Raw genomic sequence first — 144,179 nt, forward strand, 5'->3', positions numbered from 1 at the left:
ATTAAGGTGTAAGTTTGACAAAAATTACACGCATCGTGAATCCTCTCTCTTTAATGTAATTCATATAATATAAAGTTACGGTATGAGTTCGAAAGTTTTTTCTTTACATGACTTATTTTCGCTGGCTATGATGTAGTATATATTATACAGTTACGGTATGAGTTCGAAAGGTTTTTTCGTAACATAACTCTTATTTTCGCTGGCTATGATGTAGTATATACTATCAAGTTACGGTATGAGTTCGAGTTTTTTTTTTTTTTTTTTTTTTACTTTGTTACACTAATCGTGTTGTCTCGCTATAATGTATTTTATATATTATAAGGTTACGGTATCCGTTCGCGTTTTTTTTTTTTTTTTACTTTGTTACATTAATCGTGTTGTCTCTGGCTATGTTTACATGCGTTTCAATTAATCTAAAACTACAGTATCCGTTCGAGTTTATTTGTTTAGTACTTTGTTACACTAATCGTGTTGTCTCGCTATAATGTATTTTATATAATATAAAGTTACGGTATCCGTTCGATTTATTTTTTTTACATTAATCGTGTTGTCTCGCTATAAGTGCCATATATACGCTATGTTATGTGCTGTACAAAGTTACAGCTAAAGATTGAGAGGAAAAATTACATAAATCGTATTTTCTCATGATACAATGTACTTTATATAAAGGCAGAATTTGACAGGATACTCATATATAAATGTTATTATCTCTCGCTACAGTGTGCCTTATATAATATGATATAAGTTTGCGATATATATGTGAAGTTTACGAAAAATGTGTGACTTTCAGACTTTCATCTTTTTCTTAAACTGGAACAGCTATTGCAGGCACCCTAACTCTTTCTGAACAGCCAAGTAAAGGAGTTCTATAAAAGTGGCATTGAGGCCCTTAAACACCGCTGGCAAAATTAGATACTGAAGGGAATTAAGTTGAAAATTTCCGGCAAAATTCAAACCCTTCAATATAAGGCTCACAACTTATCAATCCGCCCTCGTACATTGTTATAGATTCATTGTTATCATATGCATACAAACACCAATATAATAATACATCTTGTATTGTAATAAACTGATACTATAACAATGTCATAAGAAGTTATTAAAGGCGACAAAAGTTTCCCGTCACACATTTTTCGTAAACTTCACACATACAATGTATATCGAATGTCAAAGACAATCAGACATGAACTGCCCTTGAGTAAAGCTGTGTTTTCTTAAGAGTTTAAACGATTTTAGTTTCAACGTAATAGTGTTTCTATGACCGACAGTTACCCTAGACGTCAGGGCCCAGTTGTTCAAAAGGTGATTAACTTAATCACTTGATTAGTGAAAAATTTATTTCTCATTTGTTGCAAAACCTGTGAGTATATCATCTTTAAATTATGCCAATTGGAAGAGAATTAATAATAACAGAAGCTTATGAAATTTGTCAAGCTCGTTCTACTATTTAGGTTTTACTAATCAACCAATCGTTTGAGGATTACATTGTACCTGGATCCCTCCTCCAACTTAAACCTTTTGACAATTGTTATGCCTTAATATGTGATTGTTTTATGCGTGTCACCGCTTATTTCTCCATCTTACGGTAACAGTTCCTGTTTTTTCTTGTGATCGCATCTCGTATTAAACGATTCAAATACTCAACATTTCTCAAATTACCTCTAATGATGCTTAGATTCTTTATATAGTGTCTTCATAACGTCGTCCCAAAATAGAAGAATGTGATACCAATCGCATTCTAACACTTAAATTTTGTTAGTTATCTCCAGATTCGGGAATATTTACTTGCCACTTCGGAATACATTTGGACCATCAACATTTCTTGTTAACGTGAGGGGATTTGAATAATGTACCTGGCGAGCTATCGTTGTTTAGCTTGTATGGCTGAATCTGATTCAGAGGAATATGTAAATTAGTCATGTTGTCATAGTCACAAATTATGGCTATTCCGTTACACATGCAATCTTACTTTTTATGCCTCAAGAAACTAGACAAATCGCATTCGACTTGAACCCGTTTTATATACAATGTACTTGTACTTTTACTTGTGACGTCATAATTGCTAACCGTTTAAATCATAAAAAGAAATAAGACTACACGATTTAATTATTATTGAAATTCAAAGTTTACTTTTTAAAGATATGATCAGTGAAACTTAAATTATTTTATATAAATATTTGTGATCTTATTGTAGTTGTCTAATGTATGTCATTATGTTCAGTTCGTAACCAACAGGGTATTTAGAGAACATAAAAAGGTACTAGTCCAATCATTACATAGTTACGTTTTTTTTCTATCCGATAGTATACAATGTATGTACCCGATAAACCCTGGACATATCGTCAAATTTAATTACTGTTTCCGCTGTTTCCTAACTCGTAATCTGTTCTGTGTCATCACAATGGTAATCCTTTATCCATCTAGGATTCTAGGTCCGGCGTGTCGGATCATATTGCCTCCATTGTTATGACAGAAAAACAACAAACATCAAATTTGGATGAAATACTACTGATTATGAATCCTTGTGTTAAAGTCGTTTGTTCACTAAACGTTGCCGACCTACTTTACATCGCACCCAGAGTCAGCTTAGGTGAAAACAGCGCCTCCAAAACGTACGTCAATATCTTTGACGTACTTACTATCAGCGGGACAGATTGTGCCACGTCACAGATTATTGGCGTCATCAATTTTAACGTCATTTTTAGCATATTCAAAAAAATGGCAGTGAAAGGGTTAATAAACACGCCAAACAGCATTGTAATAGTGCAGTAACATAGTTTGACCACTCATTTGTAGTGTGTTGTTTTGCTGTTCATAACTTAAGATGACCATGCTTGGTCAGTGGTCAGCGAATCGTAACAACTGGCCAGGTGATGTTATCGCACGTGTGCGTGGGTTTGTGAGTGCTACCCTCCTAAAGGCAAAACGATTTTATTGATATACAAAGTAAATAAATATTTTGTTTATACACGAGTAGTAATGATAGAAATTACCAACAAAATCATGACTGATTTTATCGATTTATTTGTTTGTTTTGGTAGAGATAGGTTATACTAAGGATTTATTTGTTTGTTTTGGTAGAGATAGGTTATACTAAGGATTTATTTGTTTGTTTTGGTAGAGATAGGTTATACTAAGGATTTATTTGTTTGTTTTGGTAGAGATAGGTTATACTAAGGATTTATTTGTTTGTTTTGGTAGAGATAGGTTATACTAAGGATTTATTTGTTTGTTTTGGTAGAGATAGGTTATACTAGGATTTATTTGTTTGTTTGTTTTGGTAGAGATAGGTTATACTAAGGATTTATTTGTTTGTTTTGGTAGAGATAGGTTATACTAAGGATTTATTTGTTTGTTTTGGTAGAGATAGGTTATACTAAGGATTTATTTGTTTGTTTTGGTAGAGATAGGTTATACTAAGGATTTATTTGTTTGTTTTGGTAGAGATAGGTTATACTAAGGATTTATTTGTTTGTTTTGGTAGAGATAGGTTATACTAGGATTTATTTGTTTGTTTTGGTAGAGATAGGTTATACTAGGATTTATTTATTTGTTTGTTTTGGTAGAGATAGGTTATACTAAGGATTTATTTGTTTGTTTTGGTAGAGATAGGTTATACTAAGGATTTATTTGTTTGTTTTGGTAGAGATAGGTTATACTAGGATTTATTTGTTTGTTTTGGTAGAGATAGGTTATACTAGGATTTATTTGTTTGTTTTGGTAGAGATAGGTTATACTAGGATTTATTTATTTGTTTGTTTTGGTAGAGATAGGTTATACTAAGGATTTATTTGTTTGTTTTGGTAGAGACATACTATACTAAGGATTTATTTGATAGGCTACGTAAAGCCTACCACTGCCTTTTACAGTAATACAATTACATCTGGGGCTAGTATTTGTATATATAAACCATGTATCGACAATCAAAATATGTTGAACTAAATATCTCTTTAAAACCACGAAGACCACAACAAAGAAATCTAAGAAATTTTCATTACTACATTTGTATATTAAGATATAAATCACGAAATGATTGTATGGAACATCATAGTTTATGGTAAAGAACCATTGATGTTAATAATCATGCATGTCAATGAGGCGAAACTGTATCAATCAAACTTTTCACCTGTACAATGATCACAAGTGGCCATCGTACCAAAAATAACTACTTGGTATCGGAATGGCGGACGGACATCGCTGGTGTATTCTCCAATATGACACGGTCCGGTACGATTTTTTTCACTTAGTAGTGAATACCAACACAAGGTATCTGGAATGCTATCTTGTTGTCTCTTGATTCAACTTTCCTTTGTTTTTGTTGATTTCATTACCTGTAGGCAGATATTTATGTACCAACACCATTGTCTCGATAGTGACTGATGGCTCCTGAGATTTACGAATGAATGAACCCATTAATAAGTTACTCCTCGGGCTATTTCGACCAAATTGGACGACATTGCTTTGTACATACTTACAAATTTGATATCTATTTACAACATCGGGTTTTAAATACTTTTTTATTTTTCTACTAACTTCCTTTAAAACATCGCAAACACCAAGGAAAGAGTTTTCGTAAAGCAAGTCGAATACAAATTTGTAATGATGCGAACATTATTTACCTCAGAGTGATTCCCGCCATCAGTGTATACGTCCCATTATAGTATGTAATGTCGGTCTAATGCAGCTCTCATCTCAGAGATCTGGGAGAAAAAACATTTATCAAAATACAAGAATTGTTCGCTTGAAAAAAGTGTTATAGACCTTTACCATTGTTCAATGTGTATATGCTCATGTAATATCTGGATGCCTTTACAATACAAAAAGTGAAGTGATAAATAAGCTGCCTCTAATCCTATGGATATAATGTCCTACTGAACGATGATTTTCTCCTTTTAAAACGTCAAGGATATGAATTGCCTTGAATGATATTGTTGCAATTGATTGATGTACACACTAAACAGTTCTTACTACAGATGACTGGAGACTCCTTATCAAGTAAAGGAAGTATAGGACCAGGTGCTCATGAGGTGTAAACGTCATGAATTGTGTAACGTTTTGGGAAAGATAATATCTTAGAACTATGTAGACTGATGGACCTGGCATTAGATCGCTTCTCCTGTCATCAGTTATCTTAGAACTGTGTAGACTGATGGACCTGGCATTAGATCACTTCTCCTGTCATCAGTTATCTTAGAACTATGTAGACTGATGGACCTGGTATTAGATCGCTTCTTCTGATATCAAATATCTTAGAACTGTGTAGACTGATGGACCTGGTATTAGATCACTTCTCCTGTCATCAGCTATCTTAGAACTATGTAGACTGATGGACCTGGTATTATATCGCTTCTCCTGTTATCAAATATCTTAGAACTTTGTAGACTGATGTACCTGAAATTTATAACAAGTAAGTTATAAATTAATGACGTATTCTGAATGTCAAAACATCAACACCACTATTCAAAGAGTAAGGTGAGTTAAAGAGGACATTCTGATACCAACACCAACAGGACCATGGTGAAATTGATAAATACGTTTCAGTATCTTTTAGGAAAAAATATAACATAAAAAATTAGTAAAATAGACAGTAAATTCACGAAGAAATTATGTTTAACACAAGTTGCGCGAAATAGCAGACGAATGTAGAACAACTATAATCACTCGAATTTGGGTATAACCATTACCTGTAAAACCAAGTCTTCCATAAAACAAAAATCAGTTGGTGTAGAGTTTCCGCCATTTTTCAGAATTATCATCAACTAAAACAAATGTATGAACTTGCTTCCTCGAATGTGTGAGCCTCAAAAGCAGGGTCATTATTTTTTTAGCAGAGTTAGAGGCACACATATGAATTGCACTTGGGAAATATATAAGATATCTGTTACAATAGTCTGCTTAAAAATATTCATAAAAAAGACTCAGCACAGCCTACTGCCAGAGATGATGTACATGTTTATGTTTTATCAATTGGCAAACCAACTTTACACCATGTTCTTTCAGATATGTAGGTTTATGACACCATAGTTTTACGGTTGACATCATGATATTATAGGGAAGTATGTTATACAGTTGTCTTGTGCGAAATGATATGCGAGTGTCGTTTTTCATTTTGATTATACAATTAAACCTTTACCTGTATTTCGAAAATAAACACTGGTTATGAGTAAACTTTGAGAGGTTTACAAAGATGTTTGGTAAAATGTTTATAGAATGGTTGGTAACATTTGGTTTGTTTTTGTTTAACGTCCTATTAACAGCCAGGGTCATTTAAGGACTTGCCAGGTTTTGGAGGTGGAGGAAAGCCGGAGTACCCTGAGAACCACCGGCCTACGGTCAGTACCTGGCAACTGCCCCACGTAGGTTTCGAACTCGCAACCCAGAGGTGGAGGGCCAGTGATAAAGTGTCGGGACACCTTAACCACTCGGCCACCGCGGCCCATAACATGCAGATAGAATATTTGTTAACATGTTTATAAAATGTTTATTACATGTTTATAGAATTTTTGGCATCATGTTTATAGAATTTTTGGTAATATGTAGATAGAATATTTGTTAACCTGTTTATAAAATGTTTGGTAACATGTTTTTAGAATTTTTGGTAACATGTTTATAGAATATTTGGTTACATGTTTATAGAATTTTTGGTATTATGTTAATAGAATATTTGGTGACATGTTTATAGAATATTAGGTATACACAGATCAAAACAATGCTATCATCTTAAAAACAGTCCTGTTATTGATTGTTAACTACGGCATCGATCATTTTCTTTATAGATTTACGTACATGTATACACATATAATGCTATGAAATAAAGCCCTGTTAGAGATATGTTATTGCTATTATGAATTATGGTCACACAAAGAATTGTCGCTTGCATGCACAACCCAACAGCCAAAATATCAATACTTATATCTTAGGTTTTTAGTTGATAAAGAACCTAAATGAAAAGTACAAAGAAACAACATATTCCATTATTTAAATAACATTTTTTCACTGATTCTGATTTGTCGAATTAAGGTCACGTGACTTTAAAAATGATATCGACCTCTCGTGCTAGAAAAGTTAATCAAAAGCTAATTGACTTTGTGTATCCAAAAATAGATTATGAATTACTCCTCTTTTGTATTGTCCTACAATGTCTAATATATCACACGAAATTACAACAGAGTGATTATATTATGGATGAGTTAATGTATGGAATGTATTGATGATGAATATTCAGTTTTAGTGTTTGAATTATATAGTGTCTACGTTCCATGTCGTAGTCTATCAATCTATTATACATGTATGTTCATATTGTTGAAAAACTATTAATAAACTGTTATACTCTATTATGTAAAATTGATTAACATCCAATTCACTGTATGTGTTTATGTTAACGTGGTTACCGCTCAAGAAGATTATCTGGGAACTCAAATTTCATACATATTCCTACTTTGTCTGACTTTATTGGGCGGTCTAGTGTCCAGTCTGACAAGGGAAATCCTGACACAGTGACGATACATACTGAAAGTGTGAAGAGGTCAACAAAGCGTACAGATCATCCAGGTGCAAGTGGACACGGTAGCCGCTCTCGTCCTTCTCCAGACGTAATTCCAACGATTGAACTTTTTTTTCAAACTATCTTAAAATACTGTTTATTCAATAGTTGTTCATCTTTTCATGTCGGAATCTGCTGTTATTTTTGTTTTATCAACTGTTGGTTTTGTCATGCTATTATACCAGACCACGCTTTTTGTATTGCATGACAGGATACAGAATCTACATTGTAAATATGGGAAGCATGGTAGTATGTCAGTATGACGAGTTGGTGGATCGGAGAAGGATTTCTCTAAATAGTTCAGTGTACACATTATTCGGAATCCAGTATAACATGGAATTTAGTTAGGGGAAGCGACAATTTTGAATTCAATTTTACGGGGAAAATGTAATTTGCTTCAATGCTGACTATTTTCAAAATTCTTCCCGATAAGTCATAACAGTTTGCTTTTTGATTATTTTGGGTCAGAAATGTTCGTTTGTTTATCATTTGTCAGACTTGATAGACTTTGTCAACTTGAACAAACATCACACGAGCATGTATCTATGATACACTTCTAAATTCATCATATTATCTTTTTCTCTAATCTTTAAAAATCCGGTTCATACAATATTCATAAAAACGTTTGTCTATCACATTTTGATACCATCAACAGGCATGTTGTAGATACCACGTATGTGTATGATAGATGTAGGGTAATATATTCCATGCTGTTGAAGACTTGACGTCAACAAAAACAAGTTCAAAGTTCAAGTTCAAATATGTTTATTTCAGCGTCATGCATCAAAATATGTACAAAACAAACATCCTGTACCTATATATAGCATCACTCACACACTGTAACTATATATTGTACTACCACGCATACCTAATGCTCAATAGTTATCTTTAGTAATCAGGTGTAATTAGTTGATATGTATTACGTACCTGTTATAAAAAGGAAAACATTTTACCGGCTATATAAGATACCAGATCACCAAGGTGGTAGCCTGCGGTATAACTCCATAATAAAATATCCTTTTTTGACCTGACTGTAGTTTCCCTGTTAATTATTTATATAAGAGATGCCCGTGGCGAGACAAAATCTGAAAACAGACCTTGACAAGACCTTGACATTGGTATTTTTATGATATTGCGGTTACTAGCGATCACATACAATTACTTCTCATTATATATTTAAAGTGTTCACATCTCGAGAAGCATACTCCTACACCTCAACACCAAAACTCACTGAATACATACAGTCATACAGGAATGGTGTATGTACAGTGATAATTAACAATACTAATAGACAATATACAAAATGTATCATATTATATTTACATTCTGTGTTGCATTTGCCATTATGTCGTTTGTAAACCAAATTGTATTCATCAGAGTGTATACTACAATTTACAGTGATTCGGTCAGAGTAGGGATACAGCCCCAGGTGTTGCTGGTCAAAACAATGGTTCCCAGTTACATTCGTCCAGGAGAGATTTCGAATGCTAGCATTTATCTACGTAAACCACCACAAAAAAGCAACGCAAGTTATAAGAGTAAAATTTAATAATAGAAAAAATGAAGTCGACCGACTCGACACAAAATTATTATAAGCTCTATTCCTGATCTATAGGAAGTAATCAAATTGTCACTGTCGTCACACAGGGGCTCGTTGTCGAATTGTCAGAAATGCTAGACACGACAACATTTAAAGTCCATCATTTAAAAAAAAAAATCTTGCGAAAAATCGGCAGTATCGACATGATTTCTGGTTGTGTATGCATACTGAATTATAGTTATGTGGTTATTCACTGATGTCAAAGGCCTACTTTACACCAAAATCGAGCCCCTGTGAAGTTGAACATCGTCTGCTAAGTTAGCGACACTGATGTGACCGGTTAGACTGGATTCTGTTTCTAATGAAATATCCTTGGAACCGTTTTAACCTACTGTCAAGACGACGTTCATTTAGAATTTAAGAGGTGATATTCCTCTGATAATAACGTAAATCCAGTCGATAGAAACATAAGTGTTTCCGAGGAATCGAGTCTGTCCTGTGCAGTACCAATTCAACGCCGCATCACTTCTAAATGTAAACCGTATATCATGCGCCGAAAACGGCTTTATTTTTAAACAATCAGAAATTATGCAATTGTGAACAATTTGAAGATATCTACAAACTTTTATAAAATATAATATAAAGCCAAATTGTGCAAAAAACATTTCATGTGATTGCTATTGTTAACGACATGAGGGACTATATTATTCCTTCTGGAAATTTCGGCTGTTCCGGTATTTGAACTTGATGACGTCAGTGATAGGAGAAGCGGCAAATTTAAACGCGTCTTAAGCTACAGTAAATAAAATAAAATTATGAATGTAAATATAGGCATTGAACTGTTACTTAATGGTAGTATACAGTCGATATGAATACAATTTGGGTGACAGATAAATATTTCATGTCGCCCTAACGGGCGACATTCTATTTATCTGTCACCCAAATTGTATTCATATCGACTGTATACTACCATTTGGTAACAGTTCAATGCTTAAGTATACCATACCAAGTGAAAACAATTTACTGACATATCACCATACTCCACAAAGTTTTGTCTAATTTTAAATTTTCTTTAAATGCCCCGCCTTGTTATCCTGTCTGCCTTTAATTTTTATTATCATTCTAATTGCCAAATATTTCCATTTCACACTAAACCATTCCTCTTATGTAATTCTCATAAAGTACAGTCCTCCCAGAGACAGGTTAGTAAGTACTTTCGTTTTTTATTTTCTTATTTTCTCCTGTAACTTAATTATCTTTACTTCTCGATCTCTGTATATAAAGCAACTTTTTTCTTGCAATCAGAGTAAAAGACCTGTTCAGCTGTACACACTCGACATAGAATATCCCTTTTCTAATTTTTCGGTCAAATATAAAACTACATGTGGATAAGGAATCTGAGACAATTATACCAAATAATAAACACGTAGAGACAGATAGTTAAGTTATCTACATAATCTTCATTTTATTTGTTTTGAATTTCTTTCAGATAAAGAAATATACAACGTATGTTGTACCTTCTTAAGTATTAAAGGGATCCCGCATTGTCTTATCAGTTCTAAGTATCTAAAGCATTCACATAATGTTGACTATTACAACTTATTGAAGTTCTATCTATCATGAGTCCAGATGATTAAATGTTTATTTAACCTGTCGCTGTTGTGACGTTAAAGACACGACCGCGCTGACAGAAACCAGCTGTTAAATGGTTGACCAAGGCTGTTGTCCATCCCTCATAACATTTACCGCTACATTGGGTACATACCATGTGCATATCTACCATAGACATATAAGAACCATGTATGCATCGACAATGCACAAATCTACCATGTGCATATCTATCATGTATAGAACACTAGATGAAAACTTAATACTTTATTCTGAACTGTTGTACTGCCTTCTGCACGATTTGGACTGTGCATTACATTTCTACCTGCTACGTAGCCCATTGTGTATGAAGTTGTGGTTTCCTTGTTACGGTAGGGGCAGCGAATTGTGTTTCTTAGAGATCTATAGCGTCATTGCAGATTTCAAGATAGTTTCTTCACTCAAACATAAATACAAGTATGTAATAAGTATTTTCAATACAAAACACGTAATTGGTATTTGTACATTTTAGGTATACATAAAGAGATAGGTTTTGAATGTGAAGATGCAGTAATGATTCATGTAAGTACACTGTACACCATTGACTATGGGATACATTCATATTAGACATCACCAAACATGATATGCGATCCAGAAAAATTGAGCTGTAACCTCATTGTTTGATTTGGCAGAAATCACATTTGACAATACATTCTTGATATATAGCAAGAGGCCAATGGACATTAACGGTCACATGACTTCTGAAATATTTCGGCTTGTTTGACCAATTTAGGCGTCGCGCATCGGACTTCTTTGATAAGTCAGGGCCAACACTTGCATACCATCAAGCTGCCATCTCATACTTATATTTCAAACCCATACTAACATTTCGAACCAAGTTGTATTATTTTAACTGCCAACTAAACAAATCACGCCCTTTGGACTATAGTAAGGTTTACCCCTCCCTCGGGGGAAACGTGAGCCCACAAGGTCACGAAATTCACGACATTTCTTTGGTAAGCACATTTAGACCCTTCCATTCATGAAGTTTGCTTGATTCTGTTATATCCGGGTACTGAGTTGAAGATTGTTTTATTGAAATCTCAGTCATTGGCACATGTATATATGTCATAACATCAACGTGTACGTACACGTACTGGTAGGGTTGCTGAACCTCTCTAGCATGTCGAGACTTCGTCTCGGCTGACCTAAATATGTTACCGTTTCTTTTATTTTGTGACGAAGTGGGGTTGTGTAGTGATAGTGTACATTATTATGACAGCTAATGCACCCAACAGCTTAAATTAAATAAATAGATAAATAAATAAATAAATACATAAATAAATAAATAAATAAATAAATATAAATAAATAAATAAATAAATAAATAAATAAATAAAGCGCATACAAACACAGGAGGACCATACATGTACAAAATGTACCTGTGATATCAACAGTAGCGGTGTGTAGTCGAGTGGACAGATACTTCTGTAAAAACGTACCTACGGGGTTGCAGTATACAAATTTATTGTCCGGACACCCATCATTGCCGTTTCCACCTTCCAGGATAAAGTTTCACTTTGTCTCCGGTAACGGATTGCCGATGGCAATCGTGTTGTCCAGCTAATTAGCATTGTTTTGCATATCATTTAGGATCTATTATCAGTGAATCATAATATCAAGAATGGGCAGCGTTGAACCTCTATCACGGACGAGCAGCGTCATACCTCTATCACGGACGGGCAGCGAATAGAATGTCGCCCGTTGGGGCGATATGAAATATTTATCTGCCACCCAAATTGTATTCATATCGACTGTATACTACCATTTGGTAACAGTTCATTGTTTATATTTACATTCATAAAGATTCTTTTATCTACTGTAGGTTTTGGCGCGTTTAAATTTGCCGCTTACCCTATCACTGACGTCATCAAGTTCAAATACCGGAACAGCCGAAATTTCAAGAAGGAATAATATAGTCCCTCATGCCGTTTTAATAGCAAACACATTAAATGGTTTTGCACAAATTTGGCGTTATTTTATATTTCATATACGTACGTGTGCAGATATCGTCAAATTATTCACAATTGCAAAATTTCTTATTGTTCAAAACCAAAGCCGTATTTCGGCGCAATGATAGAAGTGATGCGGCTTTGAACGGGTGTTGCACAGGACAGACTCGATTCCTCTGAAACACTTCAGTTTCTGTCGACTGGACTTACGCTATTTTCAGAAGAATATCTTAAATTCTAAATGAAAGTCGTCTTGACAGTAGGTGAAAACGATTCCGTGTATATTTCGTTCGAAACAGATTCCAGTCTAACCGGTGACATCATGATCAGTGTCGCTAACTTAGAAGCCTAGCAGACGATTTTTCAACTTCACAGGGGCTCGATTGTGTAAGGTAGGCCTTTGACATTAGTAAATAACCACAATACTAAAATCCAGTATACATACATAACCGGAACCCATGTCGATACTCACGATTTTTTTACAAGACTTTTTTTTATTGATAGCCTACTGGTCTTTTAATGTTGTCATGTCTTGCATTTATGAACATTCGGAAACGAGCCCCTGTGAGTGTGACGACATTGGCAATTTGATTATTCCTAGATCAAGAACGGCTGTTATAGTTATTTTGTTTTGACTACATCTTTTTAACTTATAAAATATTACTGTCATTGTACTTGTGAAGTTGCTTTATTTTTTGCCGTGGCTTATGTAAATAAATGCTAGCATTAGAAAGCTCTCTAGCCCGAAAGTAACTAGCGGCCATTGTTTTAACCTGCAACACCTGGGGCTGTATTCCTACACTGAAATGGTTTATTGATAGCCTACTGGTCTTTAAATGTTGTCGTGTCTTGCATTTATGAACATTCGGAAACGAGCCCCTGTGAGTGAAATCACTGAAATCGTAGTATACAGTCTCATGAATACAATTTGGTTTACTAACGACATATAGGCAAATGCAACACAGTATGTGAATACATACAAATATACATTATTAGTAGAGTACGCTGAAATTGTAAAGTTTGTTTGAAAAGTTCTGTTGGATGCAGTAAAGACTAGACTACCTACTATAAGATTAAATGACTAAAATAACCAAAATTGGTGTGGTTATAAAAAGCAGGGACTTCTCATATACTTTTCTGTATTCCGGAATCTCATTATTGTCTCGGTAATTTAGTATTTTCACTGTGGTACTCTGAATCTGAATCACTTGTTAAGGCTATTCCATAGGCCTACATAACTCGTTTTTTTACAAATCAGTGTGAAATAAATAAATGAATGAACAGATACAAATGTAGAATGAATACATGAATACATAAATGAATTAATAAATAAATAAAAGGTTGTCCTGATAAGGCGTTTTTACTGTGAATCGAGGGCTTGATTCGAGCCTTGACGAAAATAGCCGTGGTGTACATGGACAGAAGAAAGACAACTCTTACATAAAGGTAGTAGATACTGTACGGAAAGTTCCTGATAACTTTCTAATCAGGAAATTGTTTTGTTAACAGATGAAACCATGAGTCATTTTTTCGGATGATATCAGTGAATTTGCCGGACTTCTAGTTTTATTTTTCGAAAGGGATCGACAATTGTCGGTAATAGGACAGAAATCCGATCTGATGGATTCCTCAAAGATCAGCGTTGTTAGCGACAACAGTAACGAGTCATATCATTCAAATACTAATGTAACTTATGTAACATACAGTCAGAAGTATAATAATGTAACATACAGTCAGATGTATAATAATGTAACATACAGTCAAAAGTATAATAATGTAACATACAGTCAGGAGTATAATAATGTAACATACAGTCAGAAGTATAATAATGTAACATACAGTCAGAAGTATAATAATGTAACATACAGTCAGAAGTATAATAATGTAACATACAGTCAGAAGTATAATAATGTAACATACAGTCAGAAGTATAGTGATGTAACATACAGTCAGAAGTATAATAACGTAACATACAGTCAGAAGTATAATAATGTAACATAGTCAGGAGTATAATAATGTAACATACAGTCAGAAGTATAATAATGTAACATACAGTCAGAAGTATAATAATGTAACATACAGTCAGAAGTATAATAACGTAACATACAGTCAGAAGTATAATAATGTAACATACAGTCAGAAGTATAATAATGTAACATACAGTCAGAAGTATAATAACGTAACATACAGTCAGAAGTATAATAATGTAACATACAGTCAGAAGTACAATAATGTAACATACAGTCAGAAGTATAATAATGTAACATACAGTCGGGAGTATAATAATGTAACATACAGTCAGAAGTATAATAACGTAACATACAGTCAGAAGTATAATAATGTAACATACAGTCAGAAGTACAATAATGTAACATACAGTCAGAAGTATAATAATGTAACATACAGTCGGGAGTATAATAATGTAACATACAGTCAGAAGTATAATAACGTAACATACAATCAGAAGTATGATAACGTAACATACAGTCAGAAGTATAATAATGTAACGTACAGTCAGAAGTATAATAATGTAACATCAAGTCAGAAGTATAATAATGTAACATACAGTCAGAAGTATAATAATGTAACATACAGTCAGAAGTATAATAATGTAACATACAGTCAGAAGTATAATAATGTAACATACAGTCAGAAGTATAATAATGTAACATACAGTCAGAAGTATAATAATGTAACATACAGTCAAAAGTATAATAATGTAACATACAGTCAGAAGTATAATAATGTAACATACAGTCAGAAGTATAATAATGTAACATACAGTCAGAAGTATAATAACGTAACATACAGTCAGAAGTATAATAATGTAACATACAGTCAGAAGTATAATAATGTAACATACAGTCAGAAGTTTAATAACGTAACATACAGTCAGAAGTATAATAACGTAACATACAGTCAGAAGTATAATAACGTAACATACAGTCAGAAGTATGATAACGTAACATACAGTCAGAAGTATAATAACGTAACATACAATCAGAAGTATAATAACGTAACATACAGTCAGAAGTATAATAATGTAACATACAGTCAGAAGTATGATAACGTAAGATAGAGTCAGAAGTACAATAATGTAACATCCAGTCAGAAGTATAATAATGTAACATACAGTCAGAAGTATGATAATGTAACATACAGTCAGAAGTATAATAATGTAACATACAGTCAGAAGTATAATAATGTAAGATAGAGTCAGAAGTATAATAATGAAACATACAGTCAGAAGTATAATAATGTAACATACAGTCAAAAGTATAATAATGTAACATACAGTCAGAAGTATAATAACGTAACATACAGTCAGAAGTATAATAATGTAACATACAGTCAGAAGTATAATAATGTAACATACAGTCAGAAGTATAATAATGTAACATACAGTCAGAAGTATAATAATGTAACATACAGTCAGAAGTATAATAACGTAACATACAGTCAGAAGTATAATAATGTAACATACAGTCAGAAGTATAATAATATAACATACAGTCAGAAGTATAATAATGTAACATACAGTCAGAAGTACAATAATGTAACATACAGTCAGAAGTATAATAATGTAACATACAGTCAGAAGTATAATAATGTAACATACAGTCAGAAGTATAATAATGTAACATACAGTCAGGAGTATAATAATGTAACAAACAGTCAGAAGTATAATAATATAACATAGTCAGAAGTGTAATAATGTAACATACATTCAGAGGTATAATAATGTAACATAGTGTCAGAACTATAATAATGTAACATACAGTCAGAAGTATAATAATGTAACATACAGTCAGAAGTATAATAATGTAACATAGTGTCAGAAGTATAATAATGTAACATACAGTCAGTAGTACAATAATGTAACATACAGTCAGAAGTATAATAATGCAACATACAGTCAGAAGTATAATAATGTAACATAGAGTCAGAAGTATAATAATGTAACATAAAGTCAGAAGTATAATAATGTAACATACAGTCAGAAGTATAATAATGTAACATACAGTCAGAAGTATAATAACGTAACATACAGTCAGAAGTATAATAATGTAACATACAGTCAGAAGTACAATAATGTAACATACAGTCAGAAGTATAATAATGTAACATACAGTCAGAAGTATAATAACGTAACATACAGTCAGAAGTATAATAATGTAACATACAGTCAGAAGTACAATAATGTAACATACAGTCAGAAGTATAATAATGTAACATACAGTCAGAAGTATAATAATGTAACATACAGTGAGGAGTATAATAATGTAACATACAGTCAGAAGTATAATAACGTAACATACAGTCAGAAGTATAATAACGTAACATACAGTCAGAAGTATAATAACGTAACATACAGTCAGAAGTATAATAACGTAACATACAGTCAGAAGTATAATAATGTAACATACAGTCAGAAGTATAATAATGTAACATACAGTCAGAAGTATAATAATGTAACATACAGTCGGGAGTATAATAATGTAACATACAGTCAGAAGTATAATAATGTAACATAGTGTCAGAAGTATAATAATGTAACATACAGTCAGAAGTATAATAATGTAACATACAGTCAGAAGTATGATAATGTAACATACAGTCAGAAGTATAATAATGTAAGATAGAGTCAGAAGTATAATAATGAAACATACAGTCAGAAGTATAATAATGTAACATACAGTCAAAAGTATAATAATGTAACATACAGTCAGAAGTATAATAACGTAACATACAGTCAGAAGTATAATAATGTAACATACAGTCAGAAGTATAATAATGTAACATACAGTCAGAAGTATAATAATGTAACATACAGTCAGAAGTATAATAATGTAACATACAGTCAGAAGTATAATAACGTAACATACAGTCAGAAGTATAATAATGTAACATACAGTCAGAAGTATAATAATATAACATACAGTCAGAAGTATAATAATGTAACATACAGTCAGAAGTACAATAATGTAACATACAGTCAGAAGTATAATAATGTAACATACAGTCAGAAGTATAATAATGTAACATACAGTCAGAAGTATAATAATGTAACATACAGTCAGGAGTATAATAATGTAACAAACAGTCAGAAGTATAATAATATAACATAGTCAGAAGTGTAATAATGTAACATACATTCAGAAGTATAATAATGTAACATAGTGTCAGAAGTATAATAATGTAACATACAGTCAGAAGTATAATAATGTAACATACAGTCAGAAGTATAATAATGTAACATAGTGTCAGAAGTATAATAATGTAACATACAGTCAGTAGTACAATAATGTAACATACAGTCAGAAGTATAATAATGCAACATACAGTCAGAAGTATAATAATGTAACATAGAGTCAGAAGTATAATAATGTAACATAAAGTCAGAAGTATAATAATGTAACATACAGTCAGAAGTATAATAATGTAACATACAGTCAGAAGTATAATAACGTAACATACAGTCAGAAGTATAATAATGTAACATACAGTCAGAAGTACAATAATGTAACATACAGTCAGAAGTATAATAATGTAACATACAGTCAGAAGTATAATAACGTAACATACAGTCAGAAGTATAATAATGTAACATACAGTCAGAAGTACAATAATGTAACATACAGTCAGAAGTATAATAATGTAACATACAGTCAGAAGTATAATAATGTAACATACAGTCAGAAGTATAATAACGTAACATACAGTCAGAAGTATAATAACGTGACATACAGTCAGAAGTATAATAATGTAACATACAGTCAGAAGTATAATAATGTAACATACAGTCAGAAGTATAATAATATAACATAGTCAGAAGTATAATAATGTAACATACAGTCAGAAGTATAATAATGTAACATACAGTCAGAAGTATAATAACGTGACATACAGTCAGAAGTATAATAATATAACATAGTCAGAAGTATAATAATGTAACATACAGTCAGAAGTATAATAACGTAACATACAGTCAGAAGTATAATAATGTAACATACAGTCAGAAGTATAATAATGTAACATACAGTCAGAAGTATAATAATGTAACATACAGTCAGAAGTATAATAATGTAACATACAGTCAGAAGTATAATAATGTAACATACAGTGAGGAGTATAATAATGTAACATACAGTCAGAAGTATAATAATATAACATAGTCAGAAGTATAATAATGTAACATACAGTCAGAAGTATAATAACGTAACATACAGTCAGAAGTATAATAATGTAACATACAGTCAGAAGTATAATAATGTAACATACAGTCAGAAGTATAATTATGTAACATACAGTCAGAAGTATAATAATGTAACATACAGTCAGAAGTATAATTAACATACAGTCAGTAGTATAATAATGTAACTTACAGTCAGAAGTATAATAATGTAACATAGTCAGCAGTATAATAATGTAACATACAGTCAGAAGTATAATAATGTAACATACAGTCAGAAGTATAATAATGTAACATACAGTCAGAAGTATAATAACGTAACATACAGTCAGAAGTATAATAATGTAACATACAGTCAGAAGTATAATAATGTAACATACAGTCAGAAGTATAATAATGTAACATACAGTCAGAAGTATAATGATGTAACATAGTCAGAAGTATAATAATGTAACATACAGTCAGAAGTATAATAACGTAACATACAGTCAGAAGTATAATAATGTAATATACAGTCAGAAGTATAATAATGTAACATACAGTCAGAAGTATAATAATGTAACATACAGTCAGAAGTATAATAATGTAACATACAGTCAGAAGTATAATAATGTAACACACAGTCAGAAGTATAATAATGTAACATACAGTCAGAAGTATAATAATATAACATAGTCAGAAGTATAATAATGTAACATACAGTCAGAAGTATAATAACGTAACATACAGTCAGAAGTATAATAATGTAACATACAGTCAGAAGTATAATAATGTAACATACAGTCAGAAGTATAATAACGTGACATACAGTCAGAAGTATAATAATGTAACATACAGTCAGAAGTATAATAATGTAACATACAGTCGGGAGTATAATAATGTAACATACAGTCAGAAGTATAATAATATAACATAGTCAGAAGTATAATAATGTAACATACAGTCAGAAGTATAATAACGTAACATACAGTCAGAAGTATAATAATGTAACATACAGTCAGAAGTATAATAATGTAACATACAGTCAGAAGTATAATAACGTGACATACAGTCAGAAGTATAATAATGTAACATACAGTCAGAAGTATAATAATGTAACATACAGTCGGGAGTATAATAATGTAACATACAATTAGAAGTATAATAATGTAACATACAGTCAGAAGTACAATAATGTAACATACAGTCAGAAGTATAATAACGTAACATACAGTCAGAAGTATAATAATGTAACATACAGTCGGGAGTATAATAATGTAACATACAGTCAGAAGTATGATAATGTAACATACAGTCAGAAGTATAATAATGTAACATACAGTCAGAAGTACAATAATGTAACATACAGTCAGAAGTATAATAATGTAACATACAGTCAGAAGTATAATAATGTAACATACAGTCAGAAGTATAATAATGTAACATACAGTCAGAAGTATAATAACGTAACATACAGTCAGAAGTATAATAACGTGACATACAGTCAGAAGTATAATAATGTAACATACAGTCAGAAGTATAATAACGTGACATACAGTCAGAAGTATAATAATATAACATAGTCAGAAGTATAATAATGTAACATACAGTCAGAAGTATAATAACGTAACATACAGTCAGAAGTATAATAATGTAACATACAGTCAGAAGTATAATAACGTGACATACAGTCAGAAGTATAATAATGTAACATACAGTCAGAAGTATAATAATGTAACATACAGTCGGGAGTATAATAATGTAACATACAATTAGAAGTATAATAATGTAACATACAGTCAGAAGTACAATAATGTAACATACAGTCAGAAGTATAATAATGTAACATACAGTCAGAAGTATAATAACGTGACATACAGTCAGAAGTATAATAATGTAACATACAATTAGAAGTATAATAATGTAACATACAGTCAGAAGTATAATAATGTAACATACAGTCAGAAGTATAATAATGTAACATACAGTCAGAAGTATAATAATGTAACATACAGTCAGAAGTATAATAATGTAACATACAGTCAGAAGTATGATAATGTAACATACAGTCAGAAGTATAATAATGTAACATACAGTCAGAAGTATAATAATGTAACATACAGTCAGAAGTATAATAATGTAACATACAGTCAGAAGTATAATAATGTAACATACAGTCAGAAGTATAATAATGTAACATACAGTCAGAAGTATAATAATGTAATATACAGTCAGAAGTATGATAATGTAACATACAGTTAGAAGTATAATAATGTAACATACAGTCAGAAGTATAATAATGTAACATACAGTCAGAAGTATAATAATGTAACATACAGTCAGAAGTATAATAATGTAACATACAGTCAGACGTATAATAATGTAACATACAGTCAGAAGTGTATACTAGACCACAATATATTGATTTTTTTTTATAATTTTCTAACAAGATTAGGATCTTCGGAGATTATTTCCAGGGCCATTTACATTAGATCTGAGGAAGACACACCTATATCCAGTATGATTTATATAATGTATACATTATCTTGTTACTGAAGACAGACCTATATCCAGTATGATTTATATAATGTATACATTATCTTGTTATTGAAGACAGACCTGTGTCCAGTATGGTTTATATAATGTATACATTATCTTGTTATTGAAGACAGACCTATATCCAGTATGGTTTATATAATGTATACATTATCATGTTACTGAAGACAGACCTGTATCCAGTATGGTTTATATCATGTATACATTATCTTGTTACTGAAGACAGACCTATATCCAGTATGATTTATATAATGTATACATTATCTTGTTACTGAAGACAGACCTGTATCCAGTATGATTTATATAATGTATACATTATCTTGTTATTGAAGACAGACCTGTATCCAGTATGATTTATATCATGTATACATTATCTTGTTACTGAAGACAGACCTGTATCCAGTATGATTTATATGATGTATACATTATCTTGTTACTGAAGACAGACCTATATCCAGTATGATTTATATCATTTATACATTATCTTGTTACTGAAGACAGACCTATATCCAGTATGATTTACATCATTTATACATTATTTTGTTATTGAAGACAGACCTGTATCCAGTATGATTTATATCATTTATACATTATCTTGTTATTGAAGACAGACCTATATCCAGTATGATTTACATCATTTATACATTATCTTGTTATTGAAGACAGACCTGTATCCAGTATGATTTATATCATTTATACATTATCTTGTTATGTCCATGTTTTTCCTGTTTAGCCATCAGATTACACTTGTCATTATTATAGAGCTGATAAAGTTTGAATTGAATTATATACAATATAACTATGTTATAACATATTGCTGTGTTGGTTTACCTTTATAATATAATTCAGGTAAGGAGGAGGAAGACGACCATGACCAGGTCCATGTCTAATGTACAGAAGCAATCGCGGACAGAGTTGAACGAAGGGAAGTAACTCTGATAGTACTGCTCTCTATAAAAAGGCCAGGGACGAATCCGTCTCGAATGGGATAACAGTCAACCTTACCGAACAGCTGTATAGTGATACAGATTTTTTCTTTCTTTTTTTTTCCCTAATTTATAAATCGATATCCTTGATTTGATAAGTGTTAATGATTATTTAGACAAAAGGGAGGTAACTCCTACAGATAGAAAGGCTTTTATCAAGTTTTTAATTCGTGAAAGTACATTAATTTTCCCACTGCTTTCCTCTTAACATGTGTCTCGGGCTCATATCAAAATCGTTGTTGACAATGCTTGATCCATATTCGATACTCCAGGGATTACGATCACTTTCGCCCTCTGCACCCCTGGAATATATCATAGGAAAATCAGAGACTGGTGTGATCTTATGACGTATATACTTTAAAATTAAATTTGGTTATCGCTCATCTTTAATCTTAAAAAAAGGTCGCTAAGCCGTTGGTCAGAGATTGTTTTTACACAAATAAAAGCTAGCCATGTGCTTTTGGTTTTGCCGTGTTCCATGGGTGTGTACCAGGAAACTTTGACATTCACAGCCGACGTTATTGTCATGTCCAATGCGTTCGCTCCTATGATGATGGCCTAAGTGTCAGTATTTAGGAAGTGGTTCGCCCATTGTCAGTATAATGGGAGCGGGCTGGGTGCTTCAGTAAAGTAGCACTGTAATCAATTCAATTAATCTATTACCTCAAACCTTACGGTTTATCAGTATCATACTTAAATAAATTTACATATACCAGGTCGATATACAAATGTACATGTCTTAGTCACTCGTGTCTTGTTAGCCTCAAATATATATCTAGCGAGTTTACGAAGTACAAATATCATCAACACTTAATCACTCGCCAGTAATATGGTTTTATGTATTTTACTCTCAGATTATGATAATTCCTGCATTTCAAAATAAAATGATATTCGTCTTCCACATCTAAATTGCAGCTCAAACAGAGTCTTTGTTCTCTCGTTGTATTACTGTATATACCAGTTTCAATAGCTTAATTGTGTGCAGAATGCGAAGCTTCGATCAACAGATTCGATATTTCAAAGGAATTAACTTTGTCAAATAGTATTGTAGGGTATGTTGGTTTACCAAGTGCTGATATAAAAGAAGAAAATAAAACAAGAAGAAAAAAAGGAGAGAAAAAAGAAGAAAAGAAGAAAAAACAGAAAAGGAGAGAAAAGAGTGCTGATATAAAACACATTGAGGTGAGGCCTCCAATAAACCTCTCAGATATTGTTGACTTTGATCAAATATTCTTTGTTTTATCAGATACCAAATACTTTTATGGTTATTAGAGTAGTTATTTGTCCATACATCTAGGAATCTGAGAGAGAAAAGACACTGTTTGAGATAATTAACCCAGTTAAAGCAATTACCTACATGTATATTTCTACTTCCTAAAAATGAGTATACAGTCTTTACAATACAATTTTTTTAATCCATTATTTTTAACCAGTACACTGTGTACCTTATCATTCTACATGTTCCAATATATTCTAAAGTATATCGACCTAATTCAAAATACACCATTGCATTACAAATCGACTTCTTAACTTTTAAAATCTTCTTACAAAAGTGCAAATGTACTTTCTCAATATCTAAACGTTTTGTAGATCCCCAAACTTCACATGCATAATGCAATATACTGCAAATATACGGGTCAAATAAATTCAATAACGTTGTATAATCTCCACACCATTATATATCCATGTTTCTTTATCTCGTATTCGACCTCCAGTTCTGAATACAAAAAAAAATTAATTGTTAACTGTTAATTTTCAATTGGCAAAATGACAATTCAGATTATCTTAAAGACTCCTTAAACCTTTTAATAGTTTCAGAAAACATTACTAAATCATCCGCATACATTAGGAGAAACAAACTTAATCCACCAAAGTCTTATTCTGTTGCAACATTTCAATAAATGAGGTTTCAAAGTAATACTGAAAACAATAGAGGAGGTAATATTTCCCCTTGCATTAATCCAACATTGTTCTCGGAATGATTCACATTTCCCCTCGAATACCAAGCTTAGTCAGATTACGCCATAAACTTAACCTATCAGCAAAATCAAATGCCTTGCGGAAATCAACAAAGCAACAGTACAAACGTTTCTTCGAAGATAAAGTTTTCGTTATAATAGAATGTAATGCAAAAATAGCATCACTCGTTCTAAGTTCTGGACGAAATCCGAATTGTGCCTCCGTAATAAGGTCATATTTTGTACACACATCTAAAATACGTTTATTTAGTACAGAGGTAAAACGTTTACAAAGAGAGCTAATTCAACTAATACCTCTAAAATTGTTAGGGTCCTAAAAACGCCTTCTTATGAATAGGAATAACAATGGCTGACGACCAATCAGAAGGAAAATAACCAGATTCTAGTATAGTATTAAACATCGTAGATAAAGTTGGAAGAAGTAATTCCTCGCCAGCTTTTAAACATTCACTTAGCAATCCATCAGGTGTATGTTATTTACCATATTTCAATTTCGAATTACATGTTTGACTTCTTGTAATGAGATAGGAGCATCTAATTCATCAAAAACAGTGTCATTATCAGTAATATCAAAATCGTTGTTATGGGCTGGTCACTATCTTACTGGACAAAGGACAGATTATTTGAAATGATTATATAATTGTTTACCATTTAACACTGGTGTTTTAACTTTATTCTTACCAATTTTTTATAAAAAGACCTAGGGGTTATGTTTTCTCACATATTCCAGGATATCACCTTCGGCACTCAAATATCGCCTCTTTCATTCTTTTTACGGGTAAGGAACAGTGTACGTCAAGTAACATTTATCAAAATTTGTCGGCATCAGTTCCGCTCTCAAGCGGAGTTGTTGCTATCTAAACACGAAGAGATGGATTAACTAACGTCTATTCAAATCTACACTGCATATAAATCCCTCATTGCCGAATAGGAATGCCGAATAGGAAGAATTTTAAAGGAATTACCGATAATAGGCGGACTTTACTGCGAAACTCTGAAGAATACAGTTATTACATTCTACAAATGTAACACGTACTTATGGCCAACAGTTTTCGCTGTCTTCTACATACTGGTCCCGATACTGGCTCTATAATTCATGTTATCAATTAACATATTTGGTGGTAAAAGGTGTGGAAACAATGACCTGACATCAGTTTTACTATGACATGTTAATAGGTTTTATAGAACTAAGTATCTAGTATCAGACATTGACGACACTGACAGACATTGGGGACACAAATAAAGTGATGCTACCTCCGATACAACACCCGGTATTTCGATCTTTTCTTTCCTGTCCATTCTTTCTGTATTTCATTTTTCTCCGGTGCTGTTTCCCTCGACACACGTCTTAAGCCTTAGCTGTTGCGAAGACGTTAACCTCCGTAAAACCAAACCCTATTGTTAACACAGGTAATATAGGCGTCAGTGATGGTCCAGTATATTATAACAGCAATACGTAATGTTGTCCTAAAAACAAAGTTAATTATACACGTACTTGGGTAATTAAGTTATGTTGCTAAATGCACTTCACTTCTGCCGAAATGAATCTGCATTCAATTGTCTAGAGAAGTTTTAAGGGAGACGCATAAATATGTAAATATCTTATGATTCATCACCTTGATATGCATACAGGGGCACGTGGTGTAATATCGCATCTCTATACTGGTTAGTTTAACATTTAATAGCCGACAAAATATCGAGGAGATAAATATAATCTACATAAACATATGAATGGGTAAACGTAAATGTACTGATGGTAAACTACACAATCCCCCTAACAGGTAATTACAGTGTACTGATGGTAAACTACGTCATCAAATCCCCCTAACAGGTAATTACAGTGTACTGATGGTAAACTACGTCATACAATCCTCCTAACAGGTAATTACAGTGTACTGATGGTAAACTACGTCATACAATCCTCCTAACAGGTAATTACAGTGTACTGATGGTAAACTACGTCATAAAATCCCCCTAACAGGTAATTACAGTGTACTGATGGTAAACTACGTCATACAATCCTCCTAACAGGTAATTACAGTGTACTGAAGGTAAACTACGTCATACAATCCTCCTAACAGGTAATTACAGTGTACTGATGGTAAACTACGTCATAAAATCCCCCTAACAGGTAATTACAGTGTACTGATGGTAAACTACGTCATACAATCCCCCTAACAGGTAATTACAGTGTACTGATGGTAAACTATGTCACACAATCCCCCTAACAGGTAATTACAGTGTACTGATGGTAAACTACGTCACACAATCCCCCTAACAGGTAATTACAGTGTACTGATGGTAAACTACGTCATACAATCCTCCTAACAGGTAATTACAGTGTACTGATGGTAAACTACGTCACTACAATCCCCCTAACAGGTAATTACAGTGTACTGATGGTAAACTACGTCACACAATCCCCCTAACATGTAATTACAGTGTACTGATGGTAAACTACGTCATACAATCCCCCTAACAGGTAATTACAGTGTACTGATGGTAAACTACGTCACACAATCCCCCTAACAGGTAATTACAGTGTACTGATGGTAAACTACGTCATACAATCCCCCTAACAGGTAATTACAGTGTACTGATGGTAAACTACGTCACACAATCCCCCTAACAGGTAATTACAGTGTATTGATGGTAAACTACGTCACACAATCCCCCTAACAGGTAATTACAGTGTACTGATGGTAAACTACGTCATAAAATCCCCCTAACAGGTAATTACAGTGTACTGATGGTAAACTACGTCATACAATCCTCTAACAGGTAATTACAGTGTACTGATGGTAAACTACGTCACACAATCCCCCTAACAGGTAATTACAGTGTACTGATGGTAAACTACGTCATACAATCTCCCTAACAGGTAATTACAGTGTATTGATGGTAAACTACGTCACACAATCCCCCTAACATGTAATTACAGTGTACTGAAGATAAACTACGTCATAAAATCCCCCTTACAGGTAATTACAGTGTACTGATGGTAAACTACGTCACACAATCCCCCTAAGATGTAATTACAGTGTACTGATGGTAAACTACGTCACACAATCCCCCTAACAGGTAATTACAGTGTACTGATGGTAAACTACGTCATACAATCCCCCTAACAGGTTACTACAGTGTACTGATGGTAAACTACGTCATACAATCCTCTAACAGGTAATTACAGTGTACTGATGGTAAACTACGTCACACAATCCCCCTAACATGTGATTACAGTGTACTGAAGGTTAATGTCGAAATAATTATAATACCTTATTAGGAAATTAATAACAGGTTCAGAGCGGCAAAGTGAGGACTAAACTTTGTTTTAATCATTGTTTGTAATTGTCTTGTTTGTTATAATAGTAAGTTGTTTGTGATGTCATATTCGTTATAATCGTTGTCAGTGATATCATGTTTGTTATAATCGTTGTCAGTGATGTCATATTCGTTATAATCGTTGTCAGTGATATCATGTGTGTTATAATCGTTGTCAGTGATGTCATGTTTGTTATAATCGTTGTCAGTGATGTCATATTCGTTATAATCGTTGTCAGTGATATCATGTGTGTTATAATCGTTGTCAGTGATGTCATGTTTGTTATAATCGTTGTCAGTGATGTCATGTTTGTTATAATCGTTGTCAGTGATGTCATGTGTATTATAATCGTTGTCAGTGATGTCATGTTTGTTATAATCGTTGTCAGTGATGTCATATTCGTTATAATCGTTGTCAGTGATATCATGTTTGTTATAATCGTTGTCAGTGATGTCATATTCGTTATAATCGTTGTCAGTGATATCATGTTTGTTATAATCGTTGTCAGTGATGTCATGTTTGTTATAATCGTTGTCAGTGATGTCATGTGTGTTATAATCGTTGTCAGTGATGTCAGTTTTTTATAATCGTTGTCAATGATGTCATGTTTGTTATAATCGTTGTCAGTGATGTCATATTCGTTATAATCGTTGTCAGTGATATCATGTTTGTTATAATCGTTGTCAGTGATGTCATATTCGTTATAATCGTTGTCAGTGATATCATGTTTGTTATAATCGTTGTCAGTGATGTCATGTTTGTTATAATCGTTGTCAGTGATGTCATATTCGTTATAATCGTTGTCAGTGATGTCATATTCGTTATAATCGTTGTCAGTGATGTCATATTCGTTATAATCGTTGTCAGTGATGTCATGTGTGTTATAATCGTTGTCAGTGATGTCATGTTTGTTGTAATCGTTGTCAGTGATGTCATGTTTGTTATAATCGTTGTCAGTGATGTCATGTTTGTTGTAATCGTTGTCAGTGATGTCATGTGTGTTATAATCGTTATCAGTGATGTCATGTTTGTTGCAATCGTTGTCAGTGATGTCATGTTTGTTATAATCGTTGTCAGTGATGTCATGTTTGTTATAATCGTCGTCAGTGATGTCATGTTTGTTGTAATCGTTGTCAGTGATGTCATGTTTGTTATAATCGTTGTCAGTGATGTCATGTTTGTTGTAATCGTTGTCAGTAATTGTTGTCAGTGGTGTCATGTTTGTTATAATCGTTGTCAGTGATGTCATGTGTATTATAATCGTTGTCAGTGATGTCATGTGTGTTATAATCGTTGTCAGTGATGTCATGTTTGTTATAATCGTTGTCAGTGATGCCATGTTTGTTATAATCATTGTCAGTGATGTCATGATTGCTGTAATCGTTGTCAGTGATGTCATGTTTGTTGTAATCGTTGTCGGTGATGTCATGTGTGTTATAATCGTTGTCAGTGATGTCATGTTTGTTATAATCGTCGTCAGTGATGTCATGTTTGTTATAATCGTTGTCAGTGATGTCATGTGTATTATAATCGTTGTCAGTGATGTCATGGTTGTTATAATCGTTGTCAGTGATGGCATGTTTGTTATAATCGTTGTCAGTGATGTCATGTTTGTTATAATCATTGTCAGGGATGTCATGTTTGTTATAATCGTTGTCAGTGATGTCATGTTTGTTACAATCGTTGTCAGTGATGTCATGTTTGTTGTAATCGTTGTCAGTGATGGCATGTTTGGTGTAATCGTTGTCAGTGATGTCATATGTGTTATAATTGTTGTCAGTGATGTCATGTTTGTTATAATTGTTGTCAGTGATGTCATGTTTGGTGTAATCGTTGTTGGTGATGTTTTGTTTATTATAATCGTTGTCAGTGATGTTTTGCTTGTCATTATCGTTGTTGGTCTTAAACTATTGTAGCGATATTTTGATACATAAATGCCTTTTGTGTGTTTTGTAATATATATTTATTTCAATTAAAATGTATTTTCACAGCATTTGTAATAACTTCCTGTTTTCATACATACTACGTCATGGCCAAACTCTCGTTTTCCCCCATGAAGTGTCATGTCAGCGCTGTGTTTTACTGCTGGTGTCGGTGTGTTCGGTCGTCTATGTTACAGTGTAATCTATCTGTGACGAGAATGCAGCGATTTCGATTGAAAGACGGGGGCGATTTCATTCACAAGTTCTCGCTTCCTACAATACTAACGTTCCTGCGTGGAATACACAACGAGCCAATCATATGTAGAGGTGTGACACAAACGGTCATTTAACCTCTCTATATTGTGTAAGTGAACACCTACTGCTTTAATTACCTAAACTTGACCAGCTTGTTACGTGATAACTGAAACTCCTACCCACACAAAACATCATACATGTACACATCCTTTATGCTAATCTGTTAACTAAGAACATGTGTTAATGTTTTGGGTAAAAACCGGTTTGAGAAATTTTCCTAAAAATAGCTACAGTTTGTTGCCACGGTTCGGCGACTTTCCTACACAACAATGTGATGTGTATAGCTACTTACCTTTAAATAGTTTAACCATTCGTGAATCTTCATATGGCGTCCCTACCATTTACGATCCCGACCTAGCTTTTCAGATGTAATGATTCATCAGACACATCAGGAATAGGTACGCCTTGAGTTTCGTAAGCTTAGCCATTTCCCTCCTTATATATCTGTAATCGAAAGTGATGCATCATTATATGGAACGTCACATCAAATCTTGTTCAAACACTGGCAGTGAGCATTTATATAGAAAATAGAACAAACTTCGTTACTCTATATGTACATCAGAGTTAATAACGTTGTAGCGTGTACTTTGCAAGTTCGTGAGAGTTGCAAGTTCCGAAATGAAAACTTCTAATGGCGGAATTGATAATTTCCATTGCACATGCGCGCTTGCAACTCTCGCGGTTATTTGTAGACAAATTGCTGTACCAGATCTGGTTTGTAGGTGACCGATAAAATACATACTGTTAATCTGATACTACTATTGACGCATCACAGCTGTTTTGGTATAGGCTGTCTACTCCCACACTTATATTGGAGTCGAGTGTAGGATTACCTCCCTTAGTGTATGTCGGGTGTGAGTGTAGGATTACCTCCCTAAGTGTATGTCAGGTGTGAGTGTTGGATTATCTACCTTAGTGTATGTCGGGTGTGAGTGTAGGATTATCTACCTTAATGTATGTCGGGTGTGAGTGTAGGATTACCTCCCTTAGTGTATGTCGGGTGTGAGTGTAGGATTATCTACCTTAGTGTATGTCGGGTGTGAGTGTAGGATTATCTACCTTAGTGTATGTCGGGTGTGAGTGTAGGATTATCTCCCTTATTGTATGTCGGGTGTGAGTGTAGGATTACCTCCCTTAGTGTATGTCGGGTGTGAGTGTAGGATTACCTCCCTTAGTGTATGTCGGGTGTGAGTGTATGAATACCTCCCTTAGTGTATGTCGGGTGTGAGTGTAGGATTACCTCCCTTAGTGTATGTCGGGTGTGAGTGTAGGATTACCTCCCTTAGTGTATGTCGGGTGTGAGTGTAGGATTACCTCCCTTAGTGTATGTCGGGTGTGAGTGTAGGATTACCTCCCTTAGTGTATGTCGGGTGTTAGTGCAGGATTACCTCCCTTAGTGTATGTCGGGTGTGAGTGTAGGACTACCTCCCTTAGTGTATGTCGGGTGTTAGTGTAGGATTACCTCCCTTAGTGTATGTCGGGTGTAAGTGTAGGATTACCTCCCTTAGTGTATGTCGGGTGTTAGTGTAGGATTACCTCCCTTAGTGTATGTCGGGTGTTAGTAGATACTCCCTGGGGGTGTGAGTATAGGACTACCTCCCTTAGTGTATGTCGGGTGTGAGTGTAGGATTATCTACCTTAGTGTATGTCGGGTGTGAGTGTAGGATTATCTCCCTTAGTGTATGTCGGGTGTGAGTGTAGGATTACCTCCCTTAGTGTATGTCGGGTGTGAGTGTAGGATTATCTACCTTAGTGTATGTCGGGTGTGAGTGTAGGACTATCTCCCTTAGTGTATGTCGGGTGTGAGTGTAGGATTACCTCCCTTAGTGTATGTCGGGTGTGAGTGTAGGATTACCTCCCTTAGTGTATGTCGGGTGTGAGTGTAGGATTATCTACCTTAGTGTATGTCGGGTATGAGTGTAGAATTATCTACGTTTTTATGATGTTGTGATATCCAGGGTTAAGACGAGACGAACTACAGTGTACTCAGTATTAGAAAAGTTTATACGGCGTATTTACACGATCTTTAGACGGCTTAACAGTAGTTGGACTGGCGGTATGTGTCAACAACAACGCAACATTTATAGAAGAGTTTGATTTTCGTATACAATGTTAATTAACCTCGTACACCGGGGGATCCTTAATCCTAGTGTACAATAGACGTCGGGATCATGTTAAGCTGATATTGTGTCATCAAACAAGATACCAATTTATCTAGTCTGATTTGTTTTGGATTTTGGTACCTGGTACCACCAAAGGTCAACACAGCGGTGTCCACCAAGGGTCAACATGGCATTGTACACCCCTGGTCACTGTCGATTGTTATTATATAGTGTTATCACACTGAAACTCTATAATCTACATATTGTGGAAGGTCGATGATACTCTTAATTCTGAATAATTCCCCCGACTGTCGATCTTACCACTACCAAAATAAGGCTCCGGCTCTGAGTACTGACGTAAGAAATATATTTTCTGGATATATTTATGTCGATGGTAAGACTGGCGATAACAGGGCAATACTTTTTGACAGGTTGATAAATGTGATAAAATTACTGGTAAGTGGGTCAAATTAATCTACTCCACAGACACACACATATTCCTGGAATCAGGCACGCCGGTGTTGAGGGGAACACCAATGCAACAAACCATTATAAAGGATGGGTATCATATGAGGACGGGTGTCTAGTGGGACACCAACAGTCAGGATGATATGAGGACGGGTGTCTAGTGGGACACCAACAGTCAGGATGATATGAGGACGGGTGTCTAGGGGGACACCAACATACCGGGTTATATGAGGACGGGTGTCTAGGGGGACACCAACATACCGGGTAAAATGAGGACGGGTGTCTAGGGGGACACCAACATACCGGGTTATATGAGGACGGGTGTTTAGGGGGACACCAACATACCGGGTCATATGAGGACGGGTGTTTAGGGGGACACCAACATACCGGGTTATATGAGGACGGGTGTTTAGGGGGACACCAACATACCGGGTCATATGAGGACGGGTGTTTAGGGGGACACCAACATACCGGGTTATATGAGGACGGGTGTTTAGGGGGACACCAACATACCGGGTTATATGAGGACGGGTGTTTAGGGGGACACCAACATACCGGGTCATATGAGGACGGGTGTTTAGGGGGACACCAACATACCGGGTTATATGAGGACGGGTGTCTAGGGGGACACCAACATACCGGGTTATATGAGGACGGGTGTCTAGGGGGACACCAACATACCGGGTAAAATGAGCACGGGTGTCTAGGGGGACACCAACATACCGGGTAAAATGAGGACGGGTGTCTAGGGGGACACCAACATACCGGGTAAAATGAGGACGGGTGTCTAGGGGGACACCAACATACCGGGTTATATGAGGACGGGTGTTTAGGGGGACACAAAATAGACCGGGTCATATGAGGACGGGTGTTTAGGGGGACACAAAACAGACCGGGTAAAATGAGGACGGATGTCTAGTGGAACACCAACAGTCAGGATAATATGTGGACGGATGTCTAGGGGAACACCAACAGTAAGGATAATATGAGGACGGGTGTCTAGGGGGACACCAACAGTAAGGATAATATGAGGACGGGTGTCTAGGGGAACACCAACAGTAAGGATAATATGAGGACGGGTGTCTAGGGGGAACACCAACATACAAGGTCATATGAGGACGGACGTTTAGGGGGACACCAACATGACGGGTTATATGAGGACGGGTGTCTAGGGGGAACACCAACATACAAGGTCATATGAGGACGGACGTTTAGGGGAACACCAACATACCGGGTAAAATGAGCACGGGTGTCTAGTGGAACACCAACAGTCAGGATAATATGAGGACGGGTGTCTAGGGGGAACACCAACAGACCGGGTAAAATGAGGACGGGTGTCTAGGGGGACACCAACAGTCAGGATGATATGAGGACGGGTGTCTAGGGGGACACCAACAGTCAGGATGATATGTGGACGGATGTCTTGGGGGACACCAACATTCAGGATGATATGAGGACGGGTGTCTAGGGGGACACCAACATACCGGATAAAATGAGGACGGGTGTCTAGTGGAACACCAACAGTCAGGATAATATGAGGACGGGTGTCTAGGGGGACACCAACAGTCAGGATGATATGAGGACGGGTGTCTAGGGGGACACCAACAGTCAGGATGATATGAGGACGGGTGTCTAGGGGGACACCAACAGTCAGGATGATATGTGGACGGATGTCTTGGGGGACACCAACAGTCAGGATGATATGAGGACGGGTGTCTAGGGGGACACCAACAGCCAGGGTCATATAAGGGCGGGTGTCTAGGGGGACACCAACAGTCAGGGTCATATGAGGACGGGTGTCTAGGGGGACACCAACAGTCAATGTCACATGGGGATGGGTGTCTAGGGGGACACCAACAGTCAGGATGATATGAGGACGGGTGTCTAGGGGGACACAAAACAGACCGGGTCATATGAGGACGGGTGTCTAGGAGGACACCAACATACCGGGTCAAATGAGGACGGGTGTCTAGGGGGACACCAACATACCGGGTTATATGAGGACGGGTGTCTAGGGGGACACAAAACAGTCAAGATGATATGAGGACGGGTGTCTAGGGGGACACCAACATACCGGGTCAAATGAGGACGGGTGTCTAGGGGGACACCAACATACCGGGTTATATGAGGACGGGTGTCTAGGGGGACACAAAACAGTCAGGATGATATGAGGACGGGTGTCTAGGGGGACACAAAACAGACCGGGTCATATGAGGACGGGTGTCTAGGAGGACACCAACATACCGGGTCAAATGAGGACGGGTGTCTAGGGGGACACAAAACAGACCGGGTCATATGAGGACGGGTGTCTAGGAGGACACCAACAGACTGTGTCATATGAGGACGGGTGTCTAGGAAGACACCAACATACCGGGTATTATGAGGACGGGTGTCTAGGGGGACACCAACAGACTGTGTCATATGAGGACGGATTTGAAGTAGACATTAAGAAGGAAACACTACACACATAAAAAAGATAAGAAAGTGCAGAAAGGTTAGGGAAGGATAAGATTGCGATCTTAAGTGTTACAATGGTTACATTATGCGTCTAATGTAGTGTCTTCCGAGAGATATATAGAAGAACATAATAGAGTCGACTTTGGTCGCCTCCCATATGATGATTAATTTCACAGAATACAACGGGCCTTATTTCTGAACTCTTCAGATCCCAGATATTGTAGGGATTTGAAGAATTGTTGAACGAGATTTTACTTTGATGACCTAAAATCTCTCTTACCGTCAATAAAACAAAATTTTTTAAGCACTCAAATAAATATTTTTTTTAAATTTCACACCGCCTAAAACTGGTTTTGACATACCATTGAATCGCTAGCGTGTGTAGATAAAATCCTTAAAGTAACGTTAACGCGTTCGTCCTATTGTCTGTGCCGTTCTCGGCTGAATCGGATAGGTCGGAACCGCAGTACAAAAGTAAACCTTTACGTTACAACATCGGATAAATTTCGCTTACTGATCACGAACTCATGTGTTCTGTAGTAGAGGTGTTTCCATGTCGTTAAACTCGTCAACCGTGCAATCCTATAGACTGTGTGTATCTACACAGCGAATGTCTGCGGGCCGAGGACTGAACCTCCGGTTTACATATTAATGTAGATCTTACTGGGAATTTTAATTCGGGATGTGTTTAAAATATGATGTGTAAGCTGCTCCTGGTCTTTAATCTGTAGTACAGCTGTTTGTTTGAAACCTTTTTAACCCTCGAACTTGTATTGATTTTGTCGGGAGCATGTCTTTAATTAACGGGTCCCACGGCCCACTTGCCCCTACGGACAACGTCCAATGGATGCAAATTCAGAAGGATACATTTACAAATTGGGTGAATGAGCAGTTAAAGTCTAAAGGATCGGAAGTACGTGACCTGAGGACGGATTTTGCAGATGGTGTCAAACTTGTTGCTCTTGTGGAAGCTCTTAAACGACAAAAATTACCAGGGACCGTCTCAAAACCGTCAAATCAGTACGAAAAACTCCAAAATATCACCGTGGCTCTGGAAGGTATCGCAGCCGATAACGTGCGCATCATCAATATAGGTAGGTCGAATGGTCAAATGGTCAAGTTAACCTGATTTTTATACTGACTTGTTCTCTTGGTAATAATCTGGGACCGTGCACATGCGTATAGGCTTGTTCACAGATATATTATGTCACGAAAATGATAAACTTACTGTATTAACAGAAACTATTTGTAACAAACATTTATACAATATACATATCTTAAATCATACATCCTGTTAAGGCAGACTATAATAAAACTCGTTATCACATATCAATTATATTGTGAACATCAACATTCTGTTCACAGATATACATGTAGTTAACCTGTACATTTTGTTTAAAGACACATTATCTATGTTTTATTTACTGAATCACTTGTTCAGAGATAAATTAAGTGAACCTACTAATCTTGTTCTAAGTTCTCGTAAATCCTGATTATTTTAGATAGATATGTAAAGTAAACATCTTGTGGGCGGTGTTTAAGTTGTACAGTGTAAAGCTCTGGCACATTCTATCTCCAACTTATTCACGGATATCACAGCGCCGATTTGGTAATATTCATATTTCTAAACAAATAACTACATTAGGACAGGCTAAACCTAGCTCATAGATAATAATTACTTTCTCCGATTGGCCTCTATATTTTGTTGTGAGACACGAACTCACACTCTTTGTGATCTGTTTAATTGGGAGAAAAATATTGTTAATACACCAGTTTTAAACATTAATGATAGATTACACAACTAAATACAGTTGTGGCTTAGGAAGACTATTATAGCCTTTAGAGAACCAGGTACACTGTATATAACTTACTAATAAACTGATATACGTGGGAAGTCAGCTGTGTAATGTATTCACTCCTACAGATAATATATGTAGATTATTTAACATACAGGTTTTCCAAGTTATTGGAGTGTTTGTGTGTGATGTGATTACTTCACGTATCATTTTAATTACTTGGACATAAATTTCCTATCATAAACTTCAAAGGTTTATCTCGTATTGTACATATGTATATGTCGTTTTTCATAATTCAAACACTGCAGGAATTTAATGAAGTGGAATTCAATTTAGTCTCCATTTGATGAACTTGGACAAATTGAATTTAGCTCAACTTTAATATCAATGCCAGAAGTTAAGATTTAATACATAGGAACCATACTAGTTAAACCTAAGTTCCTAGTGTGTGTGTGTGTGGGTGTGTGTGTGTGTGTGTGTGTGTGTGTGTGTGTGTGTATGTGTTATTGACGATCACACTTTTTCATAGTGAGGATGTCACAATATTACAGCTATATTACATGTATAAATCATTGTTAGATTGGGGCCTAGTGTTCTCTGACCAGCCATGTAAATGTATACGTATATCAATGCTCGATTTGGGCCTAACGTTCTCGTACCAACAAGGGTCATATGAGGTCGGATGTTTTGCGAGTATGTAGACAGAATGGCTTGACATAAAGTGTAAGCATTTCAACATGACTTTCATTGTCCCTAAAGTTGAATGATAGAGACGAAAATATCCTATTCTGCCCACACTGTAAGTTGGCTCCTACTGTCAACCCTAAATAGGATGTATAAGTATGTATTAGGCCTTATTTGTAAGATTCACACATTCGTTCCCGCATTTAGTCACCTCTAACGACATTCATTAGGGTATAGAACACATACTCTTTCCTCGATCCTCTGGGGGTTTATAACTAGTAAAACTATCGCGTTTATATCGTTGTGTAACGCTCCGTGACTTGAACACTGCCTGCTTAGGTTTAAGATGTATCATGTGTCATAGATGACTTCAAATTTGACTTCACGCCTGCTTAGGTGTTCTCGCTTTCCTGATCGATCAATGGTCTCTTTACCTGTCTGCCGGCATCTCGGACCTCCTATGATGATGTTGTCCTGTACCTCGTATGATGATGTTGTGATGTCCCTCGTATGATGATGTTGTCTGTCCCTCCTATGATGATGTTGTCCTCTCCCTCGTATGATGATGTTGTCTGTCCCTCGTATGATGATGTTGTGATGTCCCTCGTATGATGATGTTGTCCTCTCCCTCGTATGATGATGTTGTCCTGCCCCTCGTGTAATGATGTTGTCCTGTTCCTTCTATGATGATGATGTTGTCCTCTCCCTCGTATGATAATGTTATCCTGTCCCTCGTATGATGATGTTGTCCTGTTCCTTCTATGATGATGTTGTCTGTCCTTCCTATGATGATGTTGTCTGTTCCTCGTATGATGTTGTCCTGTCCCTCCTATGATGATGTTGTCCTGTCCCTCGTATGGTAATGTTGTCCTGTCCCTCGTATGATGATGTTGTCTGTCCCTCGTATGATGATGTTGTCTGTTCCTCCTATGATAATGTTGTCCTGTCCCTCGTATGATGATGTTGTCTGTTCCTCCTATGATGATGTTGTCCTGTCCCTCGTATGATGATGTTGTCCTGTCCCTCGTATGATAATGTTGTCCTGTCCCTCGTATGATGATGTTGTCCTGTCACTCGTATGGTAATGTTGTCCTGTCCCTCGTATGATGATGTTGTCCTGTTCCTTCTATGATGATGTTGTCTGTCCTTCCTATGATGATGTTGTCCTGCCCCTCGTATGATGATGTTGCCCTGCCCCTCGTGTAATGATGTTGTCCTGTCCCTCGTATGATGATGTTGTCTGTCCCTCATATGATGATGTCCTGTCACTCGTGTGGTAATGTTGTCTGTTCCTCGTATGATGTTGTCCTGTCCCTCCTATGATGATGTTGTCCTGTCCCTCGTATGGTAATGTTGTCCTGTCCCTTGTATGATAATGTTGTCCTGTCACTCGTATTATGATGTTGTCCTGTCCCTCGTATGATGATGTTGTCCTGTCCCTCGTATGATGATGTTGTCTGTCCTTCCTATGATGATGTTGTCTGTCCCTCCTTTGATGATGTTGTCCTGTCCCTCGTATGATGATGTTGTCCTGTCCCTCGTATGATGATGTTGTCCTGTCCCTCGTATGATGATGTTGTCTGTCCCTCGTATGATGATTTTGTCCTATCCCTCGTATGATGGTGTTGTCCTGTCCCTCGTATGATGATGTTGTCCTGTCCCTCGTATGATAATGTTGTCCTGTCCCTCGTATGATAATGTTGTCTGTCTCTCTAGTGATGATGTTGTCAATTATCAACCTTTCTTCCAATTATTGAAACCATTATCTTGTACCAAAACCTCAATTCATTGTTTCTGTTACATTTCTCCCCAAAGAATATAAAAGTAGTATCTATCCCCATAATGTAAATGACAAATTAGCTATTCAATTAATCACAGTTTACGAGTGTATTTTTGTTGTACAATTTAAGAGATTAAAAGGTCCAGTTCTTTAACGCAGGACAACTCAGTTTACCTTTACAAAATAGTATTATGTCCCTCTATTATAATTATTAACCACAATATTTGGTCAAATTAGCATGGCGGATCATCCTATAGTTTACTTTCATTATCGTTCGTCAGACAATGAGCTCTCAGGTCTCGGATATCTAGTGGAAATAGGGGTAGACAAAAACAAGTTCTCAAAGTGTATCTAGTGATATTGATCAACATCAGGTTTTTTTTGATGACACGATAACTACCAACCCGTATTTTAAGCATAAAAATATAACGTACTCGGATGTCATCATACGTATTCTCTTACTTTAATACAGACTTCAAAGATGAAAACAATTTTTTATTTATTTATTTTTTTTTTTTTTAGGCAGATTTGCTATTGACATGCAATTTGCGATACCAGTATATCATTTATAGCCAATTGTTACAGTATATCATTCCCAAGGCAATTGTATAAGCTATTTGTAATCGTAGACAGCATGTGATTTGGATTTTGTTTCCCTGACTTATGTCAGGTAAAAGCACACGGAGTCCTGGAATTTTATTAATCTCAATGTAGTCATAAGAACGGTCCAGGAGTAAAACCACTGTTTTGATTTATGTTTTATTGACCAATCTACATACAAAATCAAATATCTATTGTTCTCATACAACACCTTGTTAGGGGTTGAAAGGACTACACAGAATTCAGGCAACAATCACTGCTGGAACTATTAGTATAGCATTCACTTCCGGTACTAGCAAGCAACATTCACTTCCGGCACTATTAGTACATTTGTATAGCATTCACTTCCGGTACTAGCAAGCAACATTCACTTCCGGCACTATTAGTACATTTGTATAGCATTCACTTCCGGTACTAGCAAGCAACATTCACTTCCGGCACTATTAGTACATTTGTATAGCATTCACTTCCGGTACTAGCAAGCAACATTCATTTCCGGAACCATAAAGAAAGTTACATTCACTTTCACATTATTGCCAATTAGTAGCAAATGATATTAGCATAAATAATAATGTGCATACATATATATATACACCAGTGACATGCGACCAATTAGCATAATTTAACATGAATTAAATTAAACTGCTGTGAAAACACTTTAAAATGGATAGTAGGTGTGCTGGATGGGTTTTCTTTAAGACAAATAAAAAGTGATCATGTCACCTCAGGATCTTTAAAGAGAGTGATCATGAGGAAATTTCGAAGGGGCGTTAAACTCGAAACTATCAGATAAGACTGACCAATGGGAGCCATATGCAGATGTTACAGTAGGAGTGACCAACACGGACTGGTCAAGCTCGGGCCAGTGAGTAGAAATTCTGAGTTTTTCAGATTTCACCCGGTATTACACCTATTTGTCAACATAAATTAGATAATACATATTCGGGGTTACAATTTCCCATTTTAGAACAAAATAAACATGAAATTAGTCAAAGATGGCAAAACCTGAGGTGACTTAAGACTGGCGGATTTTGAGATAGAATACATCAAATATTTGTATCCAACACGTCACACCTGGGCACACATGCAGTCAAGTCACCCTATAACTATTTCACATGGTGAGAAAGTAACAAAAAGATAGGCTATATGGTAATAATCACAGTAGACATCACGCCTTCCTTAATAGCCAGCTAAGGAGAAAGGCATGTCCTTCCTCCGACGGTATCGCATGTAATATAGCGAGATTGAAATAGAGATGGTTTTGTCAGGTATAGAAGTAACAACTGTAGGAGGCTTTTGCATGGCAATGTCACAGTGACGATAAAGTGGTATACATTTATAAAGCAATTTAGATCTTGTCTTTTATTCGAGGGTTAAATTAACTTTTCTGACTGAACACATATAATACAATGTTTAAATAGTGTACACATGATCTTGATATCTTCTTAGTAACTACATGTACATCATCGTTGTCGTCGTCGTCGTCGTCGTCGTCGTCGTCATCGTCGTTATATTCTCGCTTGTGATTTCGTTGTAGGGCTAACGAGTCGGACCAACTCTGTTAGCAAGTCAACCGTGAAAGGTAATCTGTGTAGGACTAGTCACGTGGTACTTGTCCACAGCTGTAGCTGAGCATGATTAATAATAAGTAGATGTAGATAATCAGTTCCTACTTATAGATAGTAGTCCCCCTTCACAGCCTAGTCGACACAATAGGTTCGTAATAGTGCTGACACTCATGTTTATATAGAAATGTAATTCGGTTATTATATATAATACCAACCATCACCATAACATGTCATACACGGTATTACAGTAAGTATACATGTACGTGACATATTCGTCACACTGCAGATTCTTGCCAAGACATATTCGTCACACTACAGATTCTTGCCCAGACGTATTCGTCACACTACATATTCTTGCCCAGACATATTCGTCACACTGTAGATTCTTGCCCAGACGTATTCGTCACACTACATATTCCTGCCCAGACATATTCGTCACACTGCAGATCCTTGCTCAGACGTATTCGTCACACTGCATATTCTTGCCCAGACGTATTCGTCCCACTACATATTCTTGCCCAGACATATTCGTCACACTGTAGATTCTTGCCCAGACGTATTCGTCACACTACATATTCCTGCCCAGACATATTCGTCACATTGCATATTCTTGCCCAGACGTATTCTTCCCACAGCAGATTCTTGCCCAGACGTATTCGCCACATTGCAAATTTTTGTCAAGACTTATTCGTCACACTGCAAATTCTTGCCCAGACGTATTCGTCACACTGTAGATTCTTGCCCAGAAATATTAATTAAACTACATATTCTTGCTCGGACATATTCGTCACACTGCAGATTCTGGCCAAGACAAATTCGTCAAACTACATTGCCCTGCCGATACAAAGTTCACCCTAAGATTTTGTTTTAGCCTATTTATTTCAGTAGAGATTTTGGCTTTAATTGTTCTCCCATGCAATATTTTGCTTAAATTTCGTTTTTGCTTAAGTTGTAGATATAGATACTTTAATCGAATGTAACACCCAAATTTTGTGTAATGTTTAAAGATGGCTTCAAGATATTTGAGGATTGTCACATGCATCTACGTGTACTTATTGCGTGACGTGTTTGATTCATAGATAGAAAGGAGATACTCGAGGGTCAATAGACTCATGTCATGAAGTGTTTTGTTTATAGATAATAAGAACACACTCGAAGGTAACCACAAACTTATTGTGTGACGTGTTTGATTTATAGATAGTAAGGGGATACTCGAGGGTTACCACAAACTTATTGTATGACGTGTTTGATTTATAGATAGTAAGGAGATACTCGAGGGTTATTACAAACTTATTGTGTGACGTGTTGTATTTATAGATAGTAAGGAGATACTCGAGGGTTACCACAAACTTATTGTATGAAGTGTTTTATTTATAGATACATATATATATGTATGTAGTAAGGCGATACTCGAGGGTCAATAGACTCATTTCATGACGTGTTTTATTTATAGATAGTAAGGAGATACTCGAAGGTAACCACAAACTTATTCGACGTGTTTTATTTATAGATAGTAAGGAGATTCTCGAAGGTAACCACAAACTTATTCGACGTGTTTTATTTATAGATAGTAAGGAGATTCTCGAAGGTAACCACAAACTTATTCTAGCCCTGATATGGCAGCTAATTATTCGGTACCAAATCGGATTATCGAACATTCAACACCGGAACTGGATGCTGGCATGGCTTCAAGCAGTTCTACCAGAATGCAATATTACAAATTTTACTTCCGACTGGACCGACGGGACTGCCCTCTTGTGAGTTGCATTCATTCAAAATAAAGCCTTACTAGTGAGGTTTACTAGTGTCCCGTGTGAATACTTTGTACAAACTTAGCGAATTGATTTGTTTTTCCTGAAGGAGAAACTGTATTCTCATTGAAAACCATTCTATTTTAATCTACAAAATCTACAATTGCTTAATTGTTTGTTAATTGATGAAATGTCAAATCGACTGTCAGCGCTATACGGAGTCCTGATTAGTTTTAATGTGTTATATGTGTACCTTCATTCTTGACCAATTTATTAACTTGTGTATTTGAATAATTATACATATATATATGTGTGTAAATGAACAATAACTTTGTGTTTTTATAGTGCCCTGTTGGACTTTTGTGTGTCTGGATTATGCTCTACCTGGAGGTCATGTGACAAGTCAGACAGGTAAGGTCGATATAGAGGGAGTGAGGGGGGGATATTGCGGGGAGGGGATGGAGAACGTGAGGCTAGGGGAAAGAGGAGTTTTACATCATATCTAATATATACTTCCGTATACTTATGTCTCTCCTCGGCTCCAGTAGGCCTGTACTAAACAAATCACCGATAGTTGACCAAAGTATCCCCCGGAAAGTTTTACCGACAGCAGTGTAATGGGAAGGTTGTTGTATACCACTACACCCAAATCACCGATGTCCAATGTTGTGGGGTTGACCGCCGACAATGGTGGTTGTTGATAGATAATTAAACAGGGCGGAGTGGGACGTTCCTTGACTTCTAACCGTAGTCTGAAATTGACACCGCTGCCCATCAAGAATCCGACCTCGCGGAATTCCTTTGAGAACATGAACTTGGATGTCACTGAGATGACTCCGTAGCGACAGTCGGGATTCTCCCTGTCCAGCCAACCACGTAATGGTAGTGCTTGGTACGGTATTTGTGTGGGTAAGTGGGCTGGAAACCCAGCCCCGGGAATGTTTACTGTAGGATTGTCATCCAACCCTAACTGTGTGACAGAAATACAAGTTCGTCTCACACAATGGTTGATAATGTGATTATAAAACACAATACTAAAACAACTAACATAACACATCGTTATACAAATCTATAGCAGTCGGACCTCCATCAGAAACTACTGGTAGTCAGAATACTACAGTGTTAGATGTGAAGTCACGTGGTCCGATAGAACGGCTGTATCCTGTTGTCGTGATGCCCCTTTTCAATTGCTGTACAAATTGAAACCAGATAATTTAAACTATTAAGTTGACGTTTTCCCTCTGGGTCTTATCTCACTAACGCTCTAATATAGTGTATGAACACAATGAGATGACCTGTCTCCTACCTTTACTATTTACGTTTGATATCGGTGACATCTATCATGTTTACGGTGACACAGGGGCGGGGGCGTGGTAACCAATAATTAACCACGAAATCTCAGCAGGCACATAGAAACATATCGCTAGCTGTATTCCTTCCCTATGGCCGAAGTTTTCAGTCGAGCCCCTATACCCCGCCTCCTATCCCCTCGTGCTGGATAAGCCACGCTGTTAAACATCTCCCAGGGTTCTTTGCGTGAACCGGGACCGTGCTTATACGGACATCTTCTGATGTATCCGATGAACTATTCTGCTTCTTCATCGATATATTTATTAAAATTCTGTGTTGTGTTTGTATTTATATATAAAAACCAAATCGTAATAAATGACATCGTACACTGCAATTAATAGTTATTTGGTCAGGGTAGGAATACAGATATATAGCGATGTCTTCGGATCCCAGCTAAACAAACATGGCGTCAATATTTTTTCAAATCATTTTTAAAGCCGATGTCTCGATGATCTTTTTCTAATTGTACTTTTCTGTGTCAAGTCATGTTATATCTCGGTATAGATAACCGCAGAATAATCTGTTATCTCACTTTTGTGAAGCTTCCTCCAATTCACATGTCTTGTCATCCTCGGAAACGCCGCATCACCTCTGAATTATTAGAGGCGATGACCTCCGTTTTCCAGAACAGAATTCAAGATAAAAAGAAAATGACATTCGCATTAGTTCTCCGATAAATCAGTGATTTAACATTAAAATAATAATGTTAAATATGTGTACAGAAATAGTTAAATATGTGTACAGAAATAGTTAAATATGTGTACAGAAATAGTTAAATATGTGTACAGAAATAAATATTATGTGTATGTTTTATTAACAAAAAACAAAAAACAAAAACAAAAAAACCCCACAAATATCGTAATATTTCTCGGGAATTTCGGCTTTTCTGGTGTTTTGAAATTGTCAGTGATTGGATAAGCGGGAATCGAACTTTGGCAACTTAACAAACAAGGTTATCGAAACTAACTATGTATGTACACTTTTGTATATTGCTTGTATTCTATAACCGAAAACTATACTAGTATGCATTTGTGTATTGGCTATTGCAAGGCAGCCAGATACAGTACGCCCGAGGTTTGACTACGTATCATATTAACTAAATCCTACACAATACTGTTAAACTCAGCACTACGCTATTGAACACTATACACTAGAAGACCTCCTGTGTTGTATAACGGCCAGCGGGATATGCTAAACAGCTACTGTAACAATGACCATTATTCTATCCGCATATTTTATTTCAGTTTAGATATACCGAGGCGACCGGAGAACATTATTCATCTATACGAGTTCAATACAGGGCAATTACATGCAATTATATAAGCTACTTAATATTGTGACCTATTCAACAGTTGAACCTCACATAATTCCTCGAAACGGTGTGGTGACTTTCTTGCGTCCATAGCAGTAAAAACACGATACTTAATGGGTATGGCAATCAAGCAAGGAAGGGATATTGGAGAGATGGGGAAACGGAGAGATGGGGAAACAGAGAGATTGCGAAACGGAGGGACGGGGAAACGGAGAGATTGGAAAACGGAGAGATGGGTAAACGGAGAGATGGGGAAACGGAGAGATGGGGAAAGGAGAGATGGAGAAACGGAGAGATGGGGAAACGGAGAGATAGGGAAAGGAGAGATGGGGAAACGGAGAGATAGGGAAATAGAGAGATAGGGAAACTTAGAGAAGGGAAACGGAGAGATGAGGAAACGGAGAGAAAGGGAAACGGAGAGATGGGGAAAGGAGAGATGGGGAAACGGAGAGATGAGGAAACGGAGAGATAGGGAAAGGAGAGATGGGGAAACGGAGGGATGGGGAAACGGAGAGATGAGGAAACGGAGAGATGGGGAAACGGAGAGATGAGGAAACGGAGAGATGGGGAAACGGTGGGATAGGGAAACGGAGGGATGGGGAAACGGAGGGATGGGGAAACGGAGAGGTGGGGAAACGGAGGGATGGGGAAACGGAGAGAAAGGGAAACGGAGAGATGGGGAAACGGAGAGATGGGGCAACGGAGAGATGGGGAGACGGAAAGATAGCGAATCGGAGAGATGGGGAAACGGAGAGATGAGGAAACGGAGAGATAGGGAAACGGAGGGATGGGGAAACGGAGAGGTGGGGAAACGGAGGGATGGGGAAACGGAGAGAAAGGGAGACGGAGAGATAAGGAACCTTAGAGAAGGGAAACGGAGAGAAAGGGAAACGGAGAGATAGGGAAACGGAGAGATGGGGAAACGGAGGGATGGGGAAACGGAGAGGTGGGGAAACGGAGGGATGGGGAAACGGAGAGAAAGGGAGACGGAGAGATAAGGAACCTTAGAGAAGGGAAACGGAGAGAAAGGGAAACGGAGAGATAGGGAAACGGAGAGATGGGGAAACGGTGGGATAGGGAAACGGAGAGAAAGGGAAACGGAGAGATTGGGAAACGGAGGGATGGGGCAACGGAGAGATGGGGAAACGGAAAGGTAGCGAAACGGAGAGATGAGGAAACGGAGGGATTGGAAAACGGAGAGGTGGGGAAACGGAGATGGGAAACGGAGAGATGGGGAAACGGAGGGATGGGGAAAGGAGAGATGGAGAAACGAAGAGCTGTGTAAATGGAGAGGGATGGGGAAACGGAGAAGTAAAACGGTGATGCTTGGAAGTGGAGAGATGCTAGCAAATAGAAGTCGAGGGACTGTAGGGATTGAGCGATTTTTACAGAGAATGTCAAGACTAGGGACTGGAGAGGAATACTTAAGACAAGGCAATATAATCCAAGTGAGACAAAGTAACTGTTTTTGTCCGTACGACATTCCGTATCAAACAATGCAGGTATCTACCACTTCTATATTTTTGTTCTGAATTGTAGAACGTGTTGAAACTTATGGTTGCTGTAATTATATGATTCCAGGGAAAACAACTGCAGAAAGGCAATGAAGTTAGCCAGACAGCAGTTTGGAATACCTCTAATTCTTCGTCCGGAGTATATGGCGAGTCCCGAGCTGGATGAGATGTCGGCCATAACATACCTGTCGTACTTTATGAAGGTCGGGGCCCCGGGGTACAACGCCTGTCTACAGAGACTTCAGCCTCTTGTACGCAACACAACCGTCTTTAACTTTACCGTAAGTGAAGTTCATGCAGTGAACATAAATACTGTATAACATGATAATAGTGTGTTATAATATAATGATGTCACGGTCAACATAATTGTACAATAATATAATGATGTCACTGTCAACATAATTATACAATAATGTAACGATGTCACTGTCAACATGATTATACAATAATATAATGACGTCACTGTCTAGATCTACAGTATACGTGTATTACATAGGATATCCTACTAGGTATATGACGGTATGACCAATGCTTATTCCACGAGTTTGATTTAATGATATATATTTGTAATATAGGACGAGTTTTAATACTCGAATTGTCCCTATGCGATTCGTCGAGAGATATGATTTTAAAATAAATATAAATATATGTTTCACCTGTATCACGTGCAAGGTTTGTTAGCGATCGAAATGAGATTCTACGTTACACTAACTGTGTCTACGTCCGCTGTAAAAAGTGATTATCAATAATCTATCCGAGTTTGACTGTCAGTTGTTGACATATTCACCTATAAAGCTGTAATGCACCCCGGGTCATTAAGTATGCTATAACATTATATCTACTACAGTTGTTTACACCTGTTTAGGTAAACATTGTCATCCAGTTTAGTCGTTAATAAAGCAAGGCGTATTTGCCCTAACTATCAATGAAATAAAAATCCTATTTAGCCAATAGATCCAATTATAATACGCACTGTCAATAGCGACATGTATAAGACGGCACCTACGCATGTATATATCTCACATTCGGGTATCAGGTGTATGTTTCACACTCGGGTATCAGGTGTGTGTTTCACATTCGGGTATCAGGTGTGTGTTTCACATTCGGGTATCACGTGTGTGTTTCACATTCGGGTATCAGGTGTGTGTTTCACATTCGGGTATCAGGTGTGTGTTTCACATTCGGGTATCAGGTGTGTGTTTCACATTCGGGTATCAGGTGTGTGTTTCACATTCGGGTATCAGGTGTGTGTTTCACATTCGGGTATCAGGTGTGTGTTTCACATTTAACACTCAGTTTAAAAAGGACTAATATATTAGGCTCAGAAACATGTATGGGTTGATAGGTATCTTGTCTTATATATACATGTATGGGGTGATAGGTATCTTATTTTATAGATACATGTAAGGTGATAGGTGTCCTGTTTTATAGATACATGTATGGGGTGATAGGTATCTTGTCTTATAGATACATGTATGGGGTGATAGGTATATTGCCTTATAGATACATGTATGGGTTGATAGGTATCTTGTCTTATAGATACATGTATGGGGTGGTAGGTATCTTGTCTTATAGATACATGTATGGGGTGATAGGTATATTGTCCTATAGATACATGTATGGGGTGGTAGGTATCTTGTCTTATAGATACATGTATGGGGTGATAGGTATATTGTCCTATAGATACATGTATTTGTTGATAGGTATCTTGTCTTATAGATACATGTATGGGGTGGTAGGTATCTTGTTTTATAGATACATGTATGGGTTGACAGGTATCTTGTCTTATAGATACATGTATTGGTTGATTGGTATCTTGTCTTATAGATACATGTATGGGTTGATAGGTATCTTGTTTTATAGATACATGTATGGGTTGACAGGTATCTTGTCTTATAGATACATGTATTTGTTGATAGGTATCTTGTTTTATAGATATATGTATGGGGTGGTAGGTATCTTGTCTTATAGATACATGTATGGGTTGATAGGTATCTTGTTTTATAGATACATGTATGGGTTGATAGGTATCTTGTCTTATAGATACATGTATGGGTTGATAGGTATATTGTCTTATAGATACATGTATTGGGTGATAGGTATCTTGTCTTATAGATACATGTATGGGGTGATAGGTATCTTACCTTATAGATACATGTATTGGGTGATAGGTACATACATTTGTATATACATTGTAGGTACATATCTTGTCTTATAGATACACGAGGATGGGTATTTGCAGTATACATGTACAAGTTAGTTTGCCGACCGGCAGGTAACGAACGTCTGTTATATTTGGGTCACTTTACAGTGGACCAAATCCCTATAAATGTTTACAATGATTCCGTGTGTTGTTACTGCACCTTCATCTCATTACTCACGGTGACACGCCCCAGATATTATCAAACAGTTATATAATACCTTTGTACCTTAAGGTAACAGCTCCGAGATGTGTGTAGATATTTTATATTTACCTTGACGTATACCCCATATTCAGCAACTGTTACATGTAACATTAGTAATATATTTAGTAGGTATAAACATACTTTCTTTAGTAGATGGGTGTTTTCGGTTGGCAGGTAACCCTGTAATTACGGCGGTTACCTGTACCAGTTTAAAAAGCAGTACATAGGTTCCAATATTGATGGAAATGGTATGTTTTACAGACGGACTGGAATGATGGCCGTGTTTTATGTGAACTTGTCACCAATCTAGGAGCAGTCATTCCCAGCTGGCCCGAGGGTAACGCATCTAACATAGACCTGCTTCAACAAGGTAAAATGGTGTTACATAGATATAGTTACGCTATAGTTACTGTAATATGTTAAAATCTAACATAGACCTGCTTCAACAAGGTAAAATCGTGTTACATAGATATAGTTACACTATAGTTACTGTAATATGTTAAAATCTAACATAGACCTGCTTCAACAAGGTAAAATCGTGTTACATAGATATAGTTACACTATAGTTACTGTAATATGTTAAAATCTAACATAGACCTGCTTCAACAAGGTAAAATCGTGTTACATAGATATAGTTACACTATAGTTACTGTAATATGTTAAAATCTAACATAGACCTGCTTCAACAAGGTAAAATCGTGTTACATAGATATAGTTACACTATAGTTACTGTAATATGTTAAAATCTAACATAGACCTGCTTCAACAAGGTAAAATCGTGTTACATAGATATAGTTACACTATAGTTACTGTATTATGTTAAAATCTAACATAGACCTGCTTCAACAAGGTAAAATCGTGTTACATAGATATAGTTACACTATAGTTACTGTATTATGTTAAAATCTAACATAGACCTGCTTCAACAAGGTAAAATCGTGTTCCTAAGGTACGCACTATAGTTACTGTATTATGTTAAAATCTAACTGCATAAAGCATGGACTTGTTACTGTAGTTACGAATTAGTTACTTATGAGGTTAAAATATGGCGACAAAAAACATGGACTTGTTACTGTAGTTACGAACTAGTTACTTATGAGGTTAAAATCTGACGACATAAAACATGGACGTGTTGGTGTAGTTACGAACTATTTACTTATGAGGTTAAAATCTGGCGGCATTAAACATGGACTTGTTACTGTAGTTACGAACTAGTTACTTATGAGGTTAAAAAGTGGCGGCATTAAACATGGGCTTGTTACTGTAGTTACGAACTATTTACTTATGAGGTTAAAATCTGGCGGCATAAAACATGGACTTGTTACTGTAGTTACGAACTAGTTACTTATGAGGTTAAAATCTGGCGATATTAAACATGGACTGTAGTTACGCAGTAGCTACTGTAAAAGGTAAAAGTTTGTCGAGACAAAACCTGGGCTTTGTTTATGTAGTTACACACTTAATACTATGACCAAATACACCAACGTTTGTGAACCGTTAGTAACGTTATACATTATTGACTCTAAGGTATAAACGGTGGAAAGCGTCTAAATGTCGATCCGGTGGTTCCGGCCGCCGATATGGCGGAGGAAGAGACGGAACACCTCGGCATCATGGCTTATGCTGCAAGATTTCTCCATCTGAACCCTGTTGCCGAGAAACTTTTCAGTGACGCCGTTCAACAGCGACAGCAGGTCTGTACCACAAATTCAAACTTTGTTGATCCGTCTGACGTTTGAACGACCATAATCTGAATAAGATTTTGTGATAAGTTTGACTACATATACAAAGCGAACAATATGAGTTTTCTTTCTATACATTCTGGCTAATTCGATAATCAATATCCTTGTAAATATGGAAATTCATGTTAATTATTTTACTCTTTAAGTGATTTCCATGCTACTGATTCTTGTCTCTAATCAAATTCGTTTATGATCATGGATGTAATGAGGTTTGACCCTTTTTTATTGTTGCCTAAAGGTGGTTGTTCTGGAGAAGCGTCCCTCTTTACGACAAATGTATCCCATACCCCTTCCTCCCGTACCGTCTGGCGACCGGAACTCCATTCGTGTAGTTAACAAGGAGACTACCACCAAAGTGGTGTACTCCCGAGATTTGGAGCCGACCATCCGGACATACACCGTCAATCCGGAATCCGAACGTAAAGTGTATACCATTGACCCACAACCTGTCAAGGCCCTGTACGCCAATCCTAAACAGACAGTCACTGTCCGTCACCATCGACAACGAGACGCAGACCCGTCCTACTAGTAAGTAACACTAAAGAGACTTCCTGATATTAGTATATTCATTACGGAACCGAGATCTGGTCTATAATGACGTATCACCCAATATTGTAAATTATTGGGTATTGATCTGACTATGACAGTTCCTAATCATAATTCACAGACAAATCCAACACTCTCTTCAATAACAAGTTATTGACAGTACCAATACCTCTCACAGTTACAAGTTATTGACAGTACCAATACCTCTCACAGTAACAGGTTATTGACAGTACCAATACCTCTCACTGTAACAAGTTATTGACAGTACCAATACCTCCCACAATAACAAGTTATTGACAGTACCAATACCTCTCACTATAACAAGTTATTGACAGTACCAATACCTCTCACAATAACAAGTTATTGACAGTACCAATACCTCCCACAATAACAAGTTATTGACAGTACCAATACCTCTCACAATAACAAGTTATTGACAGTACCAATACCTCTCACAATAACAAGTTATTGACAGTACCAATACCTCTCACAATAACATGTTATTGACAGTACCAATACTTCTCACAATAACAAGTTATTGACAGTACCAATACCTCCCACAATAACAAGTTATTGACAGTACCAATACCTCTCACAATAACAAGTTATTGACAGTACCAATACCTCTCACAATAACAAGTTATTGACAGTACCAATACCTCTCACAATAACAAGTTATTGACAGTACCAATACCTCTCACAATAATACGTTATTGACAGTACCAATACCCCCACAATAACAAGTTATTGACAGTACCAATACCTTTCACAATAACAAGTTATTGACAGTACCAATACCTCTCAAATTAACAGGTTATTGACAGTACCAATACCTCTCACAATAACACGTTATTGACAGTACCAATACCCCCCACAATAACGGGTTATTGACAGTACCAATACCTCTCACAATAACAAGTTATTGACAGTACCAATACCTCTCACGATAACAGGTTATTGACAGTACCAATACCTCTCACAATAACAGGTTATTGACAGCACCAATACCTCCCACAATAACAAGTTATTGACAGTACCAATACCTCTCACAATAACAGGTTATTGACAGTACCAATACCTCTCATAATAACAAGTTATTGACAGTACCAATACCTCTCACAATAACAGGTTATTGACAGTACCAATACCTCTCACAATAACAAGTTATTGACAGTACCAATACCTCCTACAGTAACAAGTTATTGACAGTACCAATACCTCCCACAGTAACAAGTTATTGACAGTACCAATGCCTGCCACAATAACGGGTTATTGACAGTACCAATACCCCCCACAATAACAAGTTATTGACAGTACCAATACCTCTCACAATAACAAGTTATTGACAGTACCAATACCTCTCATAATAACAAGTTATTGACAGTACCAATACCCCCCACAATAACAAGTTATTGACAGTACCAATACCTGTCACAATAACAGGTTATTGACAGTACCAATACCTCCCACAATAACAAGTTATTGACAGTACCAATACCTCTCACAATAACAAGTTATTGACAGTACCAATACCTCTCACAATAACAAGTTATTGACGGTACCAATACCTCTCACAGTAACAAGTTATTGACAGTACCGATACCTCTCACAATAACATGTTATTGACAGTACCAATACCTCTCACAATAACAGGTTATTGACAGTACCAATACCTCTCACAATAACAGGTTATTGACAGTACCAATACCTCCCACAATAACAAGTTATTGACAGTACCAATACCTCCCACAATAACAAGTTATTGACAGTACCAATACCTGCCACAATAACAAGGTTATTGACAGTACCAATACCCCCCACAATAAACAAGTTATTGACAGTACCAATACCTCTCACAATAACAAGTTATTGACAGTACCAATACCTCTCACAATAAACAAGTTATTGACAGTACCAATACCCCCCACAATAACAAGTTATTGACAGTACCAATACCTCTCACAATAACAAGTTATTGACAGTACCAATACCTCTCACAATAACAAGTTATTGACAGTACCAATACCTCTCACAATAACAAGTTATTGACAGTACCAATACCTCTCACAATAACAAGTTATTGACAGTACCAATACCTCTCACAATAACAAGTTATTGACAGTACCAATACCTCTCACAATAACAGGTTATTGACAGTACCAATACCTCTCACAATAACAGGTTATTGACAGTACCAATACCTCTCACAATAACAGGTTATTGACAGTACCAATACCTCTCACAATAACGGGTTATTGACAGTACCAATACCTCTCACAATAACGGGTTATTGACAGTACCAATACCTCTCACAATAACGGGTTATTGACAGTACCAATACCTCTCACAATAACAAGTTATTGACAGTACCAATACCTCTCACAATAACGGGTTATTGACAGTACCAATACCTCTCACAATAACGGGTTATTGACAGTACCAATACCTCTCACAGTAACAAGTTATTGACAGTACCAATACCTCTCACAGTAACAGGTTATTGACAGTACTAATACCCCCCACAATAACAAGTTATTGACAGTATCAATACCTCTCACAATAACAAGTTATTGACAGTACCAATACCTCTCACAATAACAAGTTATTGACAGTACCAATACCTCTCACAATAACAGATTCCGAACAAGACCAACGAAATTCCCAATAACAACCCTGACCCTCCTCCATACCACGTTTTGTTTTTACATAATGCTGACCCCGCTACATAAATCAGCAGTTTTCATTTAATAAACATGGCTATGACCTTTCCCAACATCAAGGTCGCACGCGTCCTTTATGTGTGTTGTTTGTTTAATTGTTCCACTAAAACTTACAATGACAAATACCTTTCATGTCATTGATCTATTGTTCTACAGCGTAATGTCTCCAAAACAACACCAGATGAATACAAGTGATGAGCGCAGGATTTATAGTCTGATGAATGCCACAGCCGGCGACAAACCTGAGAAGACTTTCAACTTTGTCCGGCGACCATCACTTCGTGCCGCCACCAAAAGTGAGATTCTAGCCGACCACGGCGTCAAAATTGAGACGTTTTCGGTCGGTGTCATCATTACAGAGAAGGTTTGTCTTAGAATTGTATACGTTCGGACACAATAAATAGTATTGTAAGTATACTGTATGCTTCTTAAGTATAAACATCAGAAAATACCAGAGAACCCTGCCCTTCATTAAATGATATATGGCTAACTTTGATTGTACTTAAGTCGACACCTAACGATTCCTGATCACCTATATGTCTTGGCGTATTATAGTACCACGATATAATCAGCAAGGACGAGGTGCGCGTGGAGGCGCTGTCCCCCACAGGGCGGGTCATCAGGATGACAGGAGATGGGTGTTACCATGCCGACTTCTCCGCTGATGAGATCGGTAAGTCTGTTCATCTAATACATGCCCCTTCTTTTCACGAGAAGATTTCTCTGGATAATATTTTGCAAAATGTTTATGGCCTAGACCATGCCCACCGCTCTAGGAAAACATATCTTCTCCATAAATTGTGTTTATCATAATGCCAACTATCATGACGCAAAATGGAACAAAATTCAAAGAATTGAACAGAAGATAATCGTAAATAACGCATTAAAATAGTGATTTTTATAGATGGTGAACACCGAATAATGGTGGAAAACTTTGTCATTTGGTTAACATTTCATTTCTAGTGCAAGATAGATTCGTGTACCGTATTGGTAGGGTGAACTGAGATCGCTTTACCCGGATATTAGTGTTGAACTAAAGGTTACTACAATCTGTACTTACTACGGTGGCTGCTTTGTGTCATTTCGTTATTTCGACATTTCGCCCCGAAAAGACGAAACTTAACTAATCTTAAAATTGGTCTTTTCGTTACGAAAAGATAAAAATTTGCAAACCTTTATTTTCGTTTTATGGGCGAACAATCAAAATTTAAGATGTCTTAATTTTTGTCTTTTTTGAGGCGAAAAGTCGAAATAAGGAAATGGAACAATCAGCCACCGTACTATATTATAAACAAAAACATTCCGTAAAAGCGATTCGGATAAAAACCTTCTAATTTGATAATTACATCAGTGTTGTTTTTTTTGTCACAGGTGAATGGTACATCAAGGTGTTTATAAACGACAGACAGGTCAACTCTTGTCCCATGGACGTCAGTGACCCCTCACAGGTCAAGGTCAACGGTATCAAACAGGGCATTGTTGGTAGACCACAGACGTTTAAAGGTAGACATTCCTTAAACTGAAAAAAAAATTACATATGGCGTACTGTTCAAACGTAGAGATATTACATATGGCGTACTGTTCAAACATAGAAATATTACATATGGCGTACTGTTCAAACATAGAAATATTACATATGGCGTACTGTTCAAACGTAGAAATATTACATATGACGTACTGTTCAAACGTAGAAATATTACATATGACGTACTGTTCAAACGTAGAAATATTACATATGGCGTACTGTTTGGACGTTAAACTAAATAAACCGACCCAAGTCTGTAGGAAGACACACCAGGATCGACTACCTACGTCCTCACCTGAGTTAAATTTACAATAAATGACTCGTCATTAATCCTTTTCTTATTATTAGTGAAGTAGGGGATGCCTACGCTTATAAAATTCCAGCGGTCTCTCTGTAAATCATTCTCTAGTTTGTAATCCTTTTTACTAGATTTGGATTAGAATTAAGTATTTATTTTATCGTCTCTCGTGTCTTTGAGTGAATTATCGAAAACACTGGACAATTCGAGATTTAATGAAGGCTTTTACGATTTATCTTGGTTTTTTTCGAGACAATGTCTTACCTGAAGTCCTAGCCTAATCTTCCCCGAGTTTTTCCTCTGAAGGAAGTATGTTCAACCAAGTCTATCTTACAGTGGACTGCCGGAGAGCTGGGTCCGGAGAAGTGGAGGTTCAGATTAACCACAAGCGCGGAAATGTGCCCTGTTACATCAGCAGGACCGACCCGAACGTGTTCCAGGCCAAGTACACCCCCTTATATCCGGGTATCCACAGGATGAGGGTCAGCTTTAACTCCGCGGATATTCGGGGTACGTAACTTGTATAATTTTGGTAACAAATGATAAAATATAATAGCAAATACCTAATATGATCTTTCGAAGACGCTATGCCAGGCTATCTTAATCAAGACTTTTATTTAAAACGTTTATACATCAATTATATGTACATACGATACACCACGGTGACTTTCATTACATTTCTATGTCCTTTGACAGTGTTGTGAATGGTAATTAGGTCACTGATCACTTTATGCTGTTTGGAATGGCAGAAGCTGTCTGCATTGTCTTAGCAATTTACTCTTTTTAAAACTGTATTGTTTTTATATATTTGGGTCACGCAAAAGTGACTTTCGGACAGTTAATTCTGCGGTAACCTAATGTCACTCAAACAATATTTACATTTAAATCGGCAGAAGCTGACTTCATTATCGGGGAGGGAAGTGACGGTATGCACAGACGGGCTGTATTCGAGACCGATATCACTGATGATGAAGATGGAATGACAAAGACAGTGAGGACCGCATGTAAGTCAAATTGGAGCAATGACGTCGTGGTTGTCCATTGTTCATTAATTTAATTTTAATAAAGAAGGGAAGTGAGCACTACTAACTGAGTCACAACAGATAAAACGTACATTTTCCCACTTCATTTGAGTTAATCTACCGCTTACTGTTGTCTTCCTTGTGTCCTTTCGAAATGCGAAACGGTTGTCCCTTGAGTGTGGCGTTACCCAAGGAACGAAGGCAACGATATCTTTCCTCAGGGCATGACCTAAGTCATTTAAATGAAAATCGCTGTTCCATGTTTGACCATACGTACCCATTCCAGTGGCAGTGCAATTTATTGAAGGAGACTTCGGGTCAGTTTTCGTGCGATATGGCATTTTATGAAAAGATCATCAACGCGGCTCCAGTGTATAAAACAAACTAAAGCTAACAGTATATTGTCAAACCTCGTTTAGAGGCTCCAACGCTGAAAGATAATCTTCCACGCATCCAAGAGAAAAGTGTTTTCTCAAATCTGTTTTTTGTTGTTTTTTGTTTTATTTTTGTTATTGTTTTGTTTTCTATACCATTTCTTTTCCCCAACCAAATGCCACTCAATAGTATTTGTACCTTCGCATATAATTCAGTACAGGATAAATATCTGTTCAGAGACGAAAAAGTGAGAATAGACCAGTCCTGTTGGTTGCACGTGAATAAAATAAGAAGCAATTCAATTTAAAGCAGTTCCAACCATTTCAAGGTAAAAAGTTATTCTATTTTTTATCGTAACGTTATAGTGTTATGTTCCATTTGTCACAGGTGATTGGCAGATCGACTATGTGACGGGAGGGCCGATCGAGGTGAACATGGCGGAGACTTGTGACGTCAAGGTGTACAGTATGAAGGACGGCACAGTGTGTGCGTCTCCACACCTGATAGGTAAGTGTGTAAACTTTTGTCAAGGTCAGTTGGTGACATATCAGCGTGAATCTGAATCTGATGCTCCTTTACTGTTAAGTGTTGAGTTGAAAGTGACAAGTTCTACATATTCATCTTAATCATGGTTTTAGAATGTGGTGTTGATTACTAAATTTAAAACCACGTGTTTAAAATTATTAAGATATGATTTATAATTAATATGATATTAACTTACTTATAGTGCCACTCTTAACGCTATTTTTCCTTGTCATATAAAAAACGCAAAACGCACGTTAATCTAACTTAGCGGCATGTTTCCATCGCGAATATCGCTACAAAAGATTACTCCTATAACATATGCATTTGCAGTATGTGCTTTTCCAGATTGTCTTTAATAATGTGTACTTACTATATCTAACTAAGTTAACTCCTCAATGTGTATTACCCTAATTGTAAACCACACTTACATGGGTTGGTTGCAATGTCGATTTTTTCTTAAATATCAGTCATGTTACATTGACTGATTTATATATATCGATTGTCATTAACCTCATACAAATAATCCTTTTTCGTTACCTGTATAGCTATCGTATTAAATGTGATCTATGTTATACTCTGATTCTCTCTAACACCAAACATCATACCCAGTGGATTGTACGGATTCTCCAAATGGACGGCTCGAAGCAGACGTTCTACATAATGGCTTCAGATTTCCGGCGGAAATCAAAGAGGAGAAGCCGGATGTGTATCGGATAATGTTCCGACCACGTGGTCCGGGGCTGTATAAAGTTTTCGTCGTCTATGACGGTGTCAATGTCAAGGGTAAGTTTTGGGCATGGCCCGATAATCATATAATGAAGTTGATTTACACCTGCAGCAGTCCAATCTAATCTGACAAATACGAGCGTAAGGCAAATGTTAAAACGTATCTGTTGTGGTCACATGACATCCAGGTCCTGTCAGTGAGACGATGGATGCACAAAGTCGTCAACTAGCACTGGTCAAAAAGCACTGGCATGAAGTTGGTTTTCAATGAATACCAAATGTATGTTCTGGTATCATATTCTCACATTTAAATTCATCGAAAGCTCGATATATCCCAGTTTAGAATTTCGTTTTGCATACTACAGAAAGCAAACTAAAAATATATCTTTTACTTATTTAAAGTTCAAGGTGGCACCACAATTTGTATTATACATGTGTATTACAAATTGCATCAAATGCGAGCTTTCGACATAGAATTTGATTGGGGGTTGGCAATCTGTTGAGTTTTGAGTGAAAATAGGATCATGCTTGTTTTGCCTTATTTGAAAAAAAGATGTAGCTCCTATTCTACCACAAAAATCGTACTAATGATTGCAAATTTGTATTGAATATATTTGCTTTTAAGCAGATTCGTATTCTTAAATTCCATTATTTCTGCCAACGCCTTTGTCTGTTATGTCGTGACAGGATCACCATTTATACAGGAGATCGATGAATTGACGTCACCCAAAGCTACAGGCGAAGGACTGGTCAAGGGAGTGACAGATTCTCCAGCCAAGTTCAATGTAGACGCCCGAGGATTCTCGGGCGACTTATCTGTGATCATAACAGGTAAGAGGGAAGTTAAAAATACAATTCAACCTGTTTATATATCCACAATATGTCAATGATCTTAATTATCTTATAATGTTATATCTTTGTATGTAAACATTGAAGCATGTTAATTTATGAACGTACATGTATACAATATCTTAATAATGGCAGGGCTAACTCCGTCACACATGTCTCAATGTGTGTGTATAACACAGTCACAGTTGTCTCAATGTGTGTGTATAACACAGTCACAGTTGTCTACATGTGTGTATACCTAGATATGTCAGTGCTAACACAGTCACAGTTGTCTCAATGTGTGTGTATAACACAGTCACAGTTGTCTACATGTGTGTATACCTAGATATGTCAGTGATAACACAGTCACAGTTGTCTCAATGTGTGTGTATAACACAGTTACAGTTGTCTCAATGTGTGTATACCCAGATATGTCAGTGCTAACACAGTCACAGTTGTCTCAATGTGTGTGTATAACACAGTCACAGTTGTCTACATGTGTGTATACCTAGATATGTCAGTGCTAACACAGTCACAGTTGTCTCAATGTGTGTGTATAACACAGTCACAGTTGTCTCTACCTGAATACCGATGTTTATCTATTACTGCTGTGATACAGGACCTAACCATGCTGTACAGTGTACGACTACACCAGAGGAGGACGGAACACACACTGTAGTGTACTACCCTACTGACGTGGGACTCCACCGGATAAACATACGGCTGGACAACAAGGACATCGACAGTAAGTTGACTTCTCCCATAGTCAAGGGCTCTCCTTTGTAACCAGGAAATTATAAACATGAAATTTGATTGATCTGACGTACTAATTGAGATTATCTCCTTCATTTCTATTCACCCTTTTCCCTATTTATTCGTTTTTAGTACCTTTTAACTAAACAGCTGTTTTTACTATTTGTAACTCCACATGGTCCTATTCTGATTATACCATCAGAGTTATTCATATACAATGCATCAGCATGAACATGATAATAAACATAACACCTGCTCGATATATGAATATTAACAATTTCAAGTGAACTAGGAAATATGATTTACCTACTATTTATCTGACGTTTTTCATATTATCTATTATTAGACATGTAAGGATCCCCTCAGGTTCTGTTTTTGTTGTTATCTACTAAACGATTTAAAATCAGGGGTAGAGTGAGATCAGTAGGGATACATGAAGATAGACTTGGAATAGTGGAGAGCACAATGACGTTAGTCAAAATCAGGATGGGATGGGATGATGCCAGTCTCGGGGTAGGGGAAGAAGCAAATGAGATAGTTGGACGGGAGGGGGAATAGGATCAAATGATGAAGCAATCGAAGGGGAATTGACGAGGGAATCGAGATCAACAATGAATAAAGCACAAAATCAGAATGGGAAAAAAAAACAAACAAGGCTGACAAAAACACCCCTAACCCCCTCCCCCCCACCCCCCCCCCCCCCCCCCCTCTTTTTCGAAAACCTGAAAAAGTAATTCTAAATCAAAAACGAATTACACACAAGGGCAATTTACGAGATATAGATGTGACTTTTATGTTTGAACAGACAGTCCGTTCAAGCCGAGGATTGTGTGTCCGTCACGAGTACGAGTATCGGGAGGATGGCGCCCTCTTGTGGACGACAGAGAACGGATACCTTTAGTCGTCAACAAGGAGAAGCAAATACCCTTTGATGCCAGTGAAGCTGGTCCAGGAGAGTTAACAGCAGATGTACACGGTCCAAGCTTCAAAGGTGCCTAATGCAGTAGATTCAAGAGGATCGGGGAAACATATACTTGTCTTTACTCCCAAGGAGGAAGGTATTACTCATCAAGAATTATCGACAAGGGAGCATGCTGAACGCCAAAGTCTGGCATCTTACACCAGCGTATTTCTGCTTCTAGCTATTCTATACAGACATGTTATGGCTATATACTTACAGTTGATAGTATTTTGCATCCGTCTCATAGGTAATATTGTATCTGAATTTATATTCTCGGTCGGCCGGAAATACATACATTCACGATATATATCGTTTTTTTTCAACATCACCTATAGCTGATTAAAAATAAGATTATCTACAGTTTTAATTGACGCTATGCTATTTTGACTTTGGAAAATGTCGGTTTTTCATTTTAACCAATATCTGTAATGCTTTTTCCATGAAAAATAAAAGACGAAGTAAACTCAATTTCATATACATTGTAAATATGATTGGGCAGTGTTTTGTGTCTTAATATGAAATTGAATTACTTAATTAGCATATGTGTGACTTCCTAGATTAAAGTAATTTCTAAATACATATTCCATTCGATGGATATATTATTTTTTGTTATTTTTGTACACGAAAGGTAAACATTATATAGATGTCCGATGGAGTGGCCACGCCCTGCCTAACACTCCCTACCTAGGGTTCGCCACGCGCCAGCCAGAGGGCGTCACCGAAGAACAACCTTCATTCCAGTCCATCATTTTACTAAAAAATCCAGATGGGTCTAGGTAAACGTCATTTTCTATTGGTTGTCAGTATGTCACCTGTTAGATTTAAGTATTAACATATGATTTCCTGATGAGATGAGTTTTCATCGCGTACTGTTATCCCTAGATCAGTTTAGGTGCAAATTGACAGGCATGTTAGTACGTTATACTGATGTGTGTTTTCGTCCTTTTGGGTGGGTAAGACATGGTTGGGAGTACATGCTTCCCAATAGGGTACACTGAAGTTTGTTTTCGTCCTTTTGGGTGGGTAAGACATGGTTGGGAGTACATGCTTCCTAATAGGGTACACTGAAGTTTGCTTTCGTCATTTTGGGTGGGTACGACATGGTTGGGAGTACATGCTTCCGAAAAGGGTACACTGAAGTTTGCTGTCGTCATTTTGGGTGAGGAAGATAGGGTTGGGAGGACATGCTTCCTAATAAGGTACACTTAAGTTTGCTTTCGTCATTTTGGGTCGGGAAGATAGGGTTGGGAGGACATGCTGCCTTATTAAGTACACTGATATTTTCTCTCGTTATCTTATTTGGGTGGAAAAGACTGGACCTGGTATACAATATCTATATTACGGTACCCTGATATTGCTGTTGTAATTCTGGGTGGAGAAGACATGGTTGTGAGTACAAGCTTCCTAATAAGGTACGCTGATGTTTTATCTCGTTATCTGATTTGGGAGGGAAATACAGGATTTGTATACAATATCTATATTACCTCACCATGATATTGATGTCCTGTTATAATTTTGGGTGGAGAAGACAGTGCTGGGGCTACATGGTTGTTAACAATACACGGATATTGTCTCTTCCAACAGTGACAGTGATACTTCCGACGACAATGATCCTCGTAAGAAGAAGAGGCGTGCCGTCCGTAAAATACCCAGCTACACTAGTTCCGACTCAAATCGCAGACCTCCTAGAATAACAGTTTTACGTCACAGATCTGACGTAGGCTACCCACCAAACCCACGACTTCATGTCCTCAAACACCAACGTGAGTTTCCACATACATGTACTACTTAAATCGTTTATATCCTCAGAATGACAAATAAATTCTACTTCAACATCACTGTCAGTCTCGTAGATTGAGTTAGTATTGTGTTACAGCCAGCCTACGGTCCAGTACCACGGTAACTGATGACGAATCCGGAGTAGGGGGTCCCCGGATATCCGCTGTGTACGTCCCCACTAGTCCTAGCCTGAGTTCCCGCTCCTCTCGCCCTCCTTCCTACAAAGTTGACGAAACTCACCAGAATGGCCCAAAGATTCCGTATGTGGCCCCCAAAGTAGTACTCACTGGCCCCGGTCTGAAGGAAGCCTGGGTGGGAAAACCAACAGTGTTCTATATAGACGGCACTGATGCACCGGAAGGTGAGTGTTACTGCGTTGATTAAGACGATCATGTAACAGGAAGTAGACTATACCAGATTTTAAACGGTGTCACTTCGTGTTAGCGCAGATATTATTGAAAATATTAATAATTTCCTAAAACTTTGATTTCAACATCATACACAACTACAACAACTTTTTTTTTTTATCAAAATATAAAAATTTCCTAGTAGAAATATAAAAAAAACAACATTGTATTTGAATTAAGATACAAACAAAATATCAACATATCCGTATGGAAATGCCTATATATTATTAAAACATCCTGTTATACCAAAAGATGTCAATATTCCTCAAAAGCACTTATTAGAATAAAGAAACAATGATGGAATTTCCTTTTCCGAATTTGCAGGAACCCCGGATGTGCACCTTGGCAGTGTCAACCATGAAATATATGTTGATGCCACTCCGACAGGTCCCAAGTACTACACGTGTTTTTATACACCCAAGGTAATCTACAGGGAATCACAAAGCACAAATATTGAACGTGGCGTTGTACAGAAGAGATAGAATGCATGTGAATTGTACCTGTAATATCATCTACGTGATGTTATACTAATGTGACATGGTAAACCAGGTGTGTGTTTCTATCTATCTCAGTTATCTTCACTGACAAGGCACATATACTCTGTTACTGCCGATTCAGTAATCGCCAAAGAGGCAGACTTTTAAACGAAAGCATGTTTTTTTTAAACAGGAACCTGGTGCCTATCTTCTGAACATTAGTTGGAATAAACACCCTCTGAGATGCTGCCCGTTGAAATTGAACGTTCACAAGTTGCCCGAACACAGACCACCAAGTATCCGAACCAGTGTGACTGACAATGATAACGTAAACAGGAGTCCACCACAGATAGACCCGATAAATATCCGAGAGGGAGTCGTGGGTAGGCCCATCGTCGTCAGTATTGATACCACCAAACTGGAGCCGGGTAGGTATTCACCACATAGGTATTCTGGTATACAGGAAACAAGTGACCAGTGACCATTTACAAGTACACCTACAAATTAGGGACGCGACACCAATTAATATACACTCTGAACATGAACTTGATACACGCGGACACGAGACAAGTTAATTGATATGTGTAGAACAGCTTTGAGACGATAATATTGTTGTGCTTTAGTAGTACATAAGGATTTATATTATTATCATTATTTTTCATTTCAACAATTTTCGTTGGGGAACAATTGGATTGAACATCAGACTTAAGCCTATATCATTACTATTACATTGTGTAATATTTGTATATACCTTTTAATTAAGCAATTTTCGCTGGTTCGTTTCTTGAAATACGTTACAATACGGATTGGTGCAGTACGAAAGTCGAAAATAGAATAGAAATAAAAAACAGGCAAAAGGTTCAGACTATGGAAGCCATAGTATTTACATTGAAAAATGCAATATACATTTATAAAAAAAATATATAACGTTAAAAGAAAGAAAAAATAGTTTTATTATTGGATGGCTTAGACCGCATTGAGTTTGTAGCTGACAATCATAGCATACATACATGTATCATGAAAAAATATGAAATTTAAATCGACGAATAGATAGTTTTATTATATTTTTCTACATTGGCAAAATGGGTTAATTATGTGTCTATATCCTGTAGTCTCATCCATTTAACGGAATCATCTGAATTATTCATCCATTGATGTCCATTCGGAAGAAATGTTATAAACAACAGTCATTAATTATACTTCTCTTTCCATTTCCTCGACAGAGACTCGTAAGTATACCTCGTGGTAATTGAGACACTATATATAGTGGATGACCCTGGCATGCCTCTGTATTTACCGTCCCACAGCATGTATTTTACAATTTCTCGGGTTTTACTGTATGTTCAGTATATAACCTTTGTTGTATTGTTGACTGGCTCCATGGCATGTCGATCTATATACTCCCATTACCATGGACGAATCTTGTGAATCTGGACGAAATGCTTTAATTCAAATTAATAATAAATGATAATTTGAAAAAGTATCTTTTAACAAGAAAATTCATTTTTATTTTCGAATTCAATTGCCAAAATTCACGAGATTCAGCAATGCTGTTGGTGTCGTATCGATGACCGCCAAAGTTTTTGTTTTACCTGTATATACATTGCAAATATATTAGAGGCATTTACTTGTGATATAATTATTATCTTGTCTATAATTGACAGTTAAAGTTACAAAACTGATTTGTTTGATTAGTTTTGTAAATATTTTCTTAATTTGTTACTACTTTTTCTCAAGCAATCAGTTGTTTTTATGAATGAAATTGAAGGAACGGTTTACTTCAAATGTACAAATCGTGCATGTTGAGATCTTTTCAATGTTTTTTTTTTTTTTTTTTTGTCTTTAATTATCCATTGTAAGTGTTGAGTAGAACATTTTTCTTTGGACTTTACATTGTTAGGATAACATTTATTTATGTATATAATATATCTACGGTAATGATACTTTTTGAGTGATGTACGACCCATCATGACTGCTAGGTGTTGCAGCATGGAATTGAATGGTTTTTCAGAGTAAAGCTTTTTGTTATTAATGTAATTAACACGTTGCGTGATTTAAATGAATGATGTCTCTTTTTCAAAGGAAAATTAAATTGTATCAGGCGTCTTCACTTCATATGTGAGGGAAACCTTTGTTTTATACGCTGTGAAGTGATCTGAAATTCAAATTGTCATTTTTTCTTCAAACGAGCTAAGAGTGTTTTTTTTTTTTTTTTGTATTTTTACGCTTAGGGTGAATAACTTGCATAAAGGTAGGCAGGGAGTAAAGTCTGTTTATTGCACACAGGTGAGCTGAGAGTAAATTCTTTGTTTCTTGAACACAGGTGAGCTGAGGGTAAATTGTCTGTTTATTACACACAGGTGATCTGACGGTAAACTGTCTGTTTATCACACACAGGTGAGTTGAGAGTGAACTGTACTGGACCTAATGGTGAGATAGTACCGGTTGTATCGACACCACAGAGTGACGGGACTCTTAATGTACAGCTCCGACCTGTCGGACCGGGCAGGCATATACTCAACGTCCGTCTCAACGACAAACACATATTCGGTCAGTTCGGGTTAATACTGAGTAAATTATTGGTTGTCAATATCAGTCTAGCTGTTTGTGGCTCAACTGTATCTAACTCTTAATTTTGGAAAGGTGCTAGTACCTCGTGCCTTTTGTACAATCCTATGACCGCGGTTCACCTCTGATAACATTAATGGGTGTATCCATTACAGATAGCCCGTATTCTATAGACTTGTCCGGTTACATTTCTCTTGAATATCAAAATAAGAAAATTTGACTCCAGGATATGTCTGATTTTAAGTTTCAACTTAGGGGAGACAAGCTAGTATTATAATTTAGTGAAGCAATCCTAACAAGGAAAATTGGGGGCTGTTGGCCAGTCTAGTCTCCTGACAACATTTCTGAATGTATCTATTACAGCTAGCCCGTATGCTATAGACGTCCGCCTCAACCCTAACATAGGTACAGTAGACGTCTACGGGCCGGGGATCTCCAACGGAATCCTGCCGCAATTCGAGGGCCAGTTCTGGGTTGACGCTACTAATGCTGGGGCAGGCGAGATACATGTCAGCATCATGGGACCAAAGGGTAACTCACATTACAAGGATTAAAACATATTAGTTACCGCAAGATTGTAATCAAAGCTTAAAGTTAGGGTTCAACAATGGTTACAATGATAGACAATATGTATGCTTAGCCATATAGAAAAGTTTAACAGTCTTAACATTATTAGACGTAGTACCTGCAAAAATGTATTTAAAAATACCATTTTCTGAGGAATAGTGAGACAACTTATCTGAAATGTAAAATAAAGTGTTATAGACTTGCTTGTAGGTTGTTGTCAATGTGTTGTTCTACACAATTAAAAATCTTCTTACAATTCAGATATTTACTGTCTGTACAAATGTAGTTGTATTTTGTCCTCGATACATTTGTGATACTATCTCCCTCTAGGTGCCTTCCGGGTGGAGATGATGCGCTCAAGCCAGAAGACAAAAGTGTTCCACTGCCGGTACAACCCTATTGAACCTGGCGTGTACAACGTCAATGTGTTTTGGTCAGGCAAACACATCAAGGACAGCCCCTACACCGTACTACTGGGCGTGTCGGAGGCCGACCTGGACCGTATGGTTCTGGAACAGAGAGCCTCCCTGCTTCCGGGCCCGCCATCACACCGAGGGTCTTACAAATACATCCCTGCTTCGGACGAGTCGGGTATCATATATTGACCTGAAAACTTTGCATAAAGTTCAAATTACCGATTAGAATAAAATGTATTGTCGGTTATCTCCGGAAAATGTTAGAATGTACATCGTCTTGAATGTTGCATAAACCGAATATTTGATATTTTACATGCTACACATGAGACACAATTACATGTATATAGAATATAGTTTATGTTATGTGTACCAAGTCTGCCACGATGGCAGGCCTAGGTTGTAAAACAGCATACCATGTGGATCACATGTGTATCATTAACCTGAATGTAGCATTTTAGCTGTCATATGGAATAAAGTAAATAGTGTGCCTTACAAGAAGAACCAGACAATACATAGAGATGTCATTGAATGATTGAAAGCGATACGAGAACTGGCAGTGTTAATATCAATTAAATTAAATTAGCAGTTTTTAGGGGATAGAGGGATGGGTTTTAGCAGACTCTCTTGGGTTTTTAACAAAATCTGTAGACAACTTCGATAATACCATTCTTTAGAAGAATTTCCTGTGATTTTGTACATTAGAGAAATGTCCTTCCAGTGAGTGTAATACTGTAAGTCATAACAAATGTAGACAATACTTATATATTTAGATAATCTCTTAATTACTACGTAACGCTGTCACGCGATGTCTGGAACACCTAATACATTTTTCTTGCAAAATATATAATCTGTTATACAGTGTAACAAAGTCAATTTAATTACAGTCGGATATATGCGAAGATATCGAGAGGGTACATGACACTGGCTAAAACAAATCAAATTACACAATGAATTAGGCTTGTCTATATATGCGTGTCGCAGAATATAGATACTTTCCAATAATATTAAAGGAATTGAAAGGACAGAAGTCTTAGTGGTAAAACTTTGTGTTGAGAATATCTCGTAGAACCACTCATTTTCCACAGTTCTGTTTTTTTAGATATTGTTTTCGGGGTTATTTTATTAACATTAATGTACATGACGTAGCATTTATCCTAAATATCGGAACAGTTGTAGTCAGTAGAATATTTTCTCTGATAATAGTAAAATATCACCAAGGCTATGCATATATGTTGTAAAGCATAAGTAAAGCATCACTAAAGCTCTCATAACCTCTCGTTAAGTATACTTCATTGATATATATATCATGTAGTTGTAACACAGTATATTGTATTTAGATATATGATGCCAATTGACGTTCATGACCATAGAACAAAACATAAATGCATGATTATATATATACGGCCAGTTTAGATATTTTGTGTATATCTAATTATATGGCATTTTACTTATTCTTGATCCATTGGTATAGACGTAACTATAAAACAGGAGAGAAATCGAAATGATTTCATATAAGACTTTGTATCGTACGGGTTCCGGGTTACTTATATATTATATCTGAGTCCTGGCCTTGATTTCCAGGAGAGAGTGAATCCGTCATGGACAAGAAAATATGTTAGATACTTTTTTTTCCGGTTCACACCTATTTTTATGTTACGTAGGTTGAGTATACTAAATTAATTCATCTATTCTTTATAATATTCACCGCTTTATCATTATCAATTTTAATGAGAATTATCATTATTTGGGTAGCAAAACGTATTACGTGTCTGAAACCTATGTAGAATGTATTTCTTTAAAAACAACAGCAAATAATACAATATATTTGAATTATTAGATATAAATATGTATAGATCTAGAATAAGCTATTTACAGCAATGTATCCACGTGCGCATTCAACATTTAAAAAGCCTTCAAAAACTGTTGTACATTAAGTATAATATCATTGTGATTCCATTGTCAGTTTATTGTATTGTATTATTATACGTATCGGTAATATAAGTTGTATATCGGAGAGACGTGAATACAGTGAACCTATGATTAACGAAATGATTATCAATTATCAAAATAATACAGTGAAAGCAAGCTTTGTGTACCATCACAAATCACATTTTATTTTACATAAACATATTTCTTTTGGTAATAATTATACTTTTATTTATACATACCACGCATTCTCTTGCCAATTTATCTCCCATACGCATTTCACTAAATATACATTATTGTATATCAATCAGAATACCTTCGTACTTCACAAAGGATTTCTCTCCTATTGCAAAAAGAGAGAAGGATAGAACGTTCCCATCACCTGTTTTTTTTAAACGTGTCAATATAATTATACTGGTGATATCCGCCCAGGCTTTATTTCGAGAACTATTTGTCGAATGTAACATTCGCCTTATTGCTATGTTGATGTTAACAGCTGCCTTCTGTGATACTGTGTAACAGCTTTCAAGGTAAACTTTAGCCCAACATTTATTTTTGATTTCTTGTCAGGGTGGTAAAATAGGTTTTAGTTGCAATGTAAACAGGTGAACCAAACATTTTAAGGACAAAATACGTGCCTACCCCCTGTTATTATAGAAGTATGTTGTAATATGGATGATAGCCTTTATATCATCTTGGACCATTAGTGTCTATCGATGATCCAGTGTCCATTGTTATCGATATATTTCACCAGCGTGTGAGATACCAATTGACATGATATAAGCTTGTATATGATTACATATGCTTTTGCTGAATAAATCTGTTGTTTATGAAGAAGCAACACAAGGACTGTATCTATTTGTTGTAGCAAGTGTAAATAGGGAGTACTTTCTAGCCACATTTAAACTGTGTACAGTACTATTTTTATCATATTGTTTGGATATATATTCTATAGAATTTGAAATCTAGATTCTTCAACATCGGCCACTCACCTCGATCTTTCCTTGCAACGTAAACTACAGGGAACAGTAAACTAAGCTGTATGATAAGCGTGATGATTTTAATTACCCAGATGTAAAATTTCCATTTCTTGATAGCAACATCCCTGCTTCCCCTACCTACGGTGTTTACATATCCCAGTTGATTCGATATTCAAGGGTTTGTTCCCATTATCGCGACTTTCGTGACAGATGTCGACTAACGACACAGTTATTTACAACATAAGATTTCGAGAAATGCAGGTTTATGAAATGACCACGCCAGGGGAAAGTTTGATGGTTATCTTATCCTCGTTGAATCCAGTTTGAATTATCGATTTGTTATTATGTCGGTGTATTTTGTTGCCTAAACGATAAATAATATCGCATACAGCTAAAGTACATGATGTAACAATAATTTGAAAAAGATGGAATTCGTGATAATGAGAGCAAATCCTTGAATATTGATTCAGTTTTGACATGTAAATTTGTAGGTTTCGGGACGACGGAGTGCTAATCTCTAGCATTGCACAATCATATTTATCAGACAGCTTAGTTGTAGACTGCCGTAAAACATCACATTTAACTTGACAGAAATTAACGTTAAACCTACAGTAGTTTATCGTGTTTGTTTATAATTAACCCATTAAATTCTAACGCTTTAGTTAAATTCGTTTGAAACACGAGCGTCTTGAGGTAGTTATGATACTTGTAACACTATCCGAGAGGCATATGACTGTTGATGTCGTAGTTTTGGGAAATATGATTAAAATTTTAATCACAAAAATCTTGTTTCCACGAATTATGGTTAAGATCGTATTTATCAGAAATCTATCATTTCATACCTAGTTGTAAAAACATCAACCTCCGTTGTAGCAATTCGCCTGACACCAGAAACTAATGGAAACAGCTGACACTGCTAATATTATACCTCCCATTAGAAATAAATTTGGGCAAATTGGAAATACAGATGATGGAAAAGCTAATATCTTAAATGATTACTTTGTTTCCATTTCTGCTATTGACGATACTAACACTGACGTACCGGCTGTAGAAATTCGGACGGCACAACTATATCTGACACACCCTTCATCTTAAATGACATAATAGACATACTAAAATCGTTAAATATTAGTAAAGCAGTGGGTATGGACACAATTAGTCACAACATGTTAAAGAATACAGCAATATCAGTTGCATTTCCTCTGTCTCTTACGTTTAGATCTTCTTTGGAAACTGGTATCTTCCCAAAACAGTGGAAAAAAGCGTTAGTAATGCCATTATTTCAAAAGGGGGATAAGCATGAAGTTTCAAATTACAGACCTATATCATTACTTAGCACTGTTGGAAATGTTTTTGAACGATTAGTTGTGAGCTTTTCAAATAATTATTTATTAGATCATTCCTTAGTATATAAATATCAGTCTGGTTTTCAGACGGGTCATTCAACAGTACACCAAATTATAGAATTATATCACACTTTATGTAAAAAGTTAGAAAAAAACGTCCGATATGTTTAGTTTTTTGTAATATATCGAAAGCGTTCGATCGTGTGTGGCACAAAGGGCTGATGGTGAAACTGGCAAATTACGACATTTAAGGGAAATTGTTAGATTGGTTAGGTAATTATATTAGTGATAGACAGCAGCAAGTCTTTGTTGCAAATAATAAGTCTTTAGTTAAATCTACAAATGCCGGTGTTACTCAAGGCTCAGTATTAGGCCCTCTTTTATTTATTCTATATATAAATGACATAGCCGATAACCTTGAAAGCTTTTGTAAATTATTTGCAGATGATACTTCCTAACTGTACTTGGATACCTCACCTCAAACCAAACCAGTGAAACAAAGATAAATAGCGATATAGGTAAAATTAAACACTGGGCAGATAAGTGGTTAGTAAATTTTAATCCTGCTAAGACGGAGGCATTACTTGTTTCCAACTTTGAGCTTGACCATGTAATTGAAATAAAGTTTAATAATGTAAATGTTGACTTTGTAAAGAATCATAAGCACCGAGGAGTAATATTAAATGAAAAATGTAAATGGAGTTGCCATATTGAAAATATTTGTAAAAATGTGTCAAAACAGGTAACCGTTTTACGAAAACTGAAGTATGTGTTGAACAGACGAACTTTAGCCAAATTTACATATCATACATTCTTCCTTAATTAGAATATTGCTGTGAAGTATGGGACGGATGTACTCTCGGTGATGCGGACAATTTAGAAAAACTCCAGCTAGAGTCTATTCGTATAACTACTGGATTACCTTCTTATACAAGTAGGGAATCTTTATATTCTGAGAGTGCACTAGAACCAGTCACAAATAGAAGGAGAAGATTACAACTTTTCTACAAAATTCACGCTAATCTAACGCCGAACTATCTTTCAGCTTTACTTCCTCCTTTAGTTTCGCAAAATAAACCTAACCTCCGTAAAGCTAACAACTACTGTTTACCTTATTGTAGAGTCCTTAGAACCTAACATAAGACAGAGCATGTCAGTCTCAGTATTTAAAGACACACTTCGTAAGCTTAATGACATAAATATCCCTATTCATTATTTGATTGGTGACAGGAAAACTAATATTTTGCATGCCAGATTAAGATGTAGATCGGGTACTCTAAATGACGACTTATTTCATGCTAATTTGATTGATTTCCAACTTTGTCAATGTGGACACTATATAGAAAATGCTTACCATTTCTTCTTTAATTGTAACAAGTATGTAGATCAGAGGGTAAACTGGTATCGCGAGTTAAATGAGTTCATCCCACTAGACCTGCAACTAATATTACATGGAAGTCCTGATTTAACAAGGGAAGAAAACGAAAAAATATGTCTGCACACTTAGCAATATATTCGTGATACAAACAGATTTTGATTTCTGTATCTCCCTCCGCACTATTCTTCTCCCTCTATCACTCCCTCCCTATTATCTCTCTTTCTCTTCCTTTTGTCATATATGTATACTGTATAACTAACGACAGCGTCTTTGGTCTTTCTTGATTCATATGGCATTTGTGAAACGGATATATCACAAGGAGAGGAAAGACAACGATTAAAGCAAAACATGACTATGAGATATGATGAACATTGAACATCTAAAAGTATGAAATAGTGTTATGTCAACAAATGTCAGCTGAGTCGAGAAAGATCACTCACTCTGTCTAAAAACAATACTTTAAAACTTTCTTGTCAAAAATGTTTTAATTATTCTTCAAAAATTGTAAATTAGATTGTACAAGAAGGAGACTCTCCCTCCATTTCCCTCTAATTATCACCCTATCTCTACTCTTCTTAAACTCCCATTTTCAAACATAAGATCACTTTATGTAAATTCTAATGTAATCTTGTGTATATATTTGTGTTGTATACTGTTTTTGGGAAAGGGCTGTATATAAGTTGGAAAACTTGTGCCCGATCCCTTTGTATATCTATACCATAAAATATGTTTAAACTAAACCAGAAACAAACACGTTCACGCGGTAGATTTCATACATACAAACTAAAGTACATGTATACGTATCAGCTGGTATCAATTACCTTTCATCCATGATTAATAATAAACCGTGATCAATTCTTGTATACAATTGTATGCACTCTAGGTAAGCAATCCACCATAAACATTATCCAGGCTCAGTAGTACTTAGTCACCAAACAAGTTGTTTTCGATTTTTAAACGAACAATATATGCATTTTTATCACTTTTCTGTACATTTCGAGTTACAAACAATAAAATCATTAAAGTTACGCATACACATAACGTTCATTTCCTTTGTTTGTTCCATATCAAAATGACCATCTGTAGTATTATAGGTTAACACATTCAGACTATCTTGTGTAAAACACCGCAGACGATACATTAAAGATCAGTAATATTGGAAACAGTCTGCCTCTACCTTTATGCTACAGATTTGAAGACATTTTGAGAAACATACAATATATGAAAACAAATAAGCTAAGATACGAGAGTATATTGACAGGTTGTACATCACTGACAATAACAATAAGGCCTGAGATGGGGAGCTAACTCTACAATACAGTCGGCATGGTGACCATATTTATTAATCCGGCTAATCTGTCGTCCGTTTACAACAAATTCACCGGAAGATGTGTGATTAACACTTGCTTCAAATGTCCCATTACCTGGAATAGTTACAAACGTCACTTGATATATTTCATTTACATTCTGTTTGAAATCTCCAAACTGTGGTAACCGCCCGTCTTCATCTACGCTTCCCTTGTACTTCAGTACATCGTGGTCTATTCCAAATTTAAAGGCATCTTTTATTTTAAGGAGGTAAAGTTCGCTACATCTACTTCTAAAATGACTGGTGTGTTTGTTGATGAAGTCTATTACTTTCGTTACGGTAATTATGATATGTGGAAAGTCAACAGAAATCTCCGTCCATTTTAGACATGCGCACCAATGCGGTTCAATGCCAGCTTCTGAACAGGTTCTCTCAGCTGGTATAGGTCTAAATAAACTAATGCCTCTTGTTGAAATCTGACTGAGGTTGATTTGGTCCGTTCTTGTGAGATCAAGAATATCATGGAATGTTTCGTGTATATCGAAAGGTGTAGTTAATCTTTTAGCGTTTGACAGAAAATTTTCGTAAATATCTTGATATTTCACTTTAAACCAAGACGGAAATCGCAAAGCGAAATATGGTAGTCTTTCCTCTAGTTTCCCTTGGAATGTTTCACGTATATCCGCAAATCTGGAACCGTGGTCACTCATTTGAATTAAAATCGTATTATTCAAGTAATGATGGTCATTCAAAAATTCCAACAAGGATAACAAGTCGACATCCGCCCATTGTAGGTTGTTAGGGTTTCCGTGACTGTACTCGGAATGGAATCCGAATATGAATTTGAGCTTCTGTTGATATTGCATAAAACTGTCTCTAACCCAGTCGAGCATGATCTTGTGTCGCGGGAGAGATCCTAGACAGTAAGGCTTGTTGTGGTTGTATAACTTCTCAGCTACCAAATAATATGGACGCATGTAATGGTGTACGGGCTGGTGTGTGAATCCCATCATCCGTAGGTTAAATGTCCCTATGTACGCCATATCCTCAGCCCATTGTGTAATGTATCCGGCAGATTCGAAATCCTTCCAGATCCACGGATGGCCATCTACTACCGTTGCGTTCGGATGCCCTCGGCGTGACTCGGGAAGCTCGGACTCCGTCATTCCTGTCAGTAATGGTAGCAGGGCCTGAGGAGTACCATCTCCGACAATATTGTAACCTTCTAATTCAATACCACCAAGAATGTTTCTAAAATAATGTCGACTTTTAGGAAGTTTCCGTAGCCAAGTCATCCTTGACACGCTGTCGAATCCTAACATTAAAACATTCAGTCCCATCATTTTAGTGTTTTTCATTTCTATTTTATGCTTGGTTGAATTATAAGTAACTGTTGCGTGGACATTTACGTATCGGGTTTTATTAGCGGATAAACACGATACTTTAAAGAAATCTGACGGAGCTGACATGATATCTTGAGTCATTGCCTCCCTTTTGCCAGTCACCGTTAGATTGTCGTTTCCCTGTTTCCGTATCACTGCGGCAAACTGACATTTGATTTCCCCATAAAGTTTCTTAGCCTCGGGCGTTATCCAGAAAGTCCCGTTTTCCACCGCTATCCAATTAAGTTTGTTATCGCATATCAAATCTGGTACCTGGTAGAAGAAGCCTGCAACAGAAGGGTGGAAAGGTCGAAGGTCAGGCTGGACGCACACCTGATCGGAGACATTTTGTATGTTGAAATCCATTGTGGCGTAGTCGTCACTTCCTTCCATGTAGTCAGTCGCCTGTGACGTAGAAAACTGACTTTTCGTAGCGTGCCATACTAAGTACAGTATCAAGACAATAACAAATGTTGACCACTTGTACTTGTGACAAACGAGCCTGATATACGAATTCATGAAACACAAGTAAGGCATTTCGGTGGTGCACTTTCGCCGATTGTATATCCCGAGACAGTTTTACTTCTGTGGCTAGGGTCCTACTTACGTTACGAATGCTGCGTTTATCGTTTTGCCATTGAAATGTATTCAAGAGTTTTAAAAGATCACACAGGTTCAGATGGATGAAGGGCTTCAGCGTTGTGTTATAAAAAAAAAAAAACGGATGTATGGTGTAGAAAAACAGGTGTCGCTTTATAGTCTCATCATGTTGATAATCTGAAAAGAAAGGAGATGTTATATATATTATAACGATATCTAAACTGATGTGACATGCGAGATATTATGGAGATGTAATAAGACGTGACGCGTTAGATATATATACGGAGGTGACATGTTAGATGTATTATACCGATATCTAAACTGACGTGACATTTTAGATATTTAATAACGATATCTAGTCGGGAGTAACGTGAGGATACATCTCAATGATATCTTGACGGAAGTGACGTATACAATATTTTATACCAATATCTTCACTGACGTGACAAGAAGTATAGCAATCTGTCTAAATGGAAGTGACTTGTTAGAAATATTATACTGATACCTAGACGGAAGTGGCGTGTAACTTGTATTACAATGATATCTTAACGGAGGTGACGTGTTAGATATATTATATCGATACCTTGACGGAAGTTGCGTTTTAGTTGTATTACAATTATATCTAAACGGAAGTGACGTATTAGATATATTATACCGATATGTATACTTAAGTTGCGGGTTAGATATATATATATATAAATAGTATATAAATGGAGGTGACGTATTAGATATATTACTGCGATTCCTAGACGGAAGTGACGTGTTAGATATATAACAATGATATATAAATGAAATGACGTGTTATATATATTATACCGATATATAGACTGATGGGACATGTCAGATATATTACAATGACATCTAGACGGAAGTGGCGTGTTGAGATATATTACAGTGACATGCAGACGGAAGTGACGTGTAAAATATGTTATACCGATATCTTCACTGACATTTATCTTTGTTACCTCATGAAACATGGTATAATTTTAAAACAGAAACTGTGTAGTTTACAAACCCATTGGTTTAGCAATAGATAAAAATTAAGTAATTTACCAGCCATCTAATTAGTTAACTTTATATTTTACCTTTTCCCTTTTACTGGCCTTATCTTTATAATCCTAATATACATGTACAAGTACAACACATGTAAAATATGGACATGTACCTGTTGTTACCTCATGAAACATGGTAAAATTTTAAACAGAAGCTGTGTAGTTTACAAACCCATTGGTTTGACAATAGACAAGTATTTGCGTAATTTGCCAACCAGCTAATTATTTGCTAAACTTAAAAGTTGATTAATAAAAATCCATTTATATTTTACCTTTTTTCCTTTACTGAACTTTCTTTACATTCATAATATGAATGTACAGTTTATTACACATGTAAAATATGAACATGTATCTGCTAATTGTTACCTCACAAAAACATGGTAAAACTGTAAACAGAAACTGTGTAGTTTACAAACTCCTTGGTTTGCCAAAAGTACAAAAAATTGTGCAATTTACCATCCAGTTAACTTAAAAGTTGATTAATAAAAATCCATTTATATTTTACCTTTTCTTGTTTTTTATGATGATATATGTATATAATCCCATATCTTCTATTTTATTGTAATGGTTGATGTATTTTTTTGCTTTCAGAAAGTATTGGAGTTGTGTTTTTCAATTTACACAAATATATATAGTATCTCATAAGCAGCAATAGAAAGTTTATCTCATAATTATGTTCTATGTCTGTCACACCAAAAAGAAAGGTCATTGGATGTCTAGGTAAAGTTATTTGGAATTCGTTTTCCAACATTTCCATACACAAAAGCCAGAAAGTTTTAACAATACATACTACAATCCCAAAATAAATGAAGAATAGTTTCTCTTCCAATTGTGCAGAAGGTACATCTTTCAGTTTCTGAAAGTTTACATTCCATCAACTTAGTGTTGGTATACAATATCCTGTGTACTAGTTTATAATGAAAGTTAATAAGTTTAGTATCATCAGTTACCTCCCTGGGTAGAAGATAAAGTAGTTCCCAAGTTTCATCACTGATATCAGTATTTAATATTTCTTGCCACTTTCTTTGGCTATTAATTGGTTTTTCAGAAAGAGGTCTGATCATAATATGATAAAAATATTTAGTGACTTTATCGTGTGTATTCAAATAACTAATCAACTTATATGGAATTATAGGTATATCTACAATACCATTATTATTCCGTAGAATGTCCTTCCAGTTTCTTGGTATGGCATTAATAACACCAAAGTATTCTATAAAGTTTACATTTATACTGTATTTATGAGAAAAAGTTTCATATGACATAAATTGATTGTTTTCTAATAAATCTGAGACAAAAAATATATCTTTTTTACACCAGTGTTCAAAGAGAAAAAAATATATTGCCTCTTTTAATATAGTTATTGAGAAAAATAGGTTGTGATATTATTTCCTCGGGGGTTGTGGGGGATACATGTTCTTGTATAGAGGCCCAAGATATGAAAACTTCCCTCCAAAAAGTATTTAATTGTTTTGATAATTCTGTTAAACCATCTCTAGTCATTTTAAAATTTTTATCCCCTCCAACACATTCTAATTTATCTAAAAGTAATGTTTTCCACGCTGCATGATTTGAGGGATCCATAAACTTTTTTTATCCATGACATCTTTAAAGCATGACAAAATGTTAAAACATGTGGAAGGCGTAATCCCCCATTTATATAATCACTATACATTATATTTCTCTTGATTTTGTCTGGCTTACCATCCCATAAGAAATTTAAAAAAAAAAGGTTTTTGTATTTCAGTAGTAATATATGAAGGAGGGTCCGGGAGGACAATTAATGTCTGAATAAAAATAGGCAATGCTAGAGTTCGAATAATTGTTACCCTTCCAATGTAGGATAAATTTCTAAATGACCAATATTTTAATAATTTTTGAACCCCTTTTAGTTTTTCAATGTAGTTATCTTCAAAAATGTTTGTTTTGTGAAAATTATATTTAATACCAAGAAGTTTAAAGGCACCTTGGCGATTCCAAAATAATTTTTTTCGGGTAGAAGTTCCAACCCACAACCCCGTCTTGCCCCAATCCATATTGCTTGTGTTTTTTCAAGATTTATTTTGAAGCCCGATACTTTTGCAAAGTCATCTAAAACATTTAAGGTTGTTGCAAGGGAAACTGGATCATCAGATAATGTAAAAGATGTATCATCTGCAAACTGGTTTACTAAATATTCTGAATTATTAATTGTAATGCCATTTATATTTGGATTAATTTTTATAGCTGAACTAAGTAGTTCTACACATAAGATAAAAATATACGGGCTCAAAGGATCGCCCTGCCTTACTCCACGCTGTATTTAAAAAAATATCTGAACAGTGGCCATTATTTGTAATACAACAGGAACTATTTATATATAAGGATTTAATCCACTGAATGATTGAAGGCCCAAAACCATAAAAATGTAAAGAGTCAAAGATGAAATTAAAATCTAAAGAGTCGAAATCTTTTTCGAAATCAATCAATAAAAGGAGTCCTGGAATGTTATTTTTTTCTGTGTTTTCTAATAAATCTGCAATTAATCTAGTGCATTCACCAATATATCTCCCTTTAATAAAACCTTTTTGTGTATCACTAATAAGAGTGTCTAAAATTTTCTTTATTCTGTTTGAAAAAGCTGATGATGCGATTTTATAATCAACATTTAAAAGTGTTATGGGCCTCCAATTCTTCATATATAACTTGGATTTGTCCTTTGAATACATGTAATCATACCACGTCGCTGTGAAATTGAAAACTGACCATCTCTATGTGCCTGGTTTAAAGAACGTATCAGAAATCTATAGATATCTACCCAGAAAAATGTATAAAACTCATCAGTGTATCCATCAATACCAGGTGACTTATCATTTTTCATGTTTTTAACTGAGAAAAGACACTCACAGTATTCCAGTTTACCTTCCAATTGATCACTCTGAGCTGTAGATATCTTTTTCATAAATGGATTTGTTTCATCAAAAAATATATGTTGATTATTATCCAATGTTTTTTTTTTTTGTATAGAGTTTTTCATAATGGAGTTTTTGTTCAAGTAAACTATCTCCTAAATCTGTTACCTCATGTCCATTATCTTTTATAAGTTTAGGAATTAGTTTCTCCTGATAGTGTCTTTTCTCTAAGTTACAAAAATATTTGGTACTTTTATCACCTTCTATCTTCCATCTAGCTTTTGCTCTTAAGATAATACCATTAATTTTCTTTTCTCTAAGTAATTTCAATTCATTTTCTAATTTCTGTATATGTTCTACTTGTCTATGTTCTGTTTTTTGTAGCATTTCTAATTTGGATTCTAACTGCTTCTCTTCCTTCCCCCTATCTCTTTTTTTCTGTGCTGTATAAGCAATAGTCATTCCCCTAATAGTGAATTTTAATGTTTCCCATAATAAAGAGTCACTGATTCTAAAAATTAATAAGTCCTTATTATCTATTTCTGGATTTTCTGCATATTGATTAATTAATTCATTAATACATCTCTTTACTAAAATTACATATTCTTGATCTCTCAGCAAACTATTATTGAACTTCCATGTTCCCTTTCCCCTTTTCTGTTTTATAAAATCTAGTACTATTGATATTGGACTATGATCTGACCTGTTACTTATCCTCTATGTCACTCTTATTAACTAATGGAGCCAAATCTGAAGATATCAAAAAATAGTCTAACCTTGCCTGTTTATTATTTGGACCATGCTAAGTATATAAATTTATATCTTGATTTTGTTCTCGCCAGATATCTACAAGATCAAATGAATCCATAATGTCCAAAATTTTATCTCGATTTATAGCATTGTTCCTATTTATATAGTTTCTAGTATCCTTTGCATAATTCTGTGGTGTATTCCAATCACCACCTATAATGAGAGAGGTATTTTCACAAAATTCAAGATGGCTAGAGAGTTGATGATAAAAGTTTACATCTGTACCATTTGGTCCATACACTGCAATTAAAGTTAAATTCTTATCACGTGAAGTAAGATGAACATTTATCATTAAAAAAATTCCATTTTTGTCTTCTTTCTTTGATAAAAAAGAGAATCCAAAAGAATTCTTAAACAATATTGCTACACCCCTACTATTTGATGTATACGAACTAAACCAGGCTTCATATCCCCATTCGATTTTCCATGAATTCTCAATCTTTTTGACAGAATGTGTATCTATAAGAAAAGTAATGTCATACTTCTGCCTACATTTATCAAAAATATCTCTCCGCTTTTAAGTAAGAATTATTACAACGTGTCTAAACGGAAGTGACGTGTTAGATATATTATACTAATATCTAGACTGACGTAAAAAGTAAGATATGTTACAATGATATCTAAACGGAAGTGACTTGTTAGAAATATTATACCGATACCTAGACGGAAGTGGCATGCTAGATGTGTAACAATAATAGCTAAACGGAAGTGACGTTCTAGATATATGATATCAATATCTAGACGTAAGTGGCAGGATACATATATAACAATAATATATAAATGAAATGACGTGTAACATATACTATACCGATATCTAGACTGATGGAACATGTCAGTTATATTACAATGACATCTAGACGGAAGTGACGTGTTAGATATATTTTACTGATATCTAGACTGACGTGAAAACTAAGATTTATTACAATGTGTCTAAACGGAAGTGACTTGTTGGATGTATTACAATGGTATCTTAACGGAAGTGACGTTTTAGATATATTATACCGATATCTAGTCGGAAGTAGCGGGTTAGATATATAACAATGATATATAAACGGAAGTGACGTGTTAGATATATTATACCGATATCTAGACAGAAGTGACGAGCTAGATATATAACAATGATATATAAACGGAAGTGACGTGCTAGATATAGTATGCTGAAAATATGCGGAAGTGACGTGGTAGATAAATTATACCGATATCCAGAGTAAAGGATCACAATTATTAATCATACTTTAGATGATATCCTTTTACTTCTGTTAATGATTATAGACGTCAACGTTTTGGCTTTTTGCTTATACTTTGATTTGATATGTTTGAACACATTATGAATTGTTGTTTAAATCAAACATTTATATCCGTTCGGTCAATCATGCCTCTCTTGGCATTTGGGAATATATATCTTGACAAAAACATAGATGTATTTAATTCACATTGTCTGACAATTACCTTTTACCACTTAAATAATAATACATTTTGTAGATATATATCAGTGCTGTATGCTACATCATATTAATGACATTTTTCACGACCAATCCACCAAACAGGAGTACGAAAACACTGGCATATAACAAAATTACGTTAAACAAACGAAACAGGAGAACAGATATCAAAATAGATGAGTATACACCAGATAGGCGAGAGCATATCATGTCTGAAATCTCTTACGTATCTCATCACGATAAAGAGAGGTGGAAGCGATTCGATATTAAAATAGTTTTTTGTGTTCACAACATATATACAGAGACACATTAGGACACATACTATTTTACTATATATTTCAGGTCAATTTTCAATGAGATGAAATTACTTTGTTTTCTAATAAATTTTCTTAAAATTCTATCCACTAGTAGGCAACTATTAGCACTTTCACTTGTCAATGTTTAATGCTTTTGTCGTGCACAAATATCCTGAAATAGACGAACACGTGCGCCGCAGAAGATGAGTGACTTTTTTGTTCTTTATTCTTTGAATAATTAAGGTGTTCTATCACCTGAAATCAGCAACATACAATTCATCAAATATTGTCGAAGGAAGGGACAAGTAATTCTCTTCAGGTTTGTGAAATTTCAAGAAAATCCCTTCAAAACCGAAGTCAAAAACATTTATTGAGAATTTGTCAAAATACATGAAGAAGAGTAGAAACGGTAACACGTGATATTTGGTAACGTTGCGCGCATGCCTACATCTACTAAATAGAAACATGTCTGAGATTTTCTACAAGGTTGTACTGTGCGGAGTCACATTTGTACACGTGCGCGACTCTGTAAGACAAACGAATGCCGAGTTCCCCGGTGAAACCAATAAAGACATGAGCCGTATTCCGCTATCTTCCGTCTTTTTTGTTAAATTTCTCTACTGTGTCTTTAGGCTTGGTTTTGTGTATTTCCAGGCAGAGCCTCTATCGATCTAGCAGTTTCGGTGTCTGGAACTGTTAACCGTTTTTCATTGATTGTGCCGGCGCTGTGTGTCAGTGTACACGACACACGCACGCATGTGTTTTATTACACATCATTCCGTATTAAAGATTATTGAGATGTGAGCTTCGTATCGATACGAATTACTACATTCTGTGAGAAGAGAAAACCTGCCATTTATGTATCTAAATCACCTACATCATTCTCTCCCGTTAATGGTACAGAAACTGTTACATTAGAATAATTATACGTATATATCTGGTTATAAAATATAATTCATTCCTTTCATACATCGATAGAGAATGGAGACTGTCTGTTCCTAAACAGTTGCCATGACACCCATGCATTTGGAAATAGGACATGATAAATTATAACGAAGACGTCAAACTATACATTCGAACTGACACGCGTGAAGATTCATTGGCTTTCTTAGCCGTAATACCCTTTGTTTACAAAAGATATACTGCTGTGTAACACTAGTTTTGGACAAGAATAGATCCAAAAGAACTATGCTGTTTCACGTATACAATTTAACAAGGGCTGCAATGTGAGTATAAATATAAATGGTATCCTAACAACGTATACTTACATAGACGGAGTCTCAGCTTGCTGTTCCATTTGGTGACTATTAACATCCAACTCAGACCATAATGAATTCATTTATCTGTTTCTAAGTGCCGTCTTCGACACCGACTACAGCGCTTTAGTAACCGGCGAGATGCCACATCGAACGCCTTTCCACTACCGCGCCACGACAAATACCGAATTCGCTTCCGTGTCACTTGTATCAATGAATTCATCCAGCCCTGCCATTGTAGACATTGTTCTCCAGTGTATGTGATATGTCTCGAAATGTCTTATAGCAAAACGTTCAAATCTAAAGTCTGCTACCAAATATGCAATTGTTTTTTCTGCTTGACTACATGTTCTCAAGTGTTTGTCTTAAGGATTATAGGTTTTTAGATGCATTTACTGTATACACGTTTTACTACGTATTGCGCACTGAGAGAGAGAGAGAGAGAGAGAGAGAGAGAGAGAGAGAGAGAGAGAGAGAGAGAGAGAGAGAGAGGGGGGGGGGGGGGGGGGGGGTTGGTGTCGTTCTCTCCCTTGGTTATTTGACCTGACAGTGGGTTTTTTTTGGGAATGGAATCCTTCCTTTGCCCTCACGTATTTTACTATACACATTCTATTTTTAATGGAGTATAATTTGTTCCAACTTAAGCTATACCTACTTTGAATGGGTTTTTTTAAACTCCTTTCTTCTGTTTGCCCCCTCATTGGCGGTTTTTTCTTTGAAAATTTTCAAAATTTAATAAATATTTTTTGCAACTCTCTGCATTGACTGGATGTATATTTTGGGGGCGTACTTCTTTATTGGCACCTACTAAAAATGGTGGGTAACCGTCTCATAATTATCAGCCATGGAATTAAGTGTTTTAGTGGTTAATATCAGGCAATGCCTTTTATTTTTTTTTAAAAAAATCCTTTTTTTTTTTTTTTTTTTTTTTTTTTTTTTGGTTTTTTTGGGGTTTTTGGGTTTTAAAAAAGTTGTTTTTTGTTTTTTTGGGGAATTTTTTTTTTGGGAGAGAGAGAGAGAGAGAGGGGGGGGGGGGGGGGGGGGGTCGTTCTCTCCCTTCGAGCAGTTATTTGACCTGAACAGTGGGCTGGGAAACCCCAGATGGGGAATCCCTTCCTGTTTGCACCTCACGTATTAATTACTATACACATTCTATTTTTAATAGGAACGTATATATTTGTTTTCCGAATCTTTAGCTATAACTCTACATTCTGGTATCAATGAAGTACCTAATTCAAACGTTAATTTCTCAAATAAATCCACACAAACATCAGCAGATTATAGCTTTAAGGAACTTGGTTCAGGTGAAACACCACCTCATTGGCCGATAAGTTTATTCTTTTCCCGCCAAAATTTAAAATCATCAAACAAATTTTAAATTTAAATATTTTTTGTTCAATACTCTGACACATACTGACTGGATAATTAGCACACACACAGTACTTCATTTATTGGCAGCTACTAAGAAATGTGTTGAGTGAAACCGTCCAATCTAGCGCATGGAATTAATAAGTGTTATCCTTGAAGCGGTAATGAATAGGGAAATGGCATCCCCCTAAATCACGGAGTTTGCCTAATTCCCCATAAGCATGGTTTGCGAGTAAGAGAGAGAGAGAGAGAGAGAGGGGGGGGGGGGGGGGGGGGGGAGTATTTCAATGCAAAATCACATATTTACATATTTAATCTACTTTAAACCACCTTAACTGTCGATTCATATCATTTTCCATTGCACATTGAAACTGATGAACTATGTTGCAGTAGAAAGTATTTATAAAGTAGAACCTCGATGGCGGATTTGACCAGCTTTAGAAGTTTCTACACATCATAATCATCTGGATCTATGATTCCAAAATGTCCAGAATTTCAAAATGTTTTTTCTTTCGTAATAATCATCTATAATATGTGTACGTTTGCGGATAGTTAAATCATAATATTAAGGTTATTTTTTCAAATCTGGAGAATTCATGGAATTGTACGTCTAAATGTACTACCAAAAACAAATGATAAATAAATGTTCTTGCTTTGTCGTTTCTGTGAGTCCTCTCACATTTCATTTTCATGATGGCTGATCTTATGATAAATATTGTTTTATTCCAGTATCTAAATATAGCTTTGCTAGTCAGCGGTGCGTCATTTTTAAATGTAACATTTCAGCTATATTCTTGACGGACCTGCAGATATTTCTAAAAAAAAAATCTGAAAATTCTTGTCAGGACTCGCCAAAAAGTAAAATAAAATCACTAGTCCGTCCTGAAAACGGACATACCGTTTAGACCGCAAAATCGTAACACTCTAACCTGTAGATATGTATTTTATTTAGAGCAGACGACACATGACAATGTTTTACTATTGACGTAAGGTGGACAGGCCAGGCTGCCACATTTACTTGACACGAGGTATAGAACAGCGCCATTTAAGTCCGCGGCCCCGTGAGGGACGGACTCGGGATCGTGATCGAGACATATGTACTCTGTGGCTGCTTTGTGTCCGCTACTACCGGAAGCTAGATACCCGCCATACTCTTTAGTCCAGCCTTGGTAACAGGTGTTCCGGCCAGGTATCATTAGGACAGAGGATCTGGCTGTCGATCGGCAAACGGCGCAGGGCACGTCATCATCGTGTGTAGCTCTACCGAAAAATGTACTTTCATATTCTGTGCCAAAAACATAATTGAATCCGTGTCCAATCAAAGCGTCCAATTCGTACTGCGGGTCGGACGGCATACAGAGATGATTTACGGCAGCCCCAGGACTATCATACCACGAACCGCCAGTATAACCTGTTGAAAGAAAACATCTATATCATTTATTCATTTATTTGCCGTAGTTTGTTTTTTCATCTTTGAACCTTTAAACATACAAACAGAGTTAGTACTAAGTTCAAGTTGGTTTTAAATCAAGTTTTATTCAAACAACACTTATAGTATAATACGTACTACACCCATGGACAATGGAGACAGTGTGGCATTAAAATGTCTTCTTTGGAAAGTTATGGTTCTATAATTCTCGTAGGATTGCAGACAAATTGTATAGCGCGTTATGATTAATAGAACATTCCCCTGCCTTGTGGGATGTGACAAAGAAACCCGAGGGGGAATCCATGAATGTCTAACCCGAGGCTTGCCTTCTAGTCTCAGACAATAATACTAGGTCGCCAGCATATACATGTAGCAATAGATGTAAACTGAGTTCCACAAAATCATAACTACCCTTACAATCATGTTTTTAAAAAATATTCAAAATCATTAATCACAGTGAAAGATTGGTTACAAAATTTCACCTTATGATTATCCGACCCTGTTAGAGGAAAAGTCAGACAATTTTAACAAATATCTATGCAAACTGGCAAAAAAAAAAGAAAAAAAACATTTATGGGATTAGTACGTTGTTTTTCCTGGCTATACTGGCGATTAGAACATGAAATTTGGTTTAAACAAATTTAATAGGTCGAGAGTTTAAACCAAATTTCATGTTCTAATCACCAATGTAGCCACGAAAAACAACATACTAGACTACTTGTTCCATTTCATTGCGGATTTTACTTGGCTAGATGCCTACAAACGAACGGAATGAACGTTTCTATCAATAATAAATGACGGTAAGAACAATATTTACTATATTTGTTTAATTCATTCAACAAGAAACATTCCATTTGGTACTGTACAATACTTTCTGTTCATGTGTTTGCTACGTGGTTATAAGCCTAGCCCTGTCGTACCCCTGACATATTTAACAAATAACGGGCCCAGACTTTAGGTGAATATAAATTATTCTTTTTTAACAGATAAATATTTCAACTATAATAAATATAGATATTGACAGTTTGATTTATTAATTCCTGTGAGTTTTTGAGAGTTCTGATAAGATAAGTTGACTTTGTTGAGTGACGTCAGACGGCTGAGGGTAAAGCCCCTGTCCCACACTAACGTCTAACGATTCCGTCTGCCAACGTCTAAAAAATACGGCATGCGGTACTCAGACGGTGACAAATTCACATTTTTGGCCATGAACGTTTTAGAGAAAAGCATGAGTAACGTCTGAGGAACGTCTGAGTAACGTCTGAGTAACGTCTGAAAACCGTTTGCTTACGTATGAATAACGTCTGTATTAGGATTATCGAACGCCCGAGTAACGTCTGCTTCAGTATGACTTACGACCGAAACGACCGAACAACGTCTAACAAACGTCTAACAAACGCCCTGAGTGCGTATTATAAAAGGCTAACTCCACCAAGTCATTATCACAACAGTCGTGGCAACTGGACAGTCAACATCTTCATTCCATCATGCCGGCTAGGAGAGGAGGTAAAGCAAAGGCCCAATCGAAAGCCCCACCCAAGCGAGGACAGAAAACTCTCAGTCCTCCTCCCAGGGATGAATCAGCAGAGTCGAATGCCCCAGGGGTCCTAGAGGTAACACCAGAGGAGGTCCCAACACCAGAGGAGGTCCCAACACCAGAGGAGGTCCCAACACCAGAGGAGGTCCCAACACCAGATGAAGAGTCCCCCGAACTACAACCAGCACAAGGAGCCCTGGCAACAGAGAAGAAACCAAGGGGGGCCTTCAAGCTTAAAACACAGGATAATGAGGTCCTCGTGATTGAGTGGGTCCAAGAAAATCGCCTCCTCTGGGACCAAAAGGACCACGACTTCAAAAACAAGAGCAAGAAAGATCGACTGTGGTCCGAGAAAGCCGAGGAGCTTGGTTATGAAGGTAATTTTGTGAATTTTGTGAACATTTTGACACTGTGCATAATGTAATACGGTTGTTCATTTTTATTTGAAAACGCGTTTTGTTTGAATTGCTGAATGAATTTATTTTTACTATTTTTTCTATGTTCAGTCCAGTTTCTCAAGACATGGTATACGGACCTGCGTGATTTCAATACCAAGCTCCTACGTGTGCAATCGGGGGACGGAGCACGAACGTTCACTGACAGGGAACAGTGGGTTATGGGACAGTTTCAGTTCCTGAAGGAAAGGATCCGTCATCGGCGACATCCGTTGCATAGTGTGAGTACATTTTTTGTAAAAATATATTTTTGGACATGAATTGATTATATTGAAATTATTGTCTGAATGTTGTGAAAAGTGAAATACTTAGGATGTTTACATTTTATCTCATCCCAGGTGCAGTCCTCAGCTGCGGCAAAGGATGCTATCGAGTCTGGGAACCTCGAAGAGGCTGAGCGACTTGCAACTGAACGAAGGAGGTCCCTCAAGGACATTGACCAGGACTCGACTAGCAGCAACAGTAGCAGGAGCAGTAAGCGTCAGCGAGGGACTCAGGAGGAGGCTGACGACCAGTACCTTGAAGTCTTACGCAAGGAACTTGTTGAGTCCCAGACGCGACTTACTGCCCTGCAACAGAGGGAGCCGGACGACGAGCGGACTGCCTACATGAAATATGTGAGAATATAAATGGGTATTTTTATTGATTCGGAAATATTTAGAAATATAACTGTTAACGGAATTCATTCAATTCTAGTATCAAACATGCTGTGGCTTTGGAGACATTCATTTTTATCATATTATTGTAAAAATTGTATTTCCATTTTCTTGTTTTCAAGGTTAGCAAAGTAGTCTGCAAGAGTACTGAGGATGCCTTTGACGACTTTCAGACGGTCTTTATGGACTGGCAGGCCAGATGGAAGGTCAAGAGACAGCATCAGCAGAGGAGCCAGCCTCACACCGCGCAGCATCATTGGTACCCAGGGTCGTCAGAGTCCGCCCAGTGGCAGCCTCAACCCCACCAGTGGAGACAGCCTACACCACAGATGCAAGCCACTTCAGTATGGGGAAGTCAATCGATGGACTTCATGCCTAACTCATACTCTTCTGCTGCAGCTGGTGGTCCCTCTCAGTCTGGATCTACCTCGTTAGTTCCACACACGCTGCAACACTTGGCTAGACCTGCGTCCACGACCACAACACTAACGGATATGACTGCACCGATATCAACCAATTGTTCGTCACCACTCGTCGCAGCTCTTGACAGTATGTACATGATCCGCACGCCATCTTCAACCCGATCCTCACAGGTAAGACTAAAATATTTGTTGAACGTAAACTTCATAAAATATCTTTTTGTAATTGTCACAACAGTATATTTTATTAATATCTTTTGTACATGAATTTCGAAAGCTTTTATATTTTTAGAAAATTCTGGCAGTAATCCTTCAACTTTATAATAATTCTATAAAGTATATTTAAGATTCAGTTATGAGTTTGATTTCTTTCTCTTTTTAAGGAAGACCTGACTATCTCTGGGCTATCGAATATTGAGCGTGGTGACAGAGACACGTCTAACATCAGGCTTGACCCATAAGGCTTCCGCTAACGGCGCCCAATGATCAGACTCAGAGAAAGAGTCAGATGAATGTAGCAGCAAGTAAAGACAGTCAAATGATACAGACATTTATTAATGTGTGATTATAAGCAAGAACATATTACATTCTGGACTTTGTTGAAATATCTGTAAATAACAGTTAAATAATTTGCATTAAAATTACAATTATTTGCTTGTATCTTTGATGTTGTTTGTGTATGGGGTGGAGTGTAGATAAAGAAAAAACTACTTTCTTATTTTGGCAGGCTTTGTATTTTTTATTTCAATAATACTACTTTTCACAATTAGCAATATAATGGGAAATATGTCCTTTAAATCATGTTGTCCTGCCATGACACTTCTCCTGCATCAGAGTTTACCCAGTGTTTGATGAGATTGCGCAGCCGCTTGCCCTCCTTGTTGCCTGTGTTTGGCCCCTGGACAGTGACACAGTCTTCCATATGGCGGTCCTGTCTCCATGCTCCGGGGATGAGCTGGTGGTTGGCATCCTCTCGGTCAACAAGCTGGTTTTGCATTGTCGGGTATCTTGTCCTCATGAGGTTGTGAAGCACGATACAAGTAGTAGTGATCAGACGCACAGTCGCAGGGTCATGCTGCATTGTGGTCAGCATAACCTGAAATCTGTTTGCAAGGATCCCAAACGCATTTTCTGACACCCTGCGAGCCCTCGACAGCCGGTAGTTGAAGATACGTTCTTCTCTGGTGAGACTTCTTTGGGAAAACGGTTTCTGCATGAAGTTGCGTAAACCGAACGCATCATCACCTTAAAAAGACGGAAATTGAACATAATGATCACATAACTGTTCTGTATACAATTAACAATCAAGGGAAACTTGTACAATTTTATTCCAATACGACACAAATGCTTATAACAATACACACCTATATAGAACCAATCGACGGACTGAGTGTCATTTGGGAGAGGATCTGGCGGGGGATGGTTGATTTCTCCAGACTCTGTTGCCCCTTCAAATCGGAATCGTTCCAGATCTGGGCATCTGATGCTGCCCCACGACCTCCAATGTCGGCCCAGATGATCTTGTAATCCGCATCTACCAGAGCTAGCAACACTATGGAAAAAAACTTCTTGTAATTGAAGTACGTTGAACCAGACTTTGGTGGACACCGAACTGCAACATGTTTACCATCCAATGCACCAAGCGTGTGAGGGAAGTTCCATTTTGTGCGAAAGCCATCTGCGATGACCCTCCACTCTTCAGGTGATGTTGGCACTGCCATCACTTCGTTCATGTACTCATCCACGATCGCCCCACAAACCTTTAAATACAAGAATGCAAGGCATGGTAAGTACATTATATTAGAACATGGAAAAGCAAGATCAAAATCAGCACAATTGTTTTCATAATTACCTCTCTCACAATTTTTGAGATTGTGTTATGCGGAACCCTCCATCCGTAGCGCATGTCCATATACTTGGCCCCTGATGCCAAATGTCGAAGTGTTATAGCTAACTTCATTCCAGGCTCAATAGGGGCCCTGAACCATGTATGCTTCTTGGTGATTCTTGGTCCGACTCTGCGAAGGATCTCACTGAACATATCCGGTGGCATCCGCATGAAATTGCAGAAGGAATTGTGATCTTCAGCTCGCAGCTCGACCATCAACTGGTCGTAAAGACCAAAACTCCTCCGCCTCTCGATGCCAAGCCATGGGCGAAACCAGAATCTGCGCCTTCGCTTCTTCTGCTGTCTGAGCCTTGCCCTTTGTCTTTGAACAGCATATGTATAAAGATTTATTCTGGCAACTTGCACATCAAGCTGTGCCTGCATAAGTGCCACCTCATCTGAATAGTCATCCATTCCGATTGAAAGCGGATGAGTAAATGAAGAGTATGCAGGCCCAAAACTTTGTCAGCTAGAACCCGCCAATCTTAATCGTTGTCAAGTCGTTTCTCAAACGTTTTACGTTCGTTTCGACCGTTATTTAGACTTTATTAGACGTTAATAGACGTTCCTCAATCCGTATCCATCCGTTTCTACCGTTACTTAAACGGTCTTCGGGCGGTCGAGTGTTCGTTGAGTGGACGTTTCTTTGACGTTATTCGGCTGTTTTCTTGTCGGTTTAACCGTTCCATGGACGTTTAATGCGTTCCTTGGCTGTAGGTAGACGAACTGTCCGTCTGCCTAACGGCCGTGTACAGTCTAAACACCGGTAATGTTCCGTCTGAATAACGGTGAAAACGGCCAACAAACGTGTGAGTAACGTTTGAGAACCGTCCATCGCGATCGTTAGCTGGACGTTGGAAACTTTGAACATGTCCAAAGTCTAAAACGGCCAGCTCCGTCTGTCAACGTCTATGAACGTCTATATACGTCTGTAAACCAGCTGAAAACCAGCTGAGAAACGCATAACAACGTCCGATAAACGTCCGCGTCCGTTTCTCAGACGGAATCGCTAGACGTTACAGTGGGACAGTACCTTAAGGTCGTTTATTTTGTTGTTGAGTCTGACGAACCAGCTGATTGTGAAGGGGGTTGTTGGTGAACGTTTGTCCAGGACGTTGAATCGGGCATGATGGTTTCTGATTTACACCAGCTTAGCTTAGAGAATGTCAGAGTATTGTCATCTTTGCGACTCCGAACTGTCAGCATTAAAATGCTCCACTGACGACTCGTTTCAGTGACCTGAAATTCTCATGATAACGCTTGACTCTACTCCAGCGTGCAACAAAACAGTTATTGATGTAGCCCTAACACAATGGATGGCGTAGGTGTAATTTAGGGATGCGGCACTGGAAACTGTTTTCATCATATATGTTGCTGAGCGCATTTTTTGTATTTAATCCTAAATGTTGCGACTTGACGCCATTCCTACTGTTACGATTAGAAACGGGGCGTGGCTTAATCGCGATGGGCGGACCTTAACACGATTGATCATGGTTCTATCGCAGATTAGAACATGGTCCTTATCCAGTCAAAACACGCGTTGCAAACGAATCGTGTTAGAATGAAATTTAAAAATCATAAATACATATAATATTATATATATTGTTTGTATCTCCGTACGTACAAAGGGAGATAAATCTTGCTGACGAGAGAAGTGTTATATATTAGGGGAAGGGGGTGTCTAAGACTCCAACAAATATTACCTTGATACACTAGGTCTGTAGTGTTGGGACATGTTGTCCTCCCCCACCTGGTGTACAACCCTCCGGTCCCTCCAGTCGTAAGGCTCTTCACTGTTGTCGTCAGTTGTTGGTTTGCACTGACGACTTGGTCCACTTTGGCAGACAGTTGCTGGTTCGCGTTGGTCATTAGGTCCACTTTGGCGGTCAATTCCTGTAGTTTGACCTCAAATTGGTGGACGTAGGAGGGATCCGAGTACAGGATTCGTTTCTCCACATCAGTAGCATGACCCCTGCAGAGCAAACATAAGGAGATTAACAAATATATCATTGTGATGATAGATCGGACACATTCGAAATGTCAGAGATAAGACTTAACAGAGAACTTAACCTACTGGAGAAAGGGAGACATATGTCTTTGTTCACAAACACAATCTAGTTTTTTTTCTGTATTGTGCATTAACTATACATGTTTAATGTCACCTAGTGACACCTCGGAGAAGCCAAAAATTCCCTGTAAGAAAGTTTTTTTCTAATATTTTTTTTTTAAAAGAGGAGTTTATGCCATAATAAAAAATGCAAAAAAATATAAATGTCGGTGTGGTTATTTTTTGGTAATGACCCTTTGAAAATAATAAGTCATTGTTAGCATTTTACCGACACCAGTCATGTCGCCGACACTGATGCAGTCATCTCCGGGTCCATTATACCGACACCAGTCATGTCACCGACACGCCATGATGGCATCTCTCCCAGTCCATTATACCGACACCAGTCATGTCGCCGACATGTCATGATGACATCTTTCCCGGTCCATTATACTGACACCAGTCATGTCGCCGACATGTCATGATGACATCTCTCCCAGTCCATTATACCGACACCAGTCATGTCGCCGACACGTCATGATGACATCTCTCCCGGTCCATTATACCGACACCAGTCATGTCACCGACACGTCATGATGACATCTCTTCGGGTCCATTATACCGACACCAGTCATGTCGACGACACGTCATGATGACATCTCTCCCGGTCCATTATACCGACACCAGTCATGTCACCGACACGTCATGATGACATCTCTCCCGGTCCATTATACCGACACCAGTCATGTCACCGACACGTCATGATGACATCTCTCCCGGTCCATTATACCGACACCAGTCATGTCACCGACACGTCATGATGACATCTCTCCCGGTCAATTATACCGACACCAGTCATGTCACCGACACTGACGATGTCATCTCTCTCAGTCCATTATACCGACACCAGTCATGTCGCCGACACGTCATGATGACATCTCTCATGATCCATTTTACTGATACTAGTCATGTCGCCGACACTGATAATAACATCTCTCCCGGTCCATTATACTGACACCAGTCATGTCGCCGACACGTCATGATGACATCTCTCATGATCCATTTTACTGATACTAGTCATGTCGCCGACACTGATAATGACATCTCTCCTGGTCCATTATACCGACACCAGTCATGTCACCGACACGTCATGATGACATCTCTCCCGGTCCATTATACTGACACCAATCATGTCGCCGACACGTCATGATGACATCTCTCATGATCCATTTTACTGATACTAGTCATGTCGCCGACACTGATGATGTCATCTCCGGTCCATTATACCGACACCAGTCATGTCGCCGACACGTCATGATGACATCTCTCCCGGTCCATTATACCGACACCAGTCATGTCACCGACACGTCATGATGACATCTCTCCCGGTCCATTATACCGACACCAGTCATGTCACCGACACGTCATGATGACATCTCTCCCGGTCCATTATACCGACACCAGTCATGTCGCCGACACGTCATGCTGACATCTCTCTCAGTCCATTAATCCGACACCAGTCATGTCACCGACACGTCATGATGACATATCTCTCAGTCCATTATACCGAAACCAGTCATGTCACCGACACGTCATGATGACATCCCTCCCGGTCCATTATACCGACACCAGTCATGTCACCGACACGTCATGATGACATCTCTCCCGGTCCATTATACCGACACCAGCCAAGTCGCCGACACGTCATGATGACATCTCTCCCGGTCCATTATACTGACATCAGTCATGTCACCGACACTGATGATGACATCTCTCCCGGTCCATTATACCGACACCAGTCATGTCGCCGACACGTCATGATGACATCTCTCCCGGTCCATTATACCGACACCAGTCATGTCGCCAACACCTAATGATGACATCTCTCCCAGTCCATTATACTGACATCAGTCATGTCACCGACACGTCATGATGACATCTCTCCCGGTCCATTATACCGACACCAGTCATGTCACCGACACGTCATGATGACATCTCCCCCAGTCCATTATACCGACACCAGTCATGTCGCCAACACCTAATGATGACATCTCTCCCAGTCCATTATACTGACATCAGTCATGTCACCGACACGTCATGATGACATCTCTCCCGGTCCATTATACCGACACCAGTCATGTCACCGACACGTCATGATGACATCTCCCCCAGTCCATTATACCGACACCAGTCATGTCACCGACACGTCATGATGACATCTCTCCCGGTCCATTATACCGACACCAGTCATGTCGCCGACACGTCATGATGACATCTCTCCCGGTCCATTATACTGACCCCAGCCATGTCACCGACACGTCATGCTGACATCTCTCTCAGTCCATTAATCCGACACCAGTCATGTCACCGACACGTCATGATGACATCTCTCCCGGTCCATTATACCGACACCAGTCATGTCACCGACACGTCATGATGACATTTCTCTCAGTCCATTATACCGACACCAGTCATGTCACCGACACGTCATGATGACATTCCTCCCGGTCCATTATACCGACACCGGTCCTGGCGCCGACACAGGATTTTCTATGCCACTGCATGAATACAGAACCCAAATCTCACGTTTATAGAAGAAAAAATAGAACAGCGGCGACAAACCTGTATATAACCTTAACGTACAACAATAAAAGGTAGCACAACTTCCACTCGTTAGAAAAATAAACAACGTCCCACAAAAGGACCAAATATGCTATAATCTAACAATTAAAGCAACGACAAAATATACCATACCGACAGCACATCGCAGTGTCAGTATACACAGGCCTAGCATGGATTAAAGGCGATGGAGCCCAGTGTAAAAAAATCCAAAAAAATCCAATAGTCAAGAAGTAGAAAGCTTGGGTATAAATTTAAATAATTACGATATACCACCTACTATTAATCTATATAAAGAATGATAACCGACATTGGTGTTCGACATACAGTTAACTGAATATGTGAGAGTTACCTCCCCTCAAACAAGAACGGAGACTCTCCGGTTAGGACAGGATGTCGACCTTATTACGTATTCAATCGTGAAACAGGATAGTAATGTTTAATTGTTAATGAGTACACTTCCCCACCATACAATCCCTGATAGACTGTATAAGGTTATCGGGACCCTCAATACGATAAGTACATCCAGGCAGCTCCCTCTTATTATCTTTGTCCTATATTTCCATTTGATCTGCAGTAATTGTCAACTTATAACCTTACAAAACAAGGCAGAAAGCTGTCAGATATAATTATTCTGGTATAATTCAGTTGTTGTAGTGATGATATTAAAATTAACGTTTCGCTGTTTAGCTTTAGAGATTGTCTTTACTGAATTAGAAAAATAACTAACAAGAGATTAAGGGGCATCTAAACAGCAAATCCAGTCAAAACATTGATATTTTACAGGCCTATAAATCCCTTTTATGGTGCAATGTCACAGAAGTAACATGATGAACTTTTAGTATGTATCATGGCAAACCGTGGGACTTGCTGTTGACATGTAATTTGTTAAGCTTTTTGTAAATTTCAACAAAACGTAAGAAAAATGCATGTTTCAGGGGACATAATTAACTCATTTGTATCCCATATATTACACAAACTTGCCATGTCGTTTTGCTCACAAGTGTCTGAAGCACAAAATAGGAGCATTGGTTTGACCAGCTTTGACGTTATTATATGTATAAACGCTGTTTTTATTTTGACCTTGAATTGCAAATGGCGGTCGTGAATGATATCACACAAATACAGTTTAACAAATTGACTTTAAAATGTTCTTCTTACTATGTTGAGATGTCTTAAATGTATAATATAGGAGTATTGTTATTAACTGAAATGCCCCCCTTTAAGCCATATTTGTGTAAAATTATTCACAGCCGCAATTTGCATTCCAAGGTCAAAACAAAATAAGTGTTTATACGTACATACATGTACAGTAAAATCCGGTCAAACAAATGCTCCTACCCTGTGCTATAGACACTTGTAAACATAACAGCTTGGCTATTTTTCAGGTTTGGTCATTTGCGTGACTTAGAATTATTCCATGCTACATCTTACCACAAAGTTACTCTATAGAAGAAACTGGTAGCATCTATAGCAATTTATTGGTGATTGTAAGAAGCTACATGTCCAAACAAACATTTTGGTATATTACATGACATTTTTTGTGCAAATCTTTAGGTATTTATTCGTGTTTGAAATTCAACATTATTCTGCTATATAGATGGCCCTTAACACGATAAACTTCCTTGACTTGTTTGGTTTGGTTTATTTTGTTTAACGTCCTATTAACAGCTAAGGTCATTTAAGGACGGCTCCCGTGCGTGCGACATGCATGTGTGTGGTGAGTGCGTATGTGTGTTTTGGGAGGCTGCAGTATGTTCGTGTTAAGTCTCCCTGTGATAGGCCGGAACTTTTGCCGATTTATAGTGCTACCTCACTGAAGCATACTGCCGAAGACACCCAGCAGGACACCCCACCCGGTCACTTGTTTGGGAACAGTTACATGTTTGTCCCATATCTTTACTTACAAATGTAAGCTTGTCGAGTTCTCCCTACATAGCAACTAAATTCTGTGAACCGAATCATAACGCAACAAGATGACTGTATTTCGTAATTAAGGAAACTTTATCATCTATTTTAGTGCACGACACATATCATTTTTACAATATTGTAAATTATATTATGTTTACAAAATTAAATATTAGTTTGACAATCATTGTGTTTCTGTGTTTTATTTATAGATCGCTTGTTAATATAACTCCTTTCAAATATTCAAAGACGACATTCCTGAAGTCGAACGTCACGGCTGGTTATTACTACTATGCCGTCAGATTTAATTATCGGTCCCTCCCTGGATTTCGTAGGTATACTTTTATTGTTTATGGTGTTGTTTAATGCTCACCATGATATTTATTTATTCAAGACACCATGCATTTCAATAGATATTTCGGAAACCAAGTTAGAATGCTGAGCAATGTTTGTGTGTCGGAACTGGACCGGTTCGATCATCGGCGACCACACAGTGGGGAAACTACGTCACAAACGTTACTAAGGGAACAACAAGTTGGCGGATGCATCTCTCGCTTCTGATCAATCCCGCGACTTCCCATTCATCGATATTGTCGAAAGTGCATTTGATGCATCCCATATTCATTTTGACTGACAACGGATTATTCACAGAATATGTGGTTGTTTCAAAGACCATCCTCGTATACTCGTAACTTTGACGATGTTTTCGAACCCCGGTCTTGTCGTGGTTTTTCCATTCCTCTTTCATTTGGTGCCGTGACCAAACCTTATTTCAAATAAGGTGAATACATGGGAAGGGGATCCTCGAACCTGGGTTGTGAGTTGTTAGGTCTCCTGGTTCGAAGACTTCAAAAGGGAGGAAAGAGTGAAGCGGAACTGGAGCAGGTCGATCATCGGCGACCAGGTAGTTCAATCATTAGAGCACCGAGCAAGCGTTCGGCTGTTTAATACTTACACATTTCAATTTGCTCTTCATTGTCACAATAGTACCTAACCAAACAAAAGGGAAAGTTATCATACCGTGATTTGTAAGACAAAAACGACGTAATTTAGTGACGACGTCAATGGCCTCGTTCTCGACAACACTACACCTCTGGTAAACTACTTTGTGTAGTAAGGTCATATAGTAACAATGTACAGCAAATGGAAATATAAAATAAATATAAACTGCTACTTACAGTTGAAGGTATAGAATTTCATTATTGAACAGACACCCCTAGAGTTGTATAAGCTATGCATGCAGGTACATACACTCTGAGAAATTGCGATCGTAATAATTGTATGTATAAGTACACATTACTACGTTGTTTTGACATAATTAGTACCCAAATAAAGATAGAAAAATATCATCAAAGATACAGAAGAATTCATATAGGAAATGAAGGGCCAATGCTGGCGTAATGCCAATTCTGATTCTACGAACTTTCCCGAATGTATTGTACCTTTCTCTGTCCAGAGTAATTAGTCTTGTGAAGGGCTCAGCCAGCCACGACGTCGGGTCCGAATGGGAATACAATGGTGTATTATCCGCAGGCATGGAACGGAAGACTCCCACAAGGCTGGTCACACCGAACGTCTCTGTGATTCATGTCCCATTCATCTTCTCCCCTTGTTTGTAGCCATTCAGATTTGTCCCAATCCTAATTTAATTAGCGAGGTAAATAAATAAACTGAATTGTCGTCAGATGTATAAAAACATCACAAGTACTGTCCGCTTTCTGTGTAAAATAAATTGTTATAATCCTTTAAACTCTGATTAAAATTATATTATTTTAAACTTCAACACGTGAAAACCTAGGTATAGAATGATTGATGGTTATTATGTTTACGTTTTATCACTACGGAGTCTTCGCATTAAAAAGCTGGTGGTAGAAAAACGGAGAAGTCTGACAAAGAGTGCGCAGGGGCCATACAACAGGGAAATCTAATATATTGCTCAATACAATACATCAACTGGAAGCTAGTGGAGCATCGAGCGCCACATCCGAGGGATTCGGGTCGGTAAATAAAGTGATCTTATTATCATAGATGGAAGTGATGAACCAGAATACGATCTCTTTATATAAATAACCTAATGAAAGTGACACTTCAAGAACATTTCACCCCAATCCATATAGCCCGTACCGCAAATAACAGTCTCCTTTGAAATACAAAAAGTAAGAAAATTTGCTTTTTACTTCAAAAGTAAAAGTTAATTGTTTTTGTTAGAGGAAACACTGTCCAATTCATGGTGTCGTTCCGAGGGCGTAAAACTTAAGTACAATATATCGACGAATCACAGTCACAAGTTGAATGATTAACGTCGTCGTACACTGAACCACTTTTTAAACCATATACTGTCATTGATTTATAACGTGTCTGTGAAACCATTTCTCATTGTATTGTTTCCAGTGAGTGTTACGTCATTCCTGTATGTAGATAGAGTACACAGTTCTCGTGAATTGGAAACAGATTTCTAATTTAGAATTACAATACTTAGTCCAGTGGATCCAGTTGAAAACAAGGTTTCGGGAGATACCAAATTACACAGCTGTTATCAGTGTAAGACAAAAAGGGAGGCAATATTGGATCCTAGGAATACATATGGGTATGGCGATGTTTTAATAATCCCCGTCCTGATCCCTGAAGTAATATGATTGGTAAGGTTCCTTAGTTCACGTTTTATGGCCAGCTGACACTACACCTGTACATTTATCTGGGAGTGATAAATGGCTCCTTCAATTTCACCCCAAAAATGCAAATCGGTGCGCATAGGCAGGCGTAAGGATGAACGAAAATATTATTTAAAAGATGAAGAATTACAGGGAGTTGGCAAGGAAAAGGATTTGGGAGTAATAATCATATAAGTACCCAAGTTAAGAAAGCAAATCCTATGTTTGGATTAATAAGACGGTCTTTTAATTTTCTAAATGAATCCAACTTCCCGTTGCTGTATAAGACTTTAGTTAGACTCCATCTCGAATATGGAAATGCTGTGTGGCACCCATATAAAGTTAAACACATTGATATGATTGAAGCTGTACAACGGAGGACAACCAACCAGTTACCTGGATTTAGGGACATGTCCTATTCCGATAGACTGAAAAGACTCAAATTACCTACACTCGCTTTCAGACGGATGAGGGGCGATATGATAGATCTAGAAGTCTACAAATTGACTAGCTATATCAGCGATATCAAAGCTGCGGACTGTATCAAGCTCTGTAGCGACGAGGTTCAAAGACACGGAACAAGAGGACATGATAAAAAGTTATATTCGCAGCATTCTCGGCTAGATGTATGGAAACACTTTTTATACCCCCGCAACGAAGTTAGGGGGTATACTGAAATCAGGTTGTCTGTCCGTCCGTCCGTCCGTCTGTCTGTAGACGCATTTTGTCCGGACAACTCCTCCTAAACCGATGGGTCAATTCCGATGAAACTTCACACAAATATTAATGATCATGTGTAGATATGCATGCCACTTTATTTTTCTCAAAATTATGGTTGCTATGGCAACTGGTCACTATAAACAGGGTTTCCGATATGAACCATAACTTTAAGTTTGTCCGGACAACTCCTCCTAAACTAAATGGCCAATTTCAATGAAACTTCACACAAATTTAGAGGACCATGTGTAGATGTGCATGCCACTTTATTTTTTTTTCAAAATCATGGTGGCTATGGCAACTGGTCACTATAAACAGGTTTTCTGATAAGAACCATAACTTTAAATTTGTCCGGACAACTCCTCCTAAACCGAAGGGCCGATTTCAATGAAACTTCACACAAATATAGAGGACCATGTGTAGATGTGCATGCCACTTTATTTTTTGTTTTAAAAATTATGGTTGCTATGGCAACTGGTCACTATTTTACTGGGTTATCTTAGTTAGCCTCTAATTAACAGTTCCAATTCACTCGTGCAGATTGCGGGGGTATTAGTCAGCCATCCTGGCGACAGTTCTAGTGTGGTCTGCGCGTTGTTAGAATATGGAACGATCTCCCAGAACATGTTGTCTTAGCACCAACAGTAAATTCTTTAAACAGACTAGATAATGACTGGGAAAAGCAGGAACTTTTATTAAACTGTAAGTGTGAAATTATATAGGAATTGTAACTGTTGTCACAATTTATTGACTTTATTTATTGTAATAATCATATTTTGGAGACCGGTATAGAGGATCAAAAGGTCCTACTCTGATAATAAAATATAATTTATCTTATCTAATATTATCTTATCTTAGCTGTATTGACCTACTAGGCACTTTTAAATCAAATATATCGATTATCCTAGTGCTTTTTAGTTTTGCCAATGTTCTGTATTTTGTTATACCCTTGCCTCGTGATCTATACAAACTTTCACGGCGGAAATACAATGCAGGTATCAACATACGTAATTTAGTAAGCCTTCAAAAACACATTTTAGTCGATTTCAAAGCATCAAATATTATTCCAATTAAGGTTTTATAAAGTCACTTAAACATTTATTTGTTTTCAAATAAGGCATGTGTGTCTGCTATACCTACATAGCTGTTTTATGATATAGTCCAATATGTGGCGGCGAATCATGGCCATTCAGAATCCATGTTTTTTATATTTTTTTTCTAACATAAAATTAGAGCTGTTGCAGTATCAAATTTATTAATTGCTTAATTCCCTATTATTTTATTTAAAAATTGAAGTAAAAACCGTTTAAAATAAAAAGAAAGTATTGCCATCAAAGATGCAATTCCAACGAAAATTTGATACAACCCAGACAAAGTATAAGAAACGAGACACATGGAGAGAAATCAAACGTAAAATGTGAATGAGACAGCTGGTCCCGGAAAGGTTACCTCTTCTGCTTTTAATTATCGTTTTGATTTTTTTAATGTGCAAGAATCATTATGCAAATGAAAACTTGACAGTTAATTTCACGTCCCCAAAATAAGAATGTATTAACACGGTTGTCTGGTAATTGATACAATTATACTTATATACGGAATGTTTCATCCATTTACGACGGAGTTTTTATTTCTTAAATAACTTACTATTACAATGCTTGAGTAGCAAATATCACTAATATCATAAATATCTTTTTTTAAAGACATTGAACTTTTCAAGGTTGTGATAAAACATACCTAATCCGAATTAGTGTAATCTATCTTTCTCCCTAGGCTTATAGCTTTCATGTTTAGTATATACATGTACGCATGTACCATGTACGCGGCGGTTAATTCGAGAAAAAAATATTCTTCATACGTTGTTTACCATATGTGCACACAAATAATTTACACACCACATTGAAATGCACACGAATAACACATTTATATCGGAAGTATGGCTGTATTGTCGAAGTTAGTGTAAACTTTATTGCGTTTCTCACAATCAAGACAAAATAAACACAAATCGCTCCAGGACTGAACAGGATATGAAAACAAACCGTATAACTTATGTTAAACAACGTCCCTTCAACTTTAATTAACAATATTGACAATATTAGATTGTGAAAAATAAAACAATGAAGGAGATTTTAATCAAATATAAAATTAGCGAAGTTCAAACAGGACACACAATTGGTTAAAAAGTAATAACATTTCTAATGAAAAGAATAATGGATATTCGGATTAATTCTATTTTCTCAATTGCTACTGGAGAATAAGCTTCTTGCGTGTAATGACAGGTAATGTAGGTTTGTTGTAATGACAGGTAATGTAGGTTTGTTGTGTGTAATGACAGGTAATGTAGGTTTGTTGTAATGACAGGTAATGTAGGTTTGTTGTGTGTAATGACAGGTAATGTAAGTTTGTTGTAATGACAGGTAATGTAGGTTTGTTGTAATGACAGGTAATGTAGGTTTGTTGTAATTACAGGTAATGTAGGTTTGTTGTAATGACAGGTAATGTAGGTTTGTTGTAATGACAGGTAATGTAGGTTTGTTGCAATGACAGGTAATGTAGGTTTGTTGTGTGTAATGACAGGTAATGTAAGTTTGTTGTAATGACAGGTAATGTAGGTTTGTTGTAATGACAGGTAATGTAGGTTTGTTGTAATGACAGGTAATGTAGGTTTGTTGTAATGACAGGTAATGTAGGTTTGTTGTAATGACAGGTGATGTAGGTTTGTTGTAATTACATGTAAGGTAGGTTTGTTGTAATGACAGGTAATGTAGGTTTGTTGTAATGACAGGTAATGTAGGTCTGTTGTGTGTTGTAATGACAGGTAATGTAGGTTTGTTGTAATGACAGGTAATGTAGGTTTGTTGTGTGTAATGACAGGTAATGTAGGTTTGTTGTGTGTAATGACAGGTAATGTAGGTTTGTTATAATGACAGGTAATGTAGGTTTGTTGTATGCAATGACAAGTAATGTAGGTTTGTTGTATTGACAGGTAATGTAGGTTGGTTGTAATGACACGTAATGTAGGTTTGTTGTAATGACAGGTAATGTAGGTTTGTTGTATTGACAGGTAATGTAGGTTTGTTGTAATGAAAGGTGATGTAGGTTTGTTGTATTGACAGGTAATGTAGGTTTGTTGTAATGACAGATAATGTAGGTTTGTTGTGTGTAATGACAGGTAATGTAGGTTTGTTGTAAAGACAGGTAATGTAAGTTTATTGTAATGACAGGTAATGTAGGTTTGTTGTGTGTACTGACAGGTAATGTAGGTTTGTTGTGTGTAATGACAGGTAATGTAGGTTTGTTGTAATGACAGGTAATGTAGGTTTGTGGTAATGACAGGTAATGTAGGTTTGTTGTGTGTAATGACAGGTAAGGAAGGTTTGCTGTGTGTAATGACAGGTAATGTAGGTTTATTGTAAGTTAATGTAGGTTTGTTGTAATGACAGGTAATGTGGGTTTGTTGTGTGTAATGACAGGTAATGTAGGTTTGTTGTTTGTAATGACAGGTAATGTAGGTTTGTTGTGTGTAATGACAGGTAATGTAGGTTTGTTGTAATGACAGGTAATGTAGGTTTGTTGTAATGACAGGTAATGTAGGTTTGTTGTAATGACAGGTAATGTAGGTTTGTTGTAATGACAGGTAATGTACAATAATGTAGGTTTGTTGTAATGACAGGTAATGTAGGTTTGTTGTAATGTACAATAATGTAGGTTTGTTGTAATGACAGGTAATGTAGGTTTGTTGTAATGACAGGTAATGTAGGTTTGTTGTAATGACAGGTAATGTAGGTTTGTTGTAATGACAGGTAATGTAGGTTTGTTGTAATGACAGGTAATGTACAATAATGTAGGTTTGTTGTAATGACAGGTAATGTAGGTTTGTTGTATTGACAGGTAATGTAGGTTTGTTGTAATGAAAGGTGATGTAGGTTTGTTGTATTGACAGGTAATGTAGGTTTGTTGTAATGACAGATAATGTAGGTTTGTTGTGTGTAATGACAGGTAATGTAGGTTTGTTGTAAAGACAGGTAATGTAAGTTTATTGTAATGACAGGTAATGTAGGTTTGTTGTGTGTACTGACAGGTAATGTAGGTTTGTTGTGTGTAATGACAGGTAATGTAGGTTTGTTGTAATGACAGGTAATGTAGGTTTGTGGTAATGACAGGTAATGTAGGTTTGTTGTGTGTAATGACAGGTAAGGAAGGTTTGCTGTGTGTAATGACAGGTAATGTAGATTTATTGTAATGACAGGTAATGTAGGTTTATTGTAAGTTAATGTAGGTTTGTTGTAATGACAGGTAATGTGGGTTTGTTGTGTGTAATGACAGGTAATGTAGGTTTGTTGTTTGTAATGACAGGTAATGTAGGTTTGTTGTGTGTAATGACAGGTAATGTAGGTTTGTTGTAATGACAGGTAATGTAGGTTTGTTGTAATGACAGGTAATGTAGGTTTGTTGTAATGACAGGTAATGTAGGTTTGTTGTAATGACAGGTAATGTACAATAATGTAGGTTTGTTGTAATGACAGGTAATGTAGGTTTTTTGTAATGTACAATAATGTAGGTTTGTTGTAATGACAGGTAATGTAGGTTTGTTGTAATGACAGGTAATGTAGGTTTGTTGTAATGACAGGTAATGTAGGTTTGTTGTAATGACAGGTAATGTAGGTTTGTTGTAATGACAGGTAATGTACAATAATGTAGGTTTGTTGTAATGACAGGTAATGTAGGTTTGTTGTAATGACAGGTAATGTAGGTTTGTTGTAATGACAGGTAATGTACAATAATGTAGGTTTGTTGTAATGACAGGTAATGTAGGTTTGTTGTAATGACAGGTAATGTAGGTTTGTTGTAATGACAGGTAATGTAGGTTTGTTGTAATGACAGGTAATGTAGGTTTGTTGTAATGACAGGTAATGTAGGTTTGTTGTAATGACAGGTAATGTAGGTTTGTTGTAATGACAGGTAATGTAGGTTTGTTGTAATGACAGGTAATGTAGGTTTGTTGTAATGACAGGTAATGTAGGTTTGTTGTAATGACAGGTAATGTAGGTTTGTTGTGTGTAATGACAGGTAATGTAGGTTTGTTGTATGTAATGACAGGTAATGTAGGTTTGTTGTAATGACAGGTAATGTAGGTTTGTTGTAATGACAGGTAATGTAGGTTTGTTGTGTGTAATGACAGGTAATGTAGGTTTGTTGTAATGACAGGTAATGTAGGTTTGTTGTAATGACGGGTAATGTAGGTCTGTTGCAATGACAGGTAATGTAGGTTTGTTGTAATGACAGGTAATGTAGGTTTGTTGTGTGTAATGACATGTAATGTAGGTTTGTTGTAATGACAGGTAATGTAGGTTTGTTGTAATGACAGGTAATGTAGGTTTGTTGTTTGTAATGACAGGTAATGTAGGTTTGTTGTAATGACAGGTAATGTAGGTTTGTTGCAATGACAGGTAATGTAGGTCTGTTGCAATGACAGGTAATGTAGGTTTGTGGTAATGACAGGTAATGTAGGTTTGTTGTAATGACGGGTAATGTAGGTTTGTTGTAATGACAGGTAATGTAGGTTTGTTGTAATGACAGGTAATGTAGGTTTGTTGTAATGACAGGTAATATAGGTTTGTTGTAATGACAGGTAATGTAGGTTTGTTGTAATGACAGGTAATATAGGTTTGTTGTAATGATAGGTAATGTAGGTTTGTTGTAATGACAGGTAATGTAGGTTTGTTGTGTGTAATGACAGGTAATGTAGGTTCGTTGTAATGACAGGTAATGTAGGTTTGTTGTAAGACAGGTAATGTAGGTTTGTTGTGTGTAATGACGGGTAATGTAGGTTTGTTGTAATGACAGGTAATGTAGGTTTGTTGTAATGACAGGTAATGTAGGTTTGTTGTGTGTAATGACAGGTAATGTAGGTTTGTTGTGTGTAATGACAGGTAATGTAGGTTTGTTGTTGTGACAGGTAATGTAGGTCTGTTGTTGTGACAGGTAATGTAGGTTTGTCTTGTGTAATGACAGGTAATGTAGGTTTGTTGTGTATAATGACAGGTAATATAGGTTTGTTGTAATGACAGGTAATGTAGGTTTGTTGTATGTAATGACAGGTAATGTAGGTTTGTCTTGTGTAATGACAGGTAATGTAGGTTTGTTGTTGTGACAGGTAATGTAGGTTTGTTGTGTGTAATGACAGGTAATGTAGGTTTGTTGTGTGTAATGACAGGTAATGTAGGTTTGTTGTAATGACGGGTAATGTAGGTTTGTTGAGTGTAATGACAGGTAATGTAGGTTTGTTGTGTGTAATGACAGGAAATGCGGGTTTGTTGTAATGACAGGTAATGTAGGTTTGTTGTAATGACAGGTAATGTAGGTTTGTTGTAATGACAGGTAATGTAGGTTTGTTGTTGTGACAGGTAATGTAGGTCTGTTGTTGTGACAGGTAATGTAGGTTTGTTGTAATGACAGGTAATGTAGGTTTGTTGTAATGACAGGTAACGTAGGTTTGTTGTGTGTAATGACAGGTAATGTAGGTTTGTTGTAATGACAGGTAATGTAGGTTTGTTGTAATGACAGGTAATGTAGGTTTGTTGTAATGACAGGTAATGTAGGTTTGTTGTGTGTAATGACAGGTAATGTAGGTTTGTTGTGTGTAATGACAGGTAATGTAGGTTTGTTGTGTGTAATGACAGGTAATGTAGGTTTGTTGTAATGACAGGTAATGTAGGTTTGTTGTAATGACAGGTAATGTAGATTTGTTGTAATGACAGGTAATGTAGGTTTGTTGTAATGACAGGTAATGTAGGTTTGTTGTGTGTAATGACAGGTAATGTAGGTTTGTTGTAATGACAGGTAATGTAAGTTTGTTGTAATGACAGGTAATGTAGGTTTGTGGTAATGACAGGTAATGTAGGTTTGTTGTGTGTAATGACAGGTAATGTAGGTTTGTTGTAATGACAGGTAATGTAGGTTTGTTGTTGTGACAGGTAATGTAGGTCTGTTGTTGTGACAGGTAATGTAGGTTTGTTGTAATGACAGGTAATGTAGGTTTGTTGTAATGACAGGTAATGTAGGTTTGTTGTGTGTAATGACAGGTAATGTAGGTTTGTTGTGTGTAATGACAGGTAATGTAGGTTTGTTGTAATGACAGGTAATGTAGGTTTGTTGTAATGACAGGTAATGTAGGTTTGTGGTAATGACAGGTAATGTAGGTTTGTTGTAATGACAGGTAATGTAGGTTTGTTGTAATGACAGGTAATGTAGGTTTGTTGTGTGTAATGACAGGTAATGTAGGTTTGTTGTAATGACAGGTAATGTAGGTTTGTTGTAATGACAGGTAATGTAGGTTTGTGGTAATGACAGGTAATGTAGGTTTGTTGTAATGACAGGTAATGTAGGTTTGTGGTAATGACAGGTAATGTAGGTTTGTTGTAATGACAGGTAATGTAGGTTTGTTGCAATGACAGGTAATGTAGGTTTGTGGTAATGACAGGTAATGTAGGTTTGTTGTAATGACAGGTAATGTAGGTTTGTTGTGTGTAATGACAGGTAATGTAGGTTTGTTGTAATGACAGGTAATGTAGGTTTGTTGTGTGTAATGACAGGTAATGTAGGTTTGTTGTGTGTAATGACAGGTAATGTAGGTTTGTTGTAATGACAGGTAATGTAGGTTTGTTGTGTGTAATGACAGGTAATGTAGGTTTGTTGTGTGTAATGACAGGTAATGTAGGTTTGTTGTGTGTAATGACAGGTAATGTAGGTTTGTTGTGTGTAATGACAGGTAATGTAGGTTTGTTGTTGTGACAGGTAATGTAGGTCTGTTGTTGTGACAGGTAATGTAGGTTTGTTGTAATGACAGGTAATGTAGGTTTGTTGTGTGTAATGACAGGTAATGTAGGTTTGTTGTGTGTAATGACAGGTAATGTAGGTTTGTTGTGTGTAATGACAGGTAATGTAGGTTTGTTGTTGTGACAGGTAATGTAGGTTTGTTGTGTGTAATGACAGGTAATGTAGGTTTGTTGTTGTGACAGGTAATGTAGGTCTGTTGTTGTGACAGGTAATGTAGGTTTGTTGTGTGTAATGACAGGTAATGTAGGTTTGTTGTAATGACAGGTATTGTAGGTTTGTTGTGTGTAATGACAGGTAATGTAGGTTTGTTGTGTGTAATGACAGGTAATGTAGGTTTGTTGTGTGTAATGACAGGTAATGTAGGTTTGTTGTGTGTAATGACAGGTAATGTAGGTTTGTTGTGTGTAATGACAGGTAATGTAGGTTTGTTGTTGTGACAGGTAATGTAGGTCTGTTGTTGTGACAGGTAATGTAGGTTTGTTGTGTGTAATGACAGGTAATGTACAATAATGTAGGTTTGTTGTAATGACAGGTAATGTAGGTTTGTTGTATTGACAGGTAATGTAGGTCTGTTGTATTGACAGGTAATGTAGGTTTGTTGTATTGACAGGTAATGTAGGTCTGTTGTTGTGACAGGTAATGTAGGTTTGTTGAGTGTAATGACAGGTAATGTAGGTTTGTTGTATTGACAGGTAATGTAGGTCTGTTGTTGTGACAGGTAATGTAGGTTTGTTGAGTGTAATGACAGGTAATGTAGGTTTGTTGTATTGACAGGTAATGTAGGTCTGTTGTTGTGACAGGTAATGTAGGTTTGTTGTTGTGACAGGTAATGTAGGTTTGTTGTTGTGACAGGTAATGTAGGTTTGTTGTATTGACAGGTAATGTAGGTCTGTTGTTGTGACAGGTAATGTAGGTTTGTTGAGTGTAATGACAGGTAATGTAGGTTTGTTGTATTGACAGGTAATGTAGGTCTGTTGTTGTGACAGGTAATGTAGGTTTGTTGAGTGTAATGACAGGTAATGTAGGTTTGTTGTGTGTAATGACAGGTAATGTAGGTTTGTTGTGTGTAATGACAGGTAATGTAGGTTCGTTGTAATGACAGGTAATGTAGGTTTGTTGCAATGACAGGTAATGTAGGTCTGTTGTGTGTAATGACAGGTAATGTAGGTTTGTTGTAATGACAGGTAATGTAGGTTTGTTGTAATGACAGGTAATGTAGGTTTGTTGTGTGTAATGACAGGTAATGTAGGTTCGTTGTAATGACAGGTAATGTAGGTTTGTTGCAATGACAGGTAATGTAGGTCTGTTGTGTGTAATGACAGGTAATGTAGGTTTGTTGTAATGACAGGTAATGTAGGTTTGTTGTAATGACAGGTAATATAGGTTTGTTGTAATGACAGGTAATGTAGGTTTGTTGTAATGACGGGTAATGTAGGTTTGTTGTAATGACAGGTAATGTAGGTTTGTTGTAATGACAGGTAATGTAGGTTTTTGTATTGACAGGTAATGTAAGTTTGTTGTAATGACAGATAATGTAGGTTTGTTGTGTGTAATGACAGGTAATGTAGGTTTGTTGTGTGTAATGACAGGTAATGTAGGTTTGTTGTAATGACAGGTAATGTAGGTTTGTTGTGTGTTATGACAGGTAATGTAGGTTTGTTGTATGTAATGACAGGTAATGTAGATTTGTTGTAATGACAGGTAATGTAGGTTTGTTGTTATGACTGATAATGTAGGTTTGTTGTGTGTAATGACAGGTAATGTAGGTTTCTTATAATGACAGTAAATGTAGGTTTGTTGTAATGACAGGTAATGTAGGTTTGTTGTGTGTAATGACAGGTAATGTAGGTTTGTTGTGTGTAATGACAGGTAATGTAGGTTTGTTGTAATGACAGGTAATGTAGGTTTGTTGTAATGACAGATAATGTAGGTTTGTTGTAATGACATGTAATGTAGGTTTGTTGTAATGACATATAATGTACAGTAGGTTTGTTGTGTGTAATGACAGGTTATGTAGGTTTGTTGTAAGACATATAATGTAGGTTTGTGGTAATGAGAGGTAATGTAGGTTTGTTGTAATGACAGGTAATGTAGGTTTGTTTTGTGTAATGACAGGTAATGTAGGTTTGTTGTAATGACAGGTAATGTAGGTTTGTTGTGTGTAATGACAGGTAATGTAGGTTTGTTGTGTGTAATGACAGGTAATGTAGGTTTGTTGTAATGACAGGTAATGTAGGTTTGTTGTAATGACAGATAATGTAGGTTTGTTGTAATGACAGGTAATGTAGGTTTGTTGTAATGACAGGTAATGTAGGTTTGTTGTAATGACAGGTAATGTAGGTTTGTTGTGTGTAATGACAGGTAATGTAGGTTTGTTGTGTGTAATGACAGGTAATGTAGGTTTGTTGTAATGACAGGTAATGTAGGTTTGTTGTTATGACATGTAATGTAGGTTTGTTGTAATGACAGATAATGTAGGTTTGTTGTATGTAATGACAGGTAATGTAGGTTTGTCTTGTGTAATGACAAGTAATGTAGGTTTGTTGTGTGTAATGACAGGTAACGTAAGTCTGTTGTAATGACAGGTAATGTAGGTTTGTTATAATGACAGGTAATGTAGGTTTGGTGTGTGTAATGACAGGCAATGTAGGTTTGTTGTATGTAATGACAGGTAATGTAGGTTTGTTGTAATGACAGGTAATGTAGGTTTGTTGTAATGACAGGTAATATAGGTTTGTTGTAATGACAGGTAATGTAGGTTTGTTGTGTGTAATGACAGGTAATGTAGGTTTGTTGTGTGTAATGACAGGTAATGTAGGTTTGTTGTAAGACAGATAATGTAGGTTTGTTGTAATGACAGGTAATATAGGTTTGTTGTAATGACAGGTAATGTAGGTTTGTTGTAATGACAGGTAATGTAGGTTTGTTGTAATGACAGGTAATGTAGGTTTGTTGTAATGACAGGTAATGTAGGTTTGTCTTGTGTAATGACAGGTAATGTAGGTTTGTTGTGTGTAATGACAGGTAATGTAGGTTTGTTGTGTGTAATGACAGGTAGTGTAGGTTTGTTGTCAGACAGATAATGTAGGTTTGTTGTAATGACAGGTAATATAGGTTTGTTGTAATGACAGGTAATGTAGGTTTGTTGTAATGACAGGTAATGTAGGTTTGTGGTAATGACAGGTAATGTAGGTTTGTCTTGTGTAATGACAGGTAATGTAGGTTTGTTGTAATGTCAGGTAATGTAGGTTTGTCTTGTGTAATGACAGGTAATGTAGGTTTGTTGTGTGTAATGACAGGTAATGTAGGTTTGTTGTAATGACAGGTAATGTATGTTTGTTGTGTGTAATGACAGGTAATGTAGGTTTGTTATAATGACAGGTAATGTAGGTTTGTTGTAATGACAGGTAATGTAGGTTTGTGGTAATGACAGGTAATGTAGGTTTGTCTTGTGTAATGGCAGGTAATGTAGGTTTGTTGTAATGTCAGGTAATGTAGGTTTGTCTTGTGTAATGACAGGTAATGTAGGTTTGTTTTGTGTAATGACAGGTAATGTAGGTTTGTTGTAATGACAGGTAATGTATGTTTGTTGTGTGTAATGACAGGTAATGTAGGTTTGTTATAATGACAGGTAATGTAGGTTTGTTGTAATGACAGGTAATGTAGGTTTGTTGTAATGACAGGTAATGTAGGTTTGTTGTAATGACAGGTAATGTAGGTTTGTTGTAATGACAGGTAGTGTAGGTTTGTTGTGTGTAATGACAGGTAATGTAGGTTTGTTGTATGTAATGACAGGTAATGTAAGTTTGTTGTATTGACAGGTAATGTAGATTTGTTGAGTGTAATGACAGGTAGTGTAGGTTTGTTGTGTGTAATGACAGGTAATGTAGGTTCGTTGTTGTGACAGGTAATGTAGGTTTGTTGTATGTAATGACAGGTAATGTAGGTTTATTGTACGTAATGACAAGTAATGTAGGTTTGTTGTGTGTAATGACAGGTAATGTAGGTTTATTGTAATGACAGGTATTGAAGGATTGTTGTGTGTAATGACAGGTAATGTAGGTTTGTTGTGTGTAATGACAGGTAATGTAGGTTTGTTGTATGTAATGACAGGTAATGTAGGTTTATTGTACGTAATGACAAGTAATGTAGGTTTGTTGTATGTAATGACAGGTAATGTAGGTTTATTGTACGTAATGACAGGTAATGTAGGTTTGTTGTGTGTAATGACAGGTAATGTAGGTTTATTGTACGTAATGACAAGTAATGTAGGTTTGTTGTGTGTAATGACAGGTAATGTAGGTTTATTGTACGTAATGACAAGTAATGTAGGTTTGTTGTGTGTAATGACAGGTAATGTAGGTTTATTGTACGTAATGACAAGTAATGTAGGTTTGTTGTGTGTAATGACAGGTAATGTAGGTTTATTGTACGTAATGACAAGTAATGTAGGTTTGTTGTGTGTAATGACAGGTAATGTAGGTTTATTGTAAGTAATGACAAGTAATGTAGGTTTGTTGCGTGTAATGACAGGTAATGTGGGTTTATTGTACGTAATGACAAGTAATGTAGGTTTGTTGTGTGTAATGACAGGTAATTTAGGTTTATTGTACGTAATGACAAGTAATGTAGGTTTGTTGTGTGTAATGACAGGTAATGTAGGTTTATTGTACGTAATGACAAGTAATGTAGGTTTGTCGTGTGTAATGACAGGTAATGTAGGTTTATTGTACGTAATGACAAGTAATGTAGGTTTGTTGTGTGTAATGACAAGTAATGTAGGTTTATTGTACGTAATGACAAGTAATGTAGGTTTGTTGTGTGTAATGACAAGTAATGTAGGCTAGGTGTAGGTGTGTGAATGTGATTGACATACGCCCATATGACACCAATAGGTATATGACATGATGTATTCATTCGAATTGCAACTAACATAAGGAACATTAATAACATGTAACTGTTCAAAGGATTGCGGATAACAAACACAAATAATGGTGCCGTTATATATTAATTAAGCACATTAAATAATGAATATAAAACTGTAACACACAGCCGGTTCGTTATACTATGACTCGTTAGTGATACTGGGGTCATCGCACTGCTGATTCCGTCTCCGATGGCTCACTATTGATTCTGGGGACATCACACAGATATTTCCTTCTCCCAAGAATTGCCAGTGATTCTGTGGACATCACATAACCGTTTCCTTCTCCCAGGATTCGCCAGTTATTCAGGGGACATTACACAGCTGTTTTGTTCTTCTAGGCCTCGTCAGTGATGTTAGGGACATCATACGACTTATCTGTCCTTCTAAAGACTCGTCAGAGATGTTGGGGTGATTCTAGGGACATCACACAGCTGTTTATTCTTCTATGACTCCTCAGATTCGTCCTTTCCTGAACTCGTTAGTGATGTTAGGGGCATCATACAGCTTACAGCTCTTTAGTCTCCTAGAACTTGTCAGTGATGTTAGGGACACCATACAGCTGTCTCGACCTTGTAGGACTCGTCAGTGATGTTAGGGACACCATACAGCTGTCCTTTCAGAACTCGTCAGTGATGTTAGGGGCATCATACAGCTGTCTCGACATTGTACAACTCGTCAGTGATGCTAGGGACACCATACAGCTGTCTCGACCTTGTAGGACTCGTCAGTGATGTTAGGGACACCATACAGCTGTCTCGACCTTGTAGGACTCGTCAGTGATGTAGCGGCGTCATACAGAAGATTCGTCCTTTCAGAACTCGTCAGTGATGTTAGGGGCATCATACAGCTGTCCCGACATGGTAGGAATCGTCAGTGATGTTAAAAACCTAAAATGTAGAAATCCAGAAAGAAAATAAAGTATTTAATAATTTTGAACAACATTTTTCTGAACTGGTGTTGAACCTTTACTCTGCTTTATATTTATCAGCTACGTGGCATCACCTGAGCCTTATTCATTTACATGTATCAATTATGTGGCATCACTTGAGCTTTACTCATTTACATGTATCAATTATGTGGCATCACTTGAGCTTTACTCATTTACATGTATCAATTATGTGGCATCACTTGAGCTTTACTCATTTACATGTATCAATTATGTGGCATCACTTGAGCTTTACTCATTTACATGTATCAATTATGTGGCATCACTTGAGCTTAACTAATTTACATGTATCAATTATGTGGCATCACTTGAGCTTTAACTCATTTACATGTATCACTAAATATAATGTGGCCGCGGTGGTAAAGGTGTCCCGACAGTTTATCACTAGCCCTCCACCAGTGGGTTGCGAGTTCGAAACCTACGTGGGACAGTTGCCAGGTACTGACCGTAGGCCGTGGTTTTTTCTCCGGGTACTCCGGCTTTCCTCCACCTCCAAACCTGGCACGTCCTTCAATTACCCTGGCTGTTAATAGGACGTTAAACCAAATAAACCAATCCAAAATATGGCATCACTTGTGCTTTACTCATCTATGAGTTGATCCAGTATTCATCATAGCTACAATTTTTGTATGTACCTATAACCTCTCAATTCTGTCTTGTTAATAATATATGTTAATAAAATACTAATGTACTATCCATTGTGTATTCTGTTCAGCAGTGTTGCTAATGAACTCCGTATCCATGATTTTATAACAGGAGTGTTAACAATGTTTTGTCCAGGTGTGACTACTAACCAACAGGGTACGGGGTCGTGGACAATTGGTATCCCACACATTGTCGCTTCTCAATACGAAAAGAGCAATATGTCGGTATTATCGATGGCAGAAAGTTGCTAATTAAACGTATGATCTGATCAACATAAAGAAAACTGTACTTAGTGATTCGGTTATATGATATCCACAGGTGTAATGATGATGTTTCCATTGTATTGTAGTATACTGTGTATAATCATATCGAAATATCGACATCATCACAGATACGAGAAATAATAGGCGCAAACTCTATATCGTACATTTGTATATTTAGATACAATTTTGCAGTAGTCTTATGTAAAAAAAACTGAAGAATGTGTATAACAAATTGAAATCATACATGAGCAGATTAAATTGAAATTTAATGTTTAATCGAATAGTTTTTTGCGATTTATAATTCGGTCAATTTCTGCGTACATACAAAACAATTATAAATGTAGCACAGTTTAATAGTTTACCGTGCCAAACTGTTATATTAGAATGGCGACACACTCTACACCATTAGTCGGGACTGCAGTCCTATTTAGACGCTGTTTGCTCCTGAAGTAGAATTAACGGAATGCGGTTTAAAAAAAACCTTTTGATTCATTTTGAGCAATCGCTCCAGAAGACTGTTTCTTCCATCCTTTTTGAAATCGTTTGGTTTTTACACTTTTTACACTTACATCCCCTAGCTATTCCAAACTAAAGGAACGCCTTTGTTTTCTTGTAATGACAGCTTTATTTTCAAAAAAAAAAAGCAAACAGGGATATACATGGAAGTACAAGGTTATGAAGTATATGGGAACATATCTCGTAAAATATACTACCAAGACTCATAGAAAAAATACCCCGAAAGATGAAATCATAGTAATGATTGCTTTCTGATAAACAACATCTTTGTTGAGTTCGGTGATCAGAACTCCAACATACTATTGACATGCAGTGTACCATTGGGAACAGGTTGTGCCCCTCAGTAGGATGACCTGATTTTCTTTTCGTAAGAAGTTGTGATTATGTTGGAGATGTTACCAGAACAGGTAAACGAGACAGGTGACGTCAATGTTACCTATATGTATCTTGAGGATGTGTTATCTTTAAATAGCGAAAAACGCGTTCACTATGTCGATAGGATACACGAAAGATTCTTCAACATCGACCGCATACCTAGATTGTTACTTCCGTACCTACCGTGTCAACAAAGTTTATGGCAGACATTATGATCTCATACGGAAATACAAAATAATGTATTCTATTTCCTTATGTGATATACAGTCATACGTATGTGATGCTTATTGATATGCAACCCTGCAGGTAGGGCGTAAGAAATGTACCTGCTGCCCCTATTGCATGATCGTAAGAGGCGACTAAATTTGGGATCTTATCTGTTCTCTTCTTTCTTGACAACTTTCTTCCTAATGTCTCCCTTGACAATGCCTCACTTTTGGCCTTTAGTTGAGCGTTCGCCCCTGTGAGGAAGGCTTTGGGTTCTGTCCCCTGGCCGAGACATACCAGAGTCTTTAAAATGGTTGTTGCTGCTCCTGCTTGGCGCTCAGCATATTTGGAGTGGGACGACTAGTTCGCCCGTTGTCAGTATAATGTGACCGGGTGGGGTGTGCTGCTGGGTGTCTTCGGCAGTATGCTTCAGTGAGGTAGCACTTTAAATCGGCAAAAGTTCCGGCCTATCACAAGGAGACTTAACACGAACATACCGCAGCCTCCCAAAACACACATACGCACTCACCACACGCATGCATGTCGCACGCACGGGAGGCCGTCCTTAAATGACCTTAGCTGTTAATAGGACGTTAAACAAAATAAACCAAACCAAATTATTGATATGCCTAATAGGTCTGCTGTCAACACATTAACTCTCATCTGAGTTTATGACTAGAAGACACTTGCTCTTCCGGATCACCTGGACTTATCACTCTTGTACCTTTTCGGGAGTCTTCATTCAAATATATATTTTTGTCTAACTATTTTCCTCGTTTGATAAATTTTCAATTTTAATTACGGCTTCAATACCTTGTCTGTCATCGTTTTTGTATTAGCAACAATTGTATCTTACCCTGAAAGTAACGGAAAGATTCGACTTATCCCTTTACGTACTCATTCAAATTTCGCGGTCGCTATCGGAAGTGAATGCTGGGTAGTCCTTTGTGTATTGCAGCATATAACTATCACATCAGACGTCGATAAAACGCTCTTTTACTGTTGTATGATGCTTAATATTAAATGAAGTTTATCGTATGGAACGAGTACTGAGTACGGAAACTCTTTTACCCAATTTTTCCTTTGGAATACGGAGAAATCACCAGGCAGAATCGCGGGAAATGACATGTCGATCGGCACATGTGTCACACGTGTGAAAGTAATCACGCAGCCAAAACATCGTTTTTTCGTTGTATAAAAATATTTTACGTGTTTCTTTCCTTTTTTTGATGATAAACGTTACTCAATTATATATATTCTATCGTTTTTAATAGCTTTATTGTGTTTAACACCTCCACAATCTCGCAGAAAACGAAATTAAATTGGAGGCCGCCATTTTGTAGCTACAATCTTGTATGTAAATAACCCGGCGTGAACCGGCGGAATTCTTTAAAATAGACAATCTTAACGAATGAATATGCCTCTGGTACGTAAAATAATTTATCAATACAATATTTACACTGCTTAATGTTTCTTAAAAACATCATTTCCGTGTCAATTCCTTCGTAAGACTATGCTGAACCAGCATGTAATATCAACATCTTTCACGATGTTTTCCGACGATTTGAGTCGTCACAAAGGATGGAAGGCATGTTAATTGCGACGTGTGTAGTCGTCGTGAAGGATACAAGAACACGTTTTTGTGACGTGTGTAGTCGTCATGAGTACGGAAATAGTTATGTTATTTGAGGTAAAAGTTTAAGATACGTTGAGAATTCGGTACGTCATATATGAATTGAATGGATTTTTTAAAAATTTTCCTGGCGGCTATGAATAGCAGTAGCTATCTACATATCCCGCACCTCGGAAGATATGTAGATACATTTGTAGCTACTGCTATTCATAGCCGCCATGAAAATGATATAAATCCATTCAATTCATATATTTACATTAGGGTCATTTAGAATAAAAACATAAAGAACAGATTCGTTTAAAAAAAAAAAATTTTTGATAACTATATACGAAAAGATGCTAAATCAATGGAACAGCCGGTGATCACGCCAATGCACCATCGTTTACCGTGTCCTTCCGCTCCGCAGTTTCCAGTCATTTATCTATTTTTTTTGTTTTGTTTGTTATTCAAAACAAACAGACATGGAATAACATCGAATGAAATAATTCATGTTAAATTATATTTATTTTATGTGAATGGATGACAAAGAAAACATATTTTACGGAAATGAAACGAGAACTATTTTTTCAAGCGTATTAATATTTTCTGATGTAATGTGAAACGATGTTTTCATACTGTTTTCATTTAAGCAATGAACAGTGATTTTAATGTTGTTATAGCCGATATGGCAGCAAGATGTATGATGGGCAAATGGCATGGGAACCCGTTAGATTTACATTGTTTTACCATTTGTCAACATTGAAAAAAACTAAACAAACACAAAAAAATCCCGCCTTTTTTAATGTCACATGACCCACTGGGTGTTATAGCCTGGGGCACTGGGTGTTATAGGCGTATGGTGGCAACTCCTCTGAGCATTTTGTCGATGGGGAAATGCGGAGCAAATGTAAATATAGTCTGGTAATATCTGTGGTGTTTGAGATTATATAAAATGGAAAAAGCTAACGAGAGAGCAGTAAACTTCAGACAATGTCATGGTAAGTATCTTACGCTTCGTTGACCAGCCATGCAAATCGGTGCTGCACGTGTATATTACTTTCTGATAGGACAACGAAAATATACGCAGGTTAATAGACTTTATGATTCTAATTCACGTCGTTCAACCGAACACAAAACCTTTATTTAGGTGTTGAGTTATATAGGATATGGCCATGGGCGTTGCTTTCGACGGCCGTCATTTCTTTCAATCAAGAGCGGCGTAAAGCGTCTGCAGGTAAAGGACAAATGTCGAATTGTTTACATACCTCTGGTTACGACTTTGCCAGCTCACATAACTAGTCATATGGTCTACAATATTTCCTAAATCCTTCCAACGCCCGACCGTAAAAACATCTAAAAATCGTAAAACCCAAAAGTTTCATTTAACATTTTCAATAACGATTCACATGATAAAAAGGTCAAAACTCAAATTCAAACAATAAACCATTACGTTCTTAACAGTTAACTCGTCAAGGGAAGCAACTCAATGATATCCACCAATTTAACCATATTCTACATGCCTTTTTCTCCACACTTTGAACTCCTTTTATATGATAATCAACCCTTCCAGAACGCAATTGTGGTAATTTCAATAACAGTTACTAACCGGCGTGTACTTGAAGCTCATTTACAAGTCTTTCGGATGAAATGCGTACTTAGGCACCTGTTTACTAGCCTATACATAGACAAATTGACCAGGGGTCAGTGATCGTGTGTATGTATTGTCCGCCACATGTTATTGACTTACTGGTAAAGTGGTTATTGCTTCAGTTAACAACATTGTTCCAGAGATGTAAACTCATGAAGACGTATTTCATTATCAGTGTGTATAATTTGGTCTTACATACATGTACTTTACGTAGCATATTGGAAATTCCAAATATGGTTCTAAAACATGAAACACGAGATACATGTATAGTGAATCTCACGCCTGTACCCATACCTTGTCTAGTATAGTGATACAAGGATGGAACACACGGATGATGGCGCGCTCGGTGTTACAGTCAGGCATGACAATTTTCAGATAAAAGTCTGATTTCAGACTTTTTTCTCATGTTGGCTGAATGTTAATTTTAATATTTCATCATAGAAAACACACTACAAACTGGGATTTAAGACTCTTTTACATTCAGCTGCTCTCAACCCTGTATAGTGTAAACATACTGAAATACTACCGATCAGCAGGATCAATGGAGAAAACAGAATACTAAACAGCCTTCCACTATCTTTTAAACTTAAATAACATTATGAAGCCAATATGAAATCAGTATTTGAAAACATTTTTACAACATAAAGTTCCAGATAAAACACAGTACACAGGCATGTGTCGTATTATTTTAGTATCTGTTGTTGGCCATTTATTCATGTAAGGTTTATTGTTTTTTCTGATTTCCATACTACTGTCTCTAAGAGAATTGTTCAATAATATAGTGTTAGTATTATGAACATATGAGATATATGGTATACAGAAGTTTGTTTTTAATTCAAAGTTGTTAGAAGTTTTCGTTTTTGTACAACAATTCTTGAAATGTTGTACACTGTATTCTTAATATTTTTTTCCGAAATGCAATCAGGCAAATTATGAATTGTATTGAAAGTTGATGTTATTCAATATCCCTATCAAATTTTGATATTTCCTTTAACCAACATTGTACATTTAGTGTTTCAACACCGTGTCTATTTGTGTTTTGTGTTCTTTTTTTAATTCATTCATGTGCTGAAACTTTTGATATTTAAAAGTGATACAAAAACATCGTATATGATATGTTATATGTGTAGAACTATTGAAAATGCCTATATAAGTATAGAATGATCACAATGAGCACGTGAATCTAATGTCCATCAGGATGTCCTTCTCTCTAACTAATCCCTTGGTGATCCGACGTAGGCATTCATCGGATGTACTTTAAAGTACTGCTGACCGAGGAAACTGTACAAGCACTTTCCTTCTTGATATAGAAATCGACGACTATTTACCAGAGACTTCAATAAACATCACATCCCATCACTACTAAACCTTGGACATTGATCTAGGAAATGACATATCCGAGCTTTTCTCCTGAAAACATCACGACATAAAACAATTCATCGCTTGCAATATATTCCTGATGTAGTTGGACGAATGACGTCACTATAACTGTCATGTCAAAAGTGTGTTAGAGATACTCGATCAAATTAAAAACTACACTACTGATCTAGATGGATACGATAATGTTTAAAAGAAAACGCTTGATGACTAATTGTAAATGCAATAACTTATGGATTACATTACATGTACATAAATAAACACAAATACGATATTTGCAAAACTGTAAAACTTAAAATCGATAAAACAAGGGACAAACAAACACAAAAATATTTCCTTGTATGGAGACTAATAAAGTACAGTTTATAAGAATAAGACCAAGTTGAACTGTAAGCGCCGTCTTAATCGACAACACCGTCGTACAAATCTAGGTCAAATCGACGACACCGTCGTACAAATCTAGGTCAAATCGAAGACACCGTCGTGCAGATCTAGGTCAAATCGCCGTCATTGTCGTACAAATATAGGTCAAATCGACAACACCGTCGTACAAATCTTTGTCATATCGAAGACACCGTCGTACAAATCTAGGTCAAACCGGATTAAATCACGAACTCAAATGGGAGTTATAATGGTGACAACGGAACCACTAGGTATGTTAACAAGCATGAAACACGTCTGACTTGTTATTACATAAGGAAATGGAATACTTCCAACTGAGATCATTATGTCGACCATTAAATCTTCCCCTTCGTCAACCTGGGCTCTATAAACCTTGTGTTGTTAATGTCTCCGTCTGTAGTTGACATTCTAGGTAGGGGGTACAGGGAAAAAAATAACAATCGAGGAAATAACATCACCACAGTTACCATACAACTTAGTTGACAGCATGCCCGTATTGTTTATGTTGTATGTAAATATCAAGGTAAGCGGTTCACATTGATTAGGTAATAACACGATTTCAAGATCTGAATAATATATCAGATCGACATGGTTAATACAACTTTGATTTAATTTTGATGATTGAAGGCCTTGTCAGAATTTCTGTTATCTCTTTTGATAAGGTCTTCAGAATAATCAGCAGCCAACAGAGGGACACAGTTTGTACCTATGGGTATGATGATAGTGTGTTGTTTGTCAGCAAACTCAACAAAGACATTGCTGACCTGAAATTAAATCAATCTGACGATGTTTTACGTAATAGGCTCAAACATAGTAAACAGCTAAATGGCATCCTCATTACTACAAAACGAATGCGTTTCTTAGGTTTGAAATAAGGCATGGTAGTGTCAAAGTGGGGAAAAAAATCAAACGTTTTGACGAAAGAGTGGATGTGCCTTGAAGTTTTTAAAAATCCACATTTCATTTATTTAACGACTGGAATAAGCATCATCCCAACAGGACTGCAGTCCCGACATAATTGTACTTAGCATGGTAGTGGACAGTTTGGTTAAACATTATGTAGACCTAGGTGAACACTACTCGCGACAACAATAGAGGGTCGTGGTGTATTATGTAGTTTGGAAGTCTATTATGAATCAGGTGGTCCGCATTCATTTTCAATTTCAACACATTTTCTTGACATAGAGAAAGCCAATAGGCGTAGACATCAGGCATAGCCTATCTAAGTCTTCTCCTTAGGGTGTCAACAGGTGGTAAGGAATACAGACAGATACATATATACATACATACACATTGACATGATAGATTGATTAAGGGGAAGTAACTCCTTGAAGTAACTAGACTTACCCAATACTCTTTAGGAAAGTAACCCTTTAACATGGGTACTTAATTTGAAATACTTACTAGACTAATATGTTATTAGTGAATGATAGTTAAAAATAGATTATTAATATCCATATGAATATAATATTGATCATTGATATTTCATGTGAATGTACTTATGATCATATATATTTCCTATGAATATATACTATTGATCATAGATACGCATTACTCTCAATATCAGGGATTTTGAAAGATTTCAATACCGGAGAATGTTTAAACAGTATTTAGTCTTTAGGTAAACTGGTCAGTGTGTAGTCAAGGTTACCCTGATTGTCAATAAAGCCTAGCTCTTATTTTATTAAGGAAATTTTATATGTTTGCAGCCTTATTGCATATACAAATATATTTGTACCGATTCCCTCAGCAGATAAACTACATTATGTCAAATCCTTCATGAACAATAAAAACGTGAAATTAAGCAGTATCTAGAATGAGAGTCCATTTCTTATCTTCTTGTGCGTCATTTAGCTTTGTCTCCATAAGGGTACATTTGGAATCTAAGATACAAACTACGAGCAACAAAATGTTATTCAATATGGAAGCCAAAGGACTGAGTTGGCCGAGAATAGTTTGGGTTTCAAAGAAATAATATGAAGTGTGATCTTCTTTCAGACAACAGGAAGTGATAAAAACCGATACCAGAGCCAAACTGAAGGCTGTACTGGACATTATGCTCGTTCCTGAAGGAAGCCGGTGATAATTCGGTGATTGGTCCTCGGTAGTCATGAGCGGGGAAAGACGCGACGTTGACCAGATCAATGCGTGACGACTTGTGGTGGAACGATACAACAGTCCTAACGGTAACCCGCTAATCTCTCTTTATCATTTTAATTATCATTTTGAAGATGCCAAGTGGAGATATTTTAACTTTACCTTTTTTCTAAATAAGAATGTTTTTTCCTAATTAAAAATTTCTATCAATATATTAGTTAAGAATGTCCCATTCTATTTATTGTAAAATTGACCATGCTTTGGGTAAATCTCCTGAGTGTACAACTGTCGTCAGCTTATGGCCGCAATGCAATCTATAATACCATATGCATTTGAGACTGCAAATAAAATTAAGATCTTTAAAAAATGCAAAACGATATCTTCGAAATCGATGATCGGTGGTTCACTATCTGCTTAGGTGCAAAACACAGTTCCATAAGAAATACGAATATTGAGCTCTGAAGGTGACAATCCATTGAAAATGTCGTACGCATCTCTGGCAAGTAGGAGGAAGTACATTAATGAATGGCCCCATACGAGGATACTGCCTAATGGGTTCTCTGATGAAGTGAAGAAGTATGCCTTGATCAAAGTCATCAAGTCAAATATAAGCCACTTGCGTCCATTATCAGCGGACATCTGTAAATGTGTTCCGTATTTTGAAACCTACCGCCAATCGGACAAGTGGCCGTGTCTATTACCACAAATAGGAATAACATGCAGAACAACTTCCGGGACATGGACACACAGCATCGGTAAATCATTCTGTGTGTCTTTATTATGTGAGACGCTACAGGTAGGGTAAGTTAGAGACACTTAACAGACTTGATTTGGATTCAATTTGAGAGATCTTGTCGGAAAGTTCCACAAGGATGATTATTGTGTTTCGAAAACCCCGTTTATCACCAGGTATTCATTACCTAAAATTAACATTTTCTCTTTAAAATAGTAAAATATCTTCAGGAAATATACGAATTTATGTGACATGGTAAAAGCTATAGCCGTTCTAATGTCAATATCCATTTGATTTATTTATCGGTAATGTTGGTGTACCTGCATTTTGAATTAATCAATTTAAACTCGACTAAAAGGACACAAGCTGATATAAAGAGCGTAATTACGAAAAGCTCGTGGAAAAAGAGCATAAAATATCTAAACACAGCGTGTCCTACAAGGTAATCGACAATACCATCATTAACCAAGCTGTATGGTAGGAGTTATGATTTCTAATTCACTATTGTAAAGTTACCACTTTTAGTACCAATATCCCTGTCTTTCAATCTACGAAGATAACATGAACCGTTTGGTTCGGTATCTGAGAACTACATCCTTGTTTGCGTGAAACATGAGACCTTGGACCACGGAGAAGACTGCCTATATCTTGTCCTCTTTTTGAAGTTTGACATTTCCTTATGGGGTATGGAGTTAGACACGTTCGATGCTCGTCTACATTTTAGTAGTTACGATATCTGGTTACTATACAAGTTATAATTTTAACGCCTGACAATACGTGAATTCAATCTAGATTTGAACGGTGATGTCATTGATGATGTCATGTACCCTTTTTGAACATATATTCACGGGTTTCCTTACAAATCTACATTATGTCGATATTTACTTTCGTTTGTTGGTATTCAGGTCTAAACTTTTATAAGGCTCTAAAAGACGAATCCATTTTAACTAATCAGATGTTGTGTTTCCACCATGACATTGATTGATAAGTCACTCATAGATTATAGACGAAATGAATACTTATTTGAAGAGGAACAATTACATATCTAAATAAATTAATCATTTTACGTATTCCATTGTTTCGCATGGTTCGTACATTTGAACCTTGATCTTAATCCCTGGAAATTATAGCCGAAATTATAGCCGAAATTATAGAAGAAATTATAGCCGAAATTATAAGATGATCTTGCTCTTAAGTTTATACCGTGTAGGCATTTTTGCATAGCTTGCAGTTTTAGTGGCTTCGAAGAGATTTTAAAAAGCAAAATGAAATCGTATATATTCTTAAACTGATTGGAACAAACTCGATTTGACTATAGAATTTAACAAATTTATTTTGCAACATTTTATGTCAGTAGTTGCTTTGGCATATAGCGCGAGAAAGAACGAAATTGGCGAAAAGCCCAAGAGCGATCCGAAGGGAAGTACGGTAGGATGTCATACAGTTATAGTCTTTTGATAAGGTCGATTCATGTATTGACCTGAATCAAATTGCTCTAATAATGATATTATAAAATAATTATTTTGATTAAAAAATTATGAAAAATGAAATAAAAATTAAAAGAAATAAAAGCAAGCAAACAAGCACACAATTCAATTAATGCAAGTAAAACATCTGTAAATGGTAAAAAATGTTACTTTTAATCACAACACAATCAAAACAGTATCAACTATGATTGTCTTTTACATTATTGTTAGAGTGACATACCTCATCACTGATATGAAATAATAAATAAACATTAGGGGTCTGTACAGTGTATGTGTTGTGTGTGTGGTTTGTCTATAGTGACGTACAGGGGTTGGTTAACACAACTGTAATCAGGTCGGGATTAGAACTTAGACAGATATATCCAATACTTATATTTTATTGCATACTCTGCTTGCATGTTTTATTGGGATAATATAACGCTTGTTAACATATGGAGGGAAGTATCCTCTAGCCGCTTTATCAATATAATGCTTTTCTCCATATACAAGTTTACTGTATACAGGACGAATATGAATATAACGAACTCGCTAGAACCATGCAAACTTTAACGTTATATTCAGATTTCGTAACAAACATCCATTCCACTTCAATTGTGCCGTATTGTACCATATATTGCTATTCATACATGTGTATTAATCAGCAAATATTTATTTGTAGAAGAAAGTTTTCAATTATCTAATATTGGAACATATTATTTTAATAATTAATCATTAAACATTCCATGTTTTAATATGTATGACCAACTTAACGGTTTAAATTTGTCAGTTCCATTCATATTAGCTACTAAAAGTACAGTTAGACGTCCATCGCCCCTTTTCTCTGAAACACTTCTTTCCTCGAAATTGCAAACTTTTGTTGCGCATGAGTATTTGGTAGTACTCGTCGGGGATTAAATTTCGCTATAATCGCGGTCATTATATATAGTGTAGAAATAAATACCAACCGACTATTGTTCAGAAGTGTTTACTTCAAAATGTTTACAAGGAGTGGCTACGCGAATTTTAATACCGGGCGAACTAGACTTGACTGCGAAATATTTGCCCCGTGAAATCTAACAACTATTCAGTATACTTGTGTAATCTAACCCTCCCACACCAATACACTGGAGTTCCCAGCCCGCTCCAGGTCTTCAGTATGATCGGGTTTAGCAAATAGCGAGTACACTCATTATAACACCTTGAATTACGTTTTTTTTAATTTGATTTTTTAAAATACACGTGATCCTTGCGACTTATTTTACGCCAAGCAGACAGCTTTCGTTTCCCGTTGATCTGCCGATGATTGTTTTACTGTTGTCTTGTTAGATATACCAATCACTTAAGTGTACTGTTTCATTATCACCCATTTTGTCAGTCACTTGTATAGCTTCCCCACCAGGCATTCATGATTTATCCGTAGAAATGCTTTGGGGAAGATGTCCTGTTAGTAAACGCATGGCTTCTGTAATACTTCTTGACCAGCCATTCACGGAAATAACACAGATTCACACTTTCACGAATTGGGGAAATGCTCCCAACCCAGCAGTCATTAGTGGAAGGAATAGTTAGTGTCGTTGGATGATCTGTCTTATGGTGACATTATCTGTGGTAGTCTGGACACGTGGACATCTCGCGCTTTTTTTTTTTATCTACCTCTGGTATTTCGATCTCGAGGACACTCCCGATGTGAACATTTGCACCATTTTTTTGCACCATACTTTTTTCCGTCGTGTTTTTTTTTTTTTCATTTTGCGAATGGTAAATGGCTGCATTGAGTTAATTACACATGTTGGAAAGTCAACAACTAGCTGAAGTGTTATAGATAAAACGTTTAACAAAACGTTATTCCTGTGCTTGATCAGTATCTTATCTTACTGGATATTCTACTAATTCAATTGTGGTTGTTACTTTACCCGGATTTGACCTAAGTTTGCATGACAGGTATGGTCGATTTGACGTTAGTTTGTATGACAGGTGTGGTCGATTTGACGTTAGTTTGTATGACAGGTGTGGTCGATTTGACGTTAGTTTGTATGACAGGTGTGGTCGATTTGACCTAAGTTTGCATGACAGGTGTGGTCGATTTGACCTAAGTTTGTATAACAGGTGTGGTCGATTTGACCTTAATTTGTATGACAGGTGTGAATAACAGGTGCGGTCGATTTGACCTGAGTGTGTGTGACAGGTGTGGTCGATTTGACCTAAGTTTGCATATGTGGTCGATTTGACCTAAGTTTGTATGAAGTGTCTGGTCGATTTGACCTAAGTTTGACAGGTATGTTCAATTTGACCTAAATTTTGTATGAAAGGTGTGGTCGATTTGACCTAAGTTTGTATGACAGATGTGGTCGAATTGACCTAAGTTGTATGACAGGTGTGGTCGATTTGACGTTAGTTTGTATGACAGGTATGGTCGATTTGACCTAAATTTGTATGAAAGGTGTGGTCGATTTGACCTAAGTTTGTATGACAGGTGTGGTCGATTTGACCCAAATTTGTATAACAGGTGTGGTCGATTTGACCTAAGTTTGTATAACAGATGTGGTCGATTTGACCTAAGTTTGTATAACAGGTTTGGTCGATTTGACCTAAGTTTGTATAACATGTGTGGTCGATTTGAACTATGTTTGTATAACAGATGTGGTCGATTTGACCTAAGTTTGTATGAAAGGTGTGGTCGATTTGACCTAAGTTTGTATAACAGGTGTGGTCGATTTGACCCAAATTTGTATAACAGGTGTGGTCGATTTGACCTAAGTTTGTATAACAGATGTGGTCGATTTGACGTTAGTTTGTATAACAGGTGTGGTCGATTTGACCTATGTTTGTATAACAGGTATGGTCGATTTGACCTAAATTTGTATGAAAGGTGTGGTCGATTTGACCTAAGTTTGTATAACAGGTGTGGTCGATTTGACCCAAATTTGTATAACAGGTGTGGTCGATTTGACCTAAGTTTGTATAACAGATGTGGTCGATTTGACCTAAGTTTGTATGACAGGTGTGGTCGATTTGACGTTAGTTTGTATAACAGATGTGGTCGATTTGACCTAAGTTTGTATAACAGGTGTGGTCGATTTGACGTTAGTTTGTATAACAGATGTGGTCGATTTGACCTAAGTTTGTATAACAGGTGTGGTCGATTTGACCTAAGTTTGTTTGACAGGTGTGGTCGATTTGACCTAAGTTTGTATGACAGGTGTGGTCGATGAAGCAACATACAGTTCATCTTGTGAATCACCTGGTCTTATGTCGGTATTCTCTGGGTTTTTTGGGGTTTTTTTTTGTTTTGGTTTGCAGCAGTATTCCAGAAATTCTACCTGGAAATATCATTCAATATGCCATTGGTACTCCAAGTAATATATTTTTTTTTCGACCCTGAAGACCTTCGAAATTCCCATAACGTTATTTAGTCATTAATCAACAACTGACGAATTTTTGAAAACTGGAAAATGATGAAGATCACATATCCAGTTATTTAGATTTAGGCCAATGAAGCGATATAGATTGCATTTAGAGCTAACGAATTATTAAGCACTGTAAACACAAGTCTTTTATTGGTTTTTAGAATTAGTAAACAAAATAGTACTAAATGATATAAAAGAATTGAGAATTACTTTACACAACAGCGGTTTGATTGCCAGTACGTCATTCTGAAGAAAAAAAAAAACCAGTTTGTGTATGCGTGTGTGACACTTTTTTCATTAGATATTCCACGTAATCAGTTTATTTCCCGGTTGTAATATAAATTATGAAGAATTACTGCATTTATTCTCATATCATCATTAGCGTATATATTCTACTATTCAACACTTTTTGTAATTTTGTCAAAATTGTATGTTACGAAAACCATTTTATAAAAGCGAACAGTCATCACGTGAACTTGAAGAAACTGAACAATATCATATATAACAAAATATGTACCTTTTATCTAGCTCTTGATTTATCAATGTTTCTTATTAAGTAAATTAAATAAGGCAATGTCTTATCAGTAATAACAATTTTATCTATCAATCATCGTACATGGAATATATTACATTAGATAAGATTTAGTATTCACATTAACTAGCATATTTGATGAAGAAGTTTCCTGTAAGTTATGATAACCTTACATATAAATCACTTTTCATAAAAGATATTAGAGTTAATACAATTTTCTAACTAGCACATTTGATGAAGAAATGTTATCCAAATAATGATAATTTTACATACTAAAAGTATGTGGGTGAGATAAAAAAAAAAGAGTTCAATTGCAGATTAAGATACCTTCCGAGGGGAGGCAAGAACAATACGAACAAAACAAAAGAAGTGTAAAGCGCTGTCGCATTTAATCGGTATGTCTGAACATTTCATTCCCTCACGTGACGTCAAAATGGATTACGCCATCAATTAGATATACAGTCAATACTCATTTGCTCGATATCTGATAACTCAAATATCCTCCTTAACACATGTACAAGGTCATCATTCAGTTCCGACGGTAAAATGTCTCTGTAAATTATACCCGTTTACATTGAATACTCCAGATGAAGTCTTTTTAAGACCACATGACTTCACGATAAAGAGGTTTGACTGTGCTTACCTGATTCAGGTCGAATACACAATTATAGAGTAAGTGGGACATGCTGATTACGATGCCAAATGCGATTTATTATTTTGAAAATATCGGTGCATAGAAATCGTGGGAAATAGTTTTAGTGCAAGATACCAATAAAACGCTTTATTGCATTTTTGCCAGTGAAATATAGAAATTTATCAAACTAATAAAACTTATATTTATAAGAATTTGCAGTGAAAATATAAGTTTTGCAGTGAAGATATAAGTTTTCCGTTTTTGACCAATCAGAGCGGACCTTTGTATTCACCTCGTTGAAACTTGCTGATTTTTTCAATCGAAACGGATATAGATAAATTGGTTATTTTGCTGTATTTCTGAAATTTTCAGACAAGTTTTTTTTTATAAAATACTCACTTGACGTTAGCTATTTATGAACGCGACCAGTACTTTCAAAATGGCGCCGTCAACTTGACGTGGAGTAACGTCACAAAGAGATGACGTCATTACTGATTCCCGCACTTTTTGACGCTATTAATTTTTCGATGTTTTTAATTTTGTTTTAAAGTTTATGAAATGCAATAAAAAGAAAATTGAATGGTTTAGTTTAGTTTAGTTTAAATCAATTTTATTGCATAATGACAAATGGATTGGACAAAAGTTATGCAACTTACCAACGTCCTTTCCGTAACAAATGTGTATATACAATGTTTCACGTGACATAATTATTAAACTTTTTTTTAAACAAAAGGTTGGAAAATGTAAAGCAACGAAATAGATTGTGAACACCAAGTATGATATAATGTTTATCGTTTATACATGCAAGAGGTTTCAGTGGCCCTGACGGCGCAAGTAAAACACTACTGTTCATACACTCCGATCCTTCTACTTTCTAAGAGTTCGTCACATCCTGTGCTTAGAAGCTTTCTCCAGTCTGACGTTGTCCATCTTTGATCACTCCATGGAATACCTAATTACTTAACCTTACTTCGCCGGCAGGACCACTGAAACACGATGCAGTCTATATATGTAATTTCATGATAAAGTAATATGATTTAAATAATACTTTAGGATACTTATGATATACTTATGGTGTTCGAAAAAGAGGTTTAGATTTATTAAAAAAAAATAATTGAAAAGGGAGAAAACAGTAAGGAGAAAAAAGAAAGGAAGAAACATAAGAATAGCACTAACAACCCGGCTTTTGATACAAATGGTAGATATCTTATTAGTAGAAACAAGCAAGTAGATACTATATGTTGAATCTTTTGGAATCTAGAATAAACGTTTGTACAGACCTACAGATAAGAATATTATGGTTAGTGTCTAGATTTGGGTCCCCAGACAAAAGATGTTCTACGGTGATTCTGTTATACCAGTTCAAGGAATCAATCATTTTGTTACGGAACTGTTCATGGTTTTTACAGTGTAGGAAGAAGTGGGAAGAATTTTCGCAATAGTGTCCACAGTCACAGATAGCGTTTTCTGAAAGATGGGCTTTATGAAGGTCGTGCTTTAAAGGACTACAGCGATTACGTAATTGACAATGTAAAATATTGGCTTTTCTTGAACCATATTCAAGGAATTGTTGAATTTGTGGTGGATTAGTATCTTGGTGAGTTAGAAAGGTCTTAAATTGTCTGATGGATTGCGATGATTTTGCTTCAGTTGGTAGGTTGTTCCAAGAATTAGTTGTGTTTGGGATAAAAGATGATTTTTGTAATTTGCAGTCTATAGTAAGGATTTTGATAGTCATCTCTGTTTCTTAGGTTGTAGTTAGTATAGTTAGACACTGTGTGTGGGAGTAGGGACTTTAGGAAAGAAGGAGAGTTATCATTACGAATATTATAAAACATACACAATTTTCTATTTTTCCGTCTATCAGCTAATGACTGCCACCCTAGTTCACTATATATAAACTCTTTCTTAGTAAAGATAGGTAAACCGGTTATGATTCGACCAGCTTCGAACTGCATATTCTCAAGTTTGTTAGTTAAAGTGGCATTACAGTTGTCCCATACTTCAGAGGCATACTCAAAAAGTGGTCTAATAAAAACAAGGTATATTTTTTCTAAATTTTTCCTTTTTAAAATGTATTTTAATTTTCGTAAAGTTGCTATGTATTTTATGGTTCTGTTTATATTGTCTTCGATATGGGTATTCCATGTACCGCCACTGTTAAGGACTACACCTAGATGTTTGTGACTGGTTACAATAGGGATCGGCGTGTTATCGAAAAGAAATTTAGGGTTAGAAGGAATTGCGGTATTAGAAATCATGATTATTTCCGTTTTAGTGGGATTGAAAGTCATTAACCATTTTTTCGACCAGAGATTCATTTGTTCCATGTCAAAGTTTATTACCTGTTCAACATCGAGTAAATTTTTGGAAGAGTGTGTTAGTGCGGTGTCGTCGGCAAATAGTCTTGTAACAGAAAGTAGTGTGTTGGAGATATCATTAATATAAACCAGGAAGAGAAGTGGCCCTAATACTGATCCCTGAGGAACTCCAGCTTTTATGGATAATTGTGAAGAAATAGAATTTTGCAGTACAACTGACTGACGCCTGTTTGTTAAGTAATTTTTTATCCAATCCAGAAGTTTGTCTTTTATCCCATATTTTTCTAGTTTTATTAAGAGACCCTTATGCCAAACTCTGTCGAAAGCTTTAGAAAAGTCACAAAAAACAATAGCAGTATATTCATGATTCTCCAGGGCAAGAAGTATGTTGTGATATAATTCGATTAGTTGGTGAGTAGTAGAGTGGTTAGGTAGGAAGCCAGACTGTAAGTTATAGATAAGCTCATTACTAAAAAGACAGTTGTAGATGTGCTTGTGGACAATGCGTTCAAATAGTTTTCCAAGACAGCTAAGAAGTGAGATGGGTCTATAGTTATTAGCAAGTTCAGGTTCACCTTTTTTGAAAATGGGAGTGACATAGGCAAGCTTCCATGATTCGGGAAATACAGAAGTACGAAGAGATTCGTTGAATATAAGAGTAAGCGGCGCAACTATTTCCGGGGTAAGTATTTTTAACATCTTATGGCTAATACCGTCGGGACCAGCGGCTTTGTTAGTATCTAGAGTATTGATAGTATCAGACACTTCTTGTTCAGTTATAATTATTTCGGAAAGGGATGTGTCAGTCTGGGTTTCAAAGTAGGGTGTATCATCATCGGGGTTGTCCAGGTTAGAAACAGATTGAAAAAAGTTGTTAAGAATATTTGATTTTTCAAAGTTGTCTGAAGTAAGGCAGTTAGTTGTTGGATTTAGCAAAGGAGGAAGATCAGAGATTGTATTACCTTTCAGCAGCATGCGCATTAGTTTCCAATAAGTTCTAGGGTTAGCTGACTTATCATTTATTTGTCCATCAATATTCTCGTAGAAAAGAGCCTTAGCGTGTTTGAACATGTTACTTACTTTGTTTCTTGCACGTTTGAATTTAATTTCAGATTGTGGTGACTTAACTCTTATAAAGTGTTTCCTTAGTCTGTTTCTACGCTTTATTGCCTTTCGTAGATCTCCGTTCATCCATGGCGTGTCATTTTTATTCACAGTAATAGTTTTTTTAGGAATATGCTTTTCCAAAATTCTAGTAAGGGTATTAGTAAAGATATCAGTTTTTTCACTTACATTTTCAACATTGGAAAAAAGGTTATTCCAGTTTACGTGAGCAACTTCAGTTTTAAGGTTCAGAATATCTGCTCTGTTAAAAAGCCAAATTTTTCGCTTAAAAGAATTTTGTTTGAGCAAAGGGGATGATATAGAGACAAGAACTGCTCTATGATCACTTATGGTTTCTAAAACAGGTATAACCATGGATAGATCGGTTCTGATAGAGTCACTAGTGAAAAATGGGTCGATTAGGGATTGACTTGTATTAGTTACCCGTGTTGGGCTGGTGACAATGTTAGTTAGATTATATAGTTGGGTAAGTATGCTAAGATCGTTGTTATTAACTAGTAGTAGATCAGTGTTAGTATCGCCTGTCAGTAGAACATGTGGAGTGTAATTAAAAGCTAGATCAAGGGAGTGTTTAAGTCTTGTCCAGATGCCTGAATTTGAATGTTGCCAGGGGGGTTTGTAAAGTACATAAAGGAGATATTTATTATTGTCAATTTGAAATTCAATCCACATTATTTCATCATTTTGGGCTTCAAGGTCAAATCTGCGTTTGGGTAGCACTTCATTAGTTGTGTAGATCATTATTCCACCACCAAAAGCGTTCCTATCTTTTCTGAATATGGTTGTAAAGTTTGCAAGTGAAAGGTCAGAATCAGGGACTGAAGGATCTAAATGTGTCTCTGTTAAACACAAGATATTAATGTCATCAGTAAAGCTATCAAGGAAATCAATTTTATTTCTAACACTGCGTATATTCAAATGCATTATATGAAGTGAATTGTCAGGGTGAGAAAACGATTCAGTGTCAGATGTATTAGATGAGGATGAGCTAGCCGCTGGTCCTGGGTTTGTATGTATATCACCAGACAGGAGTAGAATTAGAATCAGTACAGTAGCAATATTGTTAAGGTTTTTATGAATATGTAGAAAAATGAAAAGGGTAAAAAAAATAGGCAAAAGTGTAAAGTTTAGATAAATAAGATCGTGATATGAGTATGTATCGTTGCTAAGTCTGTAGGTTAACTTTAAACTAGACTGTTTAAAATAATGTAGTCCAATAGCACATCTCCATGCAGACAAAGAGCATCCTGTCATGGAGGATAGAAATAGTATAGAGTTTTGACAAGGAGATTGCTAATGGACTCCATAAGAAATAAAGCGATATCAATTTTCAAATGGCCAGGTTGCAGAGTATACTTGTGAGAAGGCGGATTATAGATAGAAATGAATAGAAGAATGTTGATTGGGGACAGAGAATTCAAGGAAAATAACATACAGACGTATTTACAGCAAACAAAAGAGACATAAGAGGAGGAGAATAACGTTGAAGCAACAACAATTATCAAAATGTTACATGTGGTTCATACATATACTTACAATCGGGACATCAAAGTTCAATATAAATTTATGAAGAAGTGCATAGTAATAGTGTGAGCATTCTAATTTACAAACAACTTCACAAATACAAATCATAATTTACATCATAACTCAAGTTAACCATGGTTACCTTCTCAGACTTGTTGGTTCATACAACTATACACGTATGTTTAAGATTCCAAAAGCAAATGTTAAAACACAGTAACAGCATGTCTTATTTTATTACTATTATTTAATTGGCCGGTACTGTCACGTTTTTTGTGTGTGTGTGAATAACAGCCTGTAGTTTATAAACATAATAAGAATATAAGCATTGCGTATACATCCAGGACATTTTCCCAACAAATCGTAAGGCTACCATGACTATCAAATTTAGAGACTGCTATTGAAAAATAAAATGTTGTGCCTATTAATATATAATAACTGTTATCTATATTATATTTGATATTAACTTATTTTTAATGTTCACAGTTTGTCACATTCTGTATATTTACAAGCAAGTATCGTTGACAACACCTGCTAAAGTCACACACATTTCTACGACACAGCGCAAGTCAACCATGACTACCGAACATACATTGCACGTGTACATTCCATTCGCGATCAGTTTATTACACAAACTCAAAATAGCGATTAGCTCTGCGTTGTGTCGTGTACTATGTGCGTATACTTGTAGTTTTTTTACCTGTAATTTTGTAAGGGGAACATTTATGTCCTGCATGATAAAATACGTACTTAGAGTACAGAAGTAAAATGTGTTACCTTGGGTTTATAGATATCACCTATTATAGTGTACAAAAATTAAGCACCGGTGACATACACCGTATTTTGATATACAATATAAATTATAAATCATATATAATTATATATGATACGCATATATACTACTGTTCAGTGTACATATTCATTTTAACATCGTATTCAGCAGTCCAAGTAGACTATATTATATGTTTGTATATATACTATCAAGTTGTTATTAACAATTTACAGGTGATAAAAAAAACTGTTTTTACATGTCATCTGTAAAAAAAAAAATCCTAAGAACATATAATGGTAATTCTCGTTAGTGTATGACAGTATTTTGTGAGTTATATCTGTAGTTACTAGGCAATACACTTATAAGTTTAAATAGTACACATAGTAAACATAGTACATGGTTTTATATTATATACAAGTTCAGTTTTTGGAGTTTTACAGTTTAGAGTTAAAAGTTACAGGTTGGCGATGTCGTCGTACTGTTTGACTAGTACTTTTGGGGAGTCGTGCTGGGTTCTGTAAAATATCCGACCGTCGTTGGTCCAGAATGAGTGGATCTTTCGCTCTCGCTTTGCTCTCGCCAGGCCACTGATGATTTTTTGACGAATTCGGGTCAGATCTTCCGTTACGAATACACGCGTACTGTTTGACTGCAGATTTTTTAATTGGGTTCTCGCTTGGTATACCTGGTTTTTTAATTTCCAGTTGCGGAATCGGCAAATGATTTGGGCCTTCCCGTGACGGATTTCACCAATTATGTGTGACCTGTTAATGTCATCTTTAGATAAATTAACGCCAATTTTCCTACAGATTTCAACAACTTTGTCGTCGGTGACTTGTTTTTCACTATCAGCCAGGGTTACTCCGTGGAATCTGAGACTGGTGCGCCTACCATATTGCTCTAAGTTCTCCAGTGAGGACTCGAGATCTCTCACTGTATTTTCAAGGACTGTAACTTTCCCCTGTAGGAAATCGTTGGATTTTGTGACAGTTTCAAGTTTGTCAGTTAAAGTTTGAATTTGTTCGGTGAAGGGAGACATTGCTTCAGTTATCTGTTTCCTAATGGTAGACCCTAACTCTTTAGCTAATTTGGGAACCAATTCACTGATAAAGTCAGATGAAGATACAACGTCATGAATTGGTTGAGACAGATTGATGGGTTCGCCTTGGGTAGTGGTTAGGGTGTCCATTTTTGGTATATCTGGTAGAGACCTTCTACGTGAAGATAAAGGTAAAGTGGCGTTATATGACTCTGGACTGATAATGTCTTCAATTTTGCGTTTCGATACTACAGGGGTGGCAGAAGAGCTGGCCATGGGCTATAGCGGACGGCTAATATGTGTGTGTGTAGATGAACATGCACACGTACAAAGGTATACAGGTACGATAGTACAGGTGAAATAGTACTCACATTCCAGCTGTGGCCGTTGTTGTTAAACTCGTATTTCCAGCATATATCACAAATATGTTGTCAGTTGAATACAACACTAAAACATAGTCATGTTTTTGTGCGTGGTTTGTCAACTTTCCCGTTGTAGGTTACTCAGAAATAATTAGAAACACCACATTTCGTCGAGGAGCTCTCTCAGGTGCGTGTAGCCATTCAATTGAATGGTTCCCCGTTAAATATAACATATATTTCACTCCTATGACAGAATATTTCGATATTTTTCACTCGTGCTTCACACTCGTGAAAATATCTATATTCCGTCATACTCGTGAAATATGTTATATTAATATCCTCTATTTATTATATGATTTATACGTGTATGTAACACTATCACTCATTGGTCCTGATGACATCACATGACATCAATCATTTCCTTGGAAACACCTCATGACATCACCGAGGTATAACATTCCACGGACCTGGCGATGTTATATTAACAACCGGTGATGTGATGAGGTATTTTAAAGTGCCTTTCTAATGTTTTTTTAATTCATATAAATCATATTATAAAGTAAATGCAGACTTTAGTTTCGGGGAATCCATGGTTTTACGGACCTAACCTGAACTATATTGTCCAAGTCAGGTCCGTAAAACCATAGATTGCCCTCAACCAAAGTCTGCATTTGTACATTAATATGTTTATCATATTGAAACCAAGACCAACGATAGCAAATATCAGGTGTTAATGAAGATCAAGCGTTTTATCAGTAGCACGTGTCATTCTGAAATTGGGAAGTGGGGAAACGACAAGGGAGGCGACAGAGAAGCAGCATAGAAGCGATAGACAGAACAGCGACAGTGAAGCGACAGAGAGGCGACAGAGAAGCGACAGGGAGGCGAAGGAAGGTGATTATAAAACTATAAAAAAAAACCTGAGTTGTTGTAAATCCGTTATAAAACGCTCCTTTACATTCCAAAAGAAAACTGAAGCCGGACAGTTCTAGGTAAATGTAAGTAGATATGAAGATAACAATGACACAGGCTCATGAAGTTTACAATGACATAGGCGCACAAAAATTACAATGACATAGGCGCACGAAGATAAAAATGTCACAGGCTCAAGAAGATCACAATGAAATAGGCACACGGAAATTAAAATGACATAGGCTCACGAAGATTGCAATAAAATAGACTCACGAAGATTTTAATGACATAGGCTCACGAAGATTACAATGACAGGCTCACGAAGATTACAATGACAGGCTCACGAATATAACAAAGACACAGGCTCATTAAAAATAACAATGACACAGGCTCAGGAAGATTACAATGACAGGCTCACGAAGATTACAATGACATGGGCTCACGAGGATTGCGATGGCATTGGCTCGCGAAGAAAGCAACATAATTCAGATGGCTAATTTTGTAATGTTTACTGGATAATTATTACTTAATACTAATTTTACTACTTTGCAGTTAAAATAAAGATGTAACAGTTCCGGATATCACATCATAATAGAAATATAAACTTTTTTTCAGATATTAAGATGAAAGGAATACACTTGTGACATTATACCCCTTAGTAGTTATCAAAGACACTAACATAGCCGTTTGATACCCGTGAATGATGACAACGAAGCATTAATCAGGTCAACAAACATCGAACACATCAATGTATGACTCCATATCTCACAAGGAAATAGAATAGGTCATAATGAGATCACGATGACTTCCATTTAACTTTTCTTGTATATATTGCATCATCGTGTGTTTGTTTCGCCAATAGCCGAGTTGTGTCACATAAATTGTCATAACTAGAACAAGACCTTGGTTATCGATTCAACTGGGACATGTAAGGTTGCAACGACAGGGATGTTACTATCTAGAAGTTGACAAGATAACAATTTAGAAATTGAAATTATCACCATAATACAGGCTTATAGGATTGTAGAAAGACTATCCATTGAATCTGTCGATTACAATTTTTGCAATAAATCCAACTATATTATCAAAATTGCGTGATATTATATATATAAACTATCATTTTTGTTCTGGTATTTGCTCAATAATCATATATTTTCGTAAATATTTGATGATTGAAATTAGTACCATGTTTATTATTGATTAAAACACATAATAAAAAGGATTAGACACAAGTTGTAAAAGCTTCGTTACGCCTCCCCCAGACTTAAATACATTTTACATCCATCGGGTGCATGATATGTTAGATTTTCAACCAATGCACTTCGGGAAACCAAAGATTTTCATCTGATTTTTTAAATCCTCATTTCATATTCACACTGAGTTTGTTTCACAATTAGGAATGCATGTGATGCTTTATTTCATTTGTAAGTGAAATTGCAATCAGTTTGTATGAATATAAGTTAAAATATATCCATATAAATACTTCAAAAGAATTTAAAGTAAATTTCATGACCAGAAATCATTATTTTACGTTTCGAAGGTATAATGAAACCAAATTTACAACTCTTATTCTGTTCTCCTCCATTTTCCTAGGTTTTACTACACGCACTCGTTGACCTCATCTGTACCTGTACAACCTAGTGACATCCCCCCACGTCAGTATCGTAAACAGGGAATAACTATTGCCTAATGATCATTGGCTAATGATGGTGTTGTTGGTTATAATTAACATTAGCCCATTCCACCGTTGAAGTTTTACTCTTAATGTTCGTTTTACATTTCATAGTATTTAATTGCTCTGTTTGCCGTATCGTTTAAATGATAGAACTCAGTTGAATCCATGTGTTACTGAAGACCTACAAATTGTACTTTTAGGATGAGCAACACTTTGTATTACTTTTAATGTTTTTAATTGGAGATGCATTATGGAGTCGCATTTTCCTGTTCTACGTTATATTTTTATAAAACATGCATATGTTGTCATTATGTGTTAATTCAGTGTAACCTATTCATCTATTAATTCGTTTTTGATATTTTTATTTAATAACATTCATCCTGCAAATAAGGATTCAAATTAAAGTAAGAAGACCATTGAGGGCCATCCATCACGCATCACCGAGGGAAATTGTGGATATACCAATAACTATTAGTTTTGGTCCTATTAAATGACACTAAGTCATCTAATAATTCATGGAAACGAAATTTTATAGGAAATGGTAACAACTAACTCAGAATAAAAATAAAGATAAAGGAACGCATACCGGTAAATTAACTTTTTGTTTTAAAATACGTATGATTAAGGCCATAAAATTAATTGTGGATGTTGGCTGGTATATTATATGTTTATACAGTAGTAAAATATCAACAAAGCTCCATTTTGTTTAGTTGCAAGGTAAAACGAATTGTTCCTCTCAAATATTCATAATACAGACACTGAAGGTCTGTTCACTTCTCTGACATACGTGTTCCACGCGTACATAAGTCAGTATACGTCCAATTTCAAACCATTGGTGAAAACACTTCGCCCTGTCTTACTCAACCATTCTGAACAGGCCTCCGTCCATTCTTATCCATATCAGGAATAAGAATATTCTAGATCAGGGGAATACGTCATTTATCTGGTGGAATGGAATCATTGTCGACTGCGAAGTTAACCGCTTCAAATTATCTACGTGTAATGTCAGAAACATTTTTATCGCAGAGCCGCACGGTACATTGATAGCAAACATCACCTTAAATAATTCAAATTTGTTAAAGATAAAATAAGCACACATTATAATAGCTTTGTACTAAATAAACGACGATATTAGTACTCCTAATATACCATATAACCGACTAACTATGATATAACGACTTCATACATTGTTATTGCTGCATAAACTACGGGACGTTTCTAATTGGCGAGCACACTAAATATTTACTTATATTGAAACCTTCAATAATGATATACTAGTAATAAAATGACAATTTATATGTTAATAAATTTCGTTTCGCTTCATCTTATTCTCAACATGTATATTATTATGTAGAGAAATGCAAAGCATTGACGTCATAGGACCCAACAACCAAGGATCCTTACAGATTACCGAGGTACAGTTTCATGCTGTATGGTTCCACCAAATCCATATATCCCCTATACTAAAACCTAAACGTTACATATATGGTATATATAATAAAATCTACTGAGTATCATTTTTGTATGCTAGTATACTGTATTACATAATTTGTGTCCATTCATCACCGGGTGTTGTTTAAATGTTAAGTTGGGAAAATAAAAGATATTTTTTACTGCAAGACGTGATCAACATTTTACTAAAACACAGCCAAGCGATCCCGAACAAAGCAGTACAACACAAAATAAACGTCACTGTATCAAAGTCCTTGCTTTATTTAATAATAAGTAAAACCTATCTGAAGTAATCACATAGAAAGGGATTTAAAGTACATACACTACTGTTTACTGCTGCAGATCCCAGTGACCTGAAATCTACAGTGTAAAGAGCATGTTCTACAATTACCGACGAACTCTGACAAACTTAATCAATAACTTCCAAATAATAATTGACATCGACAAGACATAACTCCACATTTCGGTGGACGAATTTCGGTTCTAATCAGCTCAGACCTGTAATTTGGTGGGACGTAACTCTCTAACAAGTGAGGGATGTTGTCCTAATCAGGTCCAGCGGACATCAACCACAAAGGTGATGGATGTCAGCACATTCGTTACCTCTATTGTAATATTCTCTATAGAAATATTTACATTTTTTTTTTATTTATCCACATCATTCTTGCCTTTGCCACGCAAATTACTTGATGATGACATATTGGTCACATTTTCAATAACGATTACCATTATTGGGTTAACCTAACTGTCTAATGATCTCCCCTACACACGATTCCATACGGTAGTTCATGATGATATTTTAGCATTTTCTTTCTGAGCACGTGGCCATCCCAAAACATACTTAAGATATAGTTATGTTGAGGTGTATGGGGGTATAAACCTCAATAGGTCTTGAGACAAATTTATTATGAACTGCGATACACCTCAACATAACTTTGTTCAATCCTTATATTTATATATATTTTTTATATATTTTTGTATGACATTTTGTCCTTGACAAATAGGGACTTGTGCAAGTCTACCACGGAACTTACCGAAATGTACGTCGTCACTCTTCGTCT

The 144,179-nt window shown here is 36.4% G+C and overlaps 4 protein-coding genes across 4 annotated transcripts; 2 read left to right on the plus strand and 2 right to left on the minus strand.

The window, feature by feature from the left end:
* Nucleotides 1-35,421: 35,421 nt before the first annotated feature.
* LOC117342037 (filamin-A-like) lies at nucleotides 35,422-70,723 on the plus strand. Its single transcript, XM_033904001.1, is given in 27 exon segments — nucleotides 35,422-36,054; nucleotides 42,956-43,145; nucleotides 43,485-43,550; nucleotides 47,383-47,596; nucleotides 49,982-50,090; nucleotides 51,248-51,414; nucleotides 51,701-51,990; nucleotides 54,885-55,092; nucleotides 55,284-55,401; nucleotides 56,100-56,231; nucleotides 56,888-57,061; nucleotides 57,445-57,555; nucleotides 58,336-58,455; nucleotides 59,083-59,256; nucleotides 59,887-60,030; nucleotides 60,647-60,772; nucleotides 61,586-61,764; nucleotides 61,766-61,838; nucleotides 62,370-62,517; nucleotides 63,326-63,504; nucleotides 63,618-63,881; nucleotides 64,252-64,349; nucleotides 64,597-64,831; nucleotides 65,627-65,632; nucleotides 66,801-66,953; nucleotides 67,335-67,502; nucleotides 67,869-70,723. Coding segments are annotated over 27 exon segments (4,425 nt in total). The 5' UTR covers nucleotides 35,422-35,750; the 3' UTR covers nucleotides 68,144-70,723.
* A 3,267-nt stretch (nucleotides 70,724-73,990) lies between these two features.
* LOC117342665 lies at nucleotides 73,991-76,668 on the minus strand. Its single transcript, XM_033904865.1, has one exon. It carries the CDS (start codon nucleotides 76,666-76,668, stop codon nucleotides 74,854-74,856), a length of 1,815 nt encoding a protein of 604 aa, XP_033760756.1. The 3' UTR covers nucleotides 73,991-74,853.
* A 12,045-nt stretch (nucleotides 76,669-88,713) lies between these two features.
* Nucleotides 88,714-90,984, plus strand: LOC117342666. Its single transcript, XM_033904866.1, has 6 exons — nucleotides 88,714-89,047; nucleotides 89,084-89,333; nucleotides 89,463-89,632; nucleotides 89,750-90,028; nucleotides 90,190-90,660; nucleotides 90,870-90,984. The coding sequence occupies exons 1-6, from the start codon at nucleotides 88,907-88,909 to the stop codon at nucleotides 90,945-90,947; spliced, it is 1,389 nt and encodes a 462-aa protein (XP_033760757.1). The 5' UTR covers nucleotides 88,714-88,906; the 3' UTR covers nucleotides 90,948-90,984.
* A 633-nt stretch (nucleotides 90,985-91,617) lies between these two features.
* Nucleotides 91,618-93,390, minus strand: LOC117342994. The gene is made up of 3 exons (XM_033905321.1): nucleotides 92,339-93,390; nucleotides 91,851-92,246; nucleotides 91,618-91,731 (listed from the first exon to the last, which is right to left on the minus strand). The coding sequence occupies exons 1-2, from the start codon at nucleotides 92,786-92,788 to the stop codon at nucleotides 91,851-91,853; spliced, it is 846 nt and encodes a 281-aa protein (XP_033761212.1). The 5' UTR covers nucleotides 92,789-93,390; the 3' UTR covers nucleotides 91,618-91,731.
* Nucleotides 93,391-144,179: the final 50,789 nt, after the last annotated feature.

The sequence above is a fragment of the Pecten maximus genome, chromosome 14, assembly GCF_902652985.1.
Source record: "Pecten maximus chromosome 14, xPecMax1.1, whole genome shotgun sequence".
In the NCBI taxonomy this organism is placed as follows: domain Eukaryota; kingdom Metazoa; phylum Mollusca; class Bivalvia; order Pectinida; family Pectinidae; genus Pecten; species Pecten maximus.

What these genes read in the sequence shown, in the direction of transcription:
- LOC117342665 (XM_033904865.1), bottom strand. Translation starts at nt 76,668, where the DNA reads ATGGAAGGAAGTGACGACTACGCCACAATGGATTTCAACATACAAAAT.
- LOC117342666 (XM_033904866.1), top strand. Translation starts at nt 88,907, where the DNA reads ATGCCGGCTAGGAGAGGAGGTAAAGCAAAGGCCCAATCGAAAGCCCCA. An exon ending in GGACTGCCTACATGAAATAT is followed by an intron (nt 90,029 to 90,189) that starts GTGAGAATATAA and finishes CTTGTTTTCAAG; the next exon opens with GTTAGCAAAGTAGTCTGCAA. An exon ending in CTTCAACCCGATCCTCACAG is followed by an intron (nt 90,661 to 90,869) that starts GTAAGACTAAAA and finishes TCTCTTTTTAAG; the next exon opens with GAAGACCTGACTATCTCTGG.
- LOC117342994 (XM_033905321.1), bottom strand. Translation starts at nt 92,788, where the DNA reads ATGGATGACTATTCAGATGAGGTGGCACTTATGCAGGCACAGCTTGAT. An exon ending in TCTCAAAAATTGTGAGAGAG is followed by an intron (nt 92,247 to 92,338) that starts GTAATTATGAAA and finishes TTGTATTTAAAG; the next exon opens with GTTTGTGGGGCGATCGTGGA.